The sequence below is a fragment of the Phyllostomus discolor genome, chromosome 10 (genome assembly GCF_004126475.2).
Source record: "Phyllostomus discolor isolate MPI-MPIP mPhyDis1 chromosome 10, mPhyDis1.pri.v3, whole genome shotgun sequence".
Classification (NCBI taxonomy): Eukaryota; Metazoa; Chordata; class Mammalia; order Chiroptera; family Phyllostomidae; genus Phyllostomus; species Phyllostomus discolor.
The window spans coordinates 14,277,626-14,421,804 of NC_040912.2; the positions used below are offsets into that span (position 1 = coordinate 14,277,626).

Below are 144,179 nucleotides of genomic sequence, written 5' to 3' on the forward strand. Positions count from 1 at the left end.
AAAGAAATTGTGCATTATTGACGTATTCATTTCTCCTGGAAGAAGCAGTGGCGTGCTCAAGAAGATAGTAGAGAAACCAAGATTTGAAGGTGAGTAGGGAGGGGGAGACACAGAATACAAGAATGAAAAACAAGGAGCCAGAGACATGACTGAGGCAGCTCAAGGGAAAAGCTCACAGGGCCCAATCTCGGTGCCTTTGAAATGTTAAAGGCCCAGAAACCATGCCCAGGAATTACCGATCTAATACCTGGAGGCATCAGACTGCAAACAGAGCCTGTGGGGTGTCAGAAATACGAGGCTGTTGAGATGGGGGTGCAAATGGCTCGACCAAGCCACCCCTGGTGAACAGAGCCCCCTGCTCAGAGTGCAGAGTCAGGCTCAAAACGGACACCAGCCCAGGGCGTCCTGCCCACAGTCAGATGTGGGGAGAGAGCTGTCCCTTGTGCTGGCGCTGTCAGCTCCTCTGAGCTTGCACATAAAGCTGAAGATGGCAACAGGATGCCCTCCTGTGCCAGCCCCAGAGTGGGATCTGCACTGCCTGCAGAGCGCCAGGCTGAAGTGCAGGGCCAGAGGTCAACAAGCCAGAGAGAGAAGCGAGAGAACACCCTCCCCTTGTCAAATCCCGCCTTCTGTTGTGGGCCCTGAGGATGCTGAGGGTGGCACTTCCACTGCCACTTTGTCAGGGAGCATTTCTCGGCGAGGGGTTGTCAAGAGACCGAGGCAGGCCGTCTGCCAGAGCGCTCCTCCTTCTGCTGCAGGAAGGCGTCTGGAGCAAGAGACTTATCGACAAGGAAGCTAAATTTGACGTTTTCAAATCTTCTTTGATTTCCACTCTACTTCTGTGAGGTCGTTTAAAAAAAAACACATGCAGGTTCATTAAATGCTCACTTAGACCTATTGAGAGTTGAAGAGGATAAAAAGTCAATAACCCAAACAGCCTCATCATCCTTTCTCCTGTGGCTGCCACATCAAAGGGAGGGTGGTTCCGGCCTCGCGGCCATTTCCAGGAGCTGGTTATCACAGAGGAAAAGGATCTTATTTAAAATGGGGGAAAAGCCAGAAAGTAAACCAATTTATGTGTATCAGAAGCCGTGAACGTCCGGGGCTGGTTGCAGATGAGACTGTCTGAACGAAAAGTGTGGCAGGGACAGCCCTTCTCCCAGCCCATGTCTAACTTTCTACCTGCCGACAAATTGCCAATGAAAGGAGTCCTCAAGCTGGTGCCTGTCAATGGGACATTCAGTAGTCAGACTGAAAAACTCAGAGGAGAGGTATCAGCAATATTCCAGGAAGGAGTTGAGAGAAGAAGTTATATAAATGTACATATATGGCATAAACATATGGCATCAGGAGGGTAGTAGCTCTAAACAGATGCAGAGCCCTGCGGTGTAATTAATGCCTGGTCCTGTAACCTCAGCAAAACAGTGACTGTCCTCTACCTAACCCTGAAAAGCCTGTGGAAACGAGTCAGAAAAAAGAAGAAAATCCACTTCTCCTGGGCAGGTGTGTCAGGTGTTACGTACAATGCAGATGGGGGAGCAACCAGACACAGGGTTCTCCTGACACCCCGAGCACAGGTCCTCTGCAGGCTGCGGCTCCTGCCCTCCCCTCCAGGGGCAGTAACTGGGGAGCGCTTCCCTCCTTCCAGGCGCACTTCTTCTACCGAAGGTGAAATACATCCTTCTCCACAGTCACGGACCTGGGAAACGAGCCTGTGCTGCGAACTGGATCCCGTGGGATCACCTGTGTGCAGTCGCTCTGCCCTGGGGCCCCACAGATGGCCGCCTCTCCCGCGCTACACTCTGAGTGATGCTCCCTGTGCTGACGACAGCCTCTCAGGGGACAGTCACTTGCATTCATTCTCCTTTTCTCTACGCCTCTTCCTAGCTCACTTTCCCACCGCTCACGGAGGACGCACTGCAGGCAGGTGAGGGTACAAAACCACCTCCCTACAGCCCAGAGTTGCCCCAGGAAGCGGTGATCCTGGAACCCAGGTGGGGCTATATTTGGAACGATTTCAAGGTTGTGCCTGTGTTAACTTAAACTGGCCTATTCTGGAGACTGCACTTCTACCATAAATAATTAATTCCTGGAATACAACATAGTAAAATGTATCCTTCTAAAATTCCACAACTAGAGAACACTTAAAGCATTATTAATGTGCAGGGATCGATTTTCCCAACTCTGCTGGATGGCTCCGTGAGAATCTGGCAGAGGGAAGAACAAGAAAACTCTCAAAACTGCTTCTGCAACCCAGTAAACCCTGCCCCAGCCCAGCACCTCCCAACTGGTCTACCCTGATGATGCTCAGAGGCCCGTGAGATAAAGCTGAAAGTATCTTCACATGCAACATCAACTTTTAAACAAGTTAATCTTTAAAGGTAATACTAACCCCTCTGCAACTCTGCACGACCGTAGTTGCTCCTTGCTGGACTTTAGCTCCCAGCCATTTCCGTCCTGAAACCAGGGAGCCCATCCTGGAGAACACTTTTCTCGGTCCTTGTCTGGCCACTCCCTAACAAGTATGTTCATCTTTCTCTCTCCTCCCCTCTGCCTCCCGCCCTGTGCCACTCCTCCTTCCACTACCCATCTCCAAAATCACTCTTCTTTATGAGACAGCACAGGATGAGTGACAATGTCAAACACACCATGTGAAGCTTCATCCCACACAGATTCCCAACGACTTAAGAGAAACTCGGAGTTACCGTATTTTGTGCTCCCACCGAGCTGAATAAAGCCCAGATGCTGAGAGCACGGAAACAGGGAAGCTGGTAAGAGTGTAGGACCGTGGGGGCTGCACGAGGGTGGCCCGCACCCTGCTGGTAAGGAAGCACAGGGGACCGGCCGAGCTTCAGAGGCTGCCGGACGTGGGAGTCGGACACAACTGGGTTGGAATCCTGACTCCACCACTTAACAGCTATACAACTTTGGACAAATTGTTCAATCTTTCTGAGTCTCATTTTTCACCTCTGTAAGATGGGAATAACAACCTTTTTCAGAGCTGTGTTAAATGAGGCAATAAATGCAAAGAAATACAATAAATGTAAATATATGGGAGTTTTTTTTAAAAACTCCCTCTTCTTCTGTGGGGTTTTTTTTTTATTAATATTATTATTTTGAGAGCAGAGCTTAGTTTCCAGTTTCACTTCTAGGATCCTGGGACTTCGGTTAAAAATGAAGCTTCTGCCCTGGCTGGCATAGCTCAGTGGATTGAGCTCGGGCTGCGAACCAAAGTGTCACAGGTTCGATTCCCAGTCAGGGCACATGCCTGGGTTGCAGACCATGACCCACAGCAACCGCACGTTGATATTTCTCTCTCTCTCTCTTTCTCCTTCCCTTCCCTCTCTAAAAATAAATAAGTAAATTTAAAAAAATATTTTTAAAAAAATGAAGCTTCCCCCACCGCGCACTTCTGGGAGATGACACGGAGCATCAGCCCGCATGTGGTCCATCAGTGAAACATCTCCCAAGGACCACACCGGATATTGCGAACTAATCCCGAGTTCCAAGGATTAAAGGTACTGATCCATGAATTTGTTTTGTATTTTAAAAGACCCCCTAACTTGCACCTCATTAACCTTATTGAACACCCCTGGCAATAGGAGACCTCAAGTTAGTTACCCAGCGCTGGGCTTTTTGCCTTGCCGGGTTTTATGTTAAATGTCTTATCTTTGGGTCTGCATTTACTTTGCTGAACGAGATAAGAAAATGTCCTATTTCGTTGGTATTCTTTCTTAAGCAACTATTGATAACATTTTTATAAATGGATATAATTAACTCAGAGACTGGCAACTTTCTTTGAAATTTTCTCCTCTCTGAGCTTATGCTAATCTCTGACTGGACCTTGCAGACATTTGGCTGTAGCTGACGAAACGACCCCAGCGGGGTCCCAGTCAGCTCGGCAGCAGAGACGGTCGTGCTGAGGAGCTGAGTGTCACTGATGTCAGGCAAGAAGTAACAGCCCGAAGTGCCGTGGAGGGAAAAGCTCATGGGCAAATCCCTCTAAAGAGTCCATTTACCACAAAGCCGAGACTTTCGGAGAGAAGTGTTGAAGGAAAATAATTACTAGAATAGTAACTCATACATGTGGTTAAAACACTCCGTATACTGAGAACAGGGAACTTCCTTCGCGGATTAGTCTGAATATAATGTGCCAGAGGCTCCCCCTGAGTGTCCTCAAGCCTGCCTGCTCCCTCTGTGCCACCATCAAAGGGTAGAATGGGACCCCACATGTCACCTCACCCTCTGTACCTCTGCAGAAGTCCTTTCATCCAGAGGTGTCCAAGTGTTTTTACGAATGCAAATCAACCAGCCTCATCATCACTCTACTCCACGGGGATGGTTCATTTAAATAACACAGACATTTACCTAAACAGCCTACTCGAGGTCCCCCGAGAGGTCCTTTGTGGACTCTGGAAAGGGATGTTCAGGGTGTAGGGTCACTGTGCAGCCTCACTGCAGACCCACACCGCCGCTCTGCGGGCGAGTACCGCCGGAGGGGGGGACCAGTCGTCTCCTCTAGTCTTTACGGCGAGCCTCCCACTTTCTAGCCTTTCCTCAGCCTCCCCACGCACCCACTCACCTGGAGACCCAGATTTCAGCTCTCCTTTCCTTTCTTATCTGCTTCAAACGCCGAGTGCAGGCAGAACATGAATTTTTAAAAGACTTTTTAGTGAGTCACTTTCATTAAATAAGTAGTTGGTCATATAGTCTTTTGTTCCCCGACTCTCTTCTAATTACAGAACATTTATTTTGTTGCCACCCACTGTGCAGACACCGGGATGACCACGGTCACACTCCCACCTGCACGGGAAGGACAGACAGTGAGCAAGAGTCAGGTGCCTGCAGCCAGTGCCATGAAGGTGGCAAACGTGATGGGCTGGGTGACGCAGTAGGAACAGGTGGGTCAGGGAAGTTTTTCTCTAGGCAGGTGATATTTGAACTACGACCTGGAACATAAGTAAGACTTTTTATTGTAATTTTATTTTATTTTATTTTTGCATCTTACACATTTTTATTGCTAATAAAGATCAATCTTTAATATCTCATGTAAACAAAAAGTTCTTTAGGGGGGGTCCTTTTTTCTTTATTCCAGAGCAAAAGACCAAAAAGTGAGAAAACCACTGTAGTTCACCCCCAGCCATGCCTGGTCCATGCTCTGACCTCACACGGCGCCGTTGTGGTGGAATCGCAAACCACGCCTCCACACGGGGCCCTGGCAGGGCTGACGTCCTTGTCCGTCGATGCCCAGGGAGCTGATTGTGGTGACCTGTTGGACTTGGGCGAGTTAGCTTCATTTTTACCATTATTTTCCCATTTTGTTTTCTTTCTCTTATTTTTTCTTTCTTGTCATTTTTCTTCATTTTCCCTTATGATTTTTCTTTCATATATTTTTTCTTGTTTTTTCCTTTTTGTGTTATTTTTCATTTTTACATTTTTTCTCATTTTCTTTCTTTTTTTTATTCTAATTTTGAAGTCACCATGACTAATGACCTTGCCGCCATCTTTGGCAATAAGGAGCACCTTATTGGCAATTACATACACCATCGACAAGGGATCCTATGCCAAGGTGCGGTTGGCCTGGTACATGCTGACGGGGACAGAAGTGGCTGTCAAAACCATCATTCAGTAGGGCTTATCTCGACATTTGGAAGAAGCCCATTGTCTTAAGGGCTTCTGACCACCTTCTGTGGTACCGTACCCCCTATGTCCCCAGAGATCTTATGGCATCAAACCTATGATGGCCTGAAGCTTGATGTCTGGAGCCCGGGTAGATTTGCACAGTATGGTGATGGGGTACTTGCCATTTGTGGGGAATAGCTTTGGGAAAATGAAGAAGGAAATACTGAATGGGAAGTTCTATGTACCATGCTTTATGCCAATAGAAGGTCAAAAACTTTTTAAAAAATTATTGGCCCTCGACCCCAGCAAAAGACCAACCCTGGAAGATATGATGAAAAACCTATGAGTCAACATGGGCCAGAGAGAGGAACCAAGGTCATACAGAAAGACACCTTCAGGTGACATTGACCCCCAGGTGACAGAAATAATGAAAGACATGGGATTTGAAAAGCACAAGATCCTGGAGTCATTAACACACACAAAAAATATAACATGATGATGGAAACATACCTGATCCTTAAAACAAGGAAACCAAGATGGAGAGCCGTACCCTCCGGGTGGGGCCCCGCCCCTCCCCTAGCCCAACAGCAGTGCTTCCCCACGCCAGGAGATTCGGCCATCAGGGCAGAGGACCAGAGAGCCTGCCATTCCCTCAAGCTGCCCGGGGTCAAGGATGACCATTCCCCCACCTAGCCTGGCGTCCAGGACCACCACTCCCCTTCCCAGCCCAGAGTCCTGGATGGACTCTGGCACCCCACGCCGAGCCCTCCAGTGCGGCCCTGGTGGCTCCCCCAACTCACAGTAGCAGCGGCAGCGGCAGCGCCGGAGCATCCCCTGAGGAAACCACCAATGAAAATGCCTCCAAGCTGCACTGCCTGATGTGGGGCCCAGCCTCTCCCTTTGGCCACAGCCAGGGCCAGCAGGGGGAGGCTCTGAGAACCTTCCGGTTTTTCTTAAAATTCTTACACTCTTGGCCATCCACTCTCAAGTAGTATCTCCAAAGGATAAGAGTCAAACAAAAATAATTTTAAAATTGTGGATGGCCAAAGCAAGGTCACAGTCAAACTCTGGGGAAGTCAAGCCACGCTCACCGAATTTTAAATGCTGAACCTGAAGGTACTCAGCTCCAGGGAGGCCGGCCACGTGGTGCAGGAGACGAGCCAGCAGCCGGACGCAAACAGCTGCAGGTGAGAGCGGTGCCAGAAATACACGCTGTGTATTTCTGTGCAAGGACTTGGCCCAGTGGACAATGGAGTGTTCAAACTGCTGCATCGTTTTCTGCACGGGATTTACACCAGGAGGGTATCCAGCATTTCCATGGCCTTCAGGAATGTCTTCTGCAAAATACCTGCTGAGCTCGGACAGCCCGGAGCCCCCTGGGGATCAAGAAGAGAGGCTGCCTCACTGCAGGTCCACCCCTCGGTCCCCACTGGAATGAAACTCCAGGGATTGGGCTGTTTTTTCTATTTTCCCTTCTTCCCTCCCCTACTCTCCTTTGCCCCCATGTTTGTGAAGGTTCTTATTGAAGTATTTGCTTCCCCCAAGTTTTGTAATAAACTTGAACCGGAAATATAAATGAAGCTTACTGAAATAAACAGAAAAACAAAATGGAAACGGACTCGTAGATACAGACAGCAGACTGATGGTTTGCCGGAGGGGAGGGGGGTTGGGGGGCTGGGCAAGGAAGGAGAAGGATGAAGGACTACAACTTGTTAGGCACAAAACAGTCCTGGTGATATGAAGTACAGCACAGGGAATACGGTCAATACAGTTGTCACAACTATGTACGGTGCCACATGGGTACTGGAAATATCGGGGGGCACACTTTGTAAACTACATGAGTGTCTAACCACTATGCTGTACACCTGAAACTAATACAAAATGATATTGAATGTAAAAAAGAAAGTGCAGCTTACTATATGGGCCTTCTTTAATCAGATGAAATCAAGGTCAAATAAAGAACATGGAATCAGATGAAAATTCTTGCTCACACTCTGCATCACATCTCTCCCTGCCTCTATTTCCAGAAAAGCCTACCTGAGGGATCAAAACCAGCTAAAAACACCTTCTCCCTGAAGCCATTCAAAACTAGTCACTGCACGCCCTCCGTCCCCACTGGACGACACGCATACAATGGTGAGCGAAACAGACGCGAGGGCTGCCCCCGGGAGCAAGGCCGTGCTCCAGATGTGCCTGTTCCACGACACTGCGGAGTCAGAGGCAGGAAGTCTTCACTCCGGGCTCGTCGCACGGGCGTCGGAATAGATGGTTGAACGAATGAATGATGCATTGAACACGACCTCTTATAAAATGTCATGTTTTTTTTAGAAAAAGAGAAGTCAGGGAGAGTTTAACTATATATTTTTTTTCTACTTTAAAAATGAGTAGGTTTCTGCCCTGGCTGGTGTAGCTCAGTGGATTGAGGGTGGGCTGCGAACCAAAGCATCGCAGGTTCGATTCCCAGTCAGGGCACATGCCTGGGTTGCAGGCCACAGCCCCCAGCAACTGCACATTGATGTTTCTCTCTCTCTCTCTTTCTCCCTCCCTTCCCTCTCTAAAAATAAATAAATAAAACCTTAATAAAAAAATCTTAAAAATTAGGTTTTTTCCTGATATGTATCTGCTTGACTGGCTGTGGTCTGAGTCTGCTGGAGCCGCTGGAGCAAAAGGCCGTGATGTTCTGGAGGATGAGTGGTCCGCGATCAAGGTGCCAGTCAATCCAGTTCCCGGGGGCGGGGTCTACGTGTAATCTATGGATGGCCTCCTCCAGCTGTGTCCTCACACGGCAGGAGATGCAGAGAAAGAGACCTCGGGTCTCTCCTCCTCTTCCCATGAGAACACCAGCCCCATCGTGGGGGAGTCCACCCTCGACACCTCCTCTAAACGGAATCGCCTCCCAGAGGCCCCATATTCAAGCGCCATCACAATGACAGTCAGACCTCCACATATGGCCGAACTTTTCGGACCGTAAGACGCCCTGGACCATAAGACACACCTAGGTTTTAGAGGAGGAAAACAGGAAAAAAGATTCTGAAGCAAAAAATGTGGTAAAATATTGAATAACACAAATAACATAGGCCGCCGCCAACCCTGCCCCCCCCCCCCCAGTGAGCCAGGTGAGCTGCATTCAGACTATAAGATACACCCCCTTTTCCTCCCAGATTTGGGGGGGTGGGTCTTAAAGTCTGAAAAGTACAGTAATTCAGTGGTGGGGACACAAATAGTCAGTACATGCCAACAACCTCTTTCCTAATTTACCCAGTAAAGGGCAAACAAAAACTTTGCAGGAGAGGGGTTTTTTTAATGATTAGTTTGTTTTAAATATTTTTTAAATAAAAAAAAAGAAAGACATTTTTCCAGGGGCAGAAATCCCATTTCTTGGAATAATCAGGCAGCAGTGGTGGGTCCGAACCGTAGCCATGTGACCGTCGTGTTGGACGTGGATCATGTCACCTGGTCGTCTCCTTGCTCCCGGACGGGATCTGGGCTGAGTGAGCCCTGGGTCCCGGCCCAGCTCTGCCTCTCTGAGGCTCTCGTGGTGCAGCCACCCTAAACGTTGTTTTTTAATTCGCGCATCCCTGTTGTTGCCTTTCCTCACCAGTCTCTGATACAGAGTGACCAGAATTCCACAAATGACGACGATGGCTGTTTTCACTCGAGACCCCACCATCTGTCAGAGAAGCGACTGCCCTCCTCATCCCCTCCCCAGCGTGAGTGGCCCCCACTCCCATCACAGCACCCAGAGCCCTCCTGGGGGCAATCTGCACTCACTCTACTTAGTAAAAAGACACAAACAGAAACCAAACCGAACCTCTTCCAGAGGGTACCTTGAACTTGAAAAAACATACCTCATTCCTTACACTTACACAAAAATTCCTAATTACTTACATAAGAGATGCTCCTTGGGAGTTTGTAAATGCTTACATTCTAAAAAAATGACAACACCCAGACCACATAGCTTCTCAATTATTACAAAGACTGAGGCTGCTGCAGCGCTGCTGGTGACATGCACTGCATTTTCTATTTTGAATCCTGCAAATGTGTGACTGCAGTCAAAAAAAGATGCGACCCCTCACAGCACAGGAAGCCCCCCTTCAAGGCCTGCGTATGGAATGCTCACACTGCCAGCTCAGGTCTCCTCCCCGTGCTTCTCCCAGATAACCTCAATCTCCATTGCAAATTTTAATAGAGGTAGATGAGTAATAAAAGTTAAAAGGACTTCTCTCTTTCCCCCTGCTGTTTTCTATTAGCAGTGCATTGTGCTGTGTTCCTTTCCAATGTTTACTTAAACCACTTCATAAGTATCAGAGAAACAGGCTAGCAAGCATGGTGACCACAAAATAATAAACAGCTGAAGATCAGACTTCTGAACACAGAAAGTTCACGTAAGCCGTACTCACGTGCAGATAGGCAGCCCAGCCCCTCCAGGGCTGCGCTCCATGAAATCCATGGGGAAGAAAAGCAGACTTACTCTCTTCTGTGCTGAATCCTGCAGCCGCTCCCCTCGTGCTGGTGGAGAGCACCCTGCGGTTGTAAGTGAAAAGCATGAAATCAATGACAGGACATTACAAATAAGCAGTGTGTGTACCAATATGCAAAACGCTCCATTCCCAAACACCCGTCACCTGGCAGCCCCAGGGCCAGAAGCCTCCACATGCACTGCTTCGTGCCGTTCTCACAACACTGTGTAAAGGCAGTATCATCTCCACGTCACAGGTGAGAGAATTTAGGAAGCTTCCCCAAGGTCATTTAGTTGGTAAGAGATAAGCACCCAGTTCTGGCAGATTCCTAAATTCAGGGTCCTGTACACTATGAACCGGGAGCACTTGGGGATAAAAAAAGACACTCTATGCTATGGACTGAGTTATGTCCCCCACCCCCCACCTCCCAAAAAATCCAAGTGTTGAAGTCCTAATCTCAATGTAACGATGTTTGCAGGTAGAGCCTTCATGGATGCAATTAAGGCCAAATGAGTCTGTAAGGGTGGGGCCCTGCTCCCACAGGCTTAGTGTCCTAATAAAAGGAGACACTGGAGAATCCCCACCCCAGTCCCTCTCTCCAAGGATGCACAAAAAAAGAGGTCATGTGAGCACTCTGCAAGAAGGCAGCCCTGTGAAAGCCAAGAAGTGGACCCCTAACCAGGCACCCCATTGGCCATGGATGTCTAGCCTCCAAAACTCTGAGAAAACCAATTTCTCTTTAAGCCTCCCAGTCTATGGTGCCATGTCTTGTTACAGCAGCCTGAGCAGACCGAGATCCCCCACATATCCTGCAAGGCCCCTCAGCCTCCTCTAAGCCTCCCACCATTTCTTCTCATCAGTTGCACTCTCCCTGGCCACTCTTCTCTCCCACCACCAGCGTGATCTTCCCAAAGGCAAGCCTTATCCTCAGTCTCCCTGAAACACCTACTTGCACTGTACAGTTAGGTTGTCTGCCGGCTTTTTCTATTACAAGCAGAGCTACAGTGAATAGCCTTGTGCGCGAACCATTTCACACCTGCAACACTCAACCTCTTTTGTCCATTGCACCAGCACGGCAGGTGCACGTGACAGAATTTGCTCCTGGGCCTTCAGAATTAATGCTGCTGTTAAATGATTCCCCCCCTCAGGCCCATTTTCTGCCATCCCATTATTTTTTTCTCCTTTCGTCACTGTCTTAATCAATTGCCTGTTAACTAGCAACATTCCTTCTGTTTTGCACTTAAAGAAACCTGGTGAGTTTAATAATGCTCATTGATGACCTCAAAGCTAGATGCCCACACAGCGAACACGCAGCACGCTGCACACCACGCTGCGGCCATCACCTCCCCGTTGAAGAAGGGCAGAGATGACAAGTTTTGGCTGCGGAGTGTAGCTTTGCTCCTGATCTGTGACTTCAGGTGCACCTGTGAGTAAAGGCTTTTCTACAAGAGCAACACAGGCCACGCATTCTTCACGGCAGAGCCTGTAAATCCTCCGAGCCTGTCTAGGTTTGGCTCAGAGGCAATTCTAATGAATCAAGTCCTCTGGGTTCCCACCCTAGAGGATTAAGAGTAGCACATAATAAAGCTAGAACTAAACATTAATAACAGCCCGAAGTGGTGATTTACAGTGAAGGTGAGGCATCTGAACTGTGGAAACATAAAACAGCACTCTAAGACCATTTAATGTAGAAGAAATAGCCCTGTGGAAGGAAACTGCTCCTGAGGGCGCCACTTACGGTACGACGATACGTGGAGCTGATGAAGCAAAGTCACTGAAATACTCAGTCGTGGTTACTCTGTTCTTTTTAAGAAAACATAAAAGGGGGGTGTCGATACACAAAAAGATAGGGAACACCTTGAGAAGGATGTTCGTGTGACATTACCTCGTGAATCACCACTGCCTAGGGGGCAGACATTATCATTGCCCCGTCACAGAGGAGAGTCAGAGGTAATTACCCGGGGACACCCAGGTACTCAAATTCAGGTCTAACTGATTCCAAACGCCTTGTTTTCCTCACTGTGTCATGCTCTCTCTTGCCACGCTCGCCGCTACATTAAGAATTAAAGTGCTGTGAGCCAGCTCAGGAACCGGATGCCGGTTCATAACATCATTTCAGTGGGAAGAGTCAGTGACCCGTGTCGAGCAACCTGTGCATGAATTTTAAAAACCCAACCTATCCGTTTCTTGAGTTCGTCCTGTAGGACGTTTGCTACCCCTGAACGTTCTACCTAGCACAGTGCAGGAAGAGAAAGGGCCCCACAAACATGTTGCGTCGGGTTTGTAGACCAGTTTCCCATATGACTGTTCCAATAAAAATTTAATCGATTAATTAATTAATCATTAAGTGCTGCAAAAAATGGAAACACTTGAATTGTGGCCAAAGGCCAACATCCATTTTGGATGCATATCATTAGCATGATGTTAAGTCAGGAGAAGGCTGGGATCTCGCTGAGGAATTTAAAGTCTAAACAGATTAGACACTTCTGGGACACTTTTTCCACAAGCCCAGGATGGCTCCACAGATTCAAAGCCTGTTTGGATATACTCTCTATCCAAGAAAGTAGTGAGATGAAAAATTTAGGTTCTGTAGCAGCTAGGGCATCCATACTACATCTGCAGAGAGCATCACAGAGGGGGAAGAAAACTAGTCTTAGCAAATCTTCAAATTTTTGATAGGGCACATGTCAGCAATAAAGAGAAGCACATCCACTTAGGACCTTACATTCTCTTAGTTATTAATTCATTCAAAGAATATTTATTAAGCACCTACCATGTCTTGAGCACTTTTTAAAGCATTAAGATTTTAACAGTGAATAAGTTAATTCCCTACTCATATGGAGTTTACAGTTTTAGAAAATCCTTATTTTTCTTTTTATGAAAATGACATATTTTCAATTATGTATTCTATACAGTGGATGAAAGCATTTCCTTCTGCAGATCTGTTTATAGAAAGTTCTCTCCTAGAATAGTGCCAGACACACAGTAGGGGCTTAAAAAACTGCCACTTCAGTGGATGAAGGCATAAAGTAATGAATGCGAGCATGGCTTTCAAAAGGCAACTCCACTTTGGCAAACTTTTGACCAGGGGAAGTGAATGGATTCACTGAAAACTGATTCATTGAATGAGCAATTTTCTGGTGTTACAGCAAAAGTGAAACAAACTGATGAATTGAGTCAATGAAAAATTAATCATCTGGTACACTGATGTTGTAACTCAGGTAAATGGGTCACCTGAAAAATCAGGTGTTTCTAAATCACTTCTTGAGCAACAGCGGGGTATGGACATCCGTCTAAAAGCGGGGATGTATCCCAGACAGCGTCTGTGGCAACGTCCCTCTCATCAGGCGTAGGTCACGGTCCATCCATCTCAGTTCTCTCTCCCCCACCTGGGTGACCCCGCTCATCCCTTTCCGTGTCCTTCTACTCCTCCAGCCCTTGTCTCCTGTCACAATGCACCTCCCTTTCTCTCATCTCCAGGACACGCCTCCCTCATCGCTGTCAGGTCTACAGCTCCGGGCACAAACTGGTGAGTGTATTTGTCCTTTCTGTTCTCACTCCCTCTCACCCCGGTTCCACCCTGACCCTCCGCACACACTGTGGTCTATTGGAGGCAAGCGTCTGGCGAGGAAACAAAAGAAAACATGTGCGTCAACAGAAAGCTCTGCATTGTCTAGGGGCAACCCCTTCAGGCCACGTGATTCCAGCCTCTCACTGTTGAGCACCGCCTGCATACAGCACACTCTGCCGGGTTATGGGATTCCAGCCCTGGTCCTTGTCTCTATTTTCCAACTCTGTACAGATGTCTAGTCTTTGAATTCCCTTTCACACCAGTTACAACAGCTGCCTAGTTCCCTCACTGAATGAGCTAAACAAAATCGTTAACATGTCTTCATTGTTAGATCTGTATGAGAACCAGGACTTTACCTTTTCTTGAAAATTATCTTTGAACACCTTCCATTTTTGCTAGCTTACTCGCCTTTGCACGGTAGTAAGAGTAGCGTCACTGAGCTGGGAGTGGGGGTGATGCCTCTCTGGTTTTGTCGATGGTCTTCAATAGCCATTACAAGCCACGGGACGTTGGTTCACTGGTGGACTTCGACCAATTACTTCTAGTGCTTATGGGTTGTTGTTTGCCTTTAATTTTTATCACAATAAAAATATCTGGAAATATTTGAAGTGGAACCATGAGTTACTTAAAACAACTTCATTGGTACGTGATTTAAAGTTCACCCATTTAAAGCATGTAATTCGATAGTTTTCAGCACATTCACAAAGTTGTGCAATCATTACCACAATCAATTTTAGAACATTCTCATTACTCCAAGAACATTATCAGTCGCTCTTGATTTACCCACAATCCTCTGAGCCCCTGGCACCCACTAATCTACCTTCCGTCTCTATGGATTTGTCTACTCCAGATATTTTATATAAATGGAATCACACAATATGTGGTCTTTTGTGACTGGCTTATTTCACTTCACACAATGTCTTCAAGGTTAGTCCATATGGTAGCATGTGTCAACACTTTATTCCCTTTTGTAGACAAATTACCAAATTATATCCCATCATATGGATATACGACATTTATTTTCCTATTCAACAGTTGATGGGTACTTGGGTTGTTCTACTTTTTAGTTATTATAAGTAATGCTGATATAAACATTCCTCACAAGTTTTATGTAGATGTGCCTTTTTATTTTTCTTAGGTGTATGCCTTGGCAGGGTCACACGGTAACCCTACGTTGGGCCTTTTTAGGAGCTGCCAGACTGTCCTCCAAGGAGCCATTTTACATTCCTACCCGAAAGGAGGGTCCCCTTCCCCTCAAGCTCTGACAACAGAGAGTAAAAGCAACAACTAATGCACATAACTACCGTGTTTGCTCTCCCTCAAATGGAGAGAGGTTTCCCTCAAATTGGTGTCAAGTTAATGAAATCACTTTAATCTGTTATTCAAATCAGAATCAGTTTTATAGTCACTTACCTGTTCTTCATAGATAGTCCCCTGGCAATGGCCTTGGCCTGAAAAATAAGCTTCAACTATGAACTTCTTCTATTAAAGGGATCATATCTCCTACAAAAAATATTATTATTAAAAAATTAGCCCTGGCAGACGTAGCTCAGTGGATTGAGCACGGGCTGTGAATCAAAGTGTAACAAGTTCGATTCCCAGCCAGGGCACATGCCTGGGTTGCAGGCCATGGCCCCCAGCAACCGCACATTGATGTTTCTCTCTCTCTCTCTTTCTCCCTCCTTTCCCTCTCTAAAAGTAAATAAATAAAATCTTAAAAAATTAAACATGTGCAGAAGTTAAAATTTATCTCTTTACATGTACAGTAACTCCACCAGCCATTCAAGAAAATGGTCTTCCCATTTGAAAATTATAAAACATCTAATTTACCAAAGTAGTTAAATAATGTATGGCTTGGTACTTAATATAGGGATATTCTATTTTTTGTACAGAAGCTATCCTTCCGTGTCACTTCAAGAAAACAATCGGGGGAACATGTGTTAACTCTCTCCAGAATGCAAGCCCGGTAAGCAGACTTAGGCAGAAACGGTGGAGCTGCGCTTCATTTTGGACTCTCTCAGGTACAGTCTCAGGTGCGCTGGCCCCGAGATCGATTCATGTTTGCTGGGAGACACCACTTTAGGATGAATGGCACTTAGCACGCAATTCTTGTCTCATCGTTTTCCCAGGTACGCCTTGTCTCGACAACCTTACTGAAGACTTCTTGGGACAAAGACTCACACACCCAAGTGTCTCCAGCATCTACCCCGGCACCCCACACAGAACTTCAGTGATGTAAGTGGGATCCTTGCCAAGGGGTACTTGGCAAGGGTACTCAGGCCTCACCTTCCTTCCTCCTCAGTAAAAGAGGAATAATACCTGGACTTGACGGGGTTGTTGTGAAGATCAAATGAGATAATGTGGATGCAATGCCTAGCACCCACCCTAACTCATGCACTGTGGTCATTTATTATACCGTAGCCTTTAATTATGGAACAGATAGCATTTCTAGACTTCAGACATTTTTAACACAAGAGGAGGTGAGAACTTAAAGCACTGGATTAAACTAACAACCAAAGTACATTTTGAAATCGACCGTTGTATCAGGGTCTAAGGGTAATGGAACTGCATTAAGCTCGTCTGGGGCTGCCCTGGCTCAGGCCGCTCCTCTGCCCATGCTGCTCTCAGGTCGGAGTAACATCCCTTCCCAGCTTGCAAAAAACACAAAGAAATATTTTTGTCAATCTTGTTAATTGGTAAGGAATCAAATTTAAAATACCCTCTAGCATGATTCTAAACACTATGAAATAAGAAATAAAACTTACTTAATAGGGCATAAAATTTATTGTTTTCTTTAAAGACAAAGCTGAAGATTCTGATAGCTGCCCAAAAGAAATTATCCAGGTTTACCTACTAAAGCAAGTTATCGTCTGCTGCGGCTGATGATTCCGTGGGGTCGAAAGGATATAGTGGACATAAAATTTTGTGAACCGTGAATCCAGCTGCAGAGGCCGATGCCAGCCGTGACTCAGGGATGCACACTAGTCACGGCCAGCACTGTGTATGCATCTTGCACATCATCATCTGCCACAGCAGTCATAATTGTAGGTGCCAGTTGATTGCCGTAACTAGAGCTGATGTCAGATAAAAATGAATCATGATGTCCAAGGAAAAGCAAATAAAGGTTAAAATATTAATCTGCGCAATATTTTTGGCAGTTATAAAAACATAATGGTAATAACCTGAGTCTGAACCTTAGTAGGAAGTTGTTCAAGAAATATTTTATGTTCCTAGAATGTCTGTTGTAAACAGCGATTTAATTCCTTCAGCAGTCATTAATCTTTCTCTAAATGAACTAGTAATGATTTAAAAAAGGGGAGGAAGAGAAAATAGGGGAAGAGAACGAAGGAGAGGAAGGAGGAGGGAGAAGGTATGCAAAACAGGTAAGCACTACAGACATTACTTACCTTTCAAGAAAATAAAGGACAAGAAAGACCTTCCAAGTCGAAATCATCATACTAAAGAAAAATTATAGTTGCACTGAGTTTTCATTGTACCAGTAAAAATCTGAACATTTCTAGTCCCATGATTAATTTAAAACCCTCTGCCCTGCTGCTGTGGTTCGAGTGGATTGAGTGCTGGCCTGCAAACGGAAGGGTCACTGGTTTGATTCCCAGTCAGGGCACATGAGTGGGTTGCGGGCCAGGTCCCCAGTAGGGGGTGCACAAGAGGCAACCACACACTGATGTTTCTCTCCCTTTCTTTCTCTATCCCTTTCCCTCTCTAAAATTAAATAAATAAAATATTTTTTAAGAAACCTTAAAATTATGCTTTCAAAAACTGGTAACATAAACGTATTTGCTGCATAACCCAAAACTTTTTACCTGGAGGCTGTGGAGTAAGAAGAAACTCAAGTTCCGGGTAAGAGAAATAGTAGCAAAGACTTTTTGAATAATAAAATAAATGCATAACCTAAATTACTTCAGATATTAATGAAGGAGAAATGTACTATATCCTCATTCAAATAAACAAATTTGATTGCATTTAAAACCTACCTTTACTAAAACCTTCCTTGCAGATGTTTATCCCAGGATGCTGTGGGCCCAGAGCTACCCCTGGTGGCCACACACAGGCTTACAAGAAATTATTTTGAAGGAGATTTGAAAGTTATTCTTCTGTTGATCAAAAATAAGCATTTCTCAAGAAATAGCACATTATTACTTGACAACCAGGGGAAATCTTATACTTTAAGAGAAAAACAAATAAAACGACTAAGGTAGATAATTACACAATAGAATATATAACATGACAGTGGTAGATCGTAAGTGATAATATACGGGTACTCCATGTAAAATTCTTCTAACTTTGCTGCATATTGGAGAAGTATTCTCAACAAAATATTTTTTAAAATGATAATTTTTTCAATGCTTTATTACCTGTATTTTTACCCCAAATAGCTTTTTTAGGTATTTTTCCCTATGTAGAAGCATAATGTGTCTTCATAATTCACGCTGTGTAAGAGTCTAATACATGATGTACAATGAATTATAAAACAAGTCATATGTTCTTCATTTAGTCAATTTCTAGTTGCACATTTGTATATGTGTATTTTTGTTTCTGTTAAATCATGTTGCTAAGACAAATCAACTACTTCCTACTAGACTCACACTGCTTCTGTAAATGAAAACCTGCACCAGTTTAACCAATATTATAGCAACTAGCCATTGTAAAACTTTGCTGCTTTACAAAGCATAAAAATACTACCCAGAGATTAATCTGCACCTCTTCTCTTTTTTAACAAAATTTTACATATTTACTTCTGCACTTATCTACTAGAATCCTAATAATTTTCATATAAATTGGAATAATCACCAGATGTTTACAGTAAATAACTGTGGACCCATTGTTCCCTAAACCCATGCAGATTTGGGGGGTCAGCTGTCATCCTTCACTTATTTTCATTGTGTTGATTTTTCATGTATTCTCATCGGTCAGTCTCATCCTTTGTGATTTCCTCAGTCCATTCAGAACTAATACCATATGATCTCACCTTTAAGTGGAACCTAATCAACAAAACAAACAAGCAAAATATAACCAGAGACATTGAAATGAAGAACAATATGACAGTAACCAGAGGGGAGGGGGAGGGGAAAATAGGGGGAGGCGAGGGTTTTCAGGAACATGTATAAAGGACACATGGACAAAACCAAGGAAGGGGGAATCAGCGGAGGGAAGTGGGGATGGCTGGGGTGGGAGGGAGTGGAGGAGGGTAAATGCAGACAACTGTACTTGAACAATAATAAAACAATTTTTTAAAAACTAAGAAATACCATTTCTCCACAAGTATGACAGATACTCTAAATTTTTTGTTTCAGTCTATACACATTCAATCCAGAGAGTGAATCTCCCTCTAAGAAAGTAAGAGGGGAAGAAACAAGCGTGTGGCTGGGAAACTTGAGACGGATTCTCCCAGAGCACTGCTTCTAAACGTGGTCCTCCCAGAGCAGCTGCGACAGAGCTAGTTAAGGGCAGTTGTTGTTAAACACAGATTCCCAAGCCCCGTCTCTGACACACTGAGGCAGAACCGCTGGGCATGGACACTGGGAAACTTGCATTCGAAAAAAATAACCTGGCGACTTTTTCTTGATATTGTCCTTTGAAGCACAAAAATTTGCAATTTAATAAATTCCAATATATCTAGTTTTTCTTCTCTTGCTTGGGCTTTTTACATCATATCTTTTTAAAACTTTGCCTAACTCAAGGTCACAGACATTTATGGCTTTGTTTTCTTCTAAGAGTTTTATAGTATTAACCTTACCTTTAGGTCTGTGAAACATTTTGAGTTACTTTTTGCATACAGAGTGAGAAAGGGGTCCAGTCTTTTACATGTGAAAAGACGGTTGCCTCAGCATCATTGATCGAAAAGACCTTTCCTTACTGAACTGTCCTGGCACCCTTGTTGAAAATCAACTGACCATATATGGATGGATTCATTTACCTTTAAATAAGTAAATAAAAATAAAATAGAAACTCAGTTCTACTCCATGCATCTATAGTCCATCCTTATGCCAGCATCTGCACTTATTGTTTCTTATAGTAACTTTTGAAATTAGGAATGTGATTTGCCCTACTTCTTTCCTCTTTTTTCAGTGTCGTTTTGGCTGTTGTTATGAGTGGGTCCATCCCATTTCCACATGAATTTTAGGGTCAGTCAATTTCTGTAAAAGCAGAAGCAGAGATTTTGATAAAAATTGTGTTGGATCTCTAGATGATTGGGGCATATTACTCTCTTAACATTATTAAGTCTCCCAGTTCATTAATATTTATTTGAATTTGTTTAGGTCTTCTTTACTTTCATTCTCCAATGCTTTATAGTTTTATAATTTACAAGTCTTACATGTACATTAAATTTATTCCTAATTATTTTATTCTTTTGATACTATTATAAATGGAATTTTTTTCTTAATTTCTTTTTCAGTTATAGAAATTTCTAGGGAATATAAATGCAATTTATTTTTATGTAATGATCTCTTATCTGTAACCATGCTGAACTTAGTAGTTATAAAAGTTTCTTAATGGACTCCTTAAGGTTTTCTGTGTACAAAATCATGTTATCTGCAAATACAATTTTACATCTTCCTTTCCAGTCTGGTTGCCTTTTATTGCTTTTTCCTGTCTGACTGCCCTGGCTAGAACCAATCGTACAATGTTGAATGGAAGTGGCAAGAATGGACACCCTTGCCTTGTTCCTTATTTTAGGGGGAAACATCCAGTCTTTTACCACTAAGTGTGATATAAGCCTTGGGTTATTTATAGATACTTTACCTGGTTGAGAAAGTTCCTTACTATTCTTAGTTTGTTGAGTATTTTTGTCATGAAAGGGTGTTGGATTTTGTGAAACGCTTTTTCTGCAGGTATTAAGATGACCATGGAGTTTTTGTCATTTATTCTATTAATAAAGAATGTTACATTAATTGATTTTTAAACATTAATCCAGCCTTGCATTCTTGGGAAAAATCCTAGCTCTTTAAAGTGTATGATCCTTTTCAAATGTGGCTAGATTTTGTTCACTAATATTTTGTTGAGGAATTTTGCATCTATATCCATGAGAGATATTGGTCTATAGTTCTCTTTGGCGTAATGTCTTTGTCTGGCCTTTGTATCAGAGTAATAACGGCCTCACGAAATTAGTCGGGAAAGGTTTCCTCCTCTTCTGTGCTTTGGAAGAACTTGTGAAGAAATGGTAATTACCTCTTCCTTCAATGTTTGGTAGAATTCACCATAGTCATCTTAATCTAAGCTTTTCTTTGTAAGAATTTTCCAGTAACTAATTCTTTCTTCATTATTGATATATTTGGGCTTTTTATTTTTTCTCATGTCAGGTTAATAGGTTTGTGTCTTTCTACGAATTTGTCCATTTCATCTAAGTTTTATCTAATTCATCAGCACACGGTTGCTCATAAAATTCCCTTGTACTTTTCCATTCTGGAAGGTCTGTAGGGAAGTCCCCTCTAATAATTAGAGTAATACCAGTAATTGGAGTCTTTTTTTTCTGTCAGTCTAGCTGAAGTTTTCTCAATTTTGTTGCTTTTTGAATATTCTCTATTGTTTTTCTACTCTATATTTTATTTTTTCTGTTCTCATCTTAATATTTTCCTTCTGCTTGCTTTGGATTAAGTTTGCTCATCTTTTCCTAGTTTCTTAACTCTAGAAATTAAGGTTGGGTTAGGCTAGGGCATTGATTGACATCTTATTTTTTCATATTTATAGGTATGGATTTTCCTCTAAGCACTGCTTGAGCCTCATCCCATTGGTTTTTTGATATGCCGTGTTTTCATTTTCGTTCACTTCAAAGTCTTTTCTAATTTATTTCTTTCCTTGACCCTTCAAATACTTAGGAGTGTGTTTTTTCATTTCCATATGTTTGTGAATTGTCCAAATTTCCTTATTATTGATTTCTAATGTCATTCCACTGTGGTTGCAATACATATTTCTTATTTAAATCCTTTCACATTTTTTGAGGCTTGTTCCATCATACAGAATGTTCCATGTGCACTTCAGGAGAATGTGTATTCTTCTGCTCTGGGGTATAGTTTTCTGAAAATAATCCTTGGTTTAGTGTTGTTCGTGTCTTCTATTCGCTTGTTGATTTCTGCCTAGTTGTTCTATCCGTTATTAAACATAAGGTAATAAAATCTGCAATTGTTTTTGTTGAATTGTCTATTTCTTCCTTCAGTTCTGTAAGTTTTTACTTCTTTACTGCTTCAAGGAAGCAGTAATGGAAGACCTATTGGCATGAGGGCATTCTACACCAAGTACGTCCTAGATGGCTTCAGTGTCCACCATGAAGGCACAGTCTAAGTGCTCCATGATGGAATGAATGCTGAGGCTAGAGGTATAAGACTATTACATTATAGCAGTGGAGATACTAGGGGCTGGATATACAGAGAACTACAATTTGGTCTTCCTACTATATTCCATAAAGAGCCACTCTGTTCAAATGGATGTAAATCCTGATTCAATGCCTTCCTCAAAGTTTCAGAAAATCAAAAATCCCTAAAAGTCCATTGCACTGTTCTTTGGGATCCTCTGTAGTCCAAGGTCAACAATCTTGGACCACTCCCAAAGTAGTGAGGTTTGGCACAGCTGTGTGAGACATCCTCCTTTCCTCTAACAAGCTGCTCTGGTGGAATGAGCAATGGTACTTCTCTGTATGAGTCCCACCTGTAACAGCTGGTTCTCGGTGTGGAAAGAGTGCTCTGGGCACATGCTCTCACCTCACTAAAAAAGTATTGAAGCCCTGGCTGGCGTAGCTCAGTGGATTGAGCGTGGGCTGCAAACCAAAGTGTCGCAGGTTCAATTCCCAGTCAGGGCACATGCCTGGGTTGCAGGCCATGGCCCCCAGCAACCGCACATTGATGTTTCTCTCTCTCTCTCTTTCTCCCTCCCTTCCCTCTCTAAAAAATAAATAAAATCTTTTTTTAAAAAGGTATCGAAACATGCATTCAAATGCTCCATTTTAGCATTTTCCAACTGATCCTTTTTCCTGTCTAGAACAATGCCATCTGGCTGGATTCCATATTCCAGGCAATCGAGTTCCCAGAAGCATCCCCACCCCGGATGCCAGGTTGGCCCGTATAAATGGAAAGGCGCTCCCTCGTGCTTACCTGAACATGTTGCTATTGCCCTGTGGAGATGGCCCTAAATTGGGTCTCTATTTACAGACGGCACATAATTTTACTATATTTTAAGTGTGTGTTTCCAATTTCTACCTTTTGACTGGAAAAAGTTTATTATATTTGTATTTAACATTACTACTACAATAGGATTTATATCTTTTATTTTGCTATTTGTTTTGTCTTACATCTTTTTTGTCTCTCTGTGTCTCCACTACTGTCTTCTTTGGTGTCAGATGTTTCTAGTGTACCATTTCCTTCTTGTTTCCTCGGCCATGTTTTTATTTTCTTAATGGCTGCCCTGGTAAATACAATTAAAATTTTTCAACAATCCAGTTTGGACTAATAGCAACTTAATGCCAATAGCAAATAAAAACTTGGCCCCAAAATTTCTCCATTTGCTCCCCTCTCCTTTGTACTGTTATTGTCATACAAATTACACTCTTATATGTTGTGAGTCCATTAAGACAGTTTTATAATTCTTTATGCAGTTTTTTAAAAGTCATAAAGAAGGAAAGAATTACAAACAAAAATATGGTTATATTATTGTTACTGTATTTACTTATATAGTTCCCTTTAGCAGGACTCTAATTTTGCATGTGGGCTGAAGTTACCGCCTAATATGCTTTCATTTCAGCCTGGAAGATGCCGTGTGTGTGCGTGTGTGTGTGTGTGTGTGTGTGTGTGTGTGTGTGTTGTAGGGCAGCTAAGTGTTCTAGTAACAAATGCAGTTTTTTTTTATCCAGGAACATCTTAATGTCATAAATTGAAGTCTTAATACTGCCTTCATCTTTGCTATTCTTGGTCAACGGTTTTCTTTCAGCACTTTGAAAATGCCATCCAGCTGAATCCTAGCCTTCATTATTTCTGATGAAAAGTCACCGGTTAATCTTCCTGAGCATGGCTTGTACTCAGTGAGTCTTTTCTTGCTTTTAAGATTCCACCTTTAGCATTAGCTTTCCATAGTTTATGGCATCTAGTTGTGAATCCCTTCAAGTTTATCCTAGTTAGAATTTGCTGGGTTCTTGAATATGTTCATTCATGTTTTTCATTAAATTTGGGGATTTTCAGCCATTATTTCTTCAAATAGTCTTTCTTCCCCCTTCTTGACTCTGCTGGGATTCCCATCACACTATCGGTAAGCTTCGTGGTATCCCACAGACCTCTTAGTCTCTTTGGCTTTTTTTATCTTGCCTTTCCGTTCCTGTCTAAATAATTTCCATTGATCTATCTTTAACTTCACTGATCTTTCATCAATCCAAATCTGCAGGCGAGTCCTTCTAAATGAACTTTTCATTTCAGTTATTGTACTTTTCAGCTCCGCGATTTCTATTTGGCTCTTTCTTATAGTTTCTACCTCCTTATTGATACTCTCTATTTGGTGATACACTGTTCTTATTCTTTAGATATGGTTTTAGTCCTTTGAATTTACTTATTATAGTTGATATCAAGTCTTTGTGTACTAAGTCCAACATCTAGGCTTCTCTGGGGCAGTTTTTATTGCTTGCTTATTTTTTCTTGTGAATGAAGCATATTTTTGTTTCTTCGTGTCTTTTTCTTTTTTCTCAAAACTGGACCATTTTAAATATATTAATTTCCAACTTTGGAAATCAGATCCCCCCCCCCAACCTAGAGTTTGTTATTACTGCTAGTTGTTAAGAATGATGATAGTGTTTGCTTAGTGGCTTTTCTGGATTAATTTACTGTGAAGTCTTAGCTTAATGCAGCTTAGCTTAGTGGCCAGCTGATAACTGAACAGATATTTCCTTAAATTCCTGGAACCAGGAAATCTCCCAACCTTTGCTGAGAGGCTGTATGTTGGGGCACATCTTCAACATTCTGTAGTGCATCGATCTGCCTTAGCCTTCACATCCTGTGTCTGGGGCCTCAAGACCACCCAGAGGTGAAAGATTAGGGCCCTCTGAAGGTCTCGCCTGGGTATGCACACAGCCCTGCTCATGTGCGTGGCCTTTTAGAACCCTAGCAATTTGGTGGAGTTTTTCAGTGCGCCCCATAAACCTCATTCCCAGATTTCACTACTAAACTGCTTTCCCCAACAGGGATCACAGCCTCTAGAAGCTGTAATGTTAAACAGCTGCCATGACTTTTTTCAGCAAGAACCCTGGGAAGAGCATTTTTCCCACTGAGCAAGCTCCGAGTCAGGTCAAGTAGAGACAAGCCCTGTGAGTGGGGACTTTCCAGTAGCCACCAGATACGTCAAATAGTGACAGTTCTTTGGCAATAGGGTTTTTTGAGAAGCTCAAAACATTTGCCACTTCCACTGGCTGTTTAGGCCCCTGGTCACCATAGCTAATGTCATTGTGAGGCTGCTGACACACAAGGCTAGAGCAGAGCTGGGGGCAGGGGTTGGGACTAGGGCACATGAAAACACCGCAAAGCTTGTAGCTCTCACTGAGATTCAGCTGTTTTTCCTTGAATAAGTGCTCTTTGAATTGTTGTGAGTCCTTGCTTAATTCCCAGAGTTCTAAAAAAAATTTAATTTTGACAATTTTTGGACAATTATGGAGATTTTCAGGTCATTACTCCACCATTCCAGAACTGCTTGCCCATGCAGTTTTAATGGCAAAAGACATGGTTACATCAACAACTAAGAAATAATAATGCATGTCATTTGATGAGTTAAAAAAGAGATCTTAAGAAATTTTATAAATGTTAACATTTAAACACACACTGAAATGACCTAGCACTGGTACCATGAAATGAACCAAATGCTGCCCCTAAGTTTGAGAAAAGTTTATACTCTTTAATTTTCTCCTTTTTTTCAATATATTGATCTAAAATGAGACATTTTCTTTGCCTCAATTATTTTAGTGCCGTGACTTTCAACCAGTGTGCTGCAAGAATTTTTAGAACATGTGATACTTGACTATGTAGTTGGGGGCGCTGCCCTCTTCTCCCTTAGACTGTCAAATTAAAAAATGACAACAGCCAGTACAATAGCCATCTGGTGTGAATGAATCAAAATTATACCTCCTTTTTGTCAGATCAGCAAAAGTATGTACTTTTGGCATGCCACAGAATTTTAGTAATGAGTTTACGTGGGCCATGAGATGAAGAAGGTTGAAAATCGCCACTTTAGTAAAAGGTGCTGTCCTTAATGCTTCCCGTGTCCATTATGTACCTATTCAAAACGGCCTCTCTAGTTAGCTGTTTCATTCTAGAACAGACACACCTGTGTGATCCAACTGCTTCTCTTTAACAGAGCCTATCTGCTTGCTTATAGAGCGACTCACAGCCCACTGTTTCCAAAATACTTTTCCAAGGGTACACCTCAGCTCCCCCAAGAATGTCCTACACTCCAGCATAATTTTTGCCCTTTTCTTTCCCAAATTTACCCTTTTAACTCTTAATTTGCTTAGCCTGGAACATCTCCTTCCAGTTCCAAACAAGTGGAATCCTGCTGCTCCTCTAAGTGAGTCAGATGTCTATTCTTCAACTTCATCAGTCCTAATTCTTCCCTTCCTCTTCTTTGTGGTGATACACATTATTTCTCTTCTTATCATATAATACACACTGTATCACATCATTTACTCTCCTGTGGGCAGAAAACCCATTTGTTTGCTTTTGCATTTCTCTTAAATAAATAAGTACAAACACATATACTTATTTCAAGAAATATTTATGGCATTAAAAAGATAGTTAGAAATTTGTCTCTTTACACCACACATTAGCATTTGCCATTTTGAAACAAGAAATAGAAATAAACATTAACTTAGTATGCCCCAGAATCTGATTCTCTCCCTAATTTCACAAAACAGAAGTTGCTAAGTATTATGTGAAAAGGGGGTTTCATTGATAATTCTGGCAAATGCTGGCCTGAAAACAGGTTTCTCTTCTAGAGAACTCTGTAGAACCTTTATCATCTAATATGCACAATCAATCTCCAATTTAGCATTCATTACTTTTCAAATAACCAATCACAGAATTCTTTTTGTGCTGAAGCTTCCAAGGGACTTGTGTTCAGCAAAACACATTTGGATCTTACAGGTCAAATTCTCTATTTAAAATAGTATAAAATGATCTACCCTTTGTTCCCTTTAATTAACCAGGTTTGCTTTAAAATTACTGTGTCTCTATTACTGCATCAGCTAAAATTAAGTTCTATAAAACAGCAAACCCAACAGGTGGCAATGGCTTCAATGTGTGGCGATGGTTCTCTTTAATATGCATTAGAATAACTTAAAGCTCTTGTTAAAAACGCAGATTGCCAGGCTCTGTCTACCCCAGATATTGTCATTTAGTAGGTCTGGGGTAGAGCCAAGAATCTGATCTTCTAATTAAGTTCCCAGGTAATGCTAATGCTTTGGTGTAACAGTTCTCTCGAAAAACATGAAATCTTGAGGCTAGTGCAGAGACTCCGGAATGATTAGGGACACCAGCTCCTTCCAATTTGCTGCTCCATCACCCTAGTTCATAGGTTTCATCCTGAGGACACTGCTCGTATTCCAACCATCATGTTAACATCTAGGCAATAGGAAGGGATAAAGGCAAAAGGGCAAACCTCCCCGCAAAGTTGCTTCCTTTGAAGGAGCCTTATTTTCAGGAACCTAGTCAAAGGCCTGGACTAACAGAGGAAATGGTAAATGTAATATTTTAGCCAAGTTTACTGTCACCCCAAATAAAGTTGTGATGTATTACTAAGAAGGAGGGAAGGCTGGATTTTGAATAGGCAACTAGAGACTCTACCATACTTTAGTCTGCATATACTTTAGTCACCAAATCCAGCTGATTTGCCATTTAATTACTTCATAAATTTGTCCCATGTTTATCATTACTTCTACTTCTCTATATCTCTGTTTCCATCATTTCTGTCACTCACTTTCTTATAATAGCCTTCTAACCCGTCTCCCTACCTCCTAGCCTGGTGGTAGGTAGAAGACAGATTTTAAGGGAGCTAAAGATCTTTAAAAGTCTTCAATGACTGCACATACCCTATAAAATGATTAAGGTATAAGCCTTTTATTATTTCACACAAAGCCCTTGTCTACCTCTATGCCTATTCCCTGCCCCTGACTTTACACTATTAAACACAACCACCTGTCTCTCCCTCCAGTGCTCTGTCTGCTTACTGAGATACTCCTCTCTCCCTGGCCTTTAGCATTCATCCTGAGATTTAACTAAGGTACAACCATCCTCCAGAAAGCTGTCTTCCACAATGTAAGTACCATCCTCTTTCATCAGAAAAAGCAGGCCAGAGCTATCATTGGATGTTCCATATTATATTATGAGGATCTGTTTAAATCTCTGATTTTCTCAACGGATTATGTGCTCTCTAAGTGTAAGGACCATGTTTTGTCTATCTTCATATTCCCAGAACTGGGTATAAAGCAGAAGCAAACTCATCTATTGGACAAAAGTGTCACCTTTCTTCATCAGTTGGCCAACATACTAAGAATCTACCCAAGATCTGACTATCTAATCTAATCCCCTTTTCTAGTACAAGTATCACAGTTTCATTATGCAATTTCAAAATGCAATATAGACAGGAAATTCTTACTGCCAGTCGAATGAAATGTCAAAGTATACAACTTTTTACATAGCCAAACATCTTTTATTTTTTGTAAGTGGAATACCAAAAATACAACTAACTACAGAACTTCCAGATTTTTTTGTTTATTTAACCAAACTAAACAAAGTTTTAAAAAGGATTGCCTGCAACAACAAAAGAATCCTAATCTATCAAGCAAAGTGGATTTCACCACTTCTTATCTTTTCCTTATATTTATCCGAGTTCTCCAACTTTAATTCTTCTTCCTCTTTATATTGGGCATATTCAGTATCTTTCTCTGAGTAGGGAGTCAAAAAACATTCAGCATTCATAACTTGCTCAGCAGTCATTGAACTTCTACAATAGATCAAGCTACAGAGGAGGGATTTAACATTATCGCCCTGCAAAAAAAAAGAGATGTTACAAAATAAAAATAAAATAAAATAAAACAAGCAAAAGGACAAACCTGCAATAAGGAAGGGCGATTCAATTCAAACACTTTTAACCAATGACACAGAGCTAAAATCAATTTTTCCTATTCAGATTTTTTTAAATTTCTATAAAATTCAACTAGTTTTTATTAGAAATAGATTACTTAGTAACAATAAAATTGAATTATAAGAGAACCACAGCTGAAATATCTGAAAAACAAGTGAAACTCCAAGAAAGGACATTTTATGACTTCCCCTTTTCCCTCTTCTCAGGGTGCTGGTCAGAGTTTGACGGGATAAAATTTTACACTGAAGCCCCTCTGCCTGGGAGGGCGCCCTGCTCCACCTGGTCAGCTGCTTCTGGTTTTAAGTGAGAAGTGATCTCCTCTGGGGAACCCTTCCTCCACCACTACCATCACCGTCATCACTGTGCTAGTCAGAGTTCATTATGTGTCATTATTTCAAAGAACTCTTTTAGTATTACTGCATGTAAACAACACTGTAATGTTGCTCCTCTGGTACTGCTATCTCCCAAATCACCTGAATATGCCTTTTTGGGTCTGAATGATGACTCCAATAAGATACTTCTCACTGAATGAAAATCATCTGTACACTGCTGGAGTCCCCATTAGCTTCTAAGATCTTTAAGTCCAGAAATGCAGCTTATTGCCTCATCCCCAACAACTAGTACAGTGTCAGGAATATACCAGACACTCGTTTGCTAAATGCATAAGTAAAGGCCAAGTCCCATAATGCACTCTACGGAATACCTTTTTAAACATATTTAAAGATGGATATAAACTGAAATAAAAATTATAACAGCTAACTGATAAAAAAAAAGCACATGCTCTTGAAAACCACAAAAGGAGATTTACAGCAACTGGAGAATCCTATCATGTTTTTAGCCAGAAAGACTCTCATCTTGCCCTGGCTGGCGTAGCTCAGTGGAATGAGCGCGGGCTGTGAACCAAAGCATTGCACGTTCAATTCCCAGTCAGGGCACGTGCCTGCGTTTCAGACCACGGCCCCCAGCAACCACACACTGATGTCTGTCTGTCTGTCTGTCTCTCTCTCTCTCTCTCCCTCCCTCCCTTCCCTCTCTAAAAATAAATAAATAAAATCTTTTAAAAAAAGAATGAACATTCTCTAGTTCAAAAAAAAAAGACTCTCATCTCAAATGCATCAATTTTCCCTAAGTATATTTATAAACTTTACATGATTCCAATAAAATACAATCATTGCCCCCACCTTGGAACTAAATAAGTTAACTGTAAAGATCTTTTAGAACAATAATAACCAAAAAGAAACATGAAATGTCTGATAAAAATAGCAAAGAGCGAGCTAGCCCTCCCAAGTATTAAAAGATACTACAAAGTCTGTTGATTGAAAGAATATTGCACTATAATATGAGTAGACAAACCAACAGAACAAAATAGATTCAAAATATACTCCTACACAAATGAAATTTCAGTATAAGATGGCACTTTCCAAAGGAGGGAGGGTATAACTTTTTGATAAAAGGTATTGGAACAAATGGATACCCAATGGAAAAGTTAAGATTAGATATATTCTTCCAATCAAATACCAGGATAGTTTCAAATATATCAAAAATCTAAATTTAAAATTTAAAATTACAGAAGTACTAGAAATAGTTTAATTACTCAATTCCCAAAAATCAGTAAAGACAAAAAAATTCTTCCTTAAGCTTTTACCTCTCTTAAGATTATACAATTTTACAAAATTGTAAAACACAATTACAGAACAAACAGAAAAGCAATCTCTAAAAGCCAAATCCAAAAGGAAACAAGTATATACATCAGGTGACAAAATCACATAGACAATAATTATTTCTAGTACCTTTAAAACAAATATTTTGACTGCAAATCTTAGTGGGATAAAAATCTACTGAGATAGGCCTGACTGGTGTGGCTCAGTGGATTGAGTACCGGCCTGCAAAGCAAGGGGTCACTGGTTTGATTCCCAGTCAGGGTACATGCCTGGGTTGTGGGAGAGGTCCCCAGTAGAGGGTGTGTGAGAGGCAACCACACATTGATGTTTCTCTCCTTCTCTTTCTCCCTTCCCCTCTAAATAAATTTTTTAAATCTTTTAAAAAAAAGATTACTGAGGTATAGCCTAAGGTCAAGAAGAAAGACCTTCAAAGAAATGTTGAACTGTATTGAATAACCTTACTGTTTCTAATAATACTGTTATTTTCAAACTACTACACTTATTATACAGTAAAGCAATTATGTAATTGTTTATATCATAAGAACTAAGATTATTGGTATAAAAAGATGAAATTTGAATTTAAAATTAAGTAAAAACCCTGTACCTTGAATTTGATTTAGAAATGTGTTTTACTTTAAATGTAAATGGATTTGGACTTCCGGCCAAGACGTAGGCATAGGCAGACACACTATGCCTCCTCGCACAACCAAGATAGAGACAACAACAATTTAGAAACAGAGTAACAACCAGAACTGACAGAAAATTGAACTGTATGGAAGTCGGACAACCAAGAAGTTAAAATAGACCCGCTCATCCAGACCGGTAGGAGGGGCAGAGTCGGGCAGCCTGGCATGGGTCGCAACACAAAGAGCAGAGAGCACTGGGACTGGGCACATTAGGCCTCTGGGGTGCTCGAGAGACCGCAGCGGGTAGACCCTGAGCATGCAAGTGGCAGCTGGCAGACCCAGCGAGGCAGGAATTGTGAAGCAAGGCACTATGCACAACCCAGGATCCCAGCGCTGGAAAACAGGGCCTTGGGGCACTGATTGAAAACACCTGTAGGGGTTCAGGCGCAGGGAGAGACTCCCAGCCTCAAAGGAGAGGTCGCTGGAAAGTCCCACGGGGTGCACAAGCCCACCCGCTCAGGAATCGGCACCAGAGGAGCCTAGTTTGCTCGGGGGAAGCGGCGGAAGGGACTGAGGTCCCATGGAAAGCGGAGCAAGCACCATTGTTCCCTCTCGGACCCCACCCCCACCTACAGCATCACAACCCAGCGACTGGGATGCCCCACCCTGGTGAACACCTAAGGTTCTGCCCCTCACACATAACAGGCATGACCAGACCAAAGGGAGAGGAAAAAAAAAAAAGATGGCTCAAAGAGAATTGAAAGCCCCACAATCAGTACTTTTAAGCTACCGAGAGATATCCAACCTATCAGATGCACAGTTCAAAGCACTGGTGATCAGGATGCTCACAGAACTGGTTGAATTTGGTCGCAAATTAGATGAACAAATGCAGGCTACGATAAGAGAAATGAAGGAAAAGGCACAGGGAACCAATAGTGATGGGAAGGAAACTGGGACTCAAAACAATAGAGTGGATCAGAAGGAAGAAACAAACAACCAAACAGAAAAGAATGGAGAAATATGAGGAGAGGCTTAGGAACCTCCAGGACACCTTTAAACATTCCAACATCCGAATTATAGGGGTACCAGAAGAAGAAGAGGAAGAACAACAAGTGGAAAAGTTATTTGAACAAATAATAAAGAACTTCCCCAATCTGGCAAAGGAAATAGACTTCCAGGAAGTCCAGGAAGCTCAGAGAGTCCCAAAGAACTTGGACCCAAGAAGGAACACACCAAGGCACATCATAATTACATTAGCCAAGGTAAAAATGAAGGAGAGAATCCTAGAAACAGCGAGAGACAAGGAGACAGTAACCTACAAAGGAGTTCCATCAGACTGTCAACTGATTTCTCAAAAGAGACCTTACAGGCAAGAAGGGGCTGGAAAGAAGTATCCCAAGTCATGAAAGGCAAGGACCTACATCCCAGATTGCTCTATCCAGCAAAGCTGTCATTTAGAATGGAAGGGCAGATAAAGTGCTTCTCAGATAAGGTCAAGTTAAAGGAGTTCATCATCACTAAGCCCTTATTTTATGAAATGTTAAAGGGACTTGTCTAAAAAAAGGAAGATAAAAAAACATGTATAGTAAAATGACATCAAACTCACAATTATTAACAAGCATACCTAAAACAAAAACAAAAAGAAACTAAGCAAACAACTAGAACAGGAATGGACCCACAGAAATGGAGAACACATAGAGGGTTAGCAACAGGGAGTGGGAGGAGGAGAGAGGGGGAAAGGGTATGGAGAATAAGTAGCATAGATAGTAGGTAGAAAATAGACAGGGGGAGGGCAGAATAGTATGGGAAATGTAGAAGCTAAAGAACTTATGACACGTGGACATGAACTAAAGGAGAGGAATGTGGGTGGGAGAGGGTGTGCAGGGTGGAGGGGAATGAGGGGGGTAATAGGACAACTGTAATAGCATAATCAATAAAATATATTTTTAAAAAATAAATGTAAATGGATTAAACACCCCCCCATACTTACATGTATGACCCATGCACATGAACTAACAGGGGGAATGCTGGTGGGAGGGAGGCTACAATGCAGAGGGGAATAAAGGGGAGAAAAAAATGGGACAACTATAATAGCATAATCAATAAAATATTTTTTTAAAAAAGAAGGCAACCAATTGATATTTCTCTCTCATCCCTCTCCTTCTACCTATCCTTCTCCCTCTCCCTCCCCTGCTCTCTCTCTTCCTCTCTCTCTGAAACCAATAAAAAAAATGTCCTCAGGTGAGGCTAAAAAAATTTTTTTTAATTGGCCAAAGACCTTGCTAGACAACTCACCAAAGAAGATATACAGATGGCAAAAAAGCACATGAAAAGATGCTCCACATCACGTCACCAGGGAAACGTAAATCAAAACAACGAAAGGTATCACTACACACCTAATTAGCATGCCCAGAATCTAGAACACTGACAGTACCAAACGCTGACAAGCATGTGGAATAAGAGGCGCTCTCACTTATCACTGGTGGGAATGCAGAACGCTATAGCCACTTTGGAAGAAACTTTGGCAGTTTCTTATAAAACTAAACACACTCTTACTATACAACACAGCAACTGCATTCCTTGGTACTAACCCAAGGAAATGAGCTTATGTCTTCACAAAAACCTGCACTTGGATGTTTATTACAGCTGTACTCATAATTGCTGAAACTTGGAAGTAACCAAGGGATCTTTTGGTAGGGGAATGGATAAATAAACTGTGGTACCCCCCAGCAATGGAATTATCATTCAGCAGTAAAAGGAAATGAGCTAGAGAGCCATACAAAGATCTGAAGGAACCACAGATGAATATTACTGAATGGGAAAAAGGCAATCCAAAAGGCTACATACTGTATGATTCCAACTATATGACATTCTGGAGAAAAAAACTATGGAGACAGTAAGAAAAAAATCAGTGGTTACCAGGATCTGGGGAAGGCAGAGATGAACAGGCAGAGCACAGAGTATTTTTAGGGCAGTGAAAATATTCTGTACAGTACTACAATGGTGGCTACATATCATCATACATTTGTCCGAACCTGTAAGAACGTGCACCAAGAGTGAACCCTAATGTAAACTACAGACTTCTCAGTAACAGGACGTGCCAGGGCAGGTTCATCAGTTGTAACGAAGGAACCATTCTTGTGGGGGATGTTGACAACGGATGGACTATACACATGTGGAGGGAGGAAGTATGTGAGAAATCTCTGTACTTTCCTCTCAGTTTTGTTATGAACTTAAAAACTCTTAAAAAAATAAATTCATTCAAAACACTGGTAAAATATTTTAAATAAATATTTTCCTTTTTAAAAAATGGCACAAGAACTTTTAAAACCTGATCATTTTATTGTTATGGACTCTTTTACTGCAGTATTTTTACCTCTTAATATCAAGTCACACCACACTATTCCATTTCAAAAGAACTTAACATTTTCACGTCTTAGGGCAGACTATTATCTTTACTAGAAAAGCCTGTCGCCTCACTCCACCTCACGTAAACTCCTAATTCAGTCTAGAAGGTTCACCTCAAATAACTATTTGGTGACCTTTGTGACCTAGCTCTTCTCTCCTACTTTCTCTGCAAAATTAAAAATTGGCTTCGTATAAAGTGCTTCTTAATACTCTATTTATAGACTTTGGTTGTTTACTTGTTCACATTTCTAAATTATTAATTTCTTTAGTGCCACAATCCTAGTAACCCAGTGGCTAGTCCACTTCTTCATACAGTACAGGTACTCAAATTATGTTGGCTGAATACACAGATGAATCGCAAAGCAATCAATACAAACAACACAGATGTGTGACAACAACACAGTCAGGGAGTTATAAAAAGAATAAAATATTAATTTTAATACAATCTTGGGAGATACAGCAAAACTACTTTTTCCTTAGTTGTTAGATTATTCATATCATTTGTGTAACGTACATTCCAACCGCTTTCTCTAGCAGTAAGTCTCTGGCATTTGTTTAAGCAGGGTACTTAAAGTTTTTTTAATATTTCTTTATTGTGAATACTATTTGGCATTCATACAAAAATTAGAGGATGTTTTCAGTCAAATATTTAGTTTACATAAAGACTACACATCTATTGTACACCACATTTCCAACAAGTAAAGGACAAAAAGGTCACACACCAAATGAAACTGATCCACTTTTGGGACTCCATCTTCATTTGTCTCAAATTCCTGGTTGTGAACAGAAAGCTGTGAAAGAAAATGAGAAGGAATAAATTCCAAATGTACCAATATTGACCCTGTAACAGTCAAATCTGTAACTCTTCAGAAGAGAAAAGCTAACTCAAAGAAGGCACATTAACCGTTGCAGGATAAAAGCACTTTCGTTATAGTAAGAACTTGTTCACAAGCTGCCAAGCAGTTCCTGGGACCCCTAAAGTACCCATCAGAGTGGTCGCACACAGTATGAGCACTTCTAATACTTCTTCACCTTACAAGCAAGTTTATTATTATTAAAATTTAGAAGCTTATTTCATGTTGGTTTCACCAATACTCATATGTTAAAGTACAAAGAAAGTAAATCAAGGCAAACTTTCTTCCTCTTTATACCTAACCTGTGTTCAAGAAATACATGTTAAACTTTCTTTAAAACCTATTAAATATAGATAATTTCTTTCATACTCACGGATAATCTGAATTGTATGTATTTGTCACCCAGCCCCATCAGCAATCAACCAATGATCTCGCTGCACAAACCTATATATGTTATCTTTCAGGCAAACCCTATGAATGTCATTTTATCCTAGATATTTTAATATGTCTTTCTAAAAGATAGTCTATTTTGACACAATCACAATGTCACACTAAAAATTAATAATTCTTTAATGTTAAATATCCAGTTTTTAAATTTTTAATCATCTCATAAATATCATAAACTATTTTACTTTTATACAGTTTATTTCAATCCAGATTCAAGTAAGTTCCACACAGTGAAATTTCAAAGATGAGCAGAAGGACTTCTGGATTCTTTACCGCTAAGTACAACTATAAAGTTTGAAAATAACATTAAAAAAAAAAAAAACATGCCCTAGCAGGTGTGACTCAGTGGATTGAGCACCATTCTGCAAACTAAAGAGTCGCTGGTTCAATTCCCAATCAGGGCACATGCCTGGGTTGCAGGCCAGGTCCCCAGTTGGGGGCAAGCAAGAGGCAATCAATTGATGTGTTTCTCACACATCAGTGTTTTTCTCCCTCTCTTTCTCCCTCCCTTCTCCTCTCTCTGAAAATAAATAAATAAATTTTAAAAAATTATGAATAAAGTGACAACAAACTCACAACTATCAGCAACTGAACCTAAAAAAAAAAACAAAAATAAAAACAAATTAAGCAAACAACTAGAACAGGAACAGAATCACAGAAATGGAGATCACATGGAGGGTTATCAGCAGGGAAGAGGGAGGGGGAGAATGGGGGCAAAGGTTCAGGGAGTAAGAAGCATAAATGGTAGGTAGAAAATAGGGGGAGGTTCAGAATAGTATGGGAAATGGAGAAGCCAAAGAACTTATATGTATGACCCATGGATGTGAACTAAGGGGGGTGGAACGCTGAGGGGATGCAGAGTGGGGAGGGGAATAAAGGGAGGAGAAAATGGGACAACTGTAATAATATAATCAATAAAATTAAATTAAATTAAAAAAACACCAAAGGAGATCTCTGACAGGTCGACAGAGGAAGACACACTGGTTAAAGACCCCGGGACTGAAAGAACACAGTTTCAGGGCACCTTCTGACCTCCACCCATCCAAAACAACTACACAAATAAGATAAACCCAAAGAAATCAATACTACTTCTGAAACTATAAAAACACTTTTAATCTTGAAAACAACCAAAGACAGAACGCCACCTTCAGAAGAACACCACCTTGCGCATCAGAGGACTCTCGTGTGGAACTGTGGAGCACGGATGAAGTGACACAACGGTTTCAACTGGTGCAGAAAACTTCAACCACAAATTCTATATCCAGTGAAACTATCTATCAGGAATGAAGGTGAAATCAAGATGTTCTAGATGAAGGGAAACTGAAAGAAATCTTACTCCTAAAGAATGGCTAAAGGAAGTACTTCAAACAAAAATGAAATTAATTTTTAAAAAGGAGCAATGGAGCATTAGGAAGGGATAAATAATAGAAAGAATAGAAATATAAGTAAATACCATGACTATTCTTCTCATCAGGAGTTTCCTCAATCAAATAAAAAGATGGAAGCCCAAAACCTACACACAAATGTTAACTGCAGCTTTGATATAGACAAATGCTGGAAACAATCCAAATGTCCTTGAACAGGTGAAGAGATCAACAAATGTGGTACATACACACAACAGAATACTACAGAGCAACAAAAAGGAATGAGCTATTTGATACACTCAGCAACTTGGATAAATTTCAAAGGCTGAGTGAAGAAGCTGGTCTTAAAATGTATGATACCATTTATATGACATTTTTAAAAAATCAAAACTATAAAGGAAACACCAGCAGCTACCAATGGGTAAGGGATGGAAGAGGGGTAACTACGAAAGGGGTATCACATACAGTTTTTCTGAGTTATGGAACCAGTCTGTACCCTAATTATGACGATGGTTGTTACACTAACCTATACCTGTTAATATTCATAGGCCTATATACCAAAAATAGTCAACTGTACTACATGTTACTTTTTAAAAATGAAATATTTTAAAAGACCTTAATCAACATTTAAAAAAGCAAGAAATTAAATCCAACAATGTATTTACTCATAGAACTCTTTACTACTATTTGATAAAGAATGGAAATCACTGGAATAAAGAGTGCTGTTACATACATAAATGGTATTTTATGAGAGCTCTCAGGAACATAAGAATATTTAAGACATTTAATTTCATCCCTCTGGTGTAAAGAATAAATAAATTACTGAGGCAATGATGAAAATGATGTCAATTTAATTATTTCTATGGCTATGATGGCTCTATGAAACCAGACAACTTGAAATACACATACCAGTACAAAGCTTCTCAAACTATTCCAAAATATTCAAGAGGAGGGAAGACTCCCAAGCTCATCTTACAAGGCCAGCATTATGCTAATCCCAAAACCAGATACGGACACTACAAAGAAAGAAAATTATAGGCCAATACCCTCATGAACATGGATGCTAAAATCCCCCCAAAATAATAGGAAGCCAGATCCAGGATCATTAGAAAGATCAGACGCCATGATCAAGTGGGATTTATTCCAGGAATGCAAAGTTGGTACAATATCTACAAATTAACTAATGTGATACATCATAAACAAACAAACAAAATGAAAGATATATAATCACATGATCACATCAACAGACGCATATGTTTGATATGATAAGATCAAATGCCCTTATCTTCGATAAGATCAAATGCATTTGATAAAACCTAGTACCCATGATAAAAACTATCAATGAAGAGTCAATGGGCAACTTCTGGCCAAGATGGAGGTGTAGGTAGATACACTGTGCCTCCTCGCACAACTAAAATGACAACAATTTAAAAACAAAAACAATCAGAACCAACAGAAAATCAGACTGTAAGGAAGTCAGACAACCAAGGAGTTAAAGAAGACACATTTATTCAGACAGGCAGGAGGGGTGGAGTTGGGCAGCCAGGCAGAGGACCTGCAGCAAGGTGATGGCTGGTGGACCCAGTGAGGTGGCGGATTGTGGAGCGGGGTACGCAAGGTGGCAGCTGGCACACTCAGCAAGGTGGTAGCTGGTAGAGTGGGCAGTCCCACATTCGAGTGCAGATAAACTGGGAGAAACAACTGGGGAACAGGATGGACTGCGCATCCACGGCCCCAGCTCAGGGAAATAGAGCCTCAAAGCACTGATTGAAAACACCTGTCGTGGTTGAGGTGGCAGCAGGAGAAACTCCCAGCCTCCCAGGAAAGTTCACTGGAGAGACCCACAGGGTCCTAGAATGTACACAAACCCACACACACGGGAATCAGCACCAGAAGGCCCCAGTTTGCTGGTGGGAAGCAGGGGAAGTGACTGAAATCCAGCAGAGAGCAGAGTATGTGCTATTGTTCCCTCTCGGACCCCTACCCACATACAGCGCCACAGCTCAGTGAGGTGGGTTGCTCAGCCCTGGTGAACAGCTAAGGCTCCACCCCTCACTACGTAACAGGCACATCAAGACAAAAAAGAAATGACCCAAATGAAAGAACAGATCAGACCTCCTGAAAAAATTCAACTAAACAACAAAGAGGTAGCCAACCTATGAGATGCACAGTTCAAGACACTGGTAATCAAGATGCTCACAGAATTGGTTGAATTTGGTCACAAATTAGATGGAAAAATGAAGGCTATGCTAAGTGAAATAAAGGAAAATGTACAGGGAACCAACAGTGATGGGAAGGAACCTAGGACTCAAATCAATGGAGTGGACCAGAAGGAAGAAAGAAACATCCAACCAGAAAAGAATGAAGAAACAAGAATTCAAAAAAAATGAGGAGAGGCTTAGGAGCCTCCAGGACATCTTTAAATGTTCCAACATCCAAATTATAGGGGTACCAGAAGGAGAAGATGAAGAACAAGTGGAAAAGTTATTTGAACAAATAATAAAGAACTTCCCCAATCTGGCAAAGGAAATAGACTTCCAGGAAGTCCAGGAAGCTCAGAGAGTCCCAAAGAACTTGAACCCAAGGAGAAACACACCAAGGCACATCATAATTATATTATCCAAGATTAAAATGAAGGACAGAATCCTAGAAATGGCAAGAGAAAAGGAGAGTTACCTACAAAGGAGTTCCCAACAGACTGTCAGCTGATTTCTCAAGAGACCTTACAAGCAAGAAGGGGCTGGAAAGAAGTATCCCAAGTCATGAAAGGCAAGGACCTACATCCCCGATTGCTCTATCCAGCAAAGCTATCATTTAGAACAGAAGGGCAGATAAAGTGCTTCTCAGATAAGGTCAAGTTAAAGGAGTTCATCATCACTAAGCCCTTATTATATGAAATGTTAAAGGGGTTTATCTAAGAAAAAGAAGATAAAAAATATGAACAGAACAGTAAAATAATAGCAAACTCACAATTATTAACAACTATACCTAAAACAGAAACAAAAGCAAACTAAGCAAACAACTACAACAGGAACAGAACCACAGAAATGTAGATCAACTGGAGGGTTAGCACAGGAGAGTGAGAGGGGTAGCGGGGGGAAAAGGCATAGAGAATAAGTAGAATAGATGGTAGGTAGAAAACAGACAGGGAGAGGGTAAGGATAGTATAGGAAATGTGGAAGCCAAAGAACTTATATGTACAACCCATGGACATGAACTAAAGGGAGGAAATGTGGTGGGAGAGAGTGTGCAGGGCAGAGGGGAGTGAAGGGGGGAAATGGGACAATTGTAATTGACAAACCCACTGCCAGCATAATACTCAATGGGCAAAAACTAAAAGCATTTCCCTTAAAATCAGGAACAAGACAGGGATGTTTGTTTTCACTGCTCTTACTCAACACAGTACTAGAAGTCCTAGCCATACCAATCAGACAAGAGGAAGAAATAAGAGAGCATTAAAATTAAAAAGGAAGAAATAAAACTCATTATTTGCAGATGACATGATACTGCATTTAAAGAACCCTAAAGATTCCACAAAAAAACTACTAGAATAAATGAATTCAGTAAATAGCAGGATATAAATAAACATCCAGAAATCAGTTGCATTTTTATACACCAATAATGAACCATCAGGATGGGAAACTAAGAAAACAATCCCATTTACAATTTGCTTAAATAAAAAATACATTAGAATAAATTCAACCAAGGATATAAAAGACCTGTACTCAGAAAACTATAAGACACTGAAGAAAGAAACTGAAGAAGATACAAATAAGTGGAAGCATATACCGTGTTCATGGATTGAAAGAATTAACATTAAAATGTCAATACTACCCAAAGCAATCTACAGATTCAGTGCAATTCCTATCAAGATACCAATGGCATATGAAGTCTGTCCAGAAAAAGTCCAGCCATTGTTAACATAATAAGAATGGTTTGCGTGACATTGATGTAACCTGGCAGCCAAGGAGAGTGAGCTGGAATGTACATGCATGTGAAATGATGACTCTTCACTGCACTAGTCAGTGGGGTGGCAGACACCACTGAGTGAGCATGTGTACTGTGTGGCTGTCACATTCAAAATAACTGAGCAAGTACAGCAATGAATCTGCATTAAATTTTGCATTGAGCCCGAACACTCCTCCAAGGAAACTATTGGGATGATTCAGAAGGCTGCAGCTATGGGCAACTGGTAACTGAAGTTTCATCATGACCATACATCTGCTCATGCATCATGTCTTGTGCAGATTTTTGTTGTAACATCAAATCACCAGGTGACTCAACCTGCCTCCAGCCCAAATTTGGCACCCTCAACTTCTGGCTTTTCCCAAAACTATAATCACCCTTGAAAGAGAAGAGATTTCAGACCATCGATAAGATTCAGGAAAATATGATGAGGCAGACTGGGAGAACTGTGTGAGGTCCCAAGGTACCTACTTCGATTGGGACTGAGGCATCATTGTCCCATATACAATGTGTCTTGTATCTTCTATCTTCTTCAATAAATGTCTCTGTTTTTCTTCTTATGTGGCTGGATACATTCTGGACATATCTCATATTTCACAGAACTAGAACAAATGTTCCAAAAATTTGCATGGAACAACAAAAGGCCCTGAGTAGGCCAGCAATCTTGAGAAAGAAGAACAAAGTTGGAGGAATAACACTACCTGATATCAAACAATACTACAAGGTCATAGTAATCAAAAAAGCATAATACTGGCATAAAAAAACAAACATACAGATTAATGGAATGGAATACAGAGCCCAAAAATAAACCCATGCCTTTATGGTCAATTAATATGTGATAAAGAAAGCAAGAACATAAAATGGCATAAAGGCAGTCTATTTAATAAATGATGTTGGGAAAACTGAATAGATACATGCAAAAAAAAATACAACTAGACCGCCTACTTACACCATACACAAAAATAAACTCGAAATGGATTAAAGACTTAAATGTTAGACTCGAAACCATAGATCATAGAAGAACACATAAGCAGTAAGATCTCAGACATTTCTCATAGTAGTATTTTTTTCTGATATATCTAGGGGAAGCGAAACAAAAAAAAAAAACAAATGGGACTACATCAAACTAAGAAGTTTTGCACAGCAAAGGAGACCACCAACAAAATGAGAAACACAACCCACAGAACAGGAGAACATATCTGCCAATGATACATCCGATAAAGGGTTAATATCCAAAATTTATAAAGAACTATACAACTCAACACCAAAAAATCCAATTAAAAAAAGGGTAAATGACCTGAACAGACACTTCTCCAGGAGGACATACAGATGGCCAAAAGACATATGAAAAAAGGCTCAACATCACTAATCTTCAGAGGAATGTAAATTAAAACCACAATGAGATATCACCTCACACTTGTCAGAATGTCAATCACCAATAAGTCAACAAACAAGAATTGTTGGCAAGGACATGGAGAAAAAGGAGCCCTCCTGCACTGTTGGTGGGAATGCAAATTGGTGCAACTACTGTGGAAAACAGTATGGAGTTACCTCAAAAAATTAAAAATGGAACTGTCTTATGACCCAGTGATCCTACTTTTGGGACTACATCTTAAGAATCCTGAAACACTGATTTGAAAAAAATGTATGTACCCTATTTTTACTGTAGCACCATTTATAATAGCCAAGACCTGGAAGCAGCCCAAGTGCCCATCAGTAGATGAGTTGATCAAAAAGCTGTGGTACATTTACACAATGGGATACTACTCAGCCATAAAAAAAGAAGGAAATCTTACCTTTCGCAACAGGATGGATGGACCTGGAGAGCACTATGCTAAGTGAAATAAGTCAGACAGAGAAAGACAAGTGCCACATGACTTCAGTTATATGTGGAATTTAAAAAACAAAATAAATGAACAAGCAGACCAGAAACAGACTCATAGATTCAGAGGACAAAGTGAGGTTGCCAGACGTGAGGAAGGCTGGAGGGATGGGTGAAAAAAGTGTAGGGATTAAGAAATACAGATTGGTAGTTACAGAATCATCCTGGAATATAAAATACAGCACAGAGAATATAGTCAATAATACTGTAATAACTATGTATGTATCAGATGGGCACCTGACTTATCAGGGTGATCACTTCGTAAGTTATATCAATGTCTAATCACTGTGTTGTATACCTAAAAGTAATAATGTATATTATTGTACAAAAACTGTAATTAAAAATTAAAAATCACATTAAAAAACAAACTACCATGTGTAATTACATCTGTTCCTACTATCTCTACTCTGCTCCACTGATATGTATGTCTAACTAACTCTACACCAACATCACACTTGACTGACTTAAAATTTTATTGTCGCCTGGCTGGCGTAGCTCAGTGGATTGAGCGCGGGCTGCGAACCAAAGTGTCGCAGGTTCGATTCCCAGTCAGGGCACATGCCTGGGTTGCAGGCCATAACCCCTAGCAACCGCACATTGGTGTTCCTCTCTCTCTTTCTCTCTCTCTCTCCCTCTCTTCCCTCTCTAAAAATAAATAAATAAAATCTTTAAAAAAATAAAATAAAATTTTATTGTCTTAAATTCAGATAGTTTTAAGTCCTCCAATTCTATTGTTTCAAAATTATTTTAGCTAACTCAGATCCTATGTATTTTCATGTAAATTATAGAATCTAATGGACAATTACTGAAAAAAAAAAAAAGAAAAAAAAAAAAGACCCCACAGCCTACAAGCACTTCTGTTGAAACTGTGTGGAACCTACAGACCACTCTGAGAAGAACTTGCATTCATACAACATTGAGTCTTCCGGCCCGTGAGCATGGTACATCTCTCCACTGATTCATATCTTCTTTAATTCCTCTAAACAATACTTGGTAATTTTCAGTGTGTAGATGTCACACATCTTGTGTCAAATTTATTCCTAAAAATTCCGTATTTTTGATACTTTGGTAGGTGATTTTTTTTACTTTAATGTTTTATAGTTATTTGCTAATATATGGAAACATTTAATTATCACGCTAACATTTTTTTCTGCAATCTCACTAAACTTGTTATTTCTAGTAGCTCTTACGCACATTCCTAAAGATTTTCTACATGATAAAGACTGCCCTGCTCCTTCCTTTTCAAACTGCACATTTTCTGTTTCTTTCTGTTGTCTTATTTAACTGGCTAGACTGGGATCAGCAAATTGGGGCTTGCATGCCAAATCTATTCCACTGCTTATTTTTGTACAGCCTGAAAGCCAAGAATAGTTTTTACATTTTTATATAGTTAAAAGAAAATCAAAGAATGCTATTTCTTGACATATGAAAATTATATGAAGTTCAAGTTTCAACATTCAAATTCAAGTTTCAATAAGTAATGTTCTATTGGACAGAGCTACTCATTCATTTACATACTGCCTGTGGCAGCTTTCATGCTACAGAGACCAAACGGCCCACAAAGCCTTAAGTATTTACCATCTGGCCCTTTATTTTGCTGACCCTTGGGCTAGAACCTCTAGTACAATGGTAAACAGAAGAAGTAAGAACAGATATCCCTCCCTGATTAATACTTAATTCCTCATAATTCACAGGAAGAATGGGTTTAAATCATGAATACGAAATATGAGGGGGGACCTTCCAAAAAAAACGGAATTATCTTCTGGAGGCCAGGCCCCTTGTAGTACAGGATTCCGCCACTAGGTGAGTGTTCCAGCAACCCATCTGTATCAGTGTGCCAGCTGGCATTAGAGGCCCACATTCAGTTTCAGTGACTTTTTCTGAAGGCTCTTTCAACGCAATTGCCCATTTCATGATGGGTGATTTACAAGTGCACCGTCCACACCAAGATGAGTGTTCAGCAGTTTTTGATGGAAAACACATGGCCCCCATGCCCGATCCACCCTATTCACCCCATCTAGCCCCAAGTGACTTCTCTTTTGTTTCCCTGTATGAAAAAAGTCCTCAATGGGAAATGTTCTGCTGGTGGGAAAGAGGTGAAACAAACAACAGCAGAAACACTAAAAGCTGTCAAAATCGAAAAGTTCAAAAACTGTTTTGAGTAGTGGAAAAACATCTCAATAGGTGTATTGCACCAAATAGAGAATACTTTCAGAAGGTGACTGAAGTTTCAACATATAAGAAAAACACACAATATATTATAAATAAATTCCAGGGGTTTTTTGAGGTCCCCCCTTGTAGCTATCTGATTTACAATGAAACCAGGAACATTTACTCAACGCTCACATAAAATTTACTTTCCACATTATCTGGACAAAATGCTTCCAGATAACACAGGACAAAATCATCTTCACTGTTAATCTTGACTTTTAATAAAACTAAGACAAGAATATGGTATGTAAATATATATATAACAAGCCAATTTGTAGAGAGTACATTAGCAGGTGATAGGAAGTATGTCAACAGTTTATCATAAAACTTTTTTTAAAGGAAGAAAACAACTTCTACTAAAAATCAGTCAGTGCTTTTTACGTTGAGGAAAACCACTTTATATATTGAAATGTGTACACATATACATAAATGACTGCCCTATTTCAATAAAAAACAACATACCCACAATAAAATGCAGCCATAAGCATATAAGTCAGAACTTGGAGAAGCCGGTTTTCCCGCTTTCACCTCAGGTGACATCAAACTCAGGCCACCAGCTGTCATGTTCACGGAGGCTCGCTGACTCTGCAAAAACAACAGGTCAGACATGTGAGGGGTGACACAGTTGGGGTGGCTTTCGGTGAAGTACTCCACATTTCATCAACACACCAAAAAAAACCCCGAATTTATTTAAAATACTCCATTCTCTTTTGCTATCAAGTATTTTTACTTAACTTCTGCTATTATAAGTTGCTCCTAAAACCAGTCTCATAAAATTAAGTGAGACACTGGTTACATTTCACATTGCAGACTCAAACAGATTCAAAACTAAGAACCACTAATTGTTTAAACAGTTGGTACTTTTTTAATTTATAAGGGTAAGGAAGCAGTGCTATCTTCTAATTCTGAAAAATTCTGAAGAGCTTTTTAAGAAACGAAAGGTCTACAAAGTAATTTTCCTTCCTCGCTGACCATTTTCTGAGCACGCCATTTCCAAAGTGTTGAAGGGCATCCGACGACAAGGACATGAAGCCTGGGTTCAGACGGATCTTGGCTGTCACTCCTCCCTCCCACTTATTTGCTGTGTGACCTTAGGCTTTAACCTCTTTGAGCCTAAATTAATTTGTAAAATGGAAATAACATCTACCTTACAGAATTATGGCCAAGTTAAAGGTAGCACAATTAACTACCTAGCACATATTACAGTGAATTATCTCTTCTCCTCCTGCTCTTTACCCTTGCATCTCAGAGGGTGGTGGTCCAAAGCCCAGCAGCTACAGCATCACCTGGGAGCTTGTCAGAAACGCAGAAGAATGTCCACCCCAGAAATGCTGAGTAGAAACTTGCATTTTAACAAGATCCCAGGGTGATTTATATGCACTTTCAAGTCTGAAAAACAATGATCTTCACCACAGACTACTTACCAAATTTCTCTTCCTATTTAAATACAAAGTCTGGCACAAATAATGCCCCATTTTTATTACAAAACCTTTTATTACAAAATCATAAGCATGTAATTCTGCAACATAACAATATCACACTCAAGCACACCATGTGACATTGTAGGTGAAATGTTCAAATGAGAACTGTAAATCATTGCACCCATATTGCTGCCCTACCACCACACTCAAGCAGGCCTTACTTCTGCCAGACCCTGTACTTCAATCTGAGACCAGTGTGAAAAATGAGGCAAAGGGTGAACTTAATATTTCACAGTAAGTCGTTTTAAATAAAGATTAACACAAGGTTTTGGTGATAATACAGTCGATAAGTCAGTACAAAGAGAAGAATAGTTTTTCGGAGTAACCATGATGTCTATAGTTGTGCAGACAGCATACTCAAAAGATAAATTATCCAGGGTCCCTAAAGAAGTGAGTACTTTTTTTATTTTTATTTTATTTTATTTTTAACATTTTAAAATTATTGTTCAAGTACAGTTTTCTGCCTTTCCCCCCACCCGTCCCCACCACCTCAGCCCTCCCCATCTCCCTCCAGAGGTGAGAACTTTTTAAAACTCATAATTTAATTACTTTTCTTCAGACATTATCTTAATTTTCAGATAAATTAATATGATAAAATAAATAGTCCAGCAAATCTGCTTTGTCTAAACCCTTCATAATCCAGCATTTCATTATAGTTTTACGTTTGCATTTTAAAAACCTTTCAGAGCTACCATATGAAAATCATTGAGACTACACATTCACAAGTGGCAGGTGTTACCCTGTGACTCGCAGGTGACCAAAGGATAAAGGATTATGACTTATACTATCAAAGGGAACTCTTGCCCTGTTGGGTGGCTCAGTTGGTTGGCGCACTGTCCCGTACACCAAAAGGTTAGGGGTTCAATTCCCGGTCAGGGCACATACCTGAGTTGCGGGTTCAAACTGCGGTAGGGGCACGTGCAATCGATGTCTCTCTCACATCAATGTTTCTCTCTCTCTTTCCCCCTCCCCCACCTCAACCTCTCTCTCTAAAGTCAATAAACATATCCTGGGGTGAGAATTTTTTTTAAAGATTTTATTTATTTTTAGAGAGGGAAGGGAGGGAGAAAGAGAGAGAGAGAGAGAGAAACATCAATGTGCGGTTGCTGGGGATCATGGCCTGCAACCCAGGCATGTACCCTGACTGGGAATCGAACCTGCAACACTTTGGTTCACAGCCCGTGCTCAATCCACTGAGCTATGCCAGCCAGGGCCTGGGGTGAGAATTTTTTTTAAAAGGGACTTGCTCAGACAATAAACTGTTTGCAAGGATGTAGAGAAAGTGAAATGCTCATATGAGAATGTAAAAGGGCACAGCCGCTTTGAAAAAGTTTGATTCCTCAAAAAAGTAAAACAAGAGTTACATATAACCCAACAACTCTACTCCCAAGAGAAAGGAAAACATATATCCACACAGAAACTTGTACACTAATATTCATAGCATCATTACTTATAATAATCAAAAAGTGGAAACCACCCAAATATCCATGAACTGATAAGTGAAAACAAAATATATCCATACAATTAAATATTTGGGCAATTTTTAAAAATGATGTTCAGCCCTGTCCAGTGTGGCTCAGTTGGTTGGAGCGTCATCCCAAGCACCAGAAAGTCACAAGTTTGATTCCTAGTCAAGGCACATACCTAGGTTGTGGGTTCGGTCCTCAGTCAGAGCATATACCAGAAGCATTCCATCTATGTTTCTCTCTCTCCCTTTCTCTCTCTCTCTTCCTTCCTCTCTTGTTAAAATCAATAAATGCATCCTCAAGTGAGGATTAAAACAAAAGTGATGTTTAGATGCACACTACAACATGGATAAACCCTGAAGACATTATGCTAAGTGAAATAAATCAAAATCACAAAAGGCCACATATTGTTTGATTCCATTCATAGGAAATGTTCAGAATAGGCAAATCCATAGAGCAAAAAAAGTAGATTAGTGGTTTTCAAATGACTTGAGTAGAGGAAGAAACAGGAGGTAACTGCAAACTGGTACCGGGTTTCTTTTGGGGGGAGATAAAAATCATCTGGAATTAAATAGTGGTTATAATGTACAATTCTGTGAATACATTAAAAACTACTACTAAATTATACACATTATGATATGTGAATTACATCTCAATAAAGCTGTTATCTTTAAAGACAGAACTGCTCCTTCATGACCATGTATACTTGAGACTGCCCATTCAAACAAAAAGAAACAGAAAGATCACAATATGCCCTTTAATTGTCTGATGTTTGCTATTTCTACAAACTGCCTGTTCTGAGGTAAAAAGGCACCAAATTAACAGCCAATGTAGTTGAACCAGCACTTAAATGAAATGAAAAAGTCCAAGGTTCCCAAGCTTCTAAAAATTCTCATGAATCAACAAATCATGAAGTGTACGTATCTAAACTTAACCTGTTGGGAGGGAGGACACTAACAGAAGGGGTAGCAGGAAATTTTCCCCGTGTACTTCCTAGCAAATAAATGTATCTTGATGATGATAAAATAATGATTGATGTTGTCAATGCTATTCACTACAACGTCAGCTTGCTTCTAAGGCTGATGATTTAAAAATACAATGCAAAAATTTAGAAACTCCTGTTCCAGCACCCAGCTGATGCCAGCAAATTGCTTACACTACATGACACACCCTAAACTGAAGGCGATTTTGTAATAAATTACTGTATCGTGTACAAGTGCTGAAATACTGCCTAATAATATTAAAGGATGTCTATAACCCACTTGTAAAATCATGACACTTTACCACAGATTTGGTGAAGTCAAAGTCTCCAACGATCCCTCGCTCACGGTTTAAGGCAAACACATTGTTCTGATGAAGGGCTCCGTGAACGATGTCGGCCTCGTGCAACGTGTGCAAGCCCTGGGCAACCCCCTTCATGACCTTCAGGGCCTCCTACAGACAAGTGCACACAGAAGAAGTCAGGAGGTAGGCAGCTCACTCATACTTGAACCTTTCCTAATTAAAAGAGTTTTCCAGAAATGAGTAGAGCTTCCTCCGAATATACCTTTCATAAGAGTAAGAACACAGCATACAGAAAAAATTAAGGCCAGAAGCCCTAGTTATGTAACTGGTGACTATCTATCTATCTATCTATCTATATATATATATATATATTTATATATATATATAAATCATATATAAAAACAAATATATGATTTAAAGATATCAATCTCTAAGAAGACTTAGATTACAAATAATGACCATATGAAGCATCTAGGAAAAGAAGAGACTGAAATAATGTTTCTGGGTAGGAAAAATCAGGGTGTCCTTTATTGGTATTAACTGATTCAAATTTATGATGAAATTGAGTCTTTTTGGTATCAAGTCCCAACTCTGCCACTGGCCCAGGGACCCTGTGCAAGTCACTTAATCTCTGTGAGCCTCATTTTTCTCATCTGTGTGTAATGGGATAACTCCTATCATAGGGCTGATGTGACAAACAGAGTTACAAAAGTTAAAATTTTACACAGTATAAAGTATGTAGGATGCCCTTAATAAATATTAGGTGTTATTTTCTCCTTCAACATATCCATGGAAATAGTTTTTTTAAACTTACCTCCGACGTTAGAGGCATACTGGCTTGAATAGCACCTAGGCTTGCCCTAGGGTAATACGGGACCATCAAATAAGCCATAGGATCGGACTAAGCAGCAAAACAGAGAATGAGACTCAACATAAGAAATTCTTCAATATATTTTAAGTATACATTGATTATACAAGATAACTGTTATTTTAAAAGAAATAAATTTCTCTATAAATTGAAGCTGAATTTGTTTTAAATGAGATGTTTTCTGCAAAAGACTAGCAGAAGAACTTTACCTTACACAGAAATAGGAATATCAACGGCAGTAACCCAGACTCTTCTTTGGCTTCCCTGCAAGCTCTGTGATAGGCGGCTGCTCTCTGAATCACCCTGGCTTCCGTGTCAACATCCACAGAATAGCCCTTGCACCAGAAAAAGAGCAGCACTGGTGATTCCGAGGCGAAAAACCCCACTGGAGTAATACAATACGTCATTCCAACTTAAACATGATGATTTTTGTACAAGTTAAATTAAATCTAATTTTATTTTAAAACTTTGTAAGTATCTTTTCTATATGCTTTGAATGCTACAATTTAGAAAGGAAAGAACAATTCCACCTGTGGCTTAATATACATTCCACAATGCATAGCCACCAAGGCCAAGTTAATTACTCTGTTATGATGATGACAGTTTCCCAGATCAATGAAAAGAAGAAATCAAAGAACAGAAGACTGAGTTGGAAAAAAAAGAGTAAAATTTCAAAGAGAAATGTAAGGAAAACAAGAATTATAAAAGGCTACTGGATAGAATGCAGTAAGAGAAATTCTTCTGAAAAAGAAAAGCAAGTGCATCCTATTAAAGAACATATATTACTTAGGGAAGCTTTCAATTCAAAATTAGTTCTGTCAATAATCAAGCTAGTCACCTCATGTAATTTAGAAAACAAAGAGTGGGTTTTTACTTGCCTAAGAAGTACCACCACCACTCCCCTTTACATTTGAGTCTCCCATTGTCAGAAGAACTTAAACTTACCTTTAAAAGAATCATCTGCCCGTTAACCTCAGAACATACCAAAGGACGCTTGCTGCTAAGTTCTTTCATGGGCTCAGCATCAAGAAGATCTCGCTCCAAGCTCATTGTAAAAAGACCACCAGAGTTCTAGACACAAGTTTTTGTTGCAGTAAGAATCCAAACAATTCCAGCACTTTTAAATCATCAGCACAACTAGTTACTTGCTATTAACTGAATTGGACATGATCAACCCTACTAGAGAAGCCAACATAATAAAAATATTTAAAGTTTCATATTTTTTCTAGTTCCTAGCTCTTGAACTACAACCCAAAGTGCTATCATCATACATTCAATTGCTGCTACAGTTCCAGAACAGACTCTGAAGAGGACTGAGATTAACCAGACATGCTTCCAAGGAACCCTGGTGTTTCCTTGTGAAACCTACGTTTCCTAAAAATATCAAAATGATAATAAAAAGAAGGCTGTAGAATGGGAATAAGAAGTCTAAAAATTATGACTACTACGAAGTAATTCCAATACCCCTGCATCTATTTGAAGTGGAATCCTCAACAGTGAAAATGGCTTTCAAATATTTTAATTCTACTAGATAGTTCTGCTACATTTAAAGAGAAATAATTTTTTCCACCAAAACCTGAATATCAACTATTTAGATCAAGCTAAGTTTCACCATGGTGTAGTTTTAGTGACAGGGATTGTACAATTGTTTTGGGGTTTTTTCTTTAAAGTGTTGTCAATACAAGCAAGTCATCCACAACCTATAACTGATTCACAGGGTTTCCTAAGAATACATCACAGTTAAATATCTTAAAATCATTAAAGACATCCATAAGCCATGACTCAAACCTTTCATAATCTTCCACAATAAAATAGGCCAGCATATTTCTTTAAATTAATTTTCAAGTCCTATATGGCATCACATATTCACTGACCCATCCTATCTGAGAAGTCTCTAAGGTAGTTAAATAAATGCAAGGACTAAATCCTGGACTATTTTAAAGTCTAGTCTGAAAAGATTTTACAGTAATTTCTTTAACAGCTCTAGGGACTTTAATTTTCACATTTATGAGTTCACAAGTCTACGTGAATATCCCTCTCTGTCCCATATTTAAGGTATTATGATGGAATTTATGTCGATCTTAAAGAATAAATATTGTATCTAGCCCCATCAGGCAACAGAAAACACAGAGCTAAGAGAGTCTGCCCTGGCAGCCAGAGTCTACCAATCCTGCTCCACACTGCCCTTCTGTCTGACACCCTGGTCTCCCAGGCTTTGAATCCTGCCTGCCTAGAAACCTATACCCACATCAACCTTTCTACCTTAGCTGACTTCTCTAGAATTTTTTCCAATCTGCTTTAACATAAAAGGTACATTCTGCATACATTCCTCATGACTATCAGTGTCCTGCTTTTATTCTAACTCTTGGAACAGCAGCTAAAACTGCTTACTATTTCAAAAAACCAAACACCTGTAATGCAAATAAGTGAATGGGTGTGAGGGGGAGAAGACAAAGGGAAATATGCAAATATAAGAATTAAAACACAGTATGCCAGCATTAAAGACAGTTTTGAGAAAATGTCTAATAATGCCCAGAAACTATTCAACAGAAACATTTTTATAATAAGGATATTATCAATTTAACACTGACACACAACTGTATCATCCATTTTTAACACTCTCTGCAGAGTGGTAATTGTCAGGAGAGACAAAGCTTACCATGTACTTATGCAATCCTATTTCAGGATAAAGCAGAGGCAGCTCAGGGAACCATTTCTGTACCAAGCTATTCAGCTTCTCCTAAATTTAAAACATAGATATATTCAATTATGACATGTTGGTCTTCAGGAAAAAATAACACACCAGTATCTTCCTTATTATCTACGTAACAAAATGTATAATCTAATAAAATATATGAGCTAAGATATACACTGATTTTGCCTTCTACTACAAAAATAAGTAGCAAACGAAAACCAAGAATCATCTTAGATCTAAATACCATCCAACTAACAGAAGAAAAACCTAATTACCAATTTTAGGCTTGGTATACATATATAGGCACAAAATCATCTTTTTTATTCCCCACAAAATCTTGCCTAAGGTCAAATTCTGCACTCACTTCAAAGCTAAAATGAAAGAATGTGATGATAGACCCATTTAAATTGTGAAAGTGTCACTATTCTCAAAAAGAATCCAGTGACATGTTTAAAATGATTACTATTTCATTTAGGAGGAAAAACACATAAAAGTCCAAAAGAAAAAACCACGTAGCTCTATAAAAGCCGCTCGGAAGCACACGTGAAAACCGAGGGTCCACAGAAAGCCATCCATCACACGTCTATTAAGGGAAACTTCTAGCCATCTGTCAAGTCACTGGGAGACAGCTACTTTATTCCACGGCAATAATGAAGGACACAGTCCTGTGAGTTTGCTAAATGAAACATAACCTTAAAACATCTACCATTTTCATGGTATTTTTATTTTTCAAAGCACCACTCTTAACTGGCTTGGCTAAAAGGCTCCTATGGTTTTTTTCCATAAAATAAGAGACACATTTTTCATTTTTTCCAATAACTTTATTAACTTAGATATGTTGAGTATTTCAGCTATCTCTTGCATGGTAGAACACTGACTGTTCTCAATTAATGTCTGCATTTGATTGTTATCAACTTCGACTGGTCTACCCGACTGTGAAGCATTGTCCAGCAAGACACCTCCAGCATGAAACTTGGCAAACCCTTTTTGACACCTTCAATCAGGCCCAGAACCTTCTCCATACACTGCACAAATCTTTTTGTGTGTGTTTCACTTGCGTTTTTACCTTTCTTGAAATAATAAAGCATAATAAGCTGAGAGTGTTGTGTATTTTCTTCCATCTTCAATATTAAAATGGCTACACAAAAATTCACCAGTTTTGCCCTGGCTGGTGTGGCTCAGTGGATTGACTACTGGCCTGCAAACCAAAAGGTCGCTGGTTTGATTCCCAGTCAGGGCACATGCCTGGGTTGTGGGCCAGGTCCCCAGTAGGGGGCACACAAGAGGCAACCACACACTGATGTTTCTTTCCGTCTCTTCCTTTCCCCTCTCTCTAAAAATAAACAAATAAAATCTTAAAAAATTAAAAATTAAAAATTCACCAGTTTTTGATCAGTTTATTTTTAAATGTATGTTGCTATGACAGGTGTCACAAAACAATCTTAACAAAATTGTTTCAAATGAAGTTATAGACAACTAAGTACTACTATAGCCATCTTAGAGAAAAAAACAAATGAATTTTTTTGGCCAACCCAATACCTCTTTCAGATAACATCCCTGAAACATAAAATACAACACTGCTTCCATTTTAAAGAGAAAACATGCTGGCTGACTCTCCCAATATCACAAAAACTAGAGGTAAACTGGAGACTTAAGAAATGCAACAGCTCCCCAAAACCAGGTGCTGTGATTTGATGCTGTCATGGCAGCATTATGCCAAAATGATATTCATATAAATTTTAATAAAGGAGAAACTCTTCAGGCTTTCTGTTAAACCAAATATAAGCAGTATACAAAATATGTTTATGCTATAATCTTGATGCTTGTAAAAATAAGCAGAAAAAGATGAAAGAGAAGTTCATGTCAAAAATTAAATGATTACTACTGTTACCCGGAGTAGGAAAATTACAGATGATGATTTTTCTTCTTTATAATTTTACATAATTTCCACATCTGATACAATAGTTATAAATTATTTTATCATCAGAAATTAATTTCTAACTTTATATAAACATTACTATGCCAACATAACTATGCCAATATAATCTCTATCCTTGTGATTATGGTCCACTTCATAAAATGGATATATTAATTCAATTTCTAGTACATCCTAATTCAAAACTTCAAAGAATCAAATACTTACATATTCCTCCTGCTCACGATAAATTTCCTGAAAGACACTATTGCGCAATTGAGTTATTTCTTGTTTTATTTTCTCAATTTCAGATCCATCAAGGTCATCAGACTTTAATCAGAAAGAAAATAAGTGACCTTATATGCTTGTTGAAGTAGCCTGAAAATAAGTCTTCCCAGTAAGAACTGATTCGCCTCCCACAACAAATCACTCTGACTTCTACGTATCATTCTGTACCTAGCACCTAATAAACTCTCCTGACATTTGTTGAATTAATATTTATCAGCTTATTCTAACACTAACTTTCCAAAACCTACAACAAGGAATTATAAAAAATAAAGACAGAAAATCAATTACATAGATTTTTCTCGTCTCTTAATTTGCTGTAGAATTTATCTACAATGAAGATGACCAACTGCCATCACAAAGTAAATGTCAAGAAGAGACACCAGAATACAATTACATTCTTTGTAATTGTTTTCTACAAGATATTTTGTTTTTAAAAAATGAAGGTGTAGCATGTCTACTGGAGGAAAGATAATGTAGGACTCACAAAGACTCCAGGTATAATAAAGATGCCACCTTTAAAGGTACAGGTTTTCAAAGTTAAATGTATTTCTCCAAAAGTTAAAAAAATTAAACTAAAAAAGGTACCATCCCTCACAGACCAGAATACAATAAAACTGGAAAATCTCAAATCGCTCTGTTAACTCTACTGAAGTGCTCCAAAGAGAAACAGAGCTAATTCAAGTTGGATTAAGACATAATATAAATTCCCTTTTGTACATAAATTGAATTCTCAAAGGAACACTAAGAATCCCTAAATTTCACAAAGTTTCAAGCCTAACAAAGGAAGTTATTGCAGATTAGAATGTCCTAATTGTTCTAGTTCTAGCATCATATAAAAACAACTTAAAATATTTACAAGAAATAGTATGTTCAGCCATTAAAAAAAAATAAACAAAAGACATCATGATTTTAAAAATACTTTATAACAAAATTCTACCTTTGGGGAAACATCCTATCACCTTGCATGTAGTAGGCTTGTATTATAATAGACATTATGTAACAGTCCAAATGAAAAGACTTTTTCAAAGTATTCAAAAATATTTATGTTTCTGAAAGCTGAGGCAGCCATGTAAACTGTTTTTAAAGAACATTTAGTGGCATAGGAAAATTTTTACAATATTAATGTAATAATTTTATTTACATACATGAAAGAAAAAAGATAAAATATATAAAACAAAATATGAACAATGATTCTATTTTAAAGGGTGCATCCATATATTACTTTCATGAGGCAGAGCCCCAGTGAAGTGAGGTACACAAAGAGTTTAAGAATCAACTGTTTGCTTACTTCTTCCAAATTATTCTTTTCAACCAATTTCCATCTCAGTCGAGCTTTTAAGCTTTTCAGTGTCTTTTTAATGGCCAACAAGTGATCCAGATTGGGGGTCTTATTTAAACATTCGATAATCTGCTTCTTGAACTGAGTAAGAGAAAGAGTTATTACATTTTCAAAACAGACAACAAAGTCACTTATTAACCATTTATTATTTATCTATTAAGGTTCAACTAGTATTTGGAAAATTCAGGTTGAAAGAGGAAACTCTACAATTTTCAACACGATAATTCTACCACTTGATTTCTTAATTATTCATATTTCTATTTAGAAGACTATCTGTTCCAGTAATCAAAGTAGCAAACAAAGGTTAAAAAAAAATCTCAAGGTGATACATACAGTAAGCCATACTCTGCTAGAGAGGATGCAAATCGGAATTTCTAGTGAGGATGTCAATTAAAATTACCTTTCTCAAAAGTAGTTTGATAACGTGAATCAAGTTTTAAAAATGTTTCTTCCTTTTGACTTACTAATAATTTTTAAGGAAGCTATCTGAGGCAACAGACATACACAATTATATACAAAGATTATGTACAGTATTATGACGGTAAAAAAAAACTGGAAGTAACCTTAATGTCTAATAGAGAGGAAAGGGTAAGTAACATACATCTACACGAGGGATGATGTTTTGGTCACTCAAAATTTCTTACATCGGAAAATGTTCATAACACACCATTAAACAAAGAAAACATTTTCAAAACAGCTTACAAAATTATATAACGTACACACACACACACACACACACACACACACACACACAAGGTGCCAAAAAGGAGTCACAGACACACCGAGTTTTACTGCCCTTGACCTCACCACACTTCGCAGTTCCTGAGTCTGTTACAAACTGGAGGGTGTGGCCACCCTGCATCAAGCAAGTCTACAAGCACAGTTTTTCCAACAGCATTTGCTCATTCCACGTCTTTGTGTCACATTTTGGTCATTCTCACACTGTTTCAAACTTCTTCATTATTATTATATTTGCTATGGTGATCTGTGACCAGTGATCTTTGACATTACCACTGTAACTGTTTTGGAGGAGCCACAAACCACACCCATACAAGACAGCAAAAGTAACCGATAAATGTTGTGGGTGTTCTCACTGCTCCACCAACGAGCCATTCCTCCATCTCTCTCCTCCTCTTTGGGCCTCCCTATTTCCTGGGACACACCAATAATGAAATCAGGCCAGTTAATGAGCCCACAATGGCCTCTGAGTGTTCAAGTGACAGGAAGAGTCACATCTCTCACGTAAAAGCTAGAAATGACCCAGCTTAGTGAAGAACTATCGAAAGCTGAGATAGGCTAAAAGCTAGGCATCTCGCGTCAGTGAGCCATGTTGCGAATGCAAAAGAAAATTTCTAAATTAAGAGTGCTACTCCAGCGACACACCAATGATACAAAAGCAAAACAGCATTATTGCTAATGTGGAAAAAGTTTGGTGGTCTCAATAGAAGATCAAACTAGTCACATTTCCTTAAGCCAAAACCGAAACAGGGGTAAGGCCCGACCCTAACCCTCTTAAATTCTATCAAGGCTGAGAAATGTGAGAAAGCTGCAGGGTGAATTTAATTATACAAGAAGGAACCCCCACAAAAAACAACACAGACTTATCTTCTGGAAAGCAGGCAGCTTGTAGTACAGGCTTCCCCCACTACGTGAGTGTTCTAGGAACCTATCTGTATCAGTGTACCAGCTGGCATTGTTGTGAGAGGCTGCATTCATCTTCAGTGAATTGTTTTTTGAAGACTCCTTCAGAGGGCTTGCCTGTTTCATGACAGGTGGTTCATGCGCGCACCTGCCCACATAGCACTGCGTGTTCAGTAGCAGTTTTTGACCAAAAATGGCATGACTCCCGTGTCCTACCCTCCCTATTCACCCAACTTGCTCCAAGTAACTTTTTTCTCATTTCCCCAGATGAAAAAAGTCATCAAAGAAACACATTTGTCAATGTGAAAGAGGTGAAACAAAAATGGCAAAAGCACTTAAAAGGCATCAAAATTGACACATTCAAAAACTTTTGAGCAGTGGAAAAAAGTCTCAATAGGTGTACTGCATCAAATGGAGAGTACTTTGAAGGTGACTGAAATTTCAACATGTAAGAATAAATACACATTTTTTAAAACTAAATTCCATTTGGGGGGGTCTGACCTCATATACCAGCTAACAATGGCTGTGGTGCTTTGCTAACAGAATAAATAATTTACCTACACACTGAGTATTAAACTACTTGAGAAAAGTTGAAGTATAAAAAAATATAAAGCATCAGTATGTAAAACAAATAAAATAAAGAACAATCCAACCTCAATACTGCTCTTGTACTTGGATTGTACTGTGGCAATAAGCCTTTCCTCTGAATGGATCTTTTGTAGCACTTGACTATATGTATTTAAAATGATCTCCTTGTCTGCATCACCTTGCTCCTAAATGAAATCACACACATGGAATTATAGACAAGGAGTATTCACAATCATTACAACTTTCAATAACAATGGATAAACTTCAAAAGAATGCCTTTAATAAATTTCTATATCCATTTAAAAATATTTCTTAAACACGAATCTTTTTCTGTACAGGAGAAAGACCGGTATCAAAGACGTTCCCAGGGGAAGTTTACTCCCGGCACATTGTTCTTTGCAGAGCTGTCTGGAGTGGAGGAGATCGAGATGCTGCAGTGCTAAAGTAGGGACTAAACAATACACATGCAGAACGCAAACACTTAAACCTATTTTTAGAAGCCATCTACAAACAACCACTTTTAAAATCAAGTCTGACAGCCCTGGCCACTGTGGCTCAGTTGGTTGGAGCATCATCCCATAAACCAAAAGGTCACAGGTTCAATACCCAAGCAGGGCACAGGCCTGGGTTGTGGGTTTCCTCCTCAGTTGGGGCACATGTGAGAGGCAACCAATTGATGTTTCTCTCCCTCTCTCTCTCCCTCCCTTCCCCCCTAAATACATTAATTAATTAAATTAAAAATCAATGAGTATGTCCTCGGGTGAGGATAAAAAAATAAAAAATAAAAATCGAGTCTGACAAAACCATCTAAATGAGGACTAATTGGTAATAAGGGAATACACTAATGGTATATATTTTTAATACCAATCTAAATAAAATCACAAAAGGTAAAATGAAGAACATTACCGCTGAGACTTTACTAAGCAACTGAAAAGCTGAAAAAAGAGTCTCAGTAAGCAATATTAACATTACAAAATGCTCTTTTGAAGAGCTACACTAATTTTTAACTTGACGTAGCAACAGAGAATATACACAATAGAGAAATGAAGCCACTAATCAACCTTGTGTAACTGCCTCCAAAACTCTCAAAGATTTTATTTCAAATCTTCACAAATTCTAGGAGTCTTTTCTCCCTGGGTAATGAACTATAGAATCAAATGATACAGAAAGCTGACACACTTAGATTAACAGCAGCTTTCCTAGAATTATACATTAGATTTTCTTTTTTTTTAATGTGAAATGTTCCATTAAAGTGAAAATACCACCCTGTGAAAGAATGAGGTTTTGCTTTGTATTTGGATTAGAACTTGACAGTGTTACTATTCCAAATAAGTCTCTAAGAGAAAAGCTAAAACCAGTCTTGATGCTAACTAGCAACAGAAACCATGCTGCTTCAAAGGGAGCAATAATAAATATCAATACTCACAATCAGAGATATCTCCAGCTCTTTGCAGACACTTGACTCAGTCTTCTCTAGGATTTCATCAATATTATCAATTGTGTCTTCAGAAGTCAGTGAATCTTCCACAGATAGATCAAAAGCCTCATTTGCAAAAATAAAAGCATGAAGTATCTCATTTAATTATTTCAATTAGTATTGTGTCCTTATAACTGGAGCAGGGCATTGGCCTCTGCATTGAGCAATGTGGGGGAAATGAGGATACACAAGAATGATAAAGTACTACCTTCATATAAGTTATGCACCAGGAAAAAAAAGATACAGACTCATCACATACCCTTCCTCCCCCAAAAGACAGATTTTTAAAATGTAGTTAGTGGTTAACAGAAACAAAAAAACAATACACAGAAAAAATATGGAAAAAAAAAAAGAAAAAACAGCCTTAGCTGGTGTGGTTCAGTGGACTGAGCACTGGCCTGTGAACCAAAGGGTTATTGGTTCAATTCCCAGTCAGGGCACATGCCTGGGTTTCGGGCCAGGTCCCCAGTAGGGAGCACATGAGAGGTAACCACACACTGATGTTTCTCTTCCTCTCTTTCTCCCTCCCTTCCCATGTCTCTAAAAATAAATACACAAAATCTTTTTTAAAGAAAGAAAGAGAGAAAAAAGACAGAAAGAAGACCAAGATGTTTTGGGGGAACAGTAAAAGAAGCAGTCAGAGTAAAAACTGGTGAAGAACCTTAAATGCCCAGGTGGCAAACTTAAATCTAAAAGGTGTTAGGCAGGCAATGTTATCTCTTGAACAAGGAAGGAATATGATTATACCCAGTATTTACTGATGACTTACTAGTATTTAGGAATCTGGAGATTAAAGACTAACCCCAAATGGTTCCATTTCATTAGGAAAACAAGGTATTTTCTATCAGGAAATAAACTTTATAATAAAATGCTAAACAGAATAAAATCAGGAGCCCAAGTTATAATACAGAAAATAGAAAGTAGATTTTTTCCCCCAAAACAAAGCCAGAAATTTGTATTTGGAAGTCATTCCCACAGATAAGATAAATGATCCCATGGGTGTCCTGACCCTTGCCAAGGAAGTTGTAAAGCAAACAAAAGAACAGAGAATCAATAACAAAATTTGGCTAAAATTTAATTAGAGTTCTGAGTACATTATACAGACTCATATGTTCCCCCCCCTTCTGGAAAATTACATGTTGCTTTTTATAATAATGAATTACAACTAAAAAGAATGGTACACAAAACATCTTTTCTAATATCTAATATCAACTGAAGCTAATATTCTCCATTTATATTAGATATCTTTAAGATATTCAAGATGCCTAAAATTCAAAAGACTTGAACAATGCCAATTAACATAGTATTTTAAGCCTGACCAGTTAGCCAACTGATGTTAAAAGATGTCTTGCTCAAAAAGAAAACAAAAAGAGAAGAACACTCTGCTATCCCCTACAGCACATGCACTTTCACATACCCTTGTCTTTACACCACAGCTGCGAGACACGCAGGACGAACAGCAAGCCCCAGGGGTGCTGCCTCACACCTCCTGCTCAGTTGGAGCTGGTTTCACGCATGTCCCACGCAGAGGCCACCAACACGCCAGTCCCTCATTCCTCCATCCCCGCACACACATTCTCATCCACATTCGTTCTCATTCTCACTCTTCCTCCACCCTGTTCTCTCTCAGAAAAGAGGTAAATTATGTTGGGGAAAAAACTTGTTTTAGCTCCCTGGTTTATGCTGCTGGCAACAGCCGTCCCTACCTTTAGGGCGCTCTGGAACCACTCCACCAGACGGCGCAGAGAAGCCTCCGTGTCGCTTCTGACACTGGCGAACTCTTCCCTCTTATCGCACTTCCAGTCGTGAAACTTCTTCAGTATCTCTTCAGAGCTTGTCCCTTCGTTGGCCTGTCCATAGACTGCTTCTAGAGAGGCTGACAAATCCTGAAGAGACAGACCTCTGTTTATTAAAGTGCATTAACTTCCTATTAGGGTTCAAGCACTGTATTAGAACCTGACAGACAGAAAAGTAGCGTGCTGAATTCCTATCCTTGAGAATTCTATAAATAAAATAGAATAATTAGACAGACATAAAGACATAAAACCACCTAAAAGCTGATTTCTTTGGATTCTAATAGTAAAAGTGAATTAAGTGAATTAAGGTTACATACAAGTAGAAAGCTTTATAGTCTTAGGTCTTTAATTAGGTAGAAAGGCCCGTCTTCTCTGACTTCAAATCAGAGCCACTAATGTTTCATCCTGACATGGAAGTTGCTAAGTCCTACTGCTTAATAAAAATAAACCACACACCAAAATGTACAAATAATTCCAATCAAGAGAAGACACTAAACATACATATGTACTTAAAAGCATTTTTTAAAGGACTGGAAAAGACGAGAGAACCTGCTGGACCTTTCAAGGAATTAAACTCTAGAAATGTCATAGACACAAGAGGAAAACTCGATTCCAAAATTTTTTATCACAAAACTCTGAGAAACCCTTGGAAAGGCAGAGGATAGTTTAACACAAAACAAACTGTGCAAGTGGGAGAAGGCCTGTCCCACTTACAGGAAAAGAGAACTTTCTTCGGATGCCCTTCCCTCTCCCCCACAGTGGGCAGGAAAGCAGCCGTACAAGCAAGAGGCAATGGGTTTACTACACTAGCCGAGTATGGGAACCCAGACAAGGCAAAACTGATCACCAGTACAGAAGAGGTGTCCAATCCCTAAGCATTCTCTTTCATTCCTTTTCCTCTGAACACTGGACAGCATTTACACCGCAGGGCAGCCCCTGGAAAAGAGCCACGGCCGAAGCAGAGGAACTGGGAGGCCCACTGGAGAGTAAGATCATGGAGAAGAGAAGCCAACAGGAAGCAGAGCCCAGACCTCAACCCTAGAGTCTGAGCAACAGCTCCACCCTATTCCTAAACCCACCTGAAGCCTCTGAAGTTACGGTCCAAGCTCTCACCCTTCCCTGGGCTCCTCTCCGCACTATCCCATACCCACACAGTAGCGCGGGACTAAGACAGCTTATAGTTCTCCAAGGGGACACAAGGGCCCTTGAGGGGTGGTACAGGGAAGGATGAAAGTTGTAACTAGTATAAACACTCTGAAAGAAATATTACAAACTAAGCCACCTTATAAAAAGGAAGCAAAATCAGTGGCCCAGATAATAGCATTAACTCAAAATATGCTTAACAAATATTCTCAACAAAAACAAAGAATCTTGGAAACACAAAGCAAAACCAAGTAGTTATAAATAATAACCAACTGAAGTTACATGGTCTGAAAGAAATGATGTCTGAGATAAAGAACGCAGTGGATTGGCTAAACAGCAGAAGGGATCAGCTACAGAACCAATTAGTGAGCTAAACAGTTAAATCAAGGGTCCCTTCAAAAAGACAAAGAAAGAGATCAAAAGAGAAAAAATCAATAAATAATTAAAAATATAGAGGATGGAAGTTTAAGCATCCACTAACAAAAGTCTCAGAATGAGAAAAAATAAATAAATGGGATGGGAGGGGAAATGGGAGGCAGCATCCTAAATCATTATTAAATCTTTCCTGGAGTTAAAGAAAGATATTAAAATCTCAGACTGAACTGACTCAGATTAAATATAAACTTAAATATGTTTGAGTGCAATTAAGGAACAAAGTCAAGAGAAAATGTTAAACTTCCAGGAGCAAAAAAGATCACAGAACAAAAAAAATCAGACTGATATCAACAACTATGGAAACAATAAGACAAGGGAGTATAATTGTGAAGAAAAAATGGCCTTTGGACCTATACTTTATAGCCAACTCAACAACTGTTTAAAGTCTTAAATGCACACAATTGTCTACATCATTTTCAGTAAGCTATCCTGAGACACCTGAGATGTGCAGTAACTTCAGTCAACCACACAAGAGCTCTTTGAAAGCTCTCAAACAAAATACTCCAATACATAGAAAAACCGAAGGACATCCAGCAACTCATGAAGTAAGAATGAGAAAATAACTCCAGAGTTTGTTATGTAATTGAGTGAGCACATATAACATCCATAACAATCTGTGACTAAAATCCTAGACAACAACTTTGGTTGTTTGGTTAGCTGATTTTTGGAACGGGAATACAGAGAAGGAAGACATACCAAAGACACGTGAGAATGCTCTGTGATACCAGGGGTAGGAGGCAGAACGGAAGAAAAAAGAACCCCCAAGAAACAGAAACACAAAATGGAATACGTATGAATGACACACGGACAACTGTGTGGGGACTGCCTGGGGGAGTGGGGGCTGGGCAGAGGAAGGCAGAACGGAAAAAAAGAAATTGGGACAACTATAATAGAGTAACTAAAAATTGTAAAAAGAAACACAAAATGATCACAGAATTAAGTTCTAACAAAAGACTAATTATAAATATATAAATTAAGTTACCCATTAAGAGACAGATTTATAGGTTGGATTTTTTGAAATTAATCTATTAGTATGTTGCCTAAGACATTTAAAAGAAAGGGGGGGGGAGATATGTAAAGCAGATATTAACCAAAAAGGCAGGTAAAAAAGAAACTTTAAAAGTAAAAAAAGTTGTATCCCAAAGCACCTTAAGGAAAAATAAGGTCACACAGTAGTTAAAAAGAAAACAGTTTAAAATACATAACAATCATGAATACATTAACAATCATGAATACAGCAATGAAATATTTTGAACAATTTAAAGAATTACAATATAAGAAAATATATTAATTATAACATATAACAAAAATATCCCAGAACTGATAAACTGATCAGGCCAAAAACTAAGCAAAGATACAAAGGATGAAAGCTTAAAATAATAGCTATCTATCAGGGACTGAAACCAATAAAACCTAGAATATACTTTCTTTTTGAACTTATTAAAGGAGCAGAAAATCAACCGTGTATTATAAGCCACAAAAGAAGTCTGAATAAATGCTGAGGAAATCAGAAATCATGAAATTTAATTTCTTGGGCTGACTTTCGTCTGAAGTTCTATTTCTTAATTACTTGAATACAAATAAAAATCAAACTATTTCTCAGCAAAACAAACAGAAGTTTAAGGAATATTCTTGTGATCTAGGGGAACAGTAGAAAGACAAACCAGTAGAAAAAGTCTTTTTAAGATCAAACGTTAAAGAGAAAAGAGCCTTGAAGATGATCTTCGTTGCAGACCCTTACCTATGTCTACTGACAGTTCATGAGAAGAAATAAACCCTCGCAGGGCAAAGCAGACGCCGCACCGCAGACCACTGCCCTTTCACAGGCAAGGCACACTCCCCCGTTCTGGAAGAATTTACACTACTTAATGCAATTCCACCTAAGAGAACGTTTCAGCCAGGGCTCCAATGGTTCCTGAACCACACACAGGACCACCAAAATGACATCTTCAGCCAGGCGAACAGGAAGACACAGCGCCCAGATGTCCCTGAATATTCTTTTCTCCAGCTCTCTAGAAAGCTCACTCCCTGCAGCCCAAAACAAGACAAGGAGACCAGCTAATATAGCTACTACTCACCTTGGGACTAACTGCACTGACCAAAGCAGCAGAAGTTCGAAGATATATAAAAGGCAGAAGGAACACAAGAAGGTTGTTTTCCAATGATACAACCACACACAGAGCTTAAAGAGTATCAGCAGAAAACTGAGAACTAAAAGAGAGTTCAGCAGAGTTTGCCAAAGGGACATCAATATATAAAAATCAGTATTTGTATAAACCATCAAAAATAGCTAGAAAATGGAAAGTAAGGTAATATTCACATAAACAAAAGTAGAAATATCTTGGAGTTAAAAAAGACACATGAGGCCTTTTAGAGAAAAATTTTACACATCATTAAAGGACATTAAAAAAGATCTGCATGAGTGAAGAGCAATATTACGTCAACAGGTGGAATGATTAACGGTCATGGCTGAGAGGGTGGGACAGGGCTGAAAACAAGGCGCCTCAGCACACAGCCGTCGTGCTCCAGCCCTGAGCAGGATGAACAGTCCTGTAAGCCCAGGATCAGGGTCCCTCTCTCTAAGTGGGTGTTCTGCTGGAACGCAAGGAGCAACAGGGGCTCCCATGCCCCTTACTGCTCCTGTCTCCCCGTGAGTGCTGCTCTGCAAGCATGACCAGCTCACCCTGCTTGCAGGACAGACACATATAACTACATAAACATGTTAAATACATTCATTCGTATGAGATTTTAATTCCATTAAGAAGAAATGAGAATTCAAACAGAGAAGAAAAACGTTTGCAGCCATCGGTAGTAGCTGAAGTCTCAAGGAAAATGCTAATTTCACCTCTCAAATGATAAATATGTCTATTTCATGTGTAACGTAATGTATATTTAATATCTTTTTAAATTCCAACCTGCAGTGCTTTCAAGCGTTTGCTGAGAGGTAACTCATCCACTTCCAGAATGAAAACGTCTACCGCCGTGCACAGCTTCTGCTGCACTTCATTCCTTCTGGCGATCAAAGCGCTCCCTTCGCTCTGGGGGAGGAGGAAAACGTAATAGCCATCATTAATGAATACATCCGGTGTTTTCTTACACACTGGCCTACAAAAAAACGAATCTCCTAAAAACAGTAAAATTTAGTATTACATTCTCCAAACACAGTCGCCTTTACAACAAACACCTTCCTCCTCAGATCAACAAACAGTTCCATTCCGTTATTTATAGAAATAAGACAGTTACATTCAGCAATCCTGCTCTGCTAATGATCCTTTTCTTCCCATTATTTCTGCAACAATGAAATTTTTGTTTTTCTTAAGAAAATTACACAAGTTCCTATTATTAATTACACACTGCCTCCTTCCTATTCCCATGCCATCCTCAATTCCTTCTCTACTTATCCTTCAAGATTCAGTCAGTCTCTACCGAGATAAAACCTCCAACTTGCCCACGAGGCTGTATTTGGAAGTAGGTATGTGAGAGACACCCAGGAACCCTATGCGCCCATTACCCCCGTTACCGTCCTTGTGAACCTGCACTGATGCTAGCTGTTTGTACATCCCTCCCATCACCAAGGCACAGGACAGGGATCGTGTCTGAAGCAAATGCGTGTTTCTACAGTAAGGGAAATAAAATGTGAACTCTGAGTGGCAATTACGACTATATTTAGTCAATAATCACTCTTCAGCTATTGAATGAACTTTAGAACAATGAAGCCTAAAAGTCCTAAAACATCAGCAGTAGCAAAAACAAGTATTTGTTTAAAAAAGAAGCAAAAAAAACAAAAACACCTTTGTTCTACTGAAATACCAAGTCCTGAAGCTCCATTCAGCCCTCCCCCCGTCATGAATCACTTTTCTTCTACTCCAGCCACAAAAACAAAATTTAAAAAAAGTATTTTTTCATCTTATTACATGAAACACATTATGAAATATTTTAATATGGGCAGTATGATTTCAATGGAAAGAGAACAAACCTTGCAATCAACCACATACAGGCTCAAATTCCTTATTAATATTTAGAACTAAGTAATCTTGAGCAACTTCCTTAATCCCTGTGATGCTTCAATTTCCTCATTTATAAAATAGGAGAAAAATGCCTATTTCAAAAGTTAGTGTAAAAGAAGAGGGTAATGGGGAGACTTGAGTTGGCGTGGTGAACATACAATACAATATACAGATGTATTATGAGGAGGGACCCCAAAAAACTAGAATTTATTTATAAAAAAATTGTGTATTCATTCTTAAACGTTGAAACTTCAGTCACCTTCAAAGTACTCTCCATCTGATGCAGTGCACCTATCAAGACGTTTTTCCATTGCTCAAAACAGTTTTTGAATGCCTCGATTTTGATGCCTTTTAGTGCTTCTGCCTTTTTTTGCTTCGCCTCTTCCACATTTACAAACATTTCTCTTTGAAGATTTCTTTCATCCGGGGAAACAAAAAAAGTCACTTGGGGCAAGCCAGGTGAATAGGGAGGGTGAGACAAGGAGGTCATGACGTTTTGGTCAAAAACTGCTGAACACTCAGCACTATGTGGGCAGGTGCACTCGTAAATCACCCGTCACGAAACTGGCAAATGCAGAGTCTTCAAAAAAAATCCACTGGAGCCAAACATGCCCTCTCACCACGCCAGCTGGTGCACTGATGCAGACGGGTTCCTAGAACACTCACCTAGCAGGGGGAGCCTGGACTCCAAGGCGCCACCCTCCAGAACATAATTCCAGCTTTTTGCGGGGGTCCCCCCTCCTATAGAATTGTATACCTGAAACCTATATAATTTTATTAACCAATGCCATCCCAATAAATTCAATTTTTAACAAAACTAAAACAGTATAAGAAAAAGTTTATAAAGTACTTGTAACTGCTATGTTTCATAGAGATTCAAAAATTACTTATTACTTTTCTCATCCCATAATCAGAAGCAGCCAATTACAGGCTCACAGGCAGACAGCAGGCTGACAACCGCTGGGACGGGAGTGTGGTGTGAGGGGCTGGGCGTGGAGTGGGAGGGGTGAGGGAGTGAAAGAGTAAAAGCTCATGGACAAAGACAGCAGTGTGGGGATTATCAGGGGTGGGGAGTAGGGGTAGGCAGAGGAGGGTCGAGGGGGATAACTGGTAATGGATGGAGACATGACTTGGAGTGATGAACACACAACACAGTGTACAGATGATGTAGAATTGTGCACCTGAAACCTGTATAATTTTGTTGACCAGTTTCACCTCAATAAACTCAATAAAAAGAAAAAAAAGAAGTGCAGTTAGGCTTTAATTCGTAAATTAACCCAAATCTAACCTTTTTCCAAATTAAACATCCCTGTCATTTCCAGTTATCCTGTTCCCTCTGCTCACCCAGAGCCAGTTAGGTTGCCAACTGACCGACCTAGGTATGAACAGGTATGACCGCACTTTTGGAGTACAATCCCCAAAGGCAGGAACCACCAATACTTCAAGATTGGCCAGTTCCAAACCCAGGTATAGATAGAGCCCACCGGCACTGTGGAAAGCTATGACTGTTGGGCCAAATATCTCTATGTAAAAAAAAAAAAAAAAAAGAGTTCTGCTCAGCTTAACAACAAAGAAAACTGCAAGAGGAACTAAATGTAGTAGGACCTACACTAATAAAGAACGCACATGAAATATTCCGTTCTTCACACTCCTCCCGTACCCACAGATAACCACCTCTCAACAACGAGGGGCTATGGCAGCATCTAATAGTGAAGCAGAGGCCAGAGGGGCAGCATAACCCCACCACGCAGACCAGCAGACAAGCTCCCATCAGCAGGCGTGGGAGCCACCCCAACTTCGAAGCCTCAGGTCCCTCAGTCTCCACATCTCTCACAGGCACAGCTCCTGGGTCCCTCACCGGCTATGCCCCGTTGCAAGGGTTCTACCAAGTATTTGTAGTTTATAGCTCCTCCCAGTCCAGACACAACTTACCAAGCAGGGTTTTGCCTAGTGACAATGTTGCCTAGCAACATGACAAATATAATTTTATCAAATTACCAAGGGAACAGAGAGAGGGAATTATGCAAAGGTCAAATTCTCTTGCAAAAGAGGAAAAGATTTTGTTAACCCTTTATACACAACCACTATTTCCTATTTCTCGTACAAACAATAAAAGGAATCAAACCATGAATATAAATACACTATAAAAATTAAGATTTCATGCAAAGTATCATTCATCAGAGCATCCACAGTCCTGCTTTCTCAAAAGATACTTCATGCTCAACACAGAAATCATAATAAAAAAATTATTAACCCACCACATTTTGACAAGTTTTAATCTTCTCCTGAGCCAGATTATATTCTGCCCAAATTATCTCTAATTCATTTAAAGAAGCTGGGATAGTAAAATACTCTTCACCCAACACTTGTATAGCATCTGAAAGGTCATTTCCAAAACGAACACTGATGTTAACATGCCTGTTAAAAAAAATAGAAAAAAGGAAAAGGTCAAGAAATTTTTAAGCTGCTATGAGAAAACATACTGCATAAATAGTAATGGTCTCAAGTTACACTTTACAAAACTCACTACTAAGGGGTACTTTTAAAACTTTATATAAAGTCATAAATAACTTTCACACAAACTTGTAATTAAAACACATATCTGAGAAAAAAAGTATTTTTTAAAACCTTTAATAAAAGGACCTCAAAAGTCTACAGAATTTAAGTGATACCATCAGGCCTTCAATTCTGGTCTACAATTAGATTTATAAATATCTTCTTCCAAATTTTAGACTTAGTTAACCTTTCTTACCAAGACTACAGGCACATAGCCCATGTACCCTAATAAGCAGACTAGCATCTGGAGAATTTTAAAAAAGAAACTTTAAAGGAAAAGCAATCAGAGAGGCAGGCCACTGACAACACTAGCAAGGCCCGTCCCCATTCTTCTCCCTGGCTTCCCGCTAGACTGCCACCTTCTGAGTAGTTCCTCACCCCTTCAGACGTGGACTGAAATACACTGGTTTTGGTCCAACGTCTGTTTCACAGCTTTGCCAGTGTGACCACTTAAATTCTGGTAGTGCATCAAAGGTGGATTAGCCTCTAGAGGGACCAAAACACTCAGACTATTTAGACACATATAAACCAGATGTCCATTGATGGATTTACTCTGGAGAATGTAACTTTTCACTGGACAAAAGAACAACGTGCAGCATTCATTTGGGGCAGCTTCTCAGTGTTCCAAAGCACGTGAGACAATGAATTACTGGTTTACGTTTGTGTGTAGCATGAAAAGGGAGCTAGGCTGTTTTGAGAACTATTTTTTCCACACTCTAGAAAAGTAGAACAAATTATTCCTAACCAATAATAAAGTAATACTCTATTAAGATGAAATACCCACATAATTCATATACAAAGCCTGAGAAATGCTGAATAAACTCTACATAAGACTTGCTAATCAATTCCTTTTCTTCGGACTCATGATGACCACTTTTCTTCTGATTCTATGCAGACTACTTTTTTTTTCCTTTGGACAGAGTATAAGTGATTTAGATTACTAAAATCTCTAGTTTCTGCACAGGCCTGAAAATAACATTAAGCAAAACAACTGGACATAGCAGTAGTTTCCCATGTGTTGACTTTTTAATTGCACTCTGGTAGATGACTTTGGGACCATGTAACTCTCGCAGTAACAACATAAGACTGACAAAAAACACTACATTTTGCAGTGTTACGCTGTTACTCCCTGATTCTCAAGGAAGAAAGGATATACTGAAAAGTAAGTATTTTTAGTTTCTTTCTAAGTCATAAAAATACAAAGATTAAATTTTGAAGTAAAAAAAAATGGTGGCATGCAATTTAAACAGAGCACCAAATAATTATCATTCTCAAAAATATGGTCTTACCTACCTAATTGCTTTCAATCTTTCAATCTTAGCTGCCAGATTTTTCATTCGGGTGCCTACACGAGTCTTCAGAGTGCTTTCTAAACGTTTGGTCAGATCCATGATAGTTGCTTTCTCTTGCTGAAACAAAGAGCAAGCACACCCTAGTGAGACCCATATAGACTGTATTTCTACTGTTATTTAAGTGTTTTTTTAGAAATAATTAAAATTTTAAAGGGTAAGAAATGTTAGGCCACAGGATAACACACACTGATTTTCCTACTAGCTGGGACCTGAGAAAGATAATCTCTCCCAGTCTTCTGCCTTCACACAGATTAGACTCATATTTCATCTTAATAAGAAGCCAAAGAATCAAAATTTCATATGCTGTGTGTCTTAACACTTAGATTTTTAAAAGCTTAGACAACTATGCAACTTATAAGAAACACTTATTGTGTATAAAGAGACAGATAAAAATTAAAATGAAAAAAATACACCATGCAAATATGGCTTTATTACTATCAGGCAACATGGACTTCAGCACAGAGAGCACTCCAGGTGAAAAATGGGATATTTCATCAAGATAAATGAGTCGATTCATCAAGAAGATACAATAATTCTAAGTATATGAACCTAATAACAAATATTAAAAATCACAAAGTAAAATCTAACTGAACAAAATGAAGAACCAGACAAAATCACAGCAATATTTGGAGGTTTCAACACTCCTTGTTCAGTAACGAATGGAACAAGTGAACAGAAAATCCATTGGATACAAAAGACTTGGACAACACTATCAACCAATTCAACCCAACTAACATTTATAAAACACTCCGCCCAACAAATATAGAATACACATTATTTTTTAAAGTACATGGAACATTTCCAAAGACAAACCATATGCTGGGTAATAAAACATAAGAAAATCTCCTTTAAAAAGAACTGAAACCAGCCCTGGCTGGTGTGGCTCAGAGGATTGAGCGCTGGCCTGCAAACTGAAAGGTCACCAGTTCAATTCCCAGGCAGGGCACATGCCTGGGTTGTGGGCTGGGTCCCTGTTGTGGGGCATGAGAGAGGTAATCGATCTTTCTCTCACACACTGGTGTTTCTCTCCCTCTCTTCCTCCCTCCCTTCCCCTCTCTCCAAAAATAAATAAATAAAATCTTTTTTAAAAACTGGGTGAAGGATTAATTGTTCAATTCTCTGTCTTTTTGGAATATTTGAAAATTTCCATAGTTAAAAGTTTTTGAAAGAACATAAGAGGAAATGTAAATGAAAAATTACTAACGTTTTAAACATCCAATGAAATCCAAAGATGATTAGTTTGAGTGTAAAAAAGTCATCTATAAACAATGTAAAGTAAGGAGGAGAGCAGGACAGAGATAGGGGAGGAAGGGAAGCAGAGGAGAAGTGACAGCACACTTAGCAAGCTTAGGTGAAGACACGGATTCCCCAGCTGGTCCCTCTTTCCCTCACAGCCCTGGAGCACGCCATACCTGCAGTTCCTGGGTGGTCTGTTCTACTTTCCACTCTAACGCCGTGTAACTTTCGAGAAGAACCTCCTTCTCTGTTTTGAGCTTTTCATTCTCTTCAATCAGTTTCTGGTCCTGCTTAATTTTTGCCAGGCTGACATTAGATCCTAAATTAAAGTCACCGATAGCCAAACATTCCCTGTTAAAAACAAATTCACTCATTTTAAAAACCAAACTGTGGAAGGCTGACAGAGATCAAACGCCTAAACTAAATTATTGTTGTAGGCTTTTTATACCATAATATATCTTAAAGTTAATTTTGGAAACTAAGCTAAAACCTTTACATACTTCAACACTAAAACATATTTTAAGGCAAACTAGATTTTATAACGGAAGTCATTACTTCAGGAACAATGCTTCCAACTCCCAAGAAAATATATTCCACCTTCCTCCAAGCAATGTCCACTCCAGCAATCCAGTAAGAAGCACTCTGCGGCAGTTTCTCCCACTCCTCCTCCCCACCGCCCCGCCCTCTGCTCCATCTGACAGTTCAGTCCCCAGGCACTCATAAAATCCCCACAGCTCCATCACCTAACGCATGGCCTCACAGCCTGAGTCACGACACAGAATGGTCTGGGACTTGTGAACATCAAGCGTGGCTTTCTGCTTCAATTTATGGTTCAATTATCTAAAAACTGAACTCCTTTTGTAATAATCAAATTCCATCACAATAAGTTTTCACAGGAATAACGAAGACCTTCTCATCTGATAAAAAGAAAGGCGATTTCCTGAAAACTCATTAGAATATTTCTAAAGCCACAGGAAAAACTTCAAAGCTTCTTTGAAATTCCAGCTCTCCCTGAATAATTCAGATTTCAGGGTAGATTCTATTTTTGATAAATGTCTTCAAGAGAGCTGGCACGCTTATGACTCAGCATCCACTTCTGGGTATATAAACCCAAACGCTAACCTAAAGACTTTATGCACCCCTATGTTCACTGCAGCAGTATTTACAACAGCCAAAATATGGGAGCAACCCAGTGCCCATCAACAGAAGAATAGAGATTTTTTAAATATTATACTGTTATTCTATTACAGTTATCCCAATTTTTCCCCCTTAGCCCTCCTCTGCCCAATGGAAGAGTAGATTGTAAAAGCTGTGGTACATATACACAATATATTACTCAGTCATAAAAAAAGAATGAAATTTTATCATCTGTGACAGCATGGATAGACCTAGAGGGTATTATGCTGAGTAAAATAAGTCAGTCAATGGAAGACAAGTACCATGTGATTTCCCTTACATATGGTCTCTAAAGAACAAAATCTGTAGCAACAACTGATTCTAAAGAACAAACTAAATGAACAAACAAAACCGAAACAGATTCATAGATACAGAGAACAGACTGATGGTTGCCAGAGCGGGCGGGGGTCGGGGGTTAGGGGACTGATAAAAAAAAGGTGAAGGGATTAGGAAGTAAGGACTGGTAGTTACAAAACAGTCATGTGGATGCAAAGTACAGCACAGGAAATGTATTGGCTAATATTATATACAGTAACTATGTATGGTGCCAGGTGGAAGTATCAGGGGGAGCACTGTAAGACTGCCTAACCATGCTGTACACCTGAAACTAATACAAAATAATGTTTAATGTCAAGTGTAACTGAAAAAAATTTTTAATGATTTTTAAAACAGAGTTGGCATGAAGAGTTGGTATATGAACTTTAAACAATTCAGGAATGATTTTTCTTTCAAAATGGCTTTTAATGAAAGCATTTCTACTAAAGATTTCTACTAAAGAAGAGGGTAATAATACATGTTTGAGAAAACCAGAAATAAAATAATTAGTATCATTCCTCAAAATCACTGACATGGCTGAGGACCTCCAAAACATCAGCCCATGACAAGGGCTCCGACCCTGAGTTAAAAATAGGTCAGACTAAACACCCCACCACAGACTTACTTTGGAAATGTCACATGATTTCCTGCATCGTTTTCATCCTTTAAGTCAAGAGTCGGCCTCCCCCCGAGCCGCCCCTTGGGCCTGCTGAAGGACGGCTGGTTGGACCTGTGCCCCCACAGCGGGATGGGGCCTTTGAGGTTCCTGAGAACGAGCTGACCAGGATCCGGTTTCTCCTCACAGGTGCTGGCGCTGGCAGTGAGTTTGCATTTTTCTGCAAACCCCTTCTTAGCCACCTCTTCCCCTATATCCACAGTGCCATACTCCGCCTGAGCAATAAGCGTTCCATCTTGATAGGTTGCTTTAATTCTCATTTTTATTTCCTTTTCAAAAATCAAGCTTCCCAAAAAGGTTCTGCCCTAAGACAGACAGAGAAAAAAACATAAACCTGCCACATAAACGGGCTACCACATGTTTTTCTTCATTTACTTTGTTTCCACCCAGTTTTTCCAACGACTGTATTTATTTATTCTCAAATCTCTGTAGAAGTAGTCTTACCCTTGTTATGCAAATACACTTCCGCACATGTAGGAATAGATTCCAATTACACACTTGGTGAGGTAGATCTAATACATGTACAGACACCCATATTTAAATTTTTTTAAATATGTATCTATTGAATACCCTCAAATAATTTTTTAAACCAAGCAAACTATGTTGACCATTTTGGCCCCAACCAAATATAATAGTGTCTTCAGAAGCTACAGCACATAAAAATAAATTTTGGTACCTAGAAAAGGCACCAAAATTCAACAAAACTTAGGCAGAATCATGTACTCTGGTTTTAAAGACAGACAACAGCAGGAACGAAAAGCAGAAACTAAGAGCACAAAATATCAATATGTTTTTTAAATCAACAAATTGAAATTACAGAAAATGAGATGTTAGAAATTCCTAAGTTCAAAGCCCTCTTACTGAATTTTATTGAAGGGTGTAACACTTGTACAAGCAGCATATGAGAAGCCATATGAGTGATTATGTACTTGCTAACTTTTAATTACTGATTATCCATTCTGTGCACCAAGCACAGATATATCTAAAACATATTTCAAACTGGAAGATATCTTGAGATTTAGTTTTAATAAGAACCTGCTTACAGCTCAAAAATATTAAATTTCCTAAAATTACTTTGATACACCCTACCCACCAAGACAGAACACTGAACTTGGAATACAATTTAATTAAATTGTAAAACCACCCCTGAAATTATCAATGTCTTCTAGAATTAGGTTGCTAACCCAAAATTTAATGGAAATTAATACAAACTAGAATCTAGATTAGCAGAACATCACTGCCAATCACCACATCAAATAGTATGAGCCTCTGTAAAAGCAGTAAAACCTGATTAATTTACAACCCTGCTAATTTCAAATGTGCGATGTTTATGACCAGGACTAGGTTAAAGATCACTCTTACTGAAATGCTCTCTCAAAAGCCAGAGACAACAGAATAATTATATTTATCATTTTCTCCATCACGTAAAAGTCTCTCCTTTTAAGCTTTGACAACAGAAAAACTAATTATATAAATTATACACATTATACCACTTGTATATGAATATCATAATGTTTACCTAGCCAAAGATCAGCACAAATATATTATTATATAATTGCTTTTGAATTATTCTATAATTCATATTTTTTACTTATCTATACAGACTTTTATATTAAAGAAAATTAGTGGAATTTAGCTACACTTACATTTTGTTTCAAACACATAGTTTTACTTCTGTTAACAAAAGATATTTAAGATCTGTGGCTTGCCTGATCAAACTGGGTAACTTCTTGGCCAGAAGGAATCTGTAGTCCCCAAAGTCTATACTTTTTGGCAACACTAGAAAATTGCAGATCCAAAGGAATCTCAACTATATCGGATCGATTTAGAATTTCAGTATTTCCATAGTCAATGTATCTCACCAGACACTGGAGGGAAAAAAAATGAAACAAATACTAATATGGAACTAAGATTAAATACCTCAAATAAACCACCAATTTGCTGCTTTCTATCAATTACCTATAAATCAAGACAGCATTTTACCTCAAAATAACAAACAAGAGCTCCAGCAATAGTCTCGAAATAAGAAAAAAATCCATAGACCATGAGAACCCAGTGATTTCTATATTTGGTACCAAACAGTATTATTTCCAAGAGTACCATTTTTCATTTTGGCTTTTCTTAAAAACAACTGGTATTAAATAAACATAAATTTATGAAGCTTATCGCCCTCTCCCACCTGGAATGTTAAAATCAAGCAACATCATTAAATTCAAGTTGAAAAAAAAGGCAAAGTTATCAAACTTTCTGTGAAAATTAAATACAGCCCAGCCCTGACTGGTGTGGCTCAGTAGGTTGGGCATCATCCTGCAAACCAAAAGGTCACTGGTCTGATTTCCAATCAGGGCACGTGCCTGCGTTGAGAGCCAGGTCCCTGGCTGGGGGTGTGCAAGAGGCAACTGATCAATTTCTCTCAAACATCCATGCTTCTCTCCTTTCTCCCTCCTTTCCCCTCTCTCTAAAGAAGTAAAAAATAAAATTAAAAAATCTTTTAAAAAGTTAAATGCAGTCTAGGTATTAGACCTTGGAAATGAATAATTCACCTGTACCTCAAGTTCCGTATCTGCTTAAAAAGAAAAATAGTTTATCACAAGGTCTAAGGTCAATTAAGGGGTGACTTGCCCCTTAATTGAAAAAGTTAAATCAAAATCAACATCAAATGCAAAATATCATCTACAGTTGTCAAATTGTGGGGAAAAGGTATATTAAAAAGGTCTACTTCATATCTCTGAGAGCAATAAAACATAAGATTTTTAAAAAATGGTATTTGGAACATTACTCAAATTGTTTCATATTAGCCTCTCCTTATTACACCAAGAAACACATTTATAAAATATATCTATTACAAAATATTTCAAGTCCTGGAAAACCACCACTAAATAAAACAGTAAAGAAAGCCTGCAGAAATGCTTTTATACAGCTTGCAGTGTGCAATTGCTACCAAACAGTTATGCAGAATCTCTGCTCCACAAATCCCAGTAAAAGCTCCCACAAATTCAAAACTAAAATAACTAAACACAAAGAAAATTCATCACATTTAACTAAGGCAGGAGAAAGCTGCAAGGCTGTCTTCATTATTAACAATATGCACATCGACTAAGTGATAGGTAAACATGACTTCGGGATCAATAAAATGTCATTTTCTTACTCAGTCTTAATGGAATGAGCTTTTAAAAGTTGCTCAGCAAGAATCAAACATAGGTATTAAGAACTGAGGTACAAAAAAACAATTAGTCACCAAAAATTATTCTTGGACAATCTGGAGCGATTATATACGACAACTTAAATTCAGAAGACTATTCCTGAATCTGACCTGGATGTTTTTAAGCAAAAAATGTTTTAATCAATTAATAAGTTCATTGAACCAGATTTTATTACTAGTTTGAATAAGCAATGAAGGCATAAATAAGCATCACATTTTAGAACCAGAATAATATTTCTCGGGGAGGGGGAGGGAGTGAACACTTATGCCTGCCTTTTCATCACTGATGATTTTCAGTACTTTGCACCTGTACCAACATTTATCTTCAGAAAATAATCCACCATAAATCTACAAAGAGAAAAAGAAAGTAAAATTATTTGGAATTTCAATGAATCAAAGTATGCTGAGTAGATCAGAACAGTGGTTAGCACTTGCAAAGCACTTATTCTGCATGTCAATAAGCACTTTACATATAACTTGTTTCACTCTCACAGCCCTATGAGGCCTGCACTCGATTTTCACCATTACACACCTAAAGTCATAACCTAGTAAGCAGCAGGGTCAGGATTCAAACCAAAGCAATCTGACTACAGAGTCTATTACATTCTTCTGCCTCTCCATGAAAAGGGGGCAGGAGGGGTGGAAAAATGAAAACCAGACAATTCAAACGGTGCCACAAATTAGTGTTTTCATATTTGGAGACATATGCACCATGTTCATTGCAGTATTATTTACAATAGCCAATACTATATGGAAGCAACCTAGGTGTCCATCAATACATGAATAGGTAAAGATAATATGCCACATACATACAATAGAGTACTACTGAGCCATCAAAAAGAATGGCAACTTGCCATTTACAACATGAATGAAACTAGAGGGTATTATGCCAAATGAAATAAGTCAGAGAAAGACAAATAGCGTATGATTTCACTGATATGTGGAATCTAAAAATCCAAACGAACAAATAAACCAGGAGCAGACTCATAAATACAGAGAACAAACTGATAGTAGTGAGGTGAGGGAAACGGGCAAAAAGGGTGAAGGGGATTCAGAAGCACAAACTTCCCGTTATAAAATAAGTCAGTCGTGGGGATGTGAGGTACAGCATAGGAAATACAGTCAATAATATTATAACTTTATACAGTGACAGTTACTAGACTTAATTGTGGTGATCACTTCATAGGCAATATGAATGTTGAATGGCTATGTTGCATATCTGAAACTAACAGTATAGTGTATGTCAACTGTACCTTAGTTTTTAAAAAAGGCACAAGCATCAGACTTGAAGTCGTACTGTTTTAACATATGAAGACATAACTGATACAATTAATTGCTCTTAAAACATAAACATTCCAAGCATATGCCACTTAAGTCGAATTCTCAACTATGGTGGGATCCCTATATCCTACCAGCCAGGAAAGGTTTTTTTACTTTAAAGGTTAATTTACCCACATTAAGTGGGTAAAATTAAATTAGAAATATCCTTAATACCAAACTTCCATTTATTTTAAATTAATATTTTAATTTAATAAACAAGGAGAAAAATTTACAGAGCGCATGCCAATTTCTCTACCTCAGCAGCACTGACATCTGAGACGGGATAACTCTTTGCAGGCACAGGTGGAGGTGCTGGCTGCCCTGCCCACTGCAGGATGCTTAGCAACATCCCTCTGGCCCCTACGTACAACATACCAGTAACACTCCCTCCAGCGTGATGGCCAAAAAGGTCTCCACACACTGCCAAATGGGCCCTGGGGGTGGGGAATAAATACAACATCGCCACAGGTTGATAACCACTTTAAATCATTCATGTTCAATGGGAAAAAATATTCCTTCCCCAAGGAGTTGGAACTGATTCTCAGGGGGTGGGAAGGCATAGTAGATATTACAATGGTTTATAGCCCTCCAAAGTTCAACCCTATCTGACAACCCAAACAGATATACAGTACATCTGTGGTGTTCAAATTTCTTGGGGGAAAGAGATCCACTACGGGGAAAATGCCTTAAAAGGGCATAATGAAAAAAGGTTGAGGAACACTGTTTTAAGTGACAGTGTAAAATATATTTTAAGCATATCACTCTGAACTATAGAAAATTCACAGATTTTAAAGCAAAAGCAATATAGAGTATAAAACTTAAAATCCTCAATTCCCCAAAGCAATAAAGCACACGTCAATTCAAACACACAAACAAATATCTAACAAAGCAATTGCTACAAAGAATGAGCGTGTTCAAGCAGCACCTGACTCTGGCTCCCTCAGCTAACATCCAACAGAGGGCGCTCGAGGAGAGCACAAACAGCATGGTCCCCTCTCCCAACCACGTTCCTTCCCTTTTCAGCAAGCAAACCGGTTTAGTAGTAAAAATAGCTGATAATCTGCAGCCCTACCCAATTTCAAACTCTACCAATACTATATTACCTTCAGTTAAGACTTTGTCATAATACACTAATAAAATAAACAACTGGAATAAGGCAAGTGGCAGAGATAATGTATCGTTGCAACCCAGTCTAGGTAAGAATGGGGACTTCTCTCCAGAAATAGAGCTGGGACTGTCCAAGTTGAGGAATCTGAAGTTATCATAAACAAGACTCTATTCCAAATAGATTTACTGGTCTTTAGAAAACAGTCCCATTGTACCTGGTCCCAATCTTCTCTTACAATTCACCTACGCACAGCCCATGACCCGCCTACATGGTGAGGGAGTGAGAACCAGTCAATCACTGAGGAAAATTTACAAAGTACCATCCATTCATGGTAACTGGAGAGGACTGAGCAATCATTTATAATGTCTATTATTGAAACTGGTTTGAATTTTTTATTAAGCAAGTAATTTATTTTGCATTCAACATAGAAAAAGCAGGTATGTTTTAATTTTTAACATATTAAGCACAGTCATAGACTACAAAGATGCTTTTAAAAAAAACCCTAAAAACTACAAATTGCATTACCTTATCCATTCTGCTGCTGATCTCCAAGCTACACTGCTCCCTTCCTTCTAAGCCTCTTCTTTTACACGTTTTTATATAAACCACTGGGGTTTTAATTATTTTAAAATAAAACCAATAGAGGTGCATTACTAGAAGAAAATCAAAGTGTATTGAAAGTGGTAAAGAATAAGATTTCCTTCCCAACACTTCAACATGCACATCCTGAAAATAATTTTACACTTACACTAATGTTCCACATACACTAGGCTACGTGTATACCTTTTTATTTACACAAATGGGCTCATTATACATACACTATTCTGAATCTAATTCTGTATCAAAATACAGGAATCTTCCCCTCCCAACTAAATATCCAGGGCTCCGAGCCGGGAAAGACAAGCAAGGCACCCAGCACACAAAGGCACCAGGCCTGCACGCACTAGGTGCCTCCTTACATTTCACACAACAACTCTGTTTTGCTCAGCAGTGTGTACTCAATGCTTAGCACAGTGCCTGGTGCACAGCGGACAGTCCATAAGCATTTCTGAAACAATAAACTTACTATGACTACGGTCTTCCTTTCAAATATATCAAAAATTTCAAAAACTGTAACATTTAAGATATAGAAAAGATTGACATGACAGATGGAATAATTACATCCGAGAAAATGGCTCACCTTCTTTGGATCAAGATTCCCAAAAACTGAATTGGCACGAGGACAAACTTCAGACAATGAGCAACCGATCTTCATAATGTCCTTATTCCTACTGATACTCTGGCAGGAAGGACCGATACAGTGTAAGATTCAGTAAAACGTGAGTTGACAGCATTATACAATTAAGGGTTCTACTAAGCATAATACTTCAAAGATTATGAAGCACTAGAAATTAAATCAAATCCTTATGTCAACATTTTTTCATAGGCAAATGAGTTCTTTCTAAGAAGTGGGACTAGGCTATAGAGTAGTTTTACTTCCCATGAGCTAAAATTACTTGGAATTCAAACCAAGATACTAAATATTATTAAATCATCTGAAGAGATAATTTTAAACAATTGTCTCTGGATTTACTTTAGATCAAATTCAAATTGCTCAAAATGGACAGCATACTTTGGTCTAATTACACGAGTCTTCTCACATATTTGTTCTTATGTAAAGGAAATGTGTAAAAACAATTTCAAAATGTATACATTCCTCTGTACGCAAATACTGTAATCTAGTTAGTAAATTTATTTCTCACAGGGTCATGAGTTAACAATTAGGAACTATTTAAGTATATACTAGGATTACACAAATAAGTATAACAAATGTACTGTAAACAATGAAAGCAGGTAGAAAGACATTAAAATTAAAGAAGGCTAAATAAACCTACAGTGTTAGATTAGAGCTGGAAGATATCAGAGTGAACTCATAATACATATGTGTGTACGTGCATTATGTATGTTAGTGTGCACTCATGCATACATGAGAGAGGCACACAGAGACAGAAACGTAGGTGTGTATGAGTGGGTTTTTATACATATACCTTTCCTAGCCCTGTCTACTGAGAGGGCCTAGAAGCAAAGACACTCCAGTAGCCACATGCACGCCTAGCACCTCGATCTTGATTTCTAAACACCACTCTCCAATAAAAGGAAACAGGGTTCCTTTGAGAGTGGTTGGTTTCAGGGCTAGGAAAGGGAAATAAAAGATAATCCTGTCATCTCTAGTGGTGCCAGAAAGCAAAGAAATGCTAAAAAAAAATGAGGGTACATTTAAAGGATACAATACAATAGCTAACATGAACAATCTCCTAATGGCCAACGCTGCAACAAATTAAATAATGACAATATAAAATAAATAACGACAGTACTGGATACATCCCATGGACTAAATACCCACTGTCCATATTAATATAAATAATCAAGTAAACAAATAATGGTGGAGAATAGACAGCTGTTCCTTACAGAATCCCAATTAATAAATGTAGAAGGAATGAGTCCTGTCTGGTGTGGCTCAGCTGGGGCACATCACCCTGCAGAGGGAAACGTCGCAGTCTGGATTCCCCAACAGGGCCCACGCCCGGGCTGCAGGCCCAGTCCCCAGCTGGGGCGCATGCAGGAGGCAGCCAGTCAACGTTTCTCTCACGCATTGGCATTACTCTCTCTTTCTCCCTCCCTTCCTCTCTAGATGCAAATAAATTAAATCTAAAAAATAAAAAATAAATGTAGAAGTGAGGGAAATAGAAAATCATCATTAGGTAAGTACCATATTAAAAAATAATAAAATTTGTGGGTTAAACAGATGGAGAGAAACAAGTCTCAATGTAGCTCCCTCTAAAATATTTACTGATTACAAAAGGAAAAACAGTAACTTTTCAGTGAAGAAACCCAGCAGTTACCACTATAACCAAGTGGATCGAGGTTAACATCAATAGTAAGATGTATCAACATCACAGATCCTCAGTGTGATGCACTGAACAGGACACAACAGCACTTCTGCAATATTACTGCCAATCTATGAGAAACTATCAAACAAATTCAAACTGAGAGACAGTCTATAAAGTAACTGACCAAAGCTCACCCAACACGTCAAAGTCATGAAAGACAAGGATAAGTAAAGGAACTACCGAAGGTTGAAGGAGACTAAGAATACATAACACTAAATTAACAATGTGGAATTTTGAACAGAAAAAAGACAATGAAAACCTGGAGAAATGTCAATAAGGGTTATAGTTAATAACAATATTAATTTCCTGGCTTTGATCATTGTACTCTGCTTATGTAAAATGTCAGCATTAACAGAAGATGGATGAAGGGTATAAAGAAAGCCTCTGTACTAATACAACTTTCCTAAGTCTAAAGTTATTTCAAAATAAACAGACAGGTTTTTCTAAATATATCAACAAAATATTCAGTAAAGTTGGAATGAACATGATTATCTCTGATGACTGAAACACTGAAAGAGCAGACCCAAGGACACCAGGATGAGTACTAGTATCGCTGTTCAGTAAAAACAGGAACTGAATTTACAGACCCCAAGACACATCAGAAGTAGCCTGTGTGAATACAGCCCTGAAATTACCTAAAATCAGAACACACCAAAATATTCTACATAATCAGATTTTGTAGCAATGTGGATTAAATAAATTAAAACTCTTTCTTTCAAATAAAAGGTGGAAGTCCATCCATTGTTGAAATAACCAGGATGATTTGCACAACATCCATATAACCTGGCAGCCAAGGAGAGTGGACTGGAATGTGCATGTGTGAACAATGGTGACTTCACTGCACTAGTCAGTGGGGGTGGTAGACGCTGTTGAGTGAACTTGTGTACTGTGTGTCCATTCACATTCAAACTGACTGAGTAGAGCAATGAATGTGCATCAAATTTTGTGTTAAGCTTGAACATTCCTATACGGAAACTATTCAGATAATTCAGAAGACTTTACAGGATAATGCAATGAGGCAGCGCAAACAAAAGTGTGGCACAAATGCTTCAAAGACGGTCAAAAATCTGTTGAAAGTGATCCACATTTTAGAAGGCCTGCAACGGCAGGACACATGAGAAATGTCGAGTGTGTGCAGGCTGCAACCAAGAACAGCAACTGACAGTGCGGGAACAAGAAGCTGATCTGGGGATTCCAAAAACAACCGTGTCTGAGATCTTGACGCAGGATCTAGGCATGAAACATGTCATGGCAAAATTCGTTCCACACCTTCTGCTACCAGAGCAGAAGGAATATCATGCTGCAGTTGCTAAGGACTTGATTCAAACTGCTATCAATGAACCAGAGTTCCTCAAGATGGTCATAACCAGAGATGAATCGTGGGTCTACAGCTATGATGCGAAAACTAAGGCCCAGTTGTCCCAATGGAAGTCGCTTAGTTCTCCACACCCGAAGAAGGCGAAGCAAAGTCACAGCAAGGCTGAGACCATGTTAACTGTGCTTTTGACTGGAAAGGTGCTGCCCATCACAAGTACACACCTCCAGACCAAACGATATGGAGTACTACCTCAATGTTCTTCTTTGATTGAGAGATGTAATAAAACAAAAAAGGCCACAGCTATGGGTAACTGGTGATTGACAGTTTCATCAGGACAATGTGACCACTCACACATCAAGCCTTGTGCAGTTTTTTTGGTGAAACATCAAATAAGCCAGGTGACTCAGCCTCCCTACAGCCCAGATTTGGCACCCTGCAACTTCCGGCTTTTCCCAAAACTAAAATTGCCTTTGAAAGGAAGAGATTTCAGACCATCCATGAGATTTAGGACAATATGACAGGGCAGCTGATGATTAGTGAGAGAACTGTGTGAGGTCCCAAGGTGCCTACTTTGAGGGGGACTGAAGCATCACTGTCCTGTGTATATTGTTTCTTGTATCTTGTATCTTCTTAAATAACTGTCTCTATTTTTCATAGTGCATGGCTGGATACTTTCTGGACATACCTCAAGCCTTAAACTTTTTACTATCTAATCTTTTACAAAAAAAGTTTGCTGACACCAGATTTCATGTGCAAAAAGAAAACACATGAAACAAGAAAAATATCTTGTTAATATAATTGTGCTGATTATACTTTGAAGTAACATTTTGGATATTTTAAGTTAAATAAAATGTATTTATTAAAACTCATTTTACCTGTTTCTTCTTACTTTTTATGTGTCTGCTGAATTTCAAATTGCTTATACGGTACACATATTTCTACCGATACCATTCGTCTACATAGAAAATCTTATTTATGCTAACAAATGTTGTTCCTATTTCATGAACTTAAACTAATTTATCGTCCAACCTGGGACACTGTTGAGTGACAAAAATGCTATTAATACAAAGGGCACAGAACCAGAACATGTGGACACTTTATAAAACACACGCATAAGCAGACACACAAACCTGTCACAAGTTTTCTATGAATAGCACTCTTCCAATGTGTCCTTCAGGTACTCTGGGTTAATCACATTCTTCTACAACTTTTCTTCTCATAAATTCTATTCCCACCCTTTCAATTCACACCATCCACACAACAAACAGGAGTTCTCATGCTGTAGAAGTATACAGAAATGCTGCTCCCTTCCCTCCACGTGTAGTTCACAAAAGTAGAAATTAGGGATCACTTCAGTTCATTATAGGGGCTCACCATCCCAAATTCTGGAACACGTGCACTTTGGTGCCTCGCTTTGTAGTTAAAGCTCAGTAAACTTATCTGACTTGAAGCTTGGCAATAGTAATGTTTCATTACTGTTTCCAATTTTGTGATGAGAAAAATACTGTGTCTCCTATTCAAAATTAAGCCATTAGAAAAATGATGAGGCTTTTAAAGACAGTTTCTTTCAAGAAACAGTTGTATAAAATACCGCTAGATGGAGCTGTAACCTCACAAATAAAAGTTTCTCAGCCCCTTCAGTAATTTACGCAGCCCAGACTGTTGGCACTAAATTGAGTGGAACTCTGAAACCACAACTACGTTCTTGTTTTCTTACACTCAGTGAACTGTGAACACTACACTCATAACTCAAGCGTTAAGCTCCAGCTGTAGCCATTTGTCTTCTAGTGCCTGTGTCAAATGTTTGTCAATAAAAACCAGAAATGGAGAATGACAATTTGATTTCTGTTTTTGTTGGGGAGGACCTGTGTCGGTGGAGGAACGGATGGAAGAGAAATACCAGACTGCTGTTTACCTGGGCCCAAAATGTTACTGCATCTTCCACATGACTTCCAACCACATCTTCAACTAAAACCAAATCACAATGCACAGAAAATTAGAAATTAATCAAGATCATTTAGCTTTTACATCCAAAAATAACTTTTAGTGGCAGTACCTTTATTGGCAGGTGTATCTTCATCCATCTGGACAATTTCTGAAAAACTAAAACAATGCAATGTCTTAAATTAGGTTTAATAGTATGTCCATTACCAGTGCATAAAGATTAAACCTAATGTTCAATTTCATACAAGTATGATTTGCCCTAGTTATCAAAATTCAAACTTTATATTAAAGACTTCAAAAGTATTCATTCAATTAATTATTTTACTTGTTTTTAGTATATAGTATTTTTCAATTCATCATATACAAACACTATCTTCAAAATTATCTCTTTAGCCAAACTTTTACAAATGTTCACTAAGTGGATAATTCATGTACATTTCGCTGAGTTACATAAATCAATGCTTCATAACAATGCATATATTCTTTTAAAATAATTGAGGCCTTGCCCTGGCCAGTGTGGCTCAGTCAGTTGGGGCATCATCCCAGCACATCATGCCTAGGCTGTGGGTTCAGTCTCCAATGAGGCATGTGTGACAGCTGACCCATGCTTCTCTCTCATGTCCATGTCACCTCTCCCTCTCCCTCTCCCTCTGCCTCTCTCTGACTCCCTTTCCTCTTTCTAAAAAAAATCAGTAAGTCTGTCCTCAGGTGAGGATTTTAAAAAGATTAAAATAATTGATGGCCTTCCAACCAAGAGAACCTCCATAAATTATACAAAAAGAAACACCACAAATATATATAGCAGTAGAACGAATGCTTCAGACTGGTAATCAATTTTATTTAAAAGGCACAGTGGTTTTTGCTTTTGAAGATACCCTCCAATTAAAGACTTGCAAAAAGAATTTTGCCCATTACTTCTAAAATGGGCAAATTTTCATTATATAATATACTCTCCCAACTGCAAAACATTTCAAAATAAATGCCTATTAACTTATAATTTTATCCTTAATACACTAGGATATTACACTTTACATTCATAAATGTTAGTTCTTTGCAGGAAACTGAAAATATAGATTTAAGAAAAAGTTATCTAAAAACATCACTACACCAAAGCTTAAAATGCTCTCTGAACTAGGAAGAGAAAAATATTAACTCTGTCACAGGAGGAAAAAGAGCCCATAGAAAGTTTTTAAACTTTACTCTAACTTTTGTTAATTAAAAATAATTTCCATACACTAAGCAGCATAAAAACATCTTCAAGCCCTGGCTGGTGTAGCTCAGTGGATTGAGCGTGGGCTGTGAACCAAAGCATCACAGGTTCGATTCCTAGTCAGGGCACATGCCTGGGTTGCAGGCCACGAACCCCAGCAATCGCACATTGATGTTTCTCTCTCTCTCTTTCTCCCTCCCTTCCCTCTCTAAAAATCAATAAATAATTTAAAAAATAAAAATAAGTAAATAAAATCTTAAAAACACACACACACACACACATCTTCAAAGCCCTGGCTGGCGTGGCTCAGTGGATTGAGCGCGGGCTGCGAAGCAAAGCATCGCACGCAGGTTCGAATCCCAGCCAGGGCACATGCCTGGGTTGCAGGCCCCCGCCCCCAGCAACCGCACATTGATGTTTCTCTCTCTCTCCCTCCCTCCCTTCCCTCTCTAAAAAATAAATAAATAAAATCTTTTTAAATTTTTTTAAAAATAAAAAGTTTTTTAAAAACCTTCAAAACAAGGATTCTTCCTCCAATATTGATCAAAAAGTAATTTTCAGAATGAGCAAGAATGTTGTAAAACCAAGTTGGAATCAGTTTAAGGAGACCTTGGCTTAAATTTGGTTGAAAAAGAAGAGATAGAGAGAGAGAGATAAGGAGAAAGGAAAGAAGAGGAAAAAGAAAAAGAAAATGTTTACTTTGGAAATCCCACCACACACGAGCTATTTCTGGAATAGTTAAGCTTTAAAACCGTTGTTTTGAAGGGGATCAAAACGACTTTCCTGCGGCGATCACGAAGAAGTCATGAGGCACCCACTTGCTGCAAACCTGGATCAGCAAACGGCACCCCTGAATCTCCAGTCCATGGCCAGGGCTGCAGTGAGTCAGTCCAGGTCTCCCCTAGACGACTACTTCGAGAGATTTCGAATGAAGTAGCACGGAAGAGAGAACTCCCCGTTTTCACCGAGAACCCTCAGGCCCGCGTTATCTGCAGGCCAGCTTCGCCTCTGGGCCCCGAACTTCGAAGTTCGGGGCCTGTCACCCTCGGAAAGGGGCGCGGCGGCGGCGAAGGCCGGCCAGGAAATGGCCTCGCCATCCTGGGAGACCTAACCGGCGACCAGGGCAAAACTGTGGCCCCGGAAGCGACCACCATCACACCTACCAGAAGGACTACTACTGACCTCACACTTTCCGCCACAGAATCCCTAGGAAAGTGTCCCCAGCCCCACATGCTGAGCCCTGGGCCCTCTGCCCGCCACCACTGCTCACCGTCCGCCAGCCCTCGCGCAAGCGCAGACACTTACCCCGCGAGCCTCGGCCGCTGGGACTCCACGCGGCCCTTGCGGACACCGCCGGGGGCCATCATCGCCATCTAGTGGGTTGCTGCCTGGCTCACGTGGCCGCCGCCGAGGCCCGGGGCCTGCGGCGACGCACGCTGGGCGGGGCCGCGCATGCGGACATCCACGCAGGCAGATGGCCTCGTGCACCGTGAGTGAGAGCCAGAGAGTCAAGGGTGGGAGTTGCCCCCCACCTACCTAAAAAGATAGGTTCCTTTCTCAAGGCTTCAAAGAATGATGTAAAGTAGTGGCGTGAATTTCGTGCTGTTTCCTAATTTGTTCATGCTGATTCAAATTTTAAAACAGCAAAATTAGACGAATCCGTAAATCCATTTTTACAGGATGGAAAGGAGAAAAAGACGTTGGTGGTTGAAAATGTGGCCCAGCCTCTCTCTGTCTCTTGTGTTGCAGCTTTCTTTCCACGGGGGCCGTGGTAGAGAGGGGGACCACGGGGATGGTGGTTAATACAGCTTAGGTGTCTGGTTATATGCAGGTAATACAATTTGTGGCAAACCTTGGACAACAGTTAAAATAGTCTCCATTAATTTAACACCTTGATCGAGATATGATAAACTGCAGGTATTGAAAGTGCACAATTTAATTAGAGCGGACATAACGTATACACTGTTGAAATCATCCTCGCGATAAAGAGAACAATCATTTACCTCTAAAAAGTTTCCTCATGCACCTTTAGCTCTCCCACCTACCCCAAGTAACAGATCCTGCTGTCACCATACATTAGTTTGCGTTTTCTAAAATTCGATTTAATGAAACCATACGGTATGTACGTTGTGTCTGGTTTCTTTCATCCAGCATACTTTTGAGATTCATTTAGTTTGTTATATGTATCAATAGTTTATTGCTTATTTGTTGCTAAGTACTGTTCCATTGCATGATCATAATACAGTTTATCTACTTTCTCGAAGACATTTGGATTGTTTCCAGTTCGGGATTGTTTCGAATAAAGCTACTGTGGACAGTCAGATGCAGGCCTTTGTAAGGGCCTATGCTTCCATTTCTGTGAGTAAATACATGGAAGTAGAATGGTAGGGTCATATAGTTAGTTGTGTGTTTAACTTTCCCAGATACTACTAGACTGTTTTACAAAGTAGTTTTACTATTTTATATTCCCACCAGCAGTGTTTAAGAGTTCTATTTGCTCTATATCCTCACCCTCATTTTACATATATGGTCAGTGTTTTTAAGTTTGACATTTATGTATAATGGTATCTCTTTGGTTTTAATTGAATTTCCCTGTTGACTCAAAATATTGAGTATCTTTTTTGGTTTAGTTTCTATCTATATAGCCTCTTAGGTGAAGTGTCTGTTCAAACTTTTGCCCATCTTTTGTTTTCTTGCTGAGGTTTGCAATTCTTTATGTACCGTGACTACAAGTCCTTCAGATTTGCAAATATTTTCTCCCAGTTACTGACTTGTCTTTCTTCTCTTAAAAAAAGGGTATTTCAAAGAGTCTTTTTTCGACTTCGATGAAGTCCAATGTATCAGTTTTTTCTTTTATGGATCAGGCTTTTTGTCTCATATCTAAGAAGTCTCTGGCTAACCCAGAATACAGAAGTTTTCTCCTGCATTTTCTTCTAGAAGTTTCACATGCTTAGACTTTAAAATCCTTTTTGAGTTGACTTTTGTATAAGGTACAATGCAAAGTGTTTTTCACATGTGAATATTCATGTTGCTCTCTTCTCTCAAACCTTATGTCCACACTCTAATCCAACACCCTCAAAATCTACCCCTAGACCTATTTCCTGCCAATACATTTTAACCAGAACCTGCAATTCATTCAGATTGCAACCTGTCCTCCTATAGGAAAGACTGAATTTCCCTACTTAGGTTATGATGAGACCTAGTGCTAGTTATCAGTTGGAAGTGGTTGACAGGTGGCAGGCGGGTATTGAGGAAGACCAGTGTCACCTTACAATGCAAGTGCCTTAGATAGAGTCTCTGTGGGATCTCCAGGCAAGCACAGGCTACTCTCCTCTAGCAAAATGGAGGAGGCTGCTTCTGCCAGGTCAAAAGTTCAAGAACACCTGAGGGCTCAAGATCAGGCTCACAAACACAAATGTCCCCATCCCATGATTCAGGGTTCCAGTCTTATCCTGCCAGCATGCTGACTTTGCTGGAGGAGATGATGGAGACTGCATTCAGTTTCCTTTGCAGCCTTGCCTCTTTACGATTAGATTTGGGCCGACTGTCAGCACAGATGGCCTGCCTCTGTGCTACTGAGGCACGCTGGCACTGACAGCAAGCCTTGACTTAAGTAGTTGACGTGAACCTATGTCATTTTCGGTTTGGGGTTTCTAAAGCAGTTAATAGCTAACTAAGCAACTCCTCCATCTTTATAATTTCCACTAGTTCCATTCTTCTGTAATGCCACAGCTACCGTATAGACTAACATGCCACCTTCTACCGGCATTGCACCCAAATCCACTACAGTAACTGTGATGCTACATGCCAAGAGTTAATCACCACCCCACTTACCAACAGCCATGGAGTCTTTATTGTCATCTAGTGAATGATCCAATCACAGAATCCCATCCTGAAGTTTCGCTTTCTAAGTGTGTTCCTGGTACCCATCGTAGCTGGGTTTATCACCCTTTCCCCACCCCCAGCAACCAAAAGCAAAGCCTAAAACAAATGTTTACATACAGGTAATTTATTTGGGAAGTGATTTTAGAGAACCTGTTTGTACTCACAGACCCAAGGAAAAGCCCCAAGCCTGAAAATCTACAAAACGTCCATAAATGGCAGGCAGGGAAGGACCGAAGAAAAAGACAGGCCACTCCAGTCTGGCAATTAACAGAGTTTATTAAGGGAAACTTACCTACGAAGCTCATCTTGGGGAGAAAAACAAAGTAGAGATCCTCCATGCTGCTTGGCAGGCACCAAAGAGTTACACAGAAAAGGGCAGAATGGAAGGGGGTCCTGGTACATGATCGGTTCCGGGTACAAGAACAATGTCCAGGTCAGGACAATGGCCTGTCCCAGGAACCAGCACACCATGACACACCAGAGAGGTACTGGTTAAGTAAGAAAAGCCTCCATTATGGTCGGACAGTCTCTGACAGGGTTTACGAGAAGCAGTCTCCGTTGTGGCCCAGGTCCAGCTTGTGGGCCAGCAGCGGTCACACCATGGAGCGGTCTCTCCCCCACAGAACCAAAGGGAGGGAATCGAGGAGTGGGAAAAGGTAAAAGAGAAAGCTACAATAAGGACAGATGATGAAGTTGGCCACTATTTGGGGTGACTGAGGAAATCTGTGAAAGGCATCTCAGAATTGTCTTCCCAGGAGAGAGAAGGGGGAGTATATTGGCTTCCACCTCCCATTAGTCAAGGGTGGTCCCAAGGTCACTAACGCCCCCACTTCTTTTATTCATGTATGATGCGGAGGGGTTCCAGTGGGCATCCCAAGCCACAATGTCAGAGGATCTCTGGACATTAATGACACAGGCCCAATACAAGGAGTCGTCGAATGCTTCCGCATGAAGCTGCCAGGCGCCTGCGTGGAGTATCTCACAGCAGAACTGGAGGGCGAGGCAGGGCCGAGAGGATCGGCAGTGGCACACCAGGAGTGCTGATACAGCTACACGCGAGGCAGTTAACAAAACACCTTAAAAACCCGCAGGCACCATGAGAAAATAATCATGTAATTTTAAAATAGTTTTTTATTTAAAAACAAATCAACATTACAAAGTTTAAAATATAAAAAAATTAAGGATTTTAACTTACTTTTTTGAATGAAACAGCAGCCCTTATATATTTATTCACAAACATCAATAACATTTTTAATTTTTTAAATAGCTTGGGAAAAGTTAAATTATGATAGACCAAAGATATTTACCGTACTTTTGACTAATATGGAAATAACCTTATTTGTTAGGAGAGATAAAAAAGTATATACAAAGTAGTAAATCATGAATTTTTATACAATATAAGGTATATCCCATTTAAATTAAGGAAACATCCAAAAAGACATTTTTGTACACTAAAGAAGTAAATAATTTGAGAGAATATACACTATACTATTATGTTTAAAGAAACACTAGAAAGATATATTTGGATGATGGCTGTAATTTCTTCAATAGTCTTCACGTAGGTTTTGTGTTTGATGGCAATGGTGCTTTTCCTGCATGCTTAGCAGCCTTTTCCATTTTTATCTGTAAATTTAAAATATATTGATGTAATCGACTGTAAAATAGTCTAAAGAAAAAAAGGTTGCACATACCTCATCTGAATTCACATTTTATTTACCATACCACTTCACAGTTACTTAGCAGCTGTTAAGCTGCTAAATACTAAAGCCAAAATCTGAGGGTTAAAGGAACCTAATTGCATTCTTATACTATGGTTTGAATTCAACTTTACAGAAGCATTTTCATAAAAATAACATATAATGAATCTTTGGAGAAAGTGAATAAAAATAATTTTAACTGCCACTAATTTTTTTTAAAGCTGAAATACCTAACCTTACATCAGCCTAAGTGCATTCACTTACAGGGCTACAGAATCCGCCTAAACCAGCCGGTTTATCTCTGGAATGTGACTGCTGTAAGGGCAGTTTCCTATAATTCTGGTTTCCATAGTTACCGTCCTGAAGTGTGTCCTCCACTGTAACTGCAGCAAAGAAAGTTGCATACCCTAAGCAGCAGCCTTTTGATCTTTTAGAAACACATAACCCTTCTTTCCATGTGGGGCGCTGGGGGGGCAGGGGGAGCAGCAAGAGAAATACAAACAGAAGACATAAGCCCGCCTGCCTCTCACTCATTACTGCTCACGCCCGCACACACCACTTCCCAGAGGCAGCAGTACTGCCTCATCCCACAAGAGAAAGGCACAGAAAACGTGGGGCATGGAAGGTGGAGGCAGGACCTCCTACCCTCCAAGGGGACAGGAATAATATCAAGAAAGCAGAAGGGCCCTGGTAAAGCCCCACTAATTCCATCAAATTATAAATAACTTCCTAATTATAAAATTGTATGACTCTCATCTCTGTCTCATCCCCATTTTTTCTTCTCTCTCCTCTTTGAGTTGATTGAGAACCTCGTTTAGAAATCATACATTTGTCCTGGCTGGTGTGGCTCAGTGGACTGAGTGCTGGCCTGCAAACCAAAGGGTTGCCAGTTCAATTCCTGGTCAAAGGATCACTGGTTCGATTCCCAGTCAGGGCATATGCCTGGGTTGCAGGCCAGGTCCCCAGTAAGGGTCACATGAGAGGTCACTACACACTGACGTTTCTCTCCCTCTCTTTCTCCCTCCCTCCCCATCCCTTCTCTCTAAAAGTAAATAAATAAAATCTTCTTAAAATAAAAAAAGAAATCATTCACTCATATCACTCTTGCATATTTTATCAGTCAACAGGTCGGCAGAGGGACCCCCAAAGCACACCCTATTCAAGGGCAAAGATTATGGGCACTGGAGTCAGAGAGAACAGTATTTCAACCCTACCTCTATCATTTATTAACTATCTGAGGCAAGTTATTTAATCAACAATTTTCTCATGTGTATAAAAAAAGTCATAGTAATAGGTATATCCCAAGGTTGTTCTAAAGGTGTAAATAAGATCATGTCTATAAAGATTAACATACTCAATAAACACTAAACAAATGCTAGTCTCCTTTCCCCTCTCATTTAGGACCAAGTGTTAAACTTACAGCAACATCAAAAAAGTTCAAAGATGCTGAACAAACAAAAATCAGGGAAGAGTTTGCTCATCTGAAATACAGGCACACCTGGCTTTATTGCACGTCACAGGTCTTGCATTTTTTACAAAATGAAGGCAAGACCTCCAGCAGCAAAAAGATTACTGCTCGCTTTATTGCAATACTCACTTTCTTGTGGTGGTCTGGAAAACCAAGCCCACAACATCTCCCTCCCAGGTATGTCTGTACTAGCAAAACATCGCGTTGTAAAGGCCCGGAGCCCACCAGACTCCATTTCCTAATCACCCCTGTTCCCTCAGCGGTGCACGCCCTGGCCTGGGGGTAACAGAAGAGGACTAACAATGCGTATGGTACATGTCAGCTCGGTTGTTCAGGTCTGAGCGTCTTAGTTTTTATACTCTGTTAATCACACCGGCTAGAGAGTTTGTAAGCTGTATCTCATAAATCCATAAATCACACACGGCAGAGAATTATAAACTACATCCCGTAAATCCATAAATTCTAGGCCTGGTTATAATGAGCAGTCTGGGTGGGCCAGGTGGATCCTCTGAAACAGCCACGGATAAGAACTGCCTCCATTATCTTCCCACAAGCAAATCCCATTGGCATGTTCTTCCAGAGGAGGGGAGGGAGAAGTTCTAGAACCCTGTCCCTTGTAAGCCTGCGAAGAAAAACTGAAATTCAGCTGTGACCATGTGTGTTCTAAGAACAGAGATTGATTTAATTAAAAGTTTATCCTTAACGATGCTGCAAAAACAGCCTGTTCTGTTCTCACTCTGACCATCTCAGCTTCCAGAGATCCTACCACCACCTCTTTCCCTTAGACCAGTTTTCCAAAACAGCACTCTTACACTGTCCAGTAAGGCAGCCACTACCCACACGTGGCTCCTGAGCCCCTGGATGTGGCTAGTGTGACTGAGGAAATAAATCCTAATTTGTTTAATTTAGACTTAGAGTCGTGGCTACAACCTATCACTGCAGAAAGTTCCACTTTCTAGCTCTGCCTTAAATCCCATGAGGACTCTCCCCTCTACTTCGAAATTCTTCATCACAAAAACCAAGCTAGTCTCTGCCCCTGACTCACTTCCTCTGCTCTTAGATGGTGAATTTATTCAATGGTCTCCTTTTTCTAACCTGTAGTGACTCAACGAGCTCTTGTGCACGAGTTGCAGAGGACACAACAAAAAGTGACAAGAGTATCTTTTCTTTTGTGGAACTTATCACCTACTTGGAAAGATAACAAATGCCCAGAAACCAACTACAAAAGAATCCCAAAGAAAGCACTTTGGGGAATGTGCTGGATAACGTCCCCCATGCCTCTTTAAGCCAACACCCTTTCATCAGCTATAAACAAAAACAAAACTCTCAAATATGAGCACTACATGTGAGGAACACATCAAATGTGAGGAAATAACATGTATGACAGCAATCTCAATTATATCTGCTTATTTTTTCCATAAGTATTTATTGAGGACATACTATGTACAAGGCACTACACTTAGTTCTGGTGAAAATACAAAGAAGAATAAAATACTAGACACGTCCCCAAGGAGACACAGTGTGGTGGAGACCTGCTAACATTATCATTACTGAAACCTGGGGGCACTTCATTGCCGCAGTTGCTGAGCCCTAGAAAACGTTAAAATGCATTTATGGTTAGTGTTCTGTTCCTTAAAGTCTATTGAGTAATTTTAACTTTGGTGTAAATATATCTAGAAGTTTCTAAAAAGGACCCCTCCGTATTATGAATTCAAGATATGTATCATTTACAAATCTGCTGAGGGTTACTACTGACCATTGTATTTGTATATTTAGTCAATCTTAATGACCTCCATAAATTAGCCAGTGTGGTACCATATTATTTGTTAGTCCTCTTTCTCTCTGAATAATGACAAATAAGCCCCAAGGTCTAACACCAGCGGTAAGTAAACACTTCACAAATTATTTTTAATGACAATCCACAACCAATATATAATCATCCCACAATGTCTCTGTTACTAGTAAATGCCTAATGTGAGCAGAGCTCTCCACAGACTCACCCTTTCCTGGTATCGTCTTTCAAAGAAAGCCATATCATCCTCTTCAGGTCTCCTTAAAGAAGACACTTGACTACTTGTACCTACTAATAGAGGGAAAAAATAAAATTCTAAGTAATTCATTTCTAAAATCATAAATTTCCCTAAAATAAAAAATGAAAGAAAACTTTCCTTGTACCTAGTGATAATATTTTTATTTTTCAAACCTGAAATGGTATAAATGGAGAAGTGATCCTACCACCTAATTTCTTTTTTTGAAAACTGAGCATCATAAGACAAAAGTAATTTTCATTGGCAAAAATTCTGCAAATATTCAACTGGTTCATACTAAATAGCACAACATAGCCATTTCATAGAAGAGCACACTTAGCTTTGTTTAATCACATCTTACGCTTCATAGCTAACCTGGCAATGCATGTACCACAGTAACAGATAATACAGAATATAATTACAGAAGGAGTTATAGAGGTGCTATGGTCTGAATGTCCCCCCAGCAAAAGTTCGTATGTTGAAATCCTAATGCCCACTGTCTTAGGGGGTGGGGCCTTTGGGAGATACTTAGGTCATGAGGAGGGAGCCCTCCTGACTGGAATTAGTGTTCTCATAGAGGAGACCCCCCAGAGACTCCGCAGCCCCCCACCACGTGAAGACACAATGCGACGGCTCGGCTGCAGTCAGAAAGAAAGGCTGTCTGTCTTCTCTAGAACACAGCCCGGCCGGCGCCTTGGTCTCAGACTTCTCTGCCCCAGAACTGTGCGAAATAAATTTCTGTGGATTGTAACCCATGCAGCCCGGGGTATTTTGTTATAGCCACCTGAACAGACTAAGAACAGGCTGTGTAGGCAACCATGATGATTCTGCCTGCTTTGAAATTTTTCAAAACTAAAATAATTTTAACCATTTTCCATGGTATTCATTTTTTTTAAACTAGCCCTGGCTGGTGTGGCTCAGTGGTTTGAGTGGCAGCCTGCGAATCAAAGGGCCAGCTGTTCGATTCTCTGTCAAGGGCACAGGCCTGGGTTGTCAGCCACGTTCCCAGTGGGAGGCACGCAAGAGGCAACCACACATTGATAATTCTCTCCCTCTCTTTCTCTCTCCCTTCCCCACTCTAAAAAATAAGTAAATAAAATCTTTCAAAAAAAATACTAAGCAAGCACTAGTTTACATGCTGAAAGAAATTTTAAATTGCCTCAGAAGGAAAATCTGGTTTTAGTTACAGGTACACCAAGAGCCTAGTTCCATGGAAAAGTTTACCTTCATTTCAGGTAAATGTCCTGGTTGGGTCCCTTCATATCCAAAATAAAGGATCAACCTGAACACCTGTTCTTGTTTTTTTAAACACATGAATTTACCCTCAACCAGCAACACAAAAATCATATAACTCTGTCAACTCTCTAACAGAAGCCTTGTTGAGGGAAATAAGAAAAATTGCTTAGAGCACGTGCTATCTATCCATGCACCTGAACACTCGGGGGGCTGGTCCCTAAATCATGTTGCACCCACCGTCTGGGCAAGACCTCTTGCAGGATCACCTTCATCGAGTTGCATTTCAATGGAAAAATTTCATTTATCTGGCAACATGGCATATTACCACTTTCGTCAAAGGTGACTATTAGAAATGAGCTGCATTTGCTGAAATACAGTTTCTGGGGGCCTCGGGCCGCTGCATCATTGAAGGTCACTGTATAAGCACCTCTAAAACCCCAGCACTTTGTGTGTGTGGCAAAAAGATAAAATGGAAGAAGGACTCATGGACAACAGTGTGGTGATTATGGGGGTCGGGGGTATAAGGGGACTAAATAGTAATGGGAAAATGGGAAATACAATAAAGACTTTTTTAATAAAGAAATAAATAAAAACTAAAACTGTTACCCAGCACTGGTGTAACTTTTGTTAGCACAGAGGAATTCATGTTTCCTCGTCTCTAATAATGAACAGTATTAAACTGATCACATCTTCCTTTGTGCCCTGGCTGCCCCTACACTCAGTCACGACTAAAGCCTCATGCCGCAATTACAGCCACCTGGAACGTGGACAGAATTGCGTCACTTTTCTTGGTTTTGGTCTTCTTTCTCTATTTCGTCACATTTCACTGAGTGTTGTTTTTGTCAGTGGCAGCCCTAAAAATCTCTTGTGGAGAAAGCAGGGGACATGAAAAGGTTGTATGAAAATACAAATAAATCAAAAGAAATTCTCGTTTTAAAATATTTTTAAATATTAAATATCTGGACTTCTGGCTAAGATGGAGGCATAGGTAGACACACTGTGCCTCCTCGTACAACCAAGATAGGGACAACAATTTAGAAACAGAATACCAACCAGAACTGACAGAAAATTGAACTGTATGGAAGTCGGACAACCAAGAAGTTAAAATAACACATTCATCCAGACCGGTATGAGGGGCGGAGTTAGGCAGCCAGGTGTGGGTCGCAACGGAAAAGCAAAGAACATTGGGACCTGGTGCACAAGACCACAGCGGGCGGACCTTGAGCGTGCAAGTAGCAGCTGGCAGACCCAGCCAAGGGGTGGCAAACAGCAGACCCAGCGAGGTGGCGACTGTGAAGCAAGGCACTGTGCGCAACCCAGGATCCCAGCACTGGGAAATAGAGCCTTGGGGCACTGACTGAAAACACCTGTGGGGGTTGAGGTGCAGGGAGAGACTCCCAGCCTCACAGGAGAGGTCCTTGGAAAGTCCCACGGGGTGCACAAGCCCACCCGCACGGGAATTGGCACCAAAGGGGCCCAGTTTGCTGGGGAGAAGCGGCAGAAGGGACTGAGGTCCCACGGAGAGTGGAGCAAGTGCCATTGTTCCCTCTTGGACCCCACCCCCACATACAGCGTCATAACCCAGTGACTGGGGTGCCCCACCTTGGTGAACACCTAAGGCTCCACCCCTTACACATAACAGGTGCGAACAGACCAAAGGGGGGCGGGGAGAAAGATGGCTCAAACGGAACTGAAAGCCCCACAATCCATACTTTTAAGCGACCAAGAGATAGCCAGCCTATCAGATGCACAAAGCACTGGTGATCAGGATGCTCACAGAATTGGTTGAATTTGGTTGCAAACTAGATGAAAAAATGAAGGCTACAATAAGTGAAATGAAGAAAAATGCACACAGAACCAATAGTGATGGAATGAAAGCTGGGTCTCACATCAATGGAGTGAACCAGAAGAAAGAAAAAAACATACAACCAGAAAAGAATTAAGAAATAAGAATTCAAAAAAATGAGGAGAAGCTTAGGAACCTCCAGGACATCTTTAAATGTTCCAACATCTGAATTATAGGGGTACCAGAAGGAGAAGAAGAAGAGCAACAAGTGAAAAACTTATTTGAACAAATAATAAAGGAGAACTTCCCCATTCTGGCAAAGGAAATAGACTTCCAGGAAGTCCAGGAAGCTCAGAGAGTTCCGAAGAAGTTGGACCCAAGAAGGAACACACCAAGGCACATCATAATTACATTAGCCAAGGTAAAAATGAAGGAGAGAATCCTAGAAGCAGCAAGAGATAAGGAGACAGTAACTTACAAAGGAGTTCCCAACAGACTGTCAGCTGATTTCTCAAAAGAGACCTTACAAGCAAGAAGGGGCTGGAAAGAAGTATCCCAAGTCATGAAAGGCAAGGACCTACATCCCAGATTGCTCTATCCAGCAAAGCTCTCATTTAGAATGGAAGGGCAGATAAAGTGCTTCTCAGATAAGGTCAAGTTAAAGGAGTTCATCATTACCAAGCCCTTATTATATGAAATGTTAAAGGGACTTATCTAAGAAAAAGAAGATAAAAAACATGTATAGTAAAATGACATCAAACTCACAATTGTTAACAACCACACCTAAAACAAAAACAGACTAAGCAAACAACTAGAACAGGAACAGAACCACAGAAATGGAGATCACATGGAGGGTTAGCAACAGGTGAGTGGGAGGAGGAGAGAGGGGGAAAAGGTACAGAGAATAAGTAGCATAGATGGTAGGTAGAAAATAGACAGGGGGAGGGCAAGAATAATATGGGAAATGTAGAAGCTAAAGAACTTACAACACATGGACATGAACTAAAGGGGTGAATGTGGGTGGGAGAGGGTATGCCTAGCGGAGGGGAATGAAGGGGGGTAATGGGACAACTGTAATAGCATAATCAATAAAATATATTAAATATCTAATAAACCATACAAATTCCTTCTTCAATGTTTTTATTCTTGCTTTCAAGAAAGGAAATGCAATACCATTGATTTTAAGTGTATAATTAGTAAATGACAAAACCTTGCTAACCTATAATTATCACTGGATTACATCCTCTTTGGGAGAACCTCAAGACTCTCATGGCATCCAATCCACTAAAGGGCTCTCATTCAGACATCAAAGCAATAACGTGCTAAAATAAGGTTTTAAAACTTCATACTATTGTATTATCTGAATCCTCATAATTCTCAGACTTAGCAATTTTTCCTAATAAAAAATAAGGTTTCTTGCTGTTTCTCACTGCCTGGCCAATATAAAATACTCACAAGATGGTAGTCAAATTGTGGTAATACTGGGAAAAACAAGGGCCATCAATGAGTCAATCTATATTCTTGTTTTCTACACCCAAACATATTTCCCCATCTCATTTCATTACCATCTGTTCGTGTTTCTGGAGAAGAACTAGATGATGCTTGAAATGCTTTGAGAAATGGGTGGTCCAAGGCTGTACCTGGAGAGTCTAAAAATTCGGCTGAAGGTGCACCTGGTAATAAAATACATGAAGAATGAAAGTTAAATCTCTATTTGTTAGGATACAAAGAAGTTATTTCAAATGTGAAATAAAGTAGAAACTCATCGGAATCATTAGAAAAATTCTTTCAGTAAAAAGGAAAGTTTTATTTAGATTTTTCCCAGTCATATAAAGTGACGGGAAATGGATAAAAGTATTTTTGTATTTCTCAGAGACTTTTTCACAGAAAAAAATATATACATGCACAAATGTGTCAGCAAAGAGTACAGAACATTAACATAGTTATAAAACTATCAAAAACAAGACATTTCTGATAAAAGAAACTCTAGTTTAAGAGGGCAGAATAAGTGTATATTTACTCTATTCCTCACTGGGAAAAGAACGAAAAACAAAGTATGAAAACTAAAGAGGCCTTCATTGAAATGAGGAAACACCCACAACTACAAACTCCAGAGACCAACTGCTAAATAACTGACTTTCGAACTAAAAGGAAGGAAGCACAGAGAAAATGTATTTATAAGTGCTCTATCTTCTTCACAAACCACCACCTCCCCCACATCCTGCACAAAGAGGGAAAGAAAATAAACTTTGACTCCTGCTGGGTTTTAAAAGTTCATCCTTTCTTACAATGCAAACAGTGTGAGGCAATTGCTCCTTCTTTCAGATCCCTCCCCCTGCTCTCCCCCCTTTCTCACTCGCTGTGGGAACCTAGGAGGGGAGCTCAGTCCAGCCAGGTCCCTGTGCTGTCTGTCCTCTGGTTGCTGAGTGCGCTACAGTCTCAAATGCTCAAGCTCCCCTAAGTGGTAAGTTAGTCTCTCAGCTTCGTAGGGCCTCGTAGCCTCACACCGACTCTCACTAGAGTACAGGTGCCTCAATGCCTGCCACTTCCTCCACTGAATCCCCCAGGGCCCAGGGGACCCCCCTCTAGCTCTGCTCTGGGGTCACCCTTGCCCCTTGCTATGACAGACACCATGCCAAGCCCACTACCTCACAGCTCAGTTAAGAGCTGGGAATTCTGGATCCTTCCACAACGTAAAGGAACCAAATTCCAGCAAGGGGTCCTCTCTGTCCAGGGCACTGCCAGGCTAACAGAGCAGGTGTCCCTCTACCTCAGGCTCCCCTACATCTGAAGTCAAGACAAAAGTAATGTTTCCTCTCCTCACTCTCACCTTTCCTCACCCCACCTTTCCTCAAGGGCCAAAAGGGGCAGGTTTTCTTTCCTTGTAAGGATGCTTAAGTGATAAAATACTGGAAGTCAAAAAAGGCAAAGATGTCAGCTACAACCACTATTGCTTAGCATTGTTCTGAAAATACCAGCCATTTTGGTTAGTCAAGAGTAAGAAGAGTCATAAATTTGGAAAAGAAGAGGCAAAAATAGCATTATTGGCAAAATCAACTAAACATTTATTTAAAGCTCTAAGATTAAGTAAAGTAATAATTAAGTACACTTTATGCTGCTAGTAACAAAAAGCAGCATAAAACATTTGCCTTTTTATAAACAAACAATAATCAGCTAGAGAATATAAAGGAAGTAAAAGAGTCCATGAATGGCAGCTATAAAAAGAAGATGACCTGGCTGGTGTAGCTCAGTGGATTGAGCGCAGGCCTATGAACCAAAGGGTCACTGGTTCAATTCCCAGTCAGGGCACATGCCTGGGTTGCGGGCCAGGTCCCTGGTTGAGGGTGTGCAAGAGGCAACACTAATGTTTCTCTCCCTCTCTTTCTCCTTCCCTTCCCCTCTCTCTAAAAATAAATAAAATCTTTTTTTTAAAGAAGAAGATGAAATACCTATAGACAGAATAAAGAACCATGCTGGACTTTTATGAAGATAACTTGAGAATTTTACTTCGTTACATAGAAGACAAATAAATGAAGAGACTCGATATTTTAAAATATCAGTTCTTCCAACATTATTCAATGTGATATCAACAAAAGTAAGAATGTTTTTGTAATAATACAATGTTTTCAAAAATGATGCTAGAGTTCTAAACGAATGAAAAGGTAAGAATAGGTCAGGAAAACTGAAATACTAGTACGAAGTCATAGATATCGATGTGTTACGAAGCTGTAGTAATGAAAACAAGGTGGCAGCTGCACAGAAATCGTCGGCAAAGAGGCAGAGCAAGGCGCTCAGCACAGCTGGGCTGAACCCAACCCTACCACTTGCGAGCTGAGTAACCCTGAACAAGACGTTTACCTCTCTGCTGAGTTTCCTCATATGTGAAACAGGATTGATAGTAGCACCCGCTAGAGTTGCTGTGAGGATTATATGAGGTAACAGAAGTTAAGAGGTTGGAACTCCTGCATTTATCGACATCATTAGCGTGCATTATTTTTTGCCATTGGTAATTGAGTTTTCTGTAACCTTTTCAAGTACTTAATAGAGTCATGCACCCATAAATATTGAAAAAGGATGTACTTATGAAATTTAACAAGCTACTTGTAAAATTAGTTAGAAGAGAAGTACGAATATATATATATCAATGCAATCTTGGGAAAAAAAAACACGAACAGGAGGAATACCAAATATCAAAACATACCACAAAGAATAACAAAATAGGTAATATTGACACAGGACAGAAAAATCAGCCAATGGAACGAAATAGAAAGTATGATAAAATATGACAGTTTCAAATTGTTTGGGAAAGATAACTGGCCATCAATTTGGACAAAAACTGAAGTTATACAACACCTTACACTTACACAAAAAATAAATTTCAGATGTCTGAAAAGCCTAACCATAAACACAAAATAATTACATATTAAAGTAAAATGAAGAACATGTTTATAAAATTGGAGCAGAGAAGTCCTGCCTCCAAAATTTAAAAACTGCAAAAAAAAGAAATTAGTAAAAGACAAATGACAGATTGGAAAAAAAATAACGATATGTAAGATTTTTTATAAATCAATGAGAAAAGATAAAAACAAAAACGAACACACTATATGAACAGACAACGCACAGAAAATGAAATGGCCAATACATATGAGAAGATTCTCATCCCACTAATAAGCAGGGAAATTAAACTGTAACAATAACATTTTCACATATAAAGCTGGCAAAAATTATGTTTAATGATATCAATGATTGGCATAAATGTGAGGAAATAGGCAAACTAAAACATTACTAGAGGAAGAGTTAACAAGTAAAGCATTTTTAAAATGCAATTTGACAGAATATATTAAAATTTCACACATGCACACACTTCAACCCCGAAACTCTACCTCTCTATATCTACCTTGGAGTCAAATTCATGTGATATACAAGGAAGCAAGTTCAAGGATATTTTTGGGAGGATTGTTTATAAAGGCAAAAAATAGCAATAATAAAAGCACTCTAAACACAAGGAACAAGGAAATGGTTTAGATAAACTGATATATCTACAGCGTGGAACACTGTGCAGCGAGCGGTTAAAAAGAATTACACAGCCCTGACCCGGTGGCTCAGTCGGTTGGGCATCATCCCATGGAATGAAGGGTCATAGGTGTGATTCCCTGTCAGGGCACAGGCCTGGGTTGTGGGCGGATCCCTGGCTGAAGCACATGCAAAAGGCAACCTGTCAATGTTTTCCTCCCACTTCGATGTTTCTCTCCCTTTCTCCCTCCCTTCCCCTCTCTCTAAAATTAATAAATAAAATCTCTTTTAAAAATTTTTATAAAAGGATTGAGTAGACTTGTGTCCTGACATAATAGGTTTTTTGAAAAAAGAATAACAAGCCCTGGCTGGCGTAGCTCAGTGGATGAGCGCGGGCTGGGAACCAAAGTGTCCCAGGTTTGATTCCCAGCCAGGGTACATTTCTGGGTTGCAGGCCATAACCCCCAGCAACCGCACATTGATGTTTCTCTCTCTCTCTCTCTCTCTCTCTCCCTCTCTCCCCCACACTCCCTTCCCTCTCTAAAAATAAATAAAATCTTTAAAAAAAAGAAAAAATAACAATAATAAAGCACTAAATTTTTTCTAAGTTAAAAAAGTAAGCATATATACATATGTTTTATGTACATAAACATGTAAGTAATACATTACATAAAAGTACATCATTACATAAAAGTAATACATATAAAAGTGTATGCCAAAAAGAAAAGTTTATTATCAATTAAAGACAGCAAATCACCCTCTGGGAAAGAACCTAGAGTAAAGACAGTGTTCAAAGGGGCCATGTACTTTATTTCTATGGTTTGAACCTTTTATAATAAGAAAGTATTCGTTTATATTTATGTAATTTTTGAAATGAAAAAAATTTTTAAACACATGCTTGCAAAAAAAATCCACACACAAAAGTATCTAATAGAAACCATATTCTTCTCCCCAATCCCACTTAACTCAGAATACAGTTACGTTCAATGATTTATGTCCCATTAAACTTTTCCCTATATTGCTTAAAACTTATATACACAAGCAGATGTGCATGTACATACAAGTGTACACACACGTGTACACACACATCTATCTATGCACGTGAACATGCATTATAGATGTGATTACATGCATATGCATGCATGTACATATTAACACATGGACACAGCCTATGTTTCCAAAATGAGGTCATTATAATGGCAAAAACTGCATATAGTAGGGTGATATCAAATAAAGGAAATATTATCCAGCTATCACAGTGTGGTTATGGACTGGGATTGGGTGCAAGTACTGGGGAAGGGACTGATCTCTTCTCTTGTGATTTCTAGATTTTCTGTAATGACCACCTGTAGTACAGCAGCAGTTAAACCTTTTTAAAAAAATAAAAATCAAATAAGAGAATGTTTCCTGGGGAAAAATGAAGAATATAAAGTGCGAAACAAGCACGAGGCTTCATGACTGTTAACACACATGAAAACACTACGACGAGCTCACATATCCGCGTCACCACTTACCGATCCCACTGTCATCCAGCCGCATGTAGCCTTCCGCCAGGGAGCTGAAGCCAGTCAGTCCTCCCATTGCTGCGTAAGGAACATCTTGCCCCACTGGTTTCCCCTGAGCCAGTCTTTCTTGCTTAGTTTCCACTACTGTGTCATGGGCATATGCAGGCTGACCACAAGCACAAGTGAAGCAGCTATGGAATCCCGAACACTTCGAACCTGAGTCAAGGTGTAAAGGCAATTAAATGTTTTTAAATATAGATACTAAAAGCTACCTTCCCTAAAAGCACTCAGCTTGGCCAAAATCACCTGAACCTGGATCCCTCACGTGCTATCCTCTAACCCCTGTGACTGTTACCTCCAGACCTTGAACTCCCTCCCAGCCACGCTCTTATTTCTAGAAGATTCTAAAGCAGTAATGAATAGTAGCAGGGAAAAAGATATTGGAAAAACCAATGAGGACTGGCCTGGCCAATGTGGCTCAGTTGTTGGGCATTAGCCCATAAACCAAAAGGTCACAGGTTTGATTCCTGTTCAGGGCACATGCCTGGTTTGTGGGTTTGGTCTTGATAGGGGAATGTGCAAGAAGCAAGTGATGTTTCTCTCTCACACTGATGTTTCCCTCCCTCTGTCTGCCCCTCCCTTCCGCTCTCTCTAAAATCAGTAAATTTAAAAGTTTTTTTTAAAAAATCAATGAGGACTGAAAGAAAGTGGGCTGAATACTGGAGAGCCAGGAAATGGAGGCTCTCTCCTCAAATGCTGAGTTAAAAGCAGGGGTGGTGGGCACAACCAGTGGCCAGGACGAGGTGAAGAGATAATGTGGAAACCTCCCTATGGATCAATTCTCCATAAAAGCCATATTGGAAGGCCAACCCGTAGACAAAGAAAGGATGCAATGGTGTATTGTTTAACAATAAAAAGGAGAGAAGTACTGATACACGCTACAGCATGGATGAATCATAAAAACATTATGCTACAAAAGATAGTCACAACAGACCACATAGTCTATGAGTCCATTTACATGGAGTGGCAAATCCATAGAGACAGAAGGTAGATTACTGGTTGCACAGGGCTGGGACTGGGGGGGCAGGAGGAATAAGAAATGACTGCTAATGGATATGGAGTTTCTTTTTGAGGTAAAAAACACGTTCTACAATGTGCTGTGGTGATGGTTGCACAACTCTGTAAATATATTAAAAATTATTCAACTGTACCCTAGAAATTTGTGAGTTGTATGGTATGTGAACTATATCTTAATAAAATTGTTAGATACAAAAAAAAAAGCCATATTGAAATGAAGGCCAGAATACACCATTAATAAAATCTTCACACACTCATACTTCTCATAAATATGTATGGGAACCAAGGCACAAAATAAGTTTTATCCAACTACTTCAATACTTAGCCAATGAAACACATTTATTCCTACCACTCTCATTAACAATGCTTTATAATATCTCATCATAACATTTCAATTCAAGCTACTATAAAAAAACGGGAGTAACTATCTCCTGAAAATAAATACTAGACTAATAGCCTATTTCAAAAGGTATTTTTTTTCTAATTAAATTTTCAAAGGGTTTTTAAGAGGGATGACCAAGTGAAAAGGCATATGGGATGGGGACTGGGATTTGGGAACAGGTATTGAGATAAGGCTGCTGTTGCATACCAAGGGTGAAAATTATCATGCTACATTTTGCTTTTCCCATCAACTGCAAGTGTGTTTTAAGCCAGTGATTTTCAACCAGCATGACTAGTCAGTACATTAGTGTGCCACAAGAATTTTTAAAACATGCAATACCTAATTATTTAGTCAGGGGCACTGACCTCTTTTTCCTTTGGATTATCAAATTTAAAAAACGATGACAGCCAACACAAAAATGGCCAACCAGTGTGAATGAAGCAAAAGTATACCTATTTGTTTTGATCAGAAAGAATTTTAGCAATTAATTAATGCATGCATGAAATGAAAAAGTTTGAAAATCACTGTTTTAAGCAGTAACAAACATAATAACCTACCAGCAAATTATAATTTTTTTCTACTTATAAAATCCTCTTTAAAAACCTGTAAAAGGCCCTGGCCAGTGTGGCTCAGTTGGTTGGAGCACCATCCAGTAACCAAAAGGCTGCGGTCAGATTTCGGGTCAGTTACAGGGGTTGTCCCTGGCCCAGTCCAGGCGCACTTGGAGGCAACCAATCAACGCCTCTCTCTTGCATCGATGTTTCTTTCTCTCCCTTCCTCCCTCCAAAAGCAATGAGAAAATGTCCCCAGGTGAGAATTTCTTTTTTAAAACCCTGTAAAAGAATTTAGTTGATAAAACTCCCATTATTCAAAAATTTGAATCAAATCACATCTAGTGATTACTTAAAATCTACTTGACTGATTTCAATTACATGAGATGAGGATTTATGACTGCAAAGCATACAAAAAACTTGGAATTTTACCACAAAAATAAAATTCTAGAGTAAGCTACCCACCAGTGTCTTCTTAGTTGTTTTATATGGGCTCTACAGCTGAATAAAACTCACACAAAGATACATTAAGTATTTAATCAAGAAATACAAGCATTCTGTTGGTGTGTTTGTAATAAAGTAGCTCACAGGCAGTGCAGGTGAAGCCAGGCGCAGCGCTGTGCTGGTCCGCAAAGTGCTTGCACCTGCAGCGAATGGGCTGCGTGCCGTTCAGCGGCACGTAGCTGTAGGCCCTGCACCGGCAGCCGGCCACTCGGCAAGGCAGACTGATGGGGCGCTGCTGTGGAATTGTATCAAAGTCAGTTTTATGTTGTTTATACCTGGAAAAAATAAACAGAAGGGAAGAAATAAAAACACAATGCAGTAATGCCGAAAACTACTATTCCTATTCTGTTAAATGCAAAATGATTCTTTTTTATTTTATTTTTGTTTCATTGTTCTCGTTAGGTAAAAATAAACTCCCCTACCTGCAGTATTTCTGGCAGTTATGTTGTTTTGGTCAGGGAAAATCTTTACTCTTAGACTTTTATTTTTAGTTATTACAGCAATATACAAAGAAATATCATATAATCCTTTTAAAATACATACCACTACAGATTCTTTAACAGGGAAGCACAACCTAAGAGTATGAAATAAGCTCTTTATAAAAATTCTTATCCCTGGCTGGCATAGCTCAGTGGATTGAGCTCGAGCTGCGAACCAAAGCATCGCAAGTTCAATTCCCAGCCAGGGCACATGCCTGGGTTGCAGGCCATGGCCCCCAGCAACCGCACATTGATGTTTCTCTCTCTCTCTCTCTCTCTCTCTCTCTCTCTAAAATCTTTAAAAAATATATTTTTATTAAGGTACACTCCTTAAATTTATTTCTACAGGTTTGCTATTTAAAACAGAAATAAGTTCAATAAACATGTTAATGTAAGTTATTTTAATATAATTTAATTTTTAACTTTTAAGTTCAAAATAAATTATCAACATTTTTAAAAGCCAAAGCTCTTCTAAAACACTAAGTAATTTTCTTAAATAGACTATTCGCTTCCGTCTCATAAGGTGATACTCAGTAAAATACTATTAAATTTATTATTCTCAATATTAAATCTGAAAAATAAAAGCTAAACTAACAAGATACCATTTTTCACTTAGCAAAGAGAGCCAAAGCTTTTTCACAATTACTCACAATTCACAATGCAGCCAAGAGTGTTACAAAAGAACCAATCCCATTTAATGTTTTAAGGAAACTTAAATAGATCCATCCATCCTTTAACCCAGACAGTTTACTTTTTAAAATGTACCCTAAGAAAATAATCCCATGTACAGAGAGCTTTGTGCATACAGATAGTATCAGCAATAGTACTTACAATTGCCCCCCCCAAAAAATATATATATATATTATATATATATACACACACACACACACACACACACACCCCATACTAACAACAAGGGAATGGTTAAGTAAATTCCAAGACAACGGTTTTCCAACTTTCTATCAGTGAAACCTATTTCTTCAAATAAAATCTTTTACAGAACCATAATATACAATATAAAATGGATATGCCCTGGCTGGTGTAGCTCAGTGGATTGAGCACAGGCCTGAGAACCAAAGGGTAGCTGGTTCAGTTCCCAGTCAGGGCACATGCCTGGGTTGCAGGCCGGGCTCCCCAGTGGGGGGCGAGCAAGAGGCAACCACACACTGATGTTTCGCTCCCTCTCTTGCTCCCTCCCTTCCCCTCTCTTTAAAAATAAATAAATAAAATCTTTAAAAAAACAAAATAGAATGGATGAAAGCAGAGCTGGCTGAAGCAAGGGAAAGAGCCAGAACTGCAGCCTGCCCTTTCCCTCCCCTGCCCCTCCAGCTGGGACACTCCCGAGACACTCTCACGCCTCTGGTAGCATGCAGGGACTGACTCAGGATCAGGCAGTATGAGAGATCTTGCTCGTGATTACTACCACATATGTAGAAACACGTTTCTGTGATCCTGCCATGAAGAACGGGTTCAATATTTATACACACATACTTAACTAAACAAACTTTGTAAATAAAAAATTACAGGAATATGGTATAATGTATTAACAGCAGCTAGCTTTGGGTGGTGCATCTTCTTTCTACTTTTCTATATAATCCTCATTTTCCTGATAATAATGCTTCACTTTTTTTTATGGTTTTTTAAAAATTTTATTTATTTATTTTTTAGAGCGGGAAGGGAGGGAGAAAGAGAGAGAGAGAAACATCAATGTGCGGTTGCTGGGGGTCATGGCCTGCAACCCAGGCATGGGCCCTGGCTGGGAATCGAACCTGCAATGCTTTGGTTCACAGCCCACACTCAATCCACTGAGCTACGCCAGCCAGGGCTATAATGCTTCACTTTTATAACATGGGGAAAAAAACTGTGTAAACAGAGAGTTCGCTGACTGACCAGTACTAAAGAATTTTCTCATCATAGTTGAGTTGGACCCATTTTTAAAGGTTAATTCCACGTTATATAAGCATACATATATATATATATATATATATATATATATATATATATATGAGACGGGCATTAAATTTGTACAAGAATAAAAATTGAAACTAACACTTTATTCTGACAGATGCCAGTATAACTGCTGCACTGATATCTTTCATTCACTGATAACAGTGAATGAATTCTGAAAAATACAGTGTAACTCTTTCTCCTTCCCTCCACAGTTGTTTTTAGGTGGAGTTGCTAAATAAACTTCAAGTCAATCTATATAAAACATTACTCATCCTAGCAACTGCCTAACAACCTTTGGCAAACTGCAAGTCTGTAAATAGCAACTATACAAAGAGTGTCTCACGAAAGAGCCCCGAAAACTATCACAACAGGGCGGTTCTCCTTCACAGTTGCTTTGGAACAGAAAGTTAAAGTTGTTACCAATAGATTCAGTGACTTTTCCATGAACAGCTTTGTCCTTTTGAGCTTTACAACTGTGACCTATGATAGTCGTAAAATTTAAAGCAGAAAACAACAAACACTGCCAAATGCAAATCTCAGGTACAGGCAACAGGCACCAAAGACTGGGGCCTCCTCCTGGCTCGGTAGCTCCTCTGGTTAGAGCAGTGGTCCCCACCCTTTTTAGAACCTGGGACTGGTTCTGTGGAAGACAAGGAGTGGTGGGGGATGGTTTCCGGATGATTGAAATACATTACATTCAAGCTCACCTCCTGCTATGCAGCGGGGTTCCTAACAGGCCCAAACCTGTGCCAGCCCAGAGGTTGGGGACCCCTGGGTTAGAGCCTCGACGGGCTGCACCAAGATTGCAGATTCAATCTTCAGTCAGGGCACAGACAAGAATCAACCAGTGAGTGCATAAGTAAGTGGAAGAACAAATCGATGTTTCTCTCTCTCAAATCAGTATTTTTTTAAAATAAAAGAATGAAAAACAAGGATTGGGGCCTCATATATTTCCTTTGCTCCATGTGTTTTTCTTGGAAATGGGTCGTACATAATAAAAAGCTGTGTGCTTAGTATTGTTTGTTTTAAGAAAGGTATTGAGATATTTCTTGAAGAATAAAGCAAGATTAGAAAAATTGAGGGGAAATGCTTCTTTCTGTAGATTGAGAACCTGGTCAGTGTGGGTCGACTCAAGCAGTTCTGCAGCCTGACGACCCGTCCTTGACCACCCTGTGCAGGGGTGGGAGAGGCACACCGTGTTCCCAGCCCAACTGAGAGAGACCCTGGCAAAGCCTCGGGGGCACCAATATCCTTTTAACCAATGTGATAAAGAGGTACCTAAGGTAACGGACTGTAATGAGTTCTAATAGGAAATAATAGAGCGTTTTAACTATAGCAAAAAAACATTTTGGATAATGTCTAGTGCAAAATATCAAGGCCTATTTTAAATATTTCTCAATCAACCCGAGTAATGTTATTTACAGAAGGAAGATATGCTCTGCTACAGCTTTACATGCTCTGATCACCAGAGAACTTAGATCTTACCTGTGGGTACAAAAACACAGCGTCTCCGGGCCCACAAGTTTACAGTCTATTCCAGTCGGCGACCGCCAGCTCACAAACAATCTGTTCTGCAGGCGCAGAGGTAAAACTTTTCTTTTGTATTCTTCGTATTCTTCGGGAGTAAACAGTTTCCCGCCATCGTCCTCACCCACAATTCTACGGCGAAGAAATACTTCTCTTAAGCCTTGATCATTTACTTGCCAGGTTAAAAACACTGTGCTCTAACATTAAACCGTACTTACATAGTCAAAGGAAAGGCCGTGATGGCCCTAAACTTTTACTTTAGGTTTGTGTGAATAGCAAAACCACACACAACGGTAATGAAGCTTTTGCTGCCCATATAAAAGAGGATTATAAATAAGAAAGTCAAAGAAGTCATAAAATCTGACTTTGCTGATTAAGGTTTGCCACAGGAGAATTGCCACATACTCACCTCAATTTCTCCTTTGATTCTAAATCAAACATGCTCATTCTTCTCATTGAAAGCTGGAACCTAAACTGCTAAAAATTCTAACATTTTCCTCCTCTAAAAATAGTAACATTCCCCCCCAAAATCAGTGCAGAAGACAATATGACTAATGTCCACACCTGACCCTAAACCCTGGCCAGGAGTTTAATGTGGGACCCACAACCACCCTTGGACCTGACTAGCTCAAATCCACACACCTGGTACTGAGTCATCAGATGCATCACTGTTCAATTCCAGAAGTAAGACCTCCAAATTTTATGAGTAAAAAATAAGCCACTGATATTTCTTAATTTTCTTAGGAACTTGAGAGTTGACCTCCGTGAAGGAAAAGGAACCACAATTAAAAGTATTTGTTCAAAATTAAAGAAATTTCTCCTTGAATATATCCCCCTTAAAAGGCATGAAAAGTGTTGTTTGCAGAATGCTACATAATTTTTTGTGCAATTCATACTTTTTCCCATACTTTCAAGCCTTTAGCTGAGGTAGATAAATAAAACCAATTCAGAAGCTATGAAGCCATCACAGCCTTCTTCCTTAAATAATTTAGATACACAATAGTAAAAATAATAGGGGTGCATCTTATTCTGAGATAATTTTTCAGCCATTTCACTTTGCTACCAAGAAGTATACCAACAGGTACTGAAAAGATCTTAAAATCAAGTCTTCAAAGAAAGAGATCATTTATATCTAAGTTCTAAGCGAGTGCAGCTCAAAGTGTATTGTATTTACATGGTTCTCAAGTGATCTAGTCCAAATGTGGATTCAAAATTAATAATCTAGAGTGGGCCTGAGAGTTTGCATTTCTAACAAGCTCCCAGATGCTGCTGCACAGCTGGTCCATGATTGCTACACTTTGAATAGCAGGCTGTAACTTTTAAACAGAATTGCTCCAGGTTCTTCATGTTTGCAAAAATAATTTTCCACCAGGCCCTAACATTTTCTGACCAGGCAAAAGTCTACAACTGGAGGACCACAATCCACATATCGAAACGTCTAAATACCTAAGTTATCAGTCAAGGCCAGGGCCCAGCAACATGGTCCCAGTGGAAAGCTCTGAGACTTGGAGGCTAAAGGAGCCAGCTCTGCGCTGGGTGAGGGCTGAGTGGAAGCTGTTTTGAGCACAGGACTCCTGGGTTACCTGGACCCACCTGAACCCAGGATGAGCTCTGACCCACCAAGCTCTGCAAACTTCACTTTTCTGGCTCAGAATTCCCAGGCATTTCTAGGCGTTACCCACCTACGCCAAGAAACAGTCAAAGGGAGTCCAGCCAGATAGAAAACACGTTTGCCCTAACACCCATAGGTGGTTTGCTGCTGCCACTTTTATGCAAACGACCCCTCTCGCTCAGATTTCCCAGAGGGAACAGTGATTACGTCGCTTCCCGTTTATAAACACTTTGCCCCCAACAATGCATCCTCCGGCCTGTTCCTCTCCAGTAATTCCCACTCACCCTGTTTCCCAACTGTCAAAAACCTTCCTTGGGAGACCGAAGAAAGAAAACGCGTCGCAGGTGCACCGGATCTGGTCGCGGCCAAAGGGGCAGCTGCGTTTCTCCTTTCGGGAGAGGACTACCTCCAGAATCACCGAAACTCCACCAGTCGGTGTCTTTCTCCCAAAACCAGGTCTTTGGGATTGGGATCGCGTCTGGAAGGTCACGACTCAGCCTACCGCTACACTAACATGCAAACTGAATGTCTGCTCACTTTTATGGGCCCCGAGTATTCCCTGTTTAATTCTTTAATGGCCGTTTAGGAAAAACAACTGAACCTCTGCATAAACCTAGTTACTAAATCTTCTCGGAAGGGGTCGGAGCGGGAGACCTCGCAAACAGACTCGGAAGAGACTTATTCGTACGGTATGGCGTATCAGTACAATGTTTAGTTGCAGAAAGACGAAACTCGAAATCAAGGTAAGCCTCCCCCAACAGCCGGAGAACGGATTGCAGGGACCCAGCGGACGAGCACCGGGCAACCCCTGCCCGCGCCGCCGGTGCTCCTCCTGTAACGGGGACCGGGCTGCCCTGGGCGACCCCGCTCCGCAGAGCTGCCGCCTCACCTCCGGTACTCCAGGTAGTCATCCACGGCCGCCGCGCCGCCGGGAGGCAACGTCAGCCGCTCCATGGCCCGCAACGAAGCGAAAGGCTCCGGCGCTGCGCGGTCTGAGCCCGCAGGGCGCGCGGTGGACTTTCCTGGAGCCGGCCGGCCCCGCCCCAACAGGCCGCGCCCCCTCCCTCGGGCCTCCCGATTGGCCCACCCGAAGACTGCGGCGACAGCGCAGGGCGCGCGCTTACCGCTCGGGCGCGCGCCTACCACCCAGCCGCCCAAATGGGCGCGAGGCGCACACGACCTGCAAACGCGGTCCCGCACCACACGGGGATGCTCCTCCTGGCCATCCACACACAAACCTTGCCAACCTCTCTCCCTGGTTTAGCAGGTCTCCTTGCGAAGTGACAAACAACGAGGGAGTGAGATTCCTTTCATACATTGGACGCACAGAACACTGCTTATTATACAACGAAGGAATCAGGCAGCCTCTGCCTGAACAATTTAAGCATTACCAAGAGTGAGACAGTCTGACACTATGTAACTGTTGAGGTAATGAAGAAATATGAAGTCTATAACATCACCTAGCGCAGGGTCTTGTCAAAAGCTCGAAGTAGGTCTTGACTAGTGTAGTTCTGTGGGTTCCGAGTAGTCCCACAAAGCAAAAGGTCTCTGGTTCCCTTCCTGGTCAGGCCACACTGATCTGTTGATGGATGTTTTTCTCCCTCCCTTCCCCTCTCCTTATAAATAAATATTTTTTTAAAAAAAAGCAAGTGCCTTCAAAAAAAGAGATTAACAATAAATAATAAATAGGACAACTATTAACAATATACTGTAATAAAAATTACATAAATGTGGTCTGTCTCTTAAAATAGCTTATTAACTGTGCTCACTTTTTCACTTAACCAAAGCACTTTCCAGCTTCTCCGTGGCATATCCATATCACCAGCATCACTACTCTCACGCTTTGGGGCCACTGCCAAGTAAAGTGCGTGCTTTGGGGCCACTGCCAAGTAAAGGAAGACTTGAACACAAGCACTGTGATACCACAACAGTCAATCTGATAGCATAGATGACCACTAAGTGACCAAGGGGTCGGGAGGGAATACAGCGCAGAAACCCCAGGCAAACAGATAGTTCACATCCCTAAAGAGATGGGGGAAAACAATGAGAGATTTCATTACACACTGAACAGCATGCAACTTCAAACTCATGATTTATTAAATTACTTATTCCTGAAATTTTCCATTTAATATTTAAGGACCAAAGTGGACTGTGGTTAACAAACGATGGAAAGTGAAACCATCATTAGGGGGTACTACCATATATGGTATGAATAGGCCAGGCAAAGCCTGACAATAGAAAATAATAGGACTGCTTCGTAGTTTTGACCAGCCCTGGGCTCGGCTTCATCCATTTGGAACTCCAACAGGACATTTACTCTAAGATGGCAAAGGACCCGGGCTGTGAGTAGATGACACTTTCTGCCTGGCACACTCATGTCTTATCACCAGGAAGAAACACTAGTTATTTTGGTTTTGCCGAGGTAAAGGATACTACTTTCCATCTGGCCTTCTGCTTTGTGAAGAAACCAACTGTCCCCACTCGGGCATCAGTATATGTGAGTGTAAACTCCACGAGGAAGTAAGTAATGGAAGGTTTAGCTTAACTCTTCCTGCAGTAAAAGCAAGAACCCAGCTTTTTATTTCACTGGTAAAAATCACCCAAATCCTAATCAACAATAAGAAAAATTCCCCCTCTTTAGAATTGGCCTTGCCTTCCTTTTTAGCCCTGAAAAACCTAATCTTTCTAGAAACGGAAGGCAGAGCGGCCACTTCTGCAGCCTCTCAGCCCCTCAGCTGAGGCTGCGGGTCAGAAAAGCCACTTGTTCTAATCAGAGAAAGAGCTATCTTCCTTCTGATGGTAACCATGGTTATTGAGCACTGTATTCAAACCCAATATTGTTTTTAACAAATGATATTTTGGAAAGAAGATAAACAGAATTAAATCATGTACAGAGGCAGAAAGTGAATTTTCCTCAGAAATGTCACGATTTGTACCATTTTCTGTGGGCGAGGTTAGCTCCAAGTATCACTTATTTTCATAGGCAGAAAGACACAGACACCTGTCTGAGAAGAAAAAAGAACAAACTGCATTCATGTAGCAAATACCCCACCCCCCAACTCCAACCACTGCCCGCTTTTGCTCTCTCCTCCAAGTGTGTCTTTGCCTGGAAGCTAAGAGAGGGGCATTTGTGGCTAAAAGTGCTTATAGTTCTCAATAAGCCTGTTCACATTGTTTACCATTTTAAATACATCAGGTTCCGGCACATACCAAAGAAATAGCTGCCCCTTTATTATATGAGCGAGTATGAATGGGCGATGCTCAAAACAAGGAGGATTTCCATGTCACTTCTTTACTTCGCTTCTCCACGGAGAGGTCAACTCCAGTCTGAGGACCAGTGCACGCGCCATGTGCAGTGGGCAGAAGCCGTCCCAGACAAAGTAAAAGTGGGTCCAGAGCTTCTGCAATTTAAAATGCTCTCGAATTAACAGTCAAGCTTTAGATAAATGATGAAGTTTTTAAGGCTTTGCCAGTTAGTATTTTAGAAAACCCAGAGAAACCATCTTAAGTTAGACATAAGTTACCATTCAGACAATCTCAGACTTCTTTAAAACATCACCAAATGATCCATTTGCAAAACCTAGAGATTACAAGCAGCAAATAGACCAAGAGCGTGTGTGGTCCTGCATCCCATTTTGTCTAGCCTCTAGGAAGGGGACGGTGATAGCAATATTTTGGTCCCGGAAAGTCCCTAACCTAAACCTTGCAAATAAAATCTTAGTACTAGACCTTATGGTGACAAAGAACTGCCGTAGATGAGTTGATATTGCCCTGAATCCCATAGTGAGTACAAAAAATGGTCTTGAGGGTAGACTGAAAAGATTCTGTTCCCCCTAAATACACTCTCAGTTGGTCCCTGACTTCCCTTTCTTCCAAGATGGAATGTGAGACACTTGTGGCAGGTTGGTTCATAGGCTCCCAAATACCACAGCCTGGTGCTTCCAACTCCCCAGGAACTGGTTCATCTCCCATTGCGCCCAACCCCAGCCTTCCCGGGCCTTCAGCAGGGGTGAGTGGGCTATCACCCACGCCGGGGAGCCAAATGCACACCGTGTGATGTCTCTGCTGAATCTACACACACTGCTCACCCAGGCCTTTGAGCAAAGAGTGAGGAGTGGACAGAGAAGCATCTTTCTTGGATCAAAGGAGATGCTGCGTCCCAGGGACAAGAGGATGGGAGGAAAAGGGAGTGCTTGAATTTACTTAAGCCAAGATCAGCAGAACAGCTGGTAAGACATGGTGGCCAAGAGCACAGACTCTGGAAACAGACCCTTTCTTACCTGGCAGAGGTCCCCTTTCTGTGCCCTCTTGCTTCAGCCACTACTCAAGGCTTTCAGACTTCCCAGTCCAAATTTGAAGAAAGGAGTAAAAGGGTTTTTCCCCTCTATTTCAAACTAATAAAAATGAAAAACAAGCAAGCAAACAATAAAAAAGAACCCCATTTATGTCAAAATTAAACATAACCTAATGTTAGGTGTAAATTCCCAAACATTGGTGGTTCACAATGCTTCTTTTCCTGCTCTTATATCTACCATATCACCTCCCACTCACCTAAAAAGACTCCTCGGAACCATGGTGTGTTTCTTTGCCTGAAAAATTGATAGATATTTTTTTTAAAGTGTGAGTGTATGGATGAATTAAGCCCCTGAAAAAGTTCAATGGAAAACAATGGTTTATTCAAATGAACAATGATGCTGCTGATCAACACTTAAAAGCAATGCAAAGAGAAAGACAAATACCATCCGACCTCACTTAACGTGGAATCTAGTGAACAAAATAGAACCAGCGGCATGGATACATGGAACAGACTGACAAAAAAATAAAAATAAATAAAAGCAATGTGAAGTTATACTTGAACTGCTAGCTAGCCTCACTAGAGGCCTGAAACTCATTCTGAAAAACTTGTTTGAAAAACGCTGGCATTGGTAAATTCTAAAAAACACTAATTTAAAAAACACTAATTTGATTTAACTTCCTTGCTTAAATACACACTATTACTGATTCATTTTAAGCCAAAGCTCTAAATTGACAACCTGGATCTGATTAAGCACATGTCTGACCACCGACCGTTCCCCACCCAGCTCTAACACAGTTACGGATTGCCCACTGCACATTTTACTCCGTCTTTTCACTGCCCTGCAAACTGCTTCTGGCCTGCTGGTCGTGACAGAAAACAAAGTCTGGGGATGATCACCTGTTTCGTGCTTCATCTGTCCTGAATGTGAGGGTGGGAACTGTGAAGACATCTGGGAATGAGAACTACAAATGGAGAAATACCAAGTCGGAAGCTGCTGATGCAAATACAAGTTTGGTGTGCCCTAGGAAGAGAAGGTCAACATGGCTGAAGAGAAGTAGGAAGGATGAAGTTGGTATGAGGGTAACAAGGCCACAGGAGCAAATTAGGGCTTTGTGGCCACAGTGAGAATGCTGTGTGTTCACTGGAAATGAGAAAGTAATGGAGAGGGTCAGCAAGGCAAATGATATTCACATTTACATACTAAAATGTCAACAGCAGTTATCTCTGGGCAGAAAAATTTTGGATCTTTCCCCCTGCATTTTGCTTTTCTGTATTTATTCTTACTTTCATATTCATTTCTTTCTCTCCTCTCTTTCTCTAGCTCTCTCAAAAGATGAATATCCTGATTAAGATGAACTGAGATATAAATACTAAGGCATGACTTACAAAAACTCCACAGTAAATTTCAACTTGAGGATACAAAAGCTAGGAAACCACCTTTAATTCCAGTCCTCAGGCTTGATCCCATCAATCCCTGCCTGGCCTCGGTCTCTCCTCTCCTGAAGAAGACAACCCTCCATTTTTCTCGTTTGAAAAGGGTATCTGGAGTTGATGGAACAAAACCCAAAATTTTCAAAGATTCTTTTTGATCATTAACCATTTATTCAATGCACAACCACTATAAAGAGAAAAAACTTGTAACACTTTGTAAGTACAAATAATATATTTTATTTCATCCCTGAAAACAACAACAAAAAACAAAAATGTCCACATCTAATAAGATCCAACAATTATTCCAAACCTTACCTGGTAATGGTATGTAATTAATTTCTTCACATAAAGGTAGAGTACAGAAAAAGTTTGGAAAGCTACCTTTTATGATATAATATTTTCTCATACTTATTTTAATAAAACATTATAATTATTGCTACTGTGTATGGTAGCATATTATAATAAGGAACAATATCCAAAACTAAATTCAATATAGTCTAAATCTAGAAGCTAGCTGCACTTAAGTATTTATTATAGAGAATAAATACTATGAAATATAGGGCACCATATGGCAATTAAATCTGCTACATGGGAAATTTAAATAAAGGTGTCCTTCACTCTATATTAGAATTAAGATTAGGATCTCTTGTGCTATATACATCAACTGTTTTCCTAAAAAGATAGTCAATCTTATAATTTAAATTATATCTTAAATGTTCTTATTTTTAAGTAGCCATTACATAAAACAAACATCTAATGTATCTGTTACACAAATCCAAAATTTCATAAAGCAGGATATGCTTATATAATACAATGTTAACATTTTCCAAGCAGTTTAATGCAGTACAAACACCTTTATGCACCTATACATCTGGCTGAATTAGGAGCCCGTTTCACAGATATCTCCGTCCCCCTTCCCCTACCAACATAAAGACAAAAATTATCCAAATATGGAAATAATGTGCTTTCCTGACATTGAAAGGGTTAAGCTTTTAAATTAACATTCACATCTGTGAAAAAAAATCACGAATATTTATTTTAATTTCATCATAAAAATATCTTGTAGTCTTCAGAATACATGTAAGAAAGTCTTACATATGAGATTAGTAATTACTATTTAAATGTTATTTAATTGTCCCAATGTTTAGAATAGGTTACAGACAGTGGCTACTACCCATTTCAAGATTATACTCATATAAATGTAATTTTTAAAAATATACAATAATTAATCTCCAGTTACTCTGAAGGATAGTGCAAATGAAGACATTCTTTGGGTCAAGATTTCAAAACATCATTTTCAACATGATACTTCCTTTCTCTGCTCATAATCTGTGTAACAAAATATAGTACTGGAAGTCAGCACACTTTCTAATGGTATTAGTCTAATGGTTATATACATTAAGAACAAATAACAATGATTCAATAACAATATTCTTCACTCGTCTGAAAAACATGTTATATATTTAAATAAATATTTTATAGAATGAACCCATGTCTTTCGATGTTTTTGTTTCATCTTGAATCTCAAACACAAAAGGTTTCTACAAAGATCACCTACCTGCATACCACGTCAAACATTTTTCCAAATTCCCTTTAAGGATATAGTACAGCGTGGAAGAGACTTGTCTGAAAGCAAACTATTAATCACTTTTAAAACTTATGTACAGAATTGAGTTCCATGAATCCAGCATATTCCTTGAAGTGTGGAGAGCTCTGATCGTAAAGCATAACGCTATCCTAGCCAGCGTTTTGTTGTAAAAGCTTCTCTGCCCTAGGATATGGTCCCCGGTGGATGCAGCAGCACAGGTGATCTTCGACTGCTATCTAATGCTGCCTGAAGCGTTAATCCTTTTGTTTGTGGTCACTGGCACCAGATTCCCACTAGTGCCATTAGTAGTGTTGGCTGCTGAAGCGTTCACAACAATATAGTCCACTTTGTTCTCTAGTTTCACCAACCGTTGTAAAATATCATCCAAGAGGACAGCAATTGTTCTTTTTAGATCCGCTAGGGGAGAAGAAAATCAAAAGAAACCATATTAAATGTTGACACAGCACTTAATATTTATTTGTGTTCTCAAAGTTTGAGGGGAAAAGTGAACAATGAGTATTCTGAAAGAAAATAAACTAGAGAAAGCACTCATACATACAACAAATACAAAAATGCCTAATTGTTTTAATTAAACAGCATCACATATAGAGCTTCTTAAAGAAATTTCAGAGTTATAAAATATAAAAACTCTCACTTTTCTAATGCAATAAAACAGATTTGAAGTCTGGTGCAAGCGTTAGTACCTTGTAAGGAATCCATTTACCTTGAATTTCTTAAGCAATTTGTAAAGATGATTGCGGACTAAGCAGGTAAGGTGAAAAGGTAGCTGAGCTAAGTGAAAAATTCAATGAAACACAGAAACGAGAAACCTGGAGACTCCACAGTCCGAAACAAGGGGAAGCCTGGGGTACAGGGCAGATGCCAGGAACCTGATGAACACAGCAGAGATCAGAGATACCCACGGTAGTTCTGACTTAACTTTCTTCCAGGAATGACGGGGAAGGCTAGTTCTTCCAATCTCTTTGGGAGGTTAAGGGGTTTCGGTAAGAACTAACCAGCAAGAATAAAATTATGACCCTTTTCTTGCTTTAGGGTCCTTAATTATGATCCTTTCCTTCTTTTCTCAGGTTTCCCAAAAGCAGCTACAGCTAACACACATTATGTATATGTACTTGACCATTTGCAACTAGTATTGTTATTTTTTGTTGATCCTGGACCAAAAAAGCAGCTGAAGCCCTAATGTGTGATCAGGGGAAAAATTATCTAGCAACAACTGATAAACTTACTGATGGTACTCTTACTAAGATATTAGAAAAAGCACTAGTGAAAGAAAAAATAAACTGGACTTCATCCAAATTTAAAACTTTGGGACCTCAACAGACTACGCAGCAACTGAAAAGACAACCTACATAATGTGAAAAAAAATCACATACTTGCAAATTACATATCTGGCAATGGCTTATTACCAATAACATATAAAGAACTCCCAAACTCAACAACAAAAAGATAAACTACCCAATATTTTAAATGAGAAAAAGACTCGAATAGACACCTCTCCTAAGAAGACATGCAAATGAACAATGAGCACAAGAAAAGATGCCCAGCACTGAGATGCCGTTTCAGACGGCTGTAATCAAATAAAGGGAAAATAAGCAGCACTGGAACACATTCATCGTTAGTGGGAATATAAAATGGTACAGACACTGTGGAAAAGTCTGGCCGTTCCTCAAAAAGCTAAACATAAAATTACCACATGACACAGCAATTCCAATCCTAGGTATCGACCCCAAAAAACTGAAGGAAGAAATTTAAATAGATAGTCGTATAACAGTGTTCATTTCAGAATTATTCACAATAGCCAAAAGGTGGAAACAACCCGAGTGCCCATCAACAGATGAAGAGATTGACAAAATGTGGTATATAGAATATTATTTAGCCATAAAAAAATCGTGTTCTGATACATACTACAACATGGATGAACCTCAAAGACATTATGCCAAGTGGAATAAGCCAGACAAAGGACAAATATTGTATGATTCCACTTCTATGGACTATCTAGACAAATACTGTACTTTGTCATGTATAATGCGCTCCCATGCATAACACGCACCCATGTTTTTGGCCCAAACTTTCAGGAAAAAAAATCCTACATTTTAATTTTTCAATCCAATTATTTATTTATTTATATTTAGAAACAAAACCAATTGTCCTATTCCAGGGTATTATTTTGCATACAGATATCTTTATTGTTTTTTAGAGTTACACTTTTTTTAAAAGATTTTATTTATGTATTTTTAAAGAGAGGGGAAAGGAGTGAGAAAGAGAAGGAGAGAAACATCAGTGTGTGGCCTCTTGCATGCCCTCAACTGGGGACCTGGTCTGCAGCCCAGGCATGCGGCCTGACTGGGAATTGAACCAGCGGCCCTTTAGTTCACAGGCGGGCACTCAATCCACTGAGCCATACCAGCCAGGGCTAGAGTTACACTTTTAACATTTTTATAGATACAGAATTAGTACTACGCATGTATAATGTGCATCCTAATTTTCCCTAATGGGCAAAAATGTGTGCATTATACACAGCAAAATAGGGAGCATAGAGAGAAAGTAGAGTAGAGGTTACCAAGGACCAAGGGAAGGGAAATGGTGAGTTACTGCTTAATGGTCATAGTTTCCTGTTTGAAGTGATGCACGTTTTCAAAACTTAGTAGTGATGATTGTAGTGTGAATATGATTAATGACACTAAACTGTACACTTAAAAATAGCTAAAACAGCAAATTTTATGTTATATATATTTTTACCAAAATGTGAATATATGTTCTATATGTCCTATCAAAAGGTTAAAAAAAAAAAGCCAGAGAAAGGGGTAGAGACAGTTGTAGTAGTGGGTGGGGGTAAAAAGTGATTAGAAAGTACTTATTAAAAAATAAAACAAAAATCCCTAACTGGTGTAGATCAGCTGGTTGCTCACTGCCCCCCAAAGCAAAAAGTTGCCAGTTCGAGTCCTGGTCGGGGCACGTGCTTGGGTGGTGAGCCCCATCCCCGGTCAGAGCATGCGTGAGAGGGGCAACCAATCAATGTTGCTCTCACACACTGATGGTTCTCTCCTCTTTTTCCCTCCCTTCCCCTCTCTCTAAGAATAAAATTTTTAAAAATAAAAATAAAATAAAAAATAAAACAAAAAAATATAATATAAAGTGAGGGGGAAACTTCATTGGAGAAAGTCCAGCCACGGAAGAATGAGACTTTCCAAGCAGTATGCCTGTCTTCTGGCATCAACTGTCATGAGCACTTATACATTCCAGTTTAGAAGGAATGTAAAAGAAAAAAAAAAGTACAAGAAAAATCCTTTGACAAAAAGTATTTGGAAATCAAATGTCTTGATATATACAACTTCTTTCAAATGCTATCCCCCCAAAACACATATATTTGCACAGAGAAGGAAAGATTTAAAAAAATGTAGAAAACTTTTTAGCAAATGGTGAGTCTACATGAAAGACATGTAATGTTTACCATACAATTATCCCTAATTTTCTGTGGACTCAAAAGTTTCAAAATAAAAGCCTGGGAGAGGTCAGGTTACCAAGACCTTCCAATCAAGAGTTGCAACAGTATCTGCTAAATAGGGGAGAATTAAATATTTTTAAACCCTTCAACAACAAGACTGAAAGAGAAATAACTACTAGATCTGTTTTTCCCCAGCAGTCACCTCTGGCAGCATATCTGAAGAGGCAGGAATCTAGGCCAGAGAAGGCTACCTAGAAAAGACCAGGGGTGGGCAGCTTTTTAAAATAGAAGGAGGCTAAGGCCCTAGGAAGTCTGACACCAAGCTGATGTGAGGCATGAGTCATAAAGGCACAGTATCATCACTGATTAGAGTTCGGGTTAGGAATAGCAATTAAAGGAAAATTTGGGATTAATGAGAAACAACTATATGATAATTTTACTTTAACAATATTCCAAATGATCATTAAATATCCCCTTTCACATTTTCTAAAATCAATTCTTTGCATAAAACATTACAAAATACCTGAAGGGATTAACCAAGGAAAAGGGTATTATCACCTGTGGACACAGGACAGTGTGGTGATGGTCAGAGACAAGAGGGAGCGGGGACTGGGAGGAGGGGGGCAAAGGGGGCAAAACAGGGACAGCTGCAACAGGGTCAGTAATAACACTGAAGAAAAATGTGTATTACGAAATACCATGAAAGTTTGAACCACCTTGCTTCATGCTGTAACATCAGTTAACTGAAAAACCTGAACATAGTGATGTTTCCTGAACTTGGGATTCTTTTAAATACCCCAAATCTCCCCTTCTCTCTAGATTCACAATACAATTTTATGTTTACATTCCATGAGACTATATTTTTATGAAAGTTATATGTTTATCATCACATGGGAGTCCACAGTACTTCCCCATAAGTCCTATCGCCGAGGGTGCCAGCAATAAGAAGTCTTTCCCTACCACGCCCAAAACAACGGGGAAGTGGATGGAGACCATGTCTCATCCATCCTGCTCCATCACACAGTAGACACGCAGCAAATGTTTGAAAAGAACACCTGCTGAACGTCTGATTCACGTGTTTCGTAGGCTGAGATTGACGTGAGGATCAGATTTAGAAGATAAAACCCTTTAAGGTTGCTCTATTTCTGTTTTAAGCTTCCTATTCTGAGAGAAGAAATCAAACAGTTTTTTAAAAAGAACGGGAAAAGGAAAGAATGACGAAAAGTACCAAGGCACAGAAGAACACAGATACCAGCAAAATAGTACCTAGCCTATTTTACAGTACACAATTGTTTCACGGAACACAAAAACCAAAAGGAGGATATCATGCTGTTAAGTACACTAAAGATAGCCTACAGAACAGAGGAAGAAAACAGTGATGTCATCACCAGAGCCCAAGTCCAAGGACACCTGGTGGGAAACACAGCTTGGCAGAAGCTGGCACTGCAAAGGAGATATCGCCCGAGGCAGAGAGAGAGGAAAACACCCTAGCCTTTTCCTTCCTCCTACGTTCCAAACCTGGGCCAAGGCCTCCGACTGGCTGAACCCAGGCAGAAGATAGATGTTGTGACAACCTGCAAAATGCCATCTACTATAGGCACTCACCTACTGGTATCACTTTCCCTTGAGATACAAAACAGAACAGAGAAAGGGTGAGGAATAAAGTGAGGGCAACCGGGCACAGGACCAGCACAAACAGCAGTACTCACGTGTTTCTATCTTGATTTATCTCTTACTTACATCTCATTGAGTATTGTTGTTTGTATTCTTAATGTGAGCGGTCTCAAATCTGCTATGGAGAAGCAGATACTCTAAGGACAACCATGTGTATACACGAAAAGGGAATAAAATTCTAGTGAAATGCAAAACAACTAGTGAAAAGAAAACACAAATGTTTAATGTACTATGAGTCAAAAACTTTTCCTTATTATTTTTCAAATTAAAATTGCTATTTTACCACCACTAACCTCTGCTTAACGGTACAAGAAAGAAAACTTGAAAGTCACCTTCTGATTATCAAAGTGAATTCCCACTGTAAAGCTTTATGCTTCCTTAAAAATGGGTTTATCTCATTTTTAATAGCACTGTTAGTTAAAAGTGGCTTCAAAAACCTCATAAACTCTATAATTAAATGTACTTTTTAATAGGGCTACCTTCTCCCATCGAGTGCTGAATAAATTATGTTATTCAACAAATATTTTATTACCTCCCTACTTAAGACTGCAAGGTACACTGCTTAGACCTCATAAGTGGATCAATATGTGTTCCCATCAAACTTTAAATACAAATTAAATGCCTAGGACAGATGTGCTTCCTGGAGCTAGCACGGCAGCAACCGAGGGAGCAGTGCAAGTCTGCACGGGAAGTACTGAGGCTACCCCTCCTCCCCCAGCCTCTTCCTCTCACTCGGACCCCAGAACACGTGGGAGGGAGAGCGACCCGCGTCCTCTAGGGAGTCTGACCAGCTCAGGAGGGAAACCCTGAACACACTGAGGTTTGAGATACCACAAAGAGAGACTCCGATGTTGTGATGTAAAGAACTGGCCTTTATCACGGATTCCTGGGAGGTAACCTCAGGGTCCTTGGAATTTCCTGAGTGATAAGAGTGTCTTTGTTATTTATGGTGGGCCCCTGGAACCACACCTGATAGTTCATTTTTTTTTTATTACATTCTATTCATTATGCTTATTATCATTGTCCTGATGTTCCCCCCTCGGTCCCCTCCAGCCAGCCCCCCTTATCCCCTGAGGCAATCCCCCCACCATTGTTCATGCCCACGGGTCATGCGTGTAAGTTCTTTGGCTGCTCCATTTCCTATACTGTACTCTGCATCCCCTCGGCTACACACACCTGATAGTTTATATTAATAAGATGGCTCAGAGTGGGCCCCTAGATAGTTTGCCCTAATGAGGTGGTGCAGGATGAGGACTATTGATGCCAGAAAGACCAACCATATGATTAGAGGGTTACAGCTTTTTGGTATTGGGGAGAAGAGCTGGAAATTGAGTTCAACTACATGTCTAATAATTCAATCAATCATAAAGGAAACATAATAAAAACTCTGGGCATGAAAGTTCACATGAGCTTTGCTGGTTTCCAATATTCTTAATATTGTTAGCAGGCTTATATGTCCTGCTTCTACGGGGAGGAGAGAGCAGGGATTTCACATGTGGAACATTCTCAGACCTCACCCTATGCATCCTTCCCTTTCGCTGGTTCTGGTTTTCTCTTTGCTATGATAAAGCTGCACGTACAGTGCTTCCAGTGAGTTCTGGGAGCCGATCTAGAGAATTATCAAATGTGAAAGGGGGGTGGGATCCCTCCAACTTTTAGCCAGCTGGTCAAAAGTGAGGGTGACCTGAGGACACCCAACCCTGTGACTGGTGTCTCAAGTGAAGGCAGTATATTGTGAGGGATTATGCCCTGAGCCTGTGAAATGCGGCCTTACTCCCGGTGGCTGATATCAGAAGTCACTGCAAATGTTAAGAATACTCCCGCCCTGGCTGGCGTAGCTCAGTGGATTGAGCGCGGGCTGCGAACCAAAGTGTCGCAGGTTCGATTCCCAGTCAAGGCACATGCCTGGGTTGCAGGCCATGACCCCCAGCAACTACACATTGATGTTTCTCTCTCTCTCTCTATCTCCCTCCCTTCCCTCTCTAAAAATAAATAAATAAATAAATAAAATAAAATAAAATAAAAGAATACTCCCAAGAAAATGTCCCAGCCAGGTCACCCTATAGTGCACGCCACCCAACAACTCTGCATTTCCTCCTGAGCTTTCAGCGTCTTGCTCTTTAAAAAAGCCTTGAGAAGCTAAGGTTCACCAGACATATTTGGAAGAAACACAAGAATGTGAGAAAAGTTATCATTGATAACCTTAAAGAAATAACAAAAAAATAGCTCTTAGAAATTAAAAATATGAGAGACAAAATAAAAAACTCCATAGAGAGTTGAAAACAGAGCTGAAGAAGTATCTCAAAATTAAGGCAAAAAGACAAAGACACTGGAAGCTAGGAGAGTACATAAAGAATAATTACAGGACCAGTTCAGAAGGCCCAAATGCTGAGTAATAGAATTCCAAAAAGAATGAACAATGGGAAGGAAGAAATCAAATAAATAATTTAGAAAAAATAACCCAGAATTGAAGGACATAACTTTCAAGATTTAAAGTACCCACTGAGATCCCAGCACATGTATGAAAGTAATCCACAGCTGGGCACAGCATGGAGAAATTTCAGAACAGTGTGGGACAAAGGTCTCACAAGCTTCCAAAAAATACGTCATATGTAAAGGGTAAAGAATCACAATACCATTAGATTCTCAAAAAGAACACAGGAAGCTAAAAAGGGGTGTGGGGGCGGGAGAGAACAAAGCTTTTAAAATCCAAAGGAAAACTATTTCCAGACCAGGAATCTATACTCAAACTTCCAATTAAGCACGAGAGTATGGGGGAAGGGACACTTTTCAGATACGCAAGGGCTCAATACTTTGACTGCCCTTGCACCTTTCTGAGAAACCTACCAGAGAATCCGGTAACCAAGAGTGAAAACAGGGTGTAACCAACACAGAAAAACCCACAGGATTCTAGGAAAGGCACGATCTAACACCAGAGAGGAAAAGGGAATGGGAAGGATGATGGTGGAATGAGATCCTAGAACAATTCATAACCACAAACCCAAAGAGGAAACAGTCCAGATCAGAGCAGATCAAAAGACTTAAGAAAGACTTCTTCAAAATGAGAAAGGGATAAAATGCCTAGTGTGTTTCCTGAATACACTGCAGGAAACTGAAATAACTGTGGGGGTGTTGGAGCAGAAAACTAGATAAAGAAACAAAAATCAATGCTTATTAATTCTAGAAGGGAAAATAAATGAGGTAGCAGAAAAAAGGAAAAGTGATATAATGTACTACACGGCTCGGTAATGCATACCAGTCACACAGCCATATTAATGCAAACACTGAACAGTTTTCTAACCAAAATTTTGATGTGAAAATAACAGAGCAAGAAGGACATGTGCGTATGAAAGCTGCCTAGCGTAGGTGGGATGCAATTCTGGGTAAGAAAGCTGAACCTTATCTTGCATGGTGGGAAGTTAACAAGTTAACACCTGTAATTGAAAAATCAAAAAGGAGCTCAAAGAGCACGTTATTTAGAGGTTACAGGTAATCACCAAAAAAATCATATTAACCTGGCTGGCAAAGCTCAGTGGATTGAGCGCAGGCTGCGAACCAAAATGTCGCACGTTATTTAGAGGTTACAGGTAATCACCAAAAAAATCATATTAACCTGGCTGGCAAAGCTCAGTGGATTGAGCGCAGGCTGCGAACCAAAATGTCGCAGGTTCGATTCCCAGTCAGGGTACATGCCTGGGTTGCAGGCCATGACCCCCAGCAACCGCACATTGATGTTTCTCTCTCTTTCTCCCTCCCTTCCCTCTCTAAAAAATAAATAAAATCTTTTTTAAAAAATCATATTAAATAATTTAAAGTGGCAGGTCTGAAAAATGGGAAGTTTTAGAAGCGCTAGGGGCTGGAAGAACTTTTTATTATAAGAATCATAATACATTTTGATTCTTTAAATACATACACATATAACTTTAAAAAAAACATTGAGTCCTGATTGGCACAGATCAGTGGGTGGGCGTCGTCTCACAAACGAAAAGGTCGCTGGTTGATTCCTGGTGGGGGCACATGTCTGGGTTGCTGGCCAGGTCCCCAGCTGGGGGCATATGGGAGGAAACCAATCCATGTTTCTAGCACAATGACGTTTCTCTCCCTCTTTTCCCCCTCCCTTCCCCCGCTCTAAAAATAAATGAAATCTTTTAAAAAATAAATAAAAATAAAAAAACATAGAGAACACAAAGTGTTCAAACTCCTTTCTTTTTTTAAGTCTTAAAAGCAAGAGACAACTGGCATGCACAAAGGATGTACAACACAGATGGCAACTGGGATGTGAGAGGGAGAATGGTAATAAGCAACACGAGTTATAGGCAAATGGTGTCTTGTAGGAATCAAAAGATGTTATACAACTGATGGTCTGTATGAGGGTAACTGGGAAAATGTAAATATGAACTAAGTATGATGATTATATTGTAATTAGGTAGAAAAAGATCATTTTTAAGATATAAGTATGGAGCCCCAGCTATGTGGCTTGCTGGGCACCATCCCACAAACCAAAAGGTCCCTGGTTCGATTCCCAGTCAGCGCACATGCCTGGGCTGCAGGTTTGGTCTTTGATTAAGGTATGTACGGAAGGCAACCAAGCAATGTTTCCCTCTCTTTCTCCCCCTACTTCCCCTCTCTTTAAAATAAAAATTAAAATAAAAATTAAAAAAAGATACATATGGAAATATCTAGCGATGAAATGTCATCACTATTTCTATAATTTAAATATTATTCAAAAATTAGATAAAACAAATATTGCAAAATGTTAATAATTGTTCAAAGTGATAGATGTATAGATGTTTATTATATTATTTCTATTTTTCAGTACACTTGAACTTTTCATGACAAAAAGTCAAGAAAAAATGACTTTGTAAAGACCTCAGCATGAAGTGAAGAGTTAGATTTCCATGACTTTTTTTCTTTTCCCATGGCCATCTTTAAAGGCGGAGAGGTTAAAGAGGGGAAAACTGGAAATATTCTACAGTTATCTTACCGTATCCTGCCATCGAAGCTCCATTCTCGACATCCATTGTGTTCTTATTTTCCTCTGCTAGAGCTTTAACATACCTTTTGCTTAAATCTAGTATTTGTTCACGTAACTTGACACTGCTCTGATGTCTTGGTTGTTGAAAAGTATAGTGGAGTAACATCAGTCCCCAAATAAGTCCAAATATAAGCAACAGTAAACTCAACTTCTGAGACATATTTTTTCTCGAGATTGTAAAAATCATGTCTCATGAAGCAAGCAGACTCAGCCAGAAAATGGTAACCACCAGAGGCAAGCCACCGGTCAGCCAAGACTTCTGAAGCAAAAAAAAAAAAAAATTTCCTCCTCTACTAATACGGCATATTCTTCATCTTCAGCAAGGCGGCCTCCAACTCTCAATTAACTCTAAAATAGAAAACAAAAAAGGCCATTAGTCAAAACCTATCTCAGTAACAGAATAGACAATGTTAGATTTAAGAAGAGATTCTGTAGATGGTTTTGATTTGAAACTATATCAACTTCTTTGCCAATGTTCTCCACCACTTGGCAAACTTGCACGTATTTTATCAGTTTCATTTACACAGCTCTTCAAATTTTTAAATGGAAATAAATGTTAATTTTTGGAAAATACCTTTAACAAATGCCACCACATTCACAAATTTCTTTGAATGACTTCTTGCCATTTGTAACTAAAATTATGAATATAAGATTTATAGAAGATCTCAGTCTATTCAGTCACCAATCTAAATGTCTAAAAGCTATTCTTCCTCCTCTACCTCCTTTAAAAAAAAAGTAGATGTCAAAATGAAAGTTAGAAATGAGGAAAAGTGAAAAATCAAAATGCCTAACTAAAAAAATAATACATGTAAATAAGTGTGCCAATAATTGAAAATGTCACTAGAAAATATTACTAGTGGCAATGAGATAATCTTAAACAGCCAAACTATTTTGAAATACGTTATAATTTCTAAGTTTATACATCTAAGTTTATGTCAGACATAATGAAGAGTGTTCAAATAGATTTGTGTTAAAACAGGTTACAAAATTGTTTTATGTTTTCAAATTTACAATTCTAAATTTTAAATGATGCAAGTATGTACTTTTATGATTTAAGTAAACAATGAAAAGGTTACACTTCAATTTTTTAAAAGGAGAAAGGTGAGGACAAACATGACATGGAGAAAGACATGGAGAGTAATAACATGTATGAATCTCCAAAGTATCCAGTGAGGAAAACTATTCAAGGGGTGGGGAAAGGATGAAGAGGGTAAAGGCGTTCAAATACATGTTGACAGAAGGAAACCAGACTTTGGGCGGTAAGTATGTAATGCAATATACAGATGATGTATTACAGAATTGTACACTTCCAACTTACGTAAGTTATTAACCAATGTTACCCCAATAACTTAATTTTAAAAAACAAGACTTCCAGTCAAGACGGAGGCATAGGTAAACATGGCTCACCTCCTCTCACAGCCACAGCAAAAATTACAACTAAACTACAAAACAACTATCACCCAGAATCGTCAGAAAACCAAGCTGTGTGGAAGTCTGACAACGAAGAAATTAAGGAAGTCACATTCATCCTGACAGGCAGGAGGGGCAGAGACACGGAACGAACAGTCCCACACCCACACGCGGTAGGTAAAAATCAGGAGGAATACCTCGGGAGCTAGGGATCCCAGCCCCATACCAGACCCCAGAACCCAGGGTTCCAGTGCCAAGAAAGTAAATCCCCATAACTTCTCTCTGTAAAAACTGGTGGGGAGGTGGGGGGCAGAAGAACCTGCAGGATTCTCAGTCTCCTCTTCAAGGGCCTGCAATGGACTTAGGCCTTATGCAGACTCACTCTCTCTGGACTCCAGCACCAGGACAGCAGCTGGAAGGGCACCAGTGGCATATGGGGAGAAACTGAAGTGTCTGGCCTCGGGGTGAAAGCTGGGGAACAGCTTCCTCCCAGACAAAACTACAGAGGCCAGGCAGCGGCACTGTCCCCTTGCTGAGCCCTCCACACAGACCCACAGAGCAGTGATACCATATCCAAGACTCGTCAACCTGGTTCACACGGGTTATGCCCCTCGAGATGATTACCTAAGGCTCCGCCCCATCCAACTTCAAGTGCACTTTTCTACAACAGGCCATACTATTATTAGGACAGAAAGTCAAAGCAGCTCTACCTAAGGGAAGGAAAAGGCCACTACGCCTCTTTTATAGCAATAAAAAGACAAGAGAAAATTTCTGATATGTCCTAATGTCCTAAATTAAATTACAGTAGGCCAAGGGGAGGAAGTGAGAAGGGAGGTTAATCAGTTAACAGTGGGGGGTGGGGGGGTGCTGCAAAACAACAAAAGAGTGCTCACATTCCTGGATCTACGTGTAAACTCTGAATCAACTTCCAGGCTATTTCAGTTCCCATCTCAAAGGAATACAGGACCATGAGCGGCTACCACATCCTGCTTCCTCGTGAACATTCCCTGACTCAGACTTTGCCCACAGCCAATCCAGAAGCATCAAATACTGCATCCTTGAAGACCATCCCTGAACTTTCTCTGGTTCACTTCCCCCTCCCCAAATCTATAGCCAATGGATACTCTTCCCAAATAACTTACATCTTTTTTCTCCAAACCCATTGCATGAAACAGCCCCATCAACGCGGGGACACTGGACATATCTGTCTTCTCCATCTAGCCCTGCCTCTGGTGGTTCAGACTGCACATCCCAGGACCCCGTCCTTTTTCTGGCTAGCCTACGCCCCAATAAACCCTTTCTTTCAAGATGACTTGGTCACAGAGGTTGTTGTTCAATGAGAGAAACATTGATCTGCTGCCTCCTGCATCCTGCACGTCCCCCACTGAGGACCTGGCCCCCAACCCAGGCATGTGCCCTGACCAGGAACCAAACTGGTGACCTTTCAGTTCATAGACCGGGGCTCAATCCGGTGAGCCATACCAGCCAGGGAAGGAGTAAAACGTTTAGTGTGGGAAGGGTCTGTCCTGAGGAACAGCAAAGAGGTGAGAAACTGGGAGTAGTTAATCCCACTCCACACTAGGAAACTACAAAAGGACACCAAAGAATAAAGAGGGCGAGGCGCTACCAAGAAGAAAGTATACCCTGGAGCCTTCTCCAAATTAAAAAGATTGCGAGGAGCCAGCTGACGCCTCACAAACAAATGAGTAGGACTAAGGCCCGTGAGGATTACAATCAAGGGTTCATTTAAACGAGCAATTCCAAGCAAGCTCGGCAGAGATGACCAAGATTCCTGCAAAGATACCATTCAGCCTTTGGTCTCATCTGAGGGAATGCTTCACTTTAAAATCACCTAGAAAAGTTTTTTGAAAAATCCCAATGCCGGGTCACACACCGTATCAATTAAGTTAGAATGTCTGGAGGTGGGAGTCAGGCATCAGTACTTTTTAAAGAGCCCTACGTTAACCCAATGTGCAGCAAAGCTTGGGAACCACTGTTTAAATCTCAAATTTCTTCATGAAACAGCAATGACAGCTACAGGTAGGGCCATTAAAGTCAAAATTACACGTCTGTTCATCAGGTATGCCATAAGATTCCTGCTTGGACCTACCTACAATGACCTTGAAGGGGAAGGGGGAAGGGGAAGAGAAAACAGGTGACCTATGCTGGAACCCAAGTCATGCCTGCCCAGGTGGGCGGCAGGGGTGGAGGTGGAACAAAGAGAAAGCACCATCCACTGGTACCACTTGAGTCCCTGGCACCGACGGGAATACACTGTCCTGTCTCGGAGAAGAATTTCTGTGATTTTATATAGGAAAAAAAGAAGACAAGAAATTATACACTCTTCAGCAACTTAAGGTAATTTACACTGGTATATTTAAAGAGAAATAATTCTAAGACTCAACCTTTAGAAAAGAAAGGGTTCAATGTTCATACAATATTAAAAGTTGCGAATGACAGAGGAACTAATACTTTGAAGCTCCCCAATTTTTCTTTATGTTTCAAGTACTGGTCCAGCTCCCAGCAGGCCACCTACATCAGGATGGAAACAATAATCAGAAATGTTTAGTAAAAGGCCTATAATGTAGCTGAAGACTTATGGCTACCATCTAGTGTAGAACTTATTAGAGTCCTTCCTCCACCAAATAGTCTACAATCTCAACATTTTTTAATCCTAACTTCTAGGCCACTATATTGTGTACTGCTCATTTAAAAAAATATAACTTCCGCCCTGGCTGGCGTAGCTCAGTGGATTGAGCGAGGGCTGCTGAACCAAAGTGTTGCAGGTTCGATTCCCAGTCAGGCCACATACCTGGGTTGTAGGCCACGGCCCCCAGCAACCACACATTGATGTTTCTCTCTCTCTCTCTCTTTCTCCCTCCCTTCCCTCTCTAAAAATAAATAAATAAAATCTTAAAATATATATATATAACTTTCAATCTGTCATAACTAACAACTGAAGAGTTTTTAAAGGCAAAAAGTAAAATCATCATTTTTATTACTAAACCATCATCATTATTATTAATGTTGACCCAAATAGATTCCTGAGTATTTTTAGGATTCCCAGGGGAAAGTTCTCACCCAACTGCAGAATTTACAAAAGGAATGATAGCCCATGTGGCCCAAAGGTAGAAGAATTACGGAGAAGACACACTTAAAGTATCTTGGAGAGTACTAGAGCTGAGGAAGGGTAACAGAGTGTGGTCCAAGTACCATCATCTCCACAGGGATTCCTGCAGCTGCTTCGTAAGTGGTTTCCCAAATTTCTCTCTAATCCCACCACAAGCCACTGTCCTCACTACAGATAAAATGTTCTTCCAAAAACAGAAGTCATGGTGTGAAGAGTAACAATTTGAACATTTCTCAAAGGAGATATGAAAATGACCAGTAAATACAAGAAAAGATGCTCAAATCACTAACCATTAGGGAAATACAAATTAAAACCATCCATTAGGGATGACTACGAAGGGCATCAGAGTATGCCATCCCAAAATATGCCATTTTGGTATAAAGATTATTTTGAGCTGAGGATAGCGATAAACAGCAGATGCAGGAAGGGCTCCCTGCCCTCCCGCTTTTTACCTAAAAGACCTGAATTTCCTGTGAGAAAGGTGAGAACATTCTTATCACAGGAGACAAGGAGGAATGCATAGCAACACACCTTACTAAAACAACCTTTATTTTCCATTGGTTTCCCTCTGACATTTACCTCCCCATAATTTAGTGCCACAAGGAACTCAAACTCCTTTTCTTTTGTCTTGTCACATCTCCACAATTCTTCGTTTAAAGGGTATATAAGGTCTCTGGTCTAGCTGCCTAAAAGTTTTCACTTCTGTGACTCTCTCTATTTGCATGTGAAATAAACCTTTTTCTTTAGCTAATCTGTCTTTCCTCAGTTTAATCTGCAGAGCCCTGATATCGAATTTAAGAAGGTAGAGGGAATATTTTTTTCTTGTAGCTTGTGGGGGTTCAGAATGAGTCACCTCAAGGTATGCCTCTGTAAGATATACAAGGTCTGTCTGGAAAAAAGTCCAACCGTTGTTGATACAATGAGAATGGTTTGCGGGAAATCGATGTAACCTGGCAGCCAAGGAGAGTGGACTGGAATGCGCATGCGGAAGAACGACAACTTCACTGCACTAGTCAGTGGGGGCAGGAGAGGCCATTGAGTGAGCATGTGTACTGTGTGGCCAACGCGTTCCAAATGACTGAGCAAGTAGAGCAATGAATCTGCATCAAATTTTGCATTAAGCATGAACACTCCTCCACAGAAACTAATCAGATGCTTCAGAAGGCCGCAGCTACAGGCAACTGGTGACTGGTGGCTTCATCACGACAACATACCTGCCCATGCATCACATCTGGTGCAGAGTTTGGCAAAACATCAAATCACTCAGGTGACTCAGCCCCCCTACAGTCCAGATTTGGCACCCTGCGATTTTTCTGGCTTTTCCCAAAATTAAAATCACCTTTGAAAGGGAAGAGATTTCAGACCGTCAATGAAATTCTGGGAAATACGATGGTACAGATTGGCAGAACTGTGTGAGGTCCCAGGGTACCTATCAAAGGGGACTGAGGTGTCATTGTCCTATGTACAAAGTTTCTTGAATCTTGTATCTTCTTCAATAAATGTCTCCAATTTTCATATTTCGTGGCTAGATGCCTTTTGGACAGGCCTGTACAGACTTGTTTTGAGTTAAGGGCAGTTTTAGCTTCAGGCACAAGAGAAACTTCTGCCCCTCTCTAGAAAAACCTGAATTAGGGGCCTTACCCAGAATAAGAGGTTAACTATACAGCAGGACTAACTTCTATTTACTAAGCATCTGCTCTTATTAACATCCTGCAATGATCCTTTTGAGTCCCCAAAGCACCTTATCTCATCCCTAGCTCAGGAAGTCTTATATGCCTAGCTCCACTTCTAGCTCTGCACCTCACCTGCATGTGGGGTCTCTGACTCTGTTGTATGTGGGGTTCCCTGGCAAATCTACGGATTCAATTTGCTTATTTTCTCTGGCTAATCTGTCTCATGTCTATTTGATTATTAAGACCAGACAGAAGAACCTTGAAAGTAAAGGAAAGTTTGTTCCTCACCTACAAGCTACTGTCAACAATACACATGTCAGTGCGCACATGGAGAAACTGAAACTCTATAGTGCCCTGCTGGTAGAAATGAACCTCTAGTGCACAGCCCCTGTGAAAAACAGTATGGCGGTTCCTCAACATTAACCACAGAATTGTATGATATGATCCAGCAATTCTACTTCTGGGTAAAACCATAAAAGAATTGAAGACAGGGAATCAAAAGAGACACTTGTACACCCACGGTCACTGCAGCATTATGCATAATAGCCAAAGGTGAAAATGACCCAAGTGTCCATATATACATGTGCCATATATATATAATGGGTTACTATTCAGCCTTAAACAGAATAAAATTCTGATACAAGCTGCAACATGGATGAACCTTAAAGACATTATACTAAGTTAAATTAAATAAGCCAGACACAAAAGGACAAATATTGTATGATTCCACCTACACAGGTGATATAGTAGGCAGTTACCCAGACACGGGCTGAGCAGGAACCACAGGCCAGGTATGGAAGGTAACCAGGGCTGCAAGCCCCAGCTGCCTAGCAATGGACAACTATAGGGTAGGACTTCGCCCCCAGGGTGACATTTCTTCCCCTAGCATAGCACTGATCTTGTGGTCCCCTGACCTTTCACATCACTGGCCATGTGGTTCAGACCTTTCCACTGACCCTTCCTCCCCAGGGGTGTCGCTAGTCATGCGGAAGGCCCCCCTCAGTGGATGAATAAAGGGGCTGGAGAACAGTTTCATGTGACTCCCACATGAGCCTTTGCGTGTCCACTCCCTGAAGCACTAAGTCCTCAGGACAATGCAGGTCTGATCATACCAAGTCATCTTAGGAAGAAAGCCACGCGCCTGTTGACCACAGAGACAGATATCTGGTCAAACTAGAGATAACATCTAGACCTCAGTTGTGTTTCAGCTCCCCGCCCAGAAAAGCAGCAAAACCAGTCCTATCAGAATCAGCTGCCATGACCACTGACCCCCTGCCCTAGTGAGGAGCAATCAGGAGAGACCACGACCCTGAAAGGACACACCTGGAAAGCTCATTCACATTCTCCTGAGATCCTCCTCTGAAATTCCTGCCTTTAAAAATCTGTAAGGCAAGGGGCCCAGCTCTCTCTCTCACACTCTCTCTCGCTCTCGCTCTCGCTCAGCCAAAGGTACTACAGGAATCACTGCCTACCAGTCAGTCTCCTAAGGAATTCACAGCTAGAGAGGCGGCTATTTATTAGAAAAAGGACACAGTATGTTCACCAGAGCTCAGAGGTTCAGAGAATTCTCTCCAAAAAAAAGACTCAGAAACAAGTCCTCCACAGATCTGACTTTGGAATGTAATTTCAGGGGAAACAGCCCATTCCTAAAATACTTTCTCCACATAATTGCCTAAGGCCAATATCTGAGGGGGAAAAGTTAACATAAGACACAGTCATTCACTCCTAATTCCGTGTAAGATTTAAACTGTGAATTGTCTTGGGAGAAACTACCCTTAAATTCCAGCTGAGCTACAGAAATATCGTACCTACAGATATTAGGTCACTGATAGACGGCATATTTGGAGAGGGAAAAGAAGACTACAGCACTGAAGAGTACAAAGAAAAAAATGTGTCAAGTCAGGGTTAAAATGTGAAAGCAAAAGGGAAACTATCATTACGTCATAGTAAAAGTTTAGTCTAAAATATATTATGCAGTACTAGCCCTGGCTGATGTGGCTCAGTGGATGGAATGGCAGCCTGCAAACTGAGAGGTTGCTGGTTCGATTCCCAGTCAGGGCACATGCTTGGGTTGCAGGCCAGTCCCCACGGCACACATGCGAGAGGCAACCAATTGATATTTCCCTCACACAGTGAAGTTTTTCCCCCTTTCTTTCTCCCTCCCTTCCCCTCTCTCTAAAAGTAAATAAATAAAATGTTTTTAAAAAATAAAGATTTAAAAACCTTTAAAAAATATTATGCTGTACTAGATATTTCTGTCAAAGCCTCAGCCAATGGTATTTCGTGCCCACACCCCCTTCTACAGCTAACTAGCAAGCACCGGGCTCCTTTGCCTGAGGCCTTGGACAAAAAGAGGCCCTTAAGAAAATCAGGGTGTTGAAGGTAGGAGCAAAAAAGGAAAGAATTCACAAAAAGAAACAATGACGTCAGATTAGGGGATTGACAAAACCAGAGTGATAAAGAAGCAGGCAGATAGGTAAACAGCGGCTATGAGTAAAAGAAAAGGCAGATACAGCAGGGAAGGAAACTAAGCACGTCAACAATGCAGAGGCAGCACAGGTAGCTCGCGGAAAGACAGTCCATCAGAGCAGTGATCCTTGGGGTCAGCAGAGACCCTTGTTTGTGACACCTTTCTAGATCTTTCACCTGCATCTTCTTCCTCTACGTGGGAATATACGCTAAAACACAAATAAATGACTAAAAGGGTATACATCCATTTTTCCCACATTAAAAAGCATGTCTAAAAATCCTGATCATTGAAAGTCTGAGGTAGAGGAGTCCTTGGAATCAGACCAAGTCACGATTTCAGAGAGGGGGAAATGGAGGACCACAAAGGGACCTAAGGTCACACAGATAATGACAGTGCTGGGACAACACCATGGTCTTCTATTTCCATAGTCACTACCCACTGTCCTATACTACACTAAATAACACCAACCTAGAAACTTTTTTTTCTTTTTTTTTTAAGATTTTATTTACTCATTTTTAGAGAGCGAAGGGAGGGAGAAAGAGAGAGAGAGAGAAACATCAATGTGCGGTTGCTGGGGGCCGTGGCCTGCAACCCAGGCATGTACCCTGACTGGGGATCGAACCTGCGATGCTTTGGTTTGCAGCCCACGCTCAATCCACTGAGCTACGCCAGCCGGGGCTAGAAACGTTTTTTTCAAAACAAGTATTTTTGTCACACGTTCTTAAGTGAATCAGAAGTCTTTATGTACATACGACATCTCCCGCAGTTTAAAAAATTTTTCCACTTATTTATTCTCTGGTTCTCTGTTATCCTTATGAAATACATTCATTAGAGTTCTCCTTTTCTTCTGAAAAAATTTTAAATACATCTGTCACTAAAGACATCACACAGAACATTCATCAGGCCCCACTGGCCTCGCCCCACTCACTGTACATCCAAACACAGCGTCACTTAGGACATGTTACTTCACACACTGCACAGTAATGTTTGAATTCAACACAGTACAAGATGGACACTTTAAATGAAAAACAATCTTTCAGCAAAGGACCATAATGAGTTCTTTGAAGAAAAACTCATCACCAACATTGGTGAAATTCAGGAGAAAACCGTGCAAGAACAACTGAAACTAAAAAAGCGCTACAGTGAAATGTTTCAAGTCATCTCCTCATAAAATTTATTACAATACATTCCACGACATATCCTGAGAGCAAAAACTGCAACTTGGAAACACGAGTCCCAAAGGGAGGAAATTACTAACCAGTGGGAAAGAGTAGAAAGAGGCAGGAAAAAGTTAATATGTGGTGGAAAGATGGTGAGGCCCCTGGCAGGACGGCAGAACACCTAGATGCTTTCGCTGCCAAAACACTGCAGCTCCTCTGAGGATCCCGCAAAGGACAGAGCTGGGGGGAGGGAGGTGAGCGAGTCCTGCAGCATCATCAATTTCCTAAGAACATCTTAGAACAGCAGAAAATAGGAAGACAGCATATTTTTCAAAAATTCTTTGCTTAGGTTTAAGGTGAACAAGGCATAAAGTGAAGAACACACAACCTAGGGTGATGATGATTAATGAAAGAAAAACACAAAACTCACAAATCCAGAGGCTATTTCAGTCTAGCTAATGAAAGCATCATGTGCAAAAAGATTTGTCGTCAAATAATGAGTGACAGTGTAAGCACACTACTTGTTATTCTAACAATTTAAAGGTGTGTATTTTATCTCCATCTGATGGATGAGAAAACTCCGATTTACAGCCTGTTTAACCAAGGTCACAAAGCCAGGCAGTGACTTGATCAGGATGGGAACCCAGGCTAGCTGAGCCACACTTAACACCTCTCGCAAGAGTATAAGTCGTCTGAATTCATACTCACCCAGGAGCTGAGTTTTGAAGGAGGGAGTAAAGAGGGGGCATCTGACTCTCTCAAAGTCGTGGACAAAAAAGGGGCCACAGACTAAACCTGACAAGCTCAGGGAAGACCTGCAGGGTGGGCCTTACAAAGTCTGGGACCTGGGACCTAAAGTAACTTCACAGGATGGCCTGAAATTAAATTTCCTAACTGAAATCGAGTCGTGGCAGGTAGTCCTATCCTACGTTAGTATCTTCCCTGGCAAAGGGCCTTACCTTAACCGAGCCTGTCTATTGTCTTTCTGCATCTACAACAACACACCTTTGAAACTCAGGAGAACCTCCTTTTTCCAGGCCCTTCAGGGCACAATCTCTGCACCAGATCATAACCTCTCATTGTGTTGTTACCTGTTAACTATCCTATACCCACCAATGTAAAAGAAGTATGTGTCTGCCCTGGCCGGGTAGCTCAGTTGGTTAGAGCTTCATCCCAACACACCAACGGTGCAGGTTCAATCCTGGGTCAGGGCACAAACAAGAATCAACCAATGAATGCACAGATAAGTGGAACAACCCATAGATGTTTCTCTCTCCCTCTCTCTTAAAAAAATTTTAAAAATAAATAAAAAATATTTTAAAGTATGAAGCACGTCTATCCGTTTTACTTTTTATCCAATCTTAAGAGATTTCCCCGCTTTGCTTTCTCCCACCTTCCTAATCTATCACCAATGGATTTCATGTAACCCCCTCGCGTCTTCCCCTGGGATTCTGGTGTATAAAATAAGTGGTAAAACTGCCATCTCCTGGAGCATTTTCTCAATCCGTTGAGATGTTGCTGCCCCACAATTATCATCAGTTTGGCTCAAATAAGCTAAAAAAAATCTTACAGGTTTGGACGTTTCTCACCTCCACAAAGTAGAACAGAGCTGAGCTGTCAAAAACATAAAAAGAAGTGAGTGCGGCTGCAGCGCAGCAGCGGCACCCGGTCCCTGCAGCTCAGGTCCCTCGGTCCCGCGCCAGCGGCCGGGACTCAGCCCGCTCGCTCTAACCACGCAGCCAGGGCCCCGCTCAGTTCTCCGCCTGCAGCCCACCGGCCCGGCGGTCAGACCCAGAGGGGCAGGGACAAAGAGCCGCCCGGCCGGCCGGTCCCCAAGTCGGGTCTCTGCGGACGCCCGACAGAGGCAGCCCGGGTGCGGCGGGGGGGCGGGGCGCGGCGGAGGAGAGGTGGCCGCCGGCCGGAGAGGTTCCGCGAGTGGCTCGGGCGGGCAGGCTGGGACGTCCCCAGCCCCCGCTCCTCTGGTGCCTTCTCCCCATTACCTTGTCTGTGGGGTTCTCGTCACTGTCGCCGCCGCCAAGGGGCTCTGGGGCTGTGCAGCGAAAGCCGATTAGAGGGCGTCAGCTGCGTCCCGTGCTGGTGAAGCAGCCTCTAGGTTGGGATGGAGAAAAGACGCGACTGGGAATCAGGAACGAGGTTGGTTTCCAGCTGGTGGAGATCCTACACT

At 40.1% G+C, this 144,179-nt stretch overlaps 3 protein-coding genes across 4 annotated transcripts in view; all 3 read right to left on the minus strand.

Moving 5' to 3' along the window:
* Positions 1-28,384: 28,384 nt before the first annotated feature.
* STK31 (serine/threonine kinase 31) lies at positions 28,385-86,905 on the minus strand. Its single transcript, XM_028525989.2, has 23 exons — positions 86,864-86,905; positions 86,723-86,775; positions 81,740-81,838; positions 78,405-78,479; positions 76,639-76,797; positions 74,879-75,234; positions 72,939-73,113; positions 71,468-71,583; positions 69,877-70,036; positions 66,527-66,649; positions 61,944-62,123; positions 60,187-60,303; positions 58,826-58,945; positions 56,481-56,612; positions 55,133-55,234; positions 52,954-53,034; positions 51,240-51,365; positions 50,504-50,629; positions 50,241-50,327; positions 49,427-49,576; positions 45,658-45,780; positions 35,194-35,262; positions 28,385-28,679 (listed from the first exon to the last, which is right to left on the minus strand). The coding sequence occupies exons 1-23, from the start codon at positions 86,889-86,891 to the stop codon at positions 28,470-28,472; spliced, it is 2,967 nt and encodes a 988-aa protein (XP_028381790.2). The 5' UTR covers positions 86,892-86,905; the 3' UTR covers positions 28,385-28,469.
* Positions 86,906-93,302: 6,397 nt separating this feature from the next.
* On the minus strand, positions 93,303-115,698 carry FAM221A (family with sequence similarity 221 member A). The gene is made up of 7 exons (XM_028526107.2): positions 115,550-115,698; positions 113,007-113,180; positions 109,177-109,367; positions 106,588-106,794; positions 101,626-101,733; positions 97,012-97,094; positions 93,303-93,469 (listed from the first exon to the last, which is right to left on the minus strand). Exons 1-7 carry the CDS (start codon positions 115,612-115,614, stop codon positions 93,401-93,403), a joined length of 897 nt encoding a protein of 298 aa, XP_028381908.1. The 5' UTR covers positions 115,615-115,698; the 3' UTR covers positions 93,303-93,400.
* Positions 115,699-120,605: 4,907 nt separating this feature from the next.
* The window catches only part of CCDC126 (coiled-coil domain containing 126), a 23,645-nt gene continuing 71 nt past the window's right edge, over positions 120,606-144,179 (minus strand). The window contains exons 1-3 of one of the 2 annotated variants that reach the window (XM_036010499.1): positions 143,995-144,179; positions 132,101-132,499; positions 120,606-122,393 (exon numbers count right to left, since the gene is read on the minus strand). The exon at positions 143,995-144,179 is cut by the window's right edge and continues 71 nt beyond it. In XM_036010499.1, the coding sequence (XP_035866392.1) occupies positions 122,209-122,393; positions 132,101-132,338 (423 nt within the window). In that variant the 5' untranslated portion in view covers positions 132,339-132,499; positions 143,995-144,179 and the 3' untranslated portion in view covers positions 120,606-122,208. Of the gene's footprint in view, positions 122,394-132,100; positions 132,500-143,583; positions 143,823-143,994 lie in introns of those variants that run through there. The other variant, XM_036010500.1, reaches the window with a different exon arrangement.

Coding starts and splice junctions, on each gene's coding strand:
- STK31 (XM_028525989.2), bottom strand. CDS start 86,891: ATGGATGAAGATACACCTGCCAATAAAG. Junction 86,776..86,863: donor AGATACACCTGCCAATAAAG/GTACTGCCACTA, acceptor ATTTGGTTTTAG/TTGAAGATGTGGTTGGAAGT. Junction 81,839..86,722: donor CAGTAACATTTTGGGCCCAG/GTAAACAGCAGT, acceptor CCTTCCTGCCAG/AGTATCAGTAGGAATAAGGA.
- FAM221A (XM_028526107.2), bottom strand. CDS start 115,614: ATGGAGCGGCTGACGTTGCCTCCCGGCGGCGCGGCGGCCGTGGATGAC. Junction 113,181..115,549: donor GACTACCTGGAGTACCGGAG/GTGAGGCGGCAG, acceptor TCTTCGCCGTAG/AATTGTGGGTGAGGACGATG. Junction 97,095..101,625: donor TCCAGAAACACGAACAGATG/GTAATGAAATGA, acceptor TCCCTCTATTAG/TAGGTACAAGTAGTCAAGTG.